The 144,179-nt window shown below is 39.7% G+C and overlaps 1 protein-coding gene across 1 annotated transcript; it reads right to left on the bottom strand.

Moving 5' to 3' along the window:
* Positions 1 to 39,222: 39,222 nt before the first annotated feature.
* On the bottom strand, positions 39,223 to 127,637 carry LOC307132778 (P2X purinoceptor 4-like; the record flags this gene model as incomplete). Its single annotated transcript, XM_079827328.1, has 13 exons — positions 39,223 to 39,788; positions 43,407 to 43,514; positions 43,605 to 43,709; positions 43,787 to 43,852; positions 43,936 to 44,026; positions 44,104 to 44,240; positions 74,213 to 74,354; positions 74,540 to 74,620; positions 74,865 to 74,958; positions 75,166 to 75,238; positions 75,376 to 75,447; positions 75,581 to 75,728; positions 127,519 to 127,637. 13 exons carry the CDS (start codon positions 127,635 to 127,637, stop codon positions 39,237 to 39,239), a joined length of 1,788 nt encoding a protein of 595 aa, XP_079683454.1. The 3' UTR covers positions 39,223 to 39,236.
* Between the last annotated feature and the right edge of the window lie 16,542 nt (positions 127,638 to 144,179).

Below are 144,179 nucleotides of genomic sequence, written 5' to 3'. Positions count from 1 at the left end.
GTGGTGTGACGTCATCGGTTTTTTTAGGGACCATCTACAAATTACATGTTTCGATTATGACAGCCTGCTAACGATTCACTGTAAATGGTACTAAAGTCATCAGAGAACATGGCATAATAAAGGAGGTTTATTTGGACAAACTCTTAAATACATTTGAAATATTTCAAAATACTTTAAATGCATTTACATCAATAATAAATGTAAATGTATTTTGTAATTTTCTAAATTATAATTTTTCAATTATCAATTCTAACTGTAGTGGTGTTTCAGGAGTGTTTATCATGTTGATCTTGTATGTTACAATGAGATATTTATTAATTTGACAACGTACTTACTTCAAAATGCCCCATAATTTATAAGTGTGTATTTATGTAAGTAATTATGTAGCTACACTTTAAAAAATGATGGTTATTTGAAGGTTCTTTTCAGTTAATAACTGTTATTTAGAACCATATCGTCCTTAGGCAAACCTTTATATGCTAAAATGGTTCTTTGTATTGGAGTGTAGGGTTCTTTATTCTCTGCTTTTGTTTTTTGTTTTTTTTAAATCTGTAACTATTAAAGCCACTTCCTAATAAACAATAATTAAAAATAATATGATTACTAATAATGATAATATTAATATAGTAATATTATTGAAAATAAACTAGTACTGTTAAACAATTAATTGCGATTAATCACATCCAAAATAAAAGTTTGTGTTTACCTAATATATGTGTGTGTAGTGTGTACACACACATGCATGTATTTATTTAAGACAAATGTGTTATATTCAGATACAAAATATGTTTTACTATATATACTGTAATATATATATATATATATATATATATATATATATATATATATATATATATATATATATATATATATATATATATACATATACATATATATAATATATATACATGCAAATGTTTCTTAAATATATACATGTGTGTGTATTCAAATATACATAATAAATTATCAGAGTGTCTATTTACACCAAGTGCAAATAGCACGCCTTGTTGGCTCCACCTAACAATGCCTCGTTGAGTCAAAAAACATTAAAAAATTACGTTCATGTTTCCATGTTTTCAGTTAAGCTTGAGGCTTATGGATCTTGGTTTTGACGTGATCGATGCAGGTTCAAATCCGCCTTTTGCAGAGCTTGCTCCATTTTCCCATCACATATCACATTGGAAATTTACTTTCAATAAAAATAAAGAAAATGTTATAAAAATGGAAATAAACATTTTCCTAAAGAAATTTTTAAAGGGTTACTTCAGCGATTAGCATTAAGCTTTGTATCAGTTGAAACCCAGTAGTATATTCAAATGATCAGGCTTTTCTACTACATAAATAAGGGGTTTCAAACTTTCTGATGCCAAGGACCCCAAATATGATGAACCTTTTATGAGGGACCCTTTCCTAAAACCCATCTATATATTTTATTGTATGAAAAAAAACATTTACACTGTTAGATAAATAGTGTGACATTATAAATACAACATATCGTTTCTAAACTTAAAGGGGTGAGCAAGATAAAGGGGACTATAGTGAGAAAAACTCACTAGAAAGATATAAAACAAACATATACGATTAGTATGTATACAGCCAGAAAGGAGAGAAACATTTAGAAATTAAATGCTTAGAATGTTCGGTAGACTTCAGCCATTTTTGCTTTGTCTTTTTATTCTCTGAAATCTTCTAGAGACCCCTTCGAATCTTCTGGAGGACCCCTGGGGGTCCCCGGACCCCAGTTTGAAAACCCCTGATGAACCAATTTAAAATACACATTCATATTTCCAGCGCTGAAGTACCCCTTTAATAATTATAAAAGCATTTATTGGGTGGGGTTAGGGGTATGTGTAGTGAGAGCTTTTATTGTCCCATTAAGGTGGCATCCATTTAATAACTTTAATAAATATAATCATTTACACTGTTATTATTGCATCCTCTTAAGAACATACTACAAGTCTTTAATGTAGTAGTATTTACTCTAGATCTTTGTTTTAGGGGAGAGTGGGGCACAACCTAACGCTTTTTGACTTTCTCAATTAGTGTAAATCCACTTGGGGTTCAGAGTATTTATTGTTTCCCACATTAATTGCACACATGTCTAGTACAATTATGTGGCTTTGTTTCATTAATACAGTGTATACTTTTTTCTTGATTTACCCCGAAAGAATGGAAGTGAAATGTGACAACATGCCCCATAGGTGGGGTACATTGTAACATGTGGTGGGGCACAATGTAACATGACCAAATAACAGCTTAAAATGTTACCTGATATAATAATCAAAAAAATATACAAGACAAACTAAAATAGTTTGTCAACAAAATACAATTATTAACTTTTTAAAATAAAATAATGTAATTTTTTAATCATTAAAAATATAAGCATTTTGACTAACACATCACTAAATAGCCTACAGCTAAACCGCATAGTTCAAAACATAATAATAATTAAAGCTGCGAGCAGCATTTAGCGGGGTTCAAGCCTTTAAGGCCTTTAAGCACACAAGCATCAAAAGACATTACATTTTATTTAGCAAGATTTTAAACACTGAAATAATAGATGGAAAAGTCAATTTACAGGCAATTTACCATAGGAAACATGGTTTTAAAAGGTTTTTAACAGTTATAGCGCCACCTATGGTCCGATCTCTATAAAACGTTTAATGCTTGTTAAGGATCTAATGTTACATGTGCCCACCAATTTTCGTGAAGTTTTGAGCTTTCCCTTAGAATTTATAGGCTTTTGAGTGTATTTTGCCACGCCTCTTTTCTAAATGACCCTGTTATAGCCATCCAAATGCAAAAGTTCAACTTTTTTGATAATTATTAATCTAGAGAGTCCAGAGAATTGTCCTAGACTGGTTTGGTTCCGATCGGGCAAAAAAAACGGGACTAGTTTGCAAAAGTAGGTTTTTAACATAATTTCGAATATTAAATGAACGATTTGATTGACAGCAATGTTTCTAGAGGCAAAGTTGTTCAGTTTGAGGAGATCTATCAAATTATATCAATATTGTGGGAATATGTGAAACATCACGTGATTACAGAGCCATAAAATTCGTTGGCGCCTACTAGTGGCCAATTTCTTAAAAAATTATTACAGACCTCTAGGACCATGAGTCAAACATGCTCACCAAGTTTTGTTCCGATCCTGTTAACCTTGTCTAATAGGTGCTCAAATTTCATTGGCCAATGGCGGCCATGTTTTTTGAGCTTCGCCAATTTCCTCACAGACATGCATGGTACCTTGGACCAAGACACTGCATACCAACTTTCAAGTCAATCGGACTAGCAGTCAGGTGGTTATAGCCCTTTTCATGTTTTTTTTCATGTTATAGCGCCACCAAGTGTTCAATCCTCACAATTCTTTGTACCGTGACCAAAGACTCAGCCCATACACATGTGTACCAAGTTTGGTGAAGATATCTCATTTTGTTCCTGAGTTATAGCCCTTTTAGTAAAATAGGCTCTGAAACAGGCTTCAAACCAGTTGTTACATTACACACACACACACACACACACACACACACACACACACACACACACACACACACACACACACACACACACACACACACACACACACACACACACACACACACACACACACACACACACACACACACACACACACACAGTTTTTGTAATATGTTATTGTGAAAATATATTTTAATGGTCTATGAGCATGTCACATTTTTTTGTGAAATACACCACGTTCTAGTATTATTTACTATGATTAACCATGATTCTAATGTGATTTACCATGATTTACCACATTGCTAGTAATTATGTGAAGTGACAGTACAAATGAAGAGATAAAATCTGACAAAATATGAGTATGTTATAATAGTAATTGCTTTTGTCACTGTTGAAAATTATTAACTTTAAAAGGAAAGTGAGTCAATAAGTGGTCTTCTGCTGCCCTCTGCTGGACATTCTACTTATTAATAAAGTCTTTTCACAGTTGCTTTGCAATAGACATTATAAAATCACTTATATATCAAATTGGTCTTCCATGCTAATTCCATTCTGCATGCTTATACACACACACACACACACACACACTTTTTTTAATTCTATGGTCTATAATCATTTCACATAACTCTTTGTAACTATTAATCAGATTATTAAAAATGTATTCAGAAACATAGGACCACCCACACACATTTTGTTGTAGATACAGACATTTGAACTTTATGTTGCAGTAAACAAAATGTTTCCTGCAAGTCTCCTTCAAGATTCACATTTCTCAATGTGACAATTGTCAATAGTCATACTTAATAGATTAATTTTGACTAAATGTGATTGTAAATGTTAAAATAGTGATTTTTTTAAAGTCTGAATATGACTTATAGATCAATATTAGAGTGTAGTACAATAAAATGAACAGCGGGGGGCAGCAAACGACCACTTTTTGGCTTAATATACCATTATTGTCATATGAACCCTGTAATTTTCACCTTTTTAACTGTTATAGAGGCAAATAATGTCCGATCTTTCTGAAAATGTTCATGCTTGTTTAGAGGCATAGTACACATGTTCTGACTTGTTTTTAAGAATATCTGAGCATTCATTGAATAGATATAGGCATTTGGGGACACTTGGTCAAGGCCAGACACACACACACACACACACACACACACTTTTTTAATGCTATGGTCTATAATCATTTAACATAGCTCTTTGTAACTATTAATCAGATTTTTAAAAATGTATTCAGAAACATAGGACTACACACACACATTTTGTTGTAGATACAGACATTTTAACTATATGATGTTGCAGTAAACAAAATGTTTCCTGCAAGTCTCCTTCAAGATTCACATTTCTCAATGTGACAATTGTCAATAGTAATACTTAATAGATTAATTTTAACTAAATGTGATTGCAAATGTTAAAATAGTGATTTATTTTAAGCTGAATATGACTTGTAGATCAATATTAGAGTGTAGTACAATAAAATGAACAGCGGGGGGCAGCAAACGACCACTTATTGGCTTAATATACCATTATTTTCATAATTTTCAGCTTTTTAACTGTTATAGAGGCAAATATTGTCCTATCTGTCTGAAATGTTTCATGCTTGTTTAGAGGCATAGTACACATGTTCTGACTTGTTTTTAAGAATATCTGAGCATTCATTGAATAGATATAGGCATTTGGGGACACTTGGCCAAGGCCACACCTTGAAATAATGTTATAGCCATTCAGATGCAATAGTTTAACTTTATTTTAAATAATTATTGCTCTAAAGAGTCCAGAGAATCGTACTACAGTGGTTTGGTTCCGATCGGGCAAAAAAATCTAGGACTAGATTGCAAAATGAGGTTATTAACATAATTGTGAATGTTTAAATAACGATTTGATTGACAGTATTGGTTCTTGAAGCAAAGTTGTTCAGTATGAGGAGATCTATCATAATTTATGCATATTATGTGGATGTTTTTAACCCCATGGAAAATACCATTTGCAGCCAATACAGGCATTTCACCATAGGGAATACATGGTTTTCAAAGCGTTTTAACAGTTATAGCGCCACCTATGGTCCGATCTCCATGAAACTTTGCAGGATTCTTCAGCATGTTATGATACATATACATAACATTTTTCGTGAAGTTTTGAGTTTTCCTTTAGGTTTTATAGCCTTTTGAGTGTATTTTGCTAAGCCCCTCTTCTAAATGACCCTGTTATAGCCATCCAAATGCAAAAGTTCAACTTTTTTTCGATAATTATTTATCTAGAGAGTCCAGAGAATTGTTCTAGACTGGTTTGGTTCCCATCGGGCAAAAATCCAGGGACTAGTTCGCAAAAGTAGGTTTTAAACATAATCGCGGATATTTAATGAACGGTTTGATTGACAGCAATGCTTCTAGAGGCAAAGTTGTTCAACATGAGGAGACCTATCATATGATGTGTATATTTGGACTAGTTCGTAAAAGTAGTTTTTTGACAAAATTCAAAATGGCGGAAAATCTATCATGGCAGAAATGAAATCGGAGATATACGTTTTGTTCGTCGTGGACTCACCTTTCCAATGATATAAGATACTTGAGTCTACGACATACGGTTTAGGAGTTATGATCCATTTCGCGCTTTTGATTGCTGTAGCGCCACCTATTGGCCAATCGGGTTCATACTCTGACAACATTAGCCTTGATTTTTGTACTACCATCTAATAAAGTTTCAAGTCTCTAGCAGTTACGCTTTGGTCTGCACGATCACAGTTTAAATATGATTGAACAATATTAGTTTGGAGGATAAGCCAATGAGTGGTCTTCTGCTGCCATCTGGTGGCAATTTTAGGTAATACGCCATAATATATTTGAAATAAATTAATTTGACAAAATGTAATTGTAAATATTGTAATAGTGACTTTATAATGTCTAAATAGGAATTATAGAACATGATAAGTAAATAGTATGACAAAATGACCATTTAAGCCCAGCAGGTGGCAGCAGAGAACCACTCATTGGCTCATTTTCATTTTAAATGTCTGTTTTTCATTTAATGGGCACATTTTCCAAGTTAATGTCTTCAAACGTGCTTAACTCACATGCATATTTTGTTGGAGATATAGATATTTGAAATAAATGATGGGTAACAAATAGCTTATTCCAGGTTTTCCCCTTTAAAACATATTTTCAGGCATTATTTTAATTGTAATTTAATAATTATTGTAAAAACATTAATCAAATGAACAAATTCATTGATAAACATTGACAAAATGTCATTTGCAACATTTATTATAATGATTTTATAAAGTTTAAATATGCTTAGTAAGCAGAATGAACCAATGAGTGGTCTTCTGCTGCCATCTGGTGGCAATTTTAGGTAATAAGTTTTTAACATAATTGTGAATAAATAAATAACAATTTAATTGACAGTATTGGTTCTTGAGGCAAAGTTGTTCAGTATGAGGAGATCTATCATAATTTCTGAATATTATGTGGATGTTTTTTACCCCACCTGATTACAGAGATGGAAAATACCATTTACAGCCAATACAGGCAATTCACCATAGGGAATACATGGTTTTCAAAGCTTTTTAACAGTTATAGCGCCACCTATGGTCCGATCTCCATGAAACTCTGCATGCTTCTTCAGCATGTTATGTCACATATACATAACAAGTTTCGTGAAGTTTTGAGTTTTCCTTTAGGATTTATAGGCTTTTGAGTGTATTTTGCTACGCCCCTCTTCTAAATGACCCTGTTATAGCCATCCAAATGCAAAAGTTCAACTTTTTTTCGATAATTATTGATCTAGAGAGTCCAGAGAATTATCCTAGAATAGTTTGGTTCTTATCGGGCAAAAATCCAGGGACTAGTTTGCAAAAGTAGGTTTTGAACATAATCGCAAATATTTAATGAACAGATTAATTGACAGCAATAGTTCCAGAGGCAAAGTTGTTTGGTATGAGGAGTTCTATCAAATGATATGCATATTTTGGGGATGTGTGCAACACCACGTGATTACAGAGCCATAAAACTTGTTAGCGCCAACTAGTGGCCGATTTCTTTCAAAATTCTTACAGACCTCTAGGGCCATGAGTCAAAGATGCCCACCAAGTTTCATTCCGATCGGCCTCCGTTAACCTTGTCTTAGAGGTGCTCAAACTTCATTAGCCGATAGCAGCCATGTTTTTTGAGATACGCCAATGTCCTCATAGACATATATGGTACCTTGGACCAAAACACTGCATACCAATTTTCAAGTCAATCGGACTAGCAGTCGGGTGGTTATAGCCATTTTCATGTTTTTTTCGTGTTATAGCGCCACCAAGTGTTCAATCGTCGGGATTTTTTTATCGTGACCAAAGACTCAGCCCATACATATGTGTACCAAGTTTGGTAAAGATATCTCATTTTGTTCTTGAGTTATAGCTATTTTAGTAAAATAGGCTCCTCACACAACATTCGTTTTCCGCCCCTTTGCGACCTTGAAGCGAAATTTATACTTTTTTTCGATAATTATTGATATTCAGACTCCAGAGAACATTTCTGCACTGGTTTGGTTCCGATCGGGCAAAAATCCAGGGACTAGTTCGCAAAAGTAATTTTTTGACAAAATTCAAAATGGCGGAAAATCTATTATGACGGAAATGAAATCGGAGATATACGTTTTGTTCGTCAGGGACTCACCTTTCCAATGATATAAGACACTTGAGTCTACGACATACGGTTTAGGAGTTATGAGCAGTTTCGCGCAATTGATTGCTATAGCGCCACCTATAGGCCAATCTGGCTCATAATTTGATAACCTCTCCTCGATTTTTGTACTACCATCTGACAAAGTTTCAAAGCTCCAGCACTTACGGTTTGGGCTGCACGATGCGTTTTACGGCAGAATAATAATAATAATAATTAAAGCTGCAAGCAGCATTTAGCGGGGTTCAAGCCTTTAAGGCCTTTAAGCACACAAGCATCAAAAGACATTAAGTTTTATTTAGCAAGATTTTAAACGCTGAAATAATAGATGGAAAATTCAATTTACAGGCAATTCACCATAGGAAACATGGTTTTAAAAGGTTTTTAACAGTTATAGCGCCACCTATGGTCCGATCTCTATAAAATGTTTAATGCTTGTTAAGGATCTAATCTCACACATGGCCACCAATTTTCGTGAAGTTTTGAGCTTTCCCTTAGAATTTATAGGCTTTTGAGGGTTTTTTGCCACGCCTCTTTTCGAAATGACCCTGTTATAGCCATCCAAATGCAAAAGTTAAACTTTTTTTGATAATTATTGATCTAGAGAGTCCAGAGAATTGTCCTAGACTGGTTTGGTTCCGATCGGGCAAAAAAACAGGGACTTATTTGCAAAAGTAGGTTTTTAACATAATCACAAATATTTAATGAACGATTTGATTGACAGCAATGTTTCTAGAGACAAAGTTGTTCAGTATGAGGAGATCTATCAAATTATATCAATATTGTGAGAATATGTGAAACATCACGTGATTACAGAGCCATAAAACTAATTGGCGCCTACTAGTGGCCAAATTCTTAAAAAATTATTACAGACCTCTAGGACCCTGAGTCAAACATGCTCGCCAACTTTTGTTCCGATCGGCCTCTGTTAACCTTGTCTAATAAGTGCTCACATTTCATTGGCCAATGGCGGCCATGTTTTTTGAGCTACGCCAATTTCCTTTATAGACATGCGTGGTTCCTTGGACCAAGACACTGCATACCAACTTTCAAGTCAATCGGACTGGCAGTCGGGTGGTTATAGCCCTTTTCATGTTTTTTTATGTTATAGCGCCACCAAGTGTTCAATCCTCACAATTCTTTTTACCTTGACCAAAGACTCATCCCATACACAAGTGTACCAAGTTTGGTGAAGATATCTCATTTCGTTCCTGAGTTATAGCCCTTTTAGTAAAATAGGCTCTGAAACAGGCTTCAAACCAGTTGTTCCATTATGCATGGTTACACACACACACACACACACACACACACACACACACACACACACACAATATTTTTGAGATATGTTATTGTGAAAATATCTTTTAATGGTCTATAAGCATGTCACATTTTTTTGTGAAATGCACCACGTTCTAGTATTATTTACTATGATTAACCATGTATCTATAACCATAGATCAATATTAGAGTGTAGTACAATAAAATGAACAGCGGGGGGCAGCAAAAGACCACATATTGGTCATTATTTTCATATGAACTCTGTCATTTTCACCTTTTTTACTGTTATAGAGGCAAATATTGTCCTATCTGTCTGAAAATTGTCATGCTTGTTTGGAGGCACATTACACATGTTCTGACTTGTTTTTAAGAATATCTGAGCATTCATTGAATAGATATAGGCATTTGGGGACACTTGGTCAAGGCCAGACACACACACACTTTTTTAATGCTATGGTCTATAATCATTTCACATAGCTCTTTGTAACTATTAATCAGATTTTTAAAAATGTATTCAGAAACATAGGACTACACACACACATTTTGTTGTAGTTACAGACATTTGAACTTTATGATGTTGCAGTAAACAAAATGTTTCCTGCAAGTCTCCTTCAAGATTCACATTTCTCAATGTGACAATTGTCAATAGTAATACTTAATAGATTAATTTTAACTAAATGTGATAGCAAATGTTAAAATAGTGATTTATTTAAAGCTGAAAATGACTTGTATATCAATATTAGAGTGTAGTACAATAAAATGAACAGCGGGGGGCAGCAAACGACCACTTATTGGCTTAATATACCATTATTTTCATAATTTTCAGCTTTTTAACTGTTATAGAGGCAAATATGGTCCTATCTGTCTGAAAATTTTCATGCTTGTTTAGAGGCATAGTACACATGTTCTGACTTGTTTTTAAGAATATCTGAGCATTCATTGAATAGATATAGGCATTTGGGGACACTTGGTCAAGGCCACATCTTGAAATAACCCAGTTATAGCCATTCAGATGCAAAAGTTTAACTTTTTTAAAAAATAATTATTGCTCTAAAGAGTCCAGAGAATTGTACTGCCCTGGGTTGGTTCTGATCAGGTTGAAAAATCTATGACTAGTTTGCAAAAGTAGGTTATTAACATAATTGTGAATGTTTAAATAACGATTTGATTGACAGTATTGGTTCTTGAGGCAAAGTTGTTCAGTATGAGGAGATCTATCATAATTTATGCATATTATGTGGATGTTTTTAACCCCACCTGATTACAGAGATGGAGAATACCATTTACAGCCAATACAGGCATTTCACCATAGGAATACATGGTTTTCAAAGCTTTTTAACAGTTATAGCGCCACCTATGGTCCGATCTCCATGAAACTTTGCATGCTTTTTCAGCATGTTATGTTACATATACATAATAATTTTCGTGAAGTTTTGAGTTTTCCTTTAGGATTTATATGCTTTTGAGTGTATTTTGCTACGCCCCTCTTCTAAATGACCCTGTTATAGGCATTCAAATGCAAAAGTTCAACTTTTTTTTGATAATTATTGATCTAGAGAGTCCAGAGAATTGTCCTAGACTGGTTTGTTTCCGATCAGGCAAAAATCCAGAGACTAGTTCGCAAAAGTAGGTTTTAAACATAATCGCAAATATTTAATGAACGATTTGATTGACAGCAATGCTTTTAGAGGAAAAGTTGTTCAGTATGAGGAGCCCTATCATATGATGTGTATATTTGGTTGATGTGTGCAACACCACGTGATTACAGAGCCAAAAAACTCGTTAGCGCCAACTAGTGGCCGATTTCTTTCAAAATTCTTACAGACCTCTAAGTCCATGAGTCAAACATGCCCACCGAGTTTCATTCCGATCAGCCTCCGTTAACCTTGTCTTAGAGGTGCTCAAACTTCATTGGCCAATAGCAGCCATGTTTTTTGAGATACGCCAATGTCCTCATAGACATATATGGTACCTTGGACCAAGACACTGCATACCAATTTTCAAGTCAATCGGACTAGCGGTCGGGTCGTTATAGCCATTTTCATGTTTTTTTCGTGTTATAGCGCCACCAAGTGTTCAATCGTCGCGATTCTTTTATCGTGACCCAAGACTCAGTCCATACACATGTGTACAAAGTTTGGTAAAGATATCTCATTTTGTTCTTGAGTTATAGCCATTTTAGTAAAATAGGCTCCTCCCACAACGTTCGTTTTCCGCCCCTTAGCGATCGTGAATAGAAATTTCAACTTTTTTTCGATAATTATTGATACTCATACTCCAGAGAACATTTCTGCACTGGTTTGGTTCCGATCGGGCAAAAATCCAGGGACTAGTTCGCAAAAGTAGTTTTTTGACAAAATTCAAAATGGCGGAAAATCTATAATGGCGGAAATGAAATCGGAGATATACATTTTTTACGTCAGGTATTCAGCTTTCCAATGATATAAGACACTTGAGTCTACGACATACGGTTTAGGAGTTATGAGCAGTTTCGCGCAATTGATTGCTATAGCGCCACCTATAGGCCAATCTGGCTCATAATTTGATAACCTCTCCTCGATTTGTGTACTACCATCTGACAAAGTTTCAAAGTTCCAGCCCTTACGGTTTGGGCTGCACGATGCGTTTTAGCGGAGAATAATAATAATAATAATAATAATAATAAAAATCAGCACAAATACAATAGGTGTTCAGCACTTCGTGCTTGAACCCCTAATAATAAAAATCAATACAATTACAATAGGGTTTCAGCACTTCGTGCTTGAACCCCTAATTAAAGCTGCGAGCAGCATTTAGCGGGGTTCAAGCCTTTAAGGCCTTTAAGCACACAAGCATCAAAAGACATTAAGTTTTATTTAGCAAGATTTTAAACACTGAAATAATAGATGGAAAACTCAAATTACAGGCAATGTAGGCAATTTACCATAGGAAACATATGGTTTTTAACAATTATAGCGCCACCTATGGTCCGATCTCTATAAAGCTTTGTATGCTTGTTAAGGATCTAATGTCACACATGCCCACCAATTTTCGGGAAGTTTTGAGTTTTCCCTTAGAATTTATAGGCTATTGAGTGTGTTTTGCTACGTCCCTCTTCTAAATCACCCTGTTATAGTCATCTAAATCTAAAAGTTGAACTTTTTTTTGATAATTATTGATCTAGAGAGTCCAGAGAATTGTCCTAGACTGGTTTGGTTCCGATCGGGCAAAAAACCAGGGACTAGTTTGCAAAAGTAGGTTTTTAACATTATTGCAAATATTTAATGAACAATTTGATTGACAGCAATGGTTATAGAGGCAAAGTTGTTCAATATGAGGAGATCTATCAATTGATATGCATATTTTGTGGATGTGTGCAACACCACGTGATTACAGAGCCATAAAACTCGTTAGCGCCAACTAGTGGCCGATTTCTTTCAAAATTCTTACATACCTCTAAGGCCATGAGTCAAACATACCCATTGAGTTTCGTTCTGATCGGCCTCCGTTAACCTTGTCTAATAGGTGCTCATATTTAATTGGCTGTGGCGGCCATGTTTTTTGAGATACGCCAATGTCCTCATAGACATACATGGTACCTTGGACCAAGACACTGCATACCCATTTTCAAGTCAATCGGACTAGCGGTCGGGTGGTTATAGCCATTTTCATGTTTTTTTCGTGTTATAGCGCCACCAAGTGTTCAATCGTCGCGATTTTTTTATCATGACCACAAATTGAGGTCTTACACATGTGTACCAAGTTTGATGATGATATCTCATTTTGTTCTTGAGTTATAGCCATTTTAGTAAAATAGGCTCCTCCCACAACAATCGTTTTGCGCCCCTTAGCGACCGTGAATAGAAATTTCAACTTTTTTTCAATAATTATTGATAATCAGACTCCAGAGAACATTTCTGCACTGGTTTGGTTCCGATCAATCAAAAAACCTAGGACTAGTTTGAAAAAGTAGTTTTTTGACAAAATTCAAAATGGCGGAAAATCTATCATGGCGGAAATGAAATCGGAGATATACGTTGTGTTCGTCATAGACTCACCTTTCCAATGATATAAGACACTTGAGTCTACGACATAGGGTTTAGGAGTTATGAGCCATTTCACGCTTTTGATTGCTGTAGCGCCACCTATTGGCCAATCGGGTTCATTCTCTGACAACATTAGCCTCGATTTTTGTACCACCATCTGATAAAGTTTCAAGTCTCTAGCATTTACGCTTTGGTCTGCACGATCACAGTTTAAATATGATTGAACAATATTAGTTTAGAGGATAAGCCAATGAGTGGTCTTCTGCTGCCATCTGGTGGCAATTTTAGGTAATACGCCATAATATATTTGAAATAAATTAATTTGACAAAATATAATTGTAAATATTGTAATAGTGACTTTATAATGTCTAAATAGGAATTATAGAACATGATAAGTAAATAGTATGACAAAATGACCATTTAAGCCCAGCAGGTGGCAGCAGAGAACCACTCATTGGCTCATTTTCATTTTAAATGTCTGTTTTTCATTTAATGGGCACATTTCCAAGTTAATGTCTTCAAACATGCTTAGCTCAAATGTACATTTTGTTGGAGATATAGATATTTGAAATAAATGATGGGTAACAAATAGCTTATTCCAGGTTTTCCCCTTTAAAATATATTTTCAGGCATTATTTTAATTGTAATTTAATAATTATTGTAAAAACATTAATCAAATGAACAAATTAATTGATAAACATTGACAAAATGTCATTTGCAACATTTATTATAATGATTTTATAAAGTTTAAATATGCTTAGTAAGCAGAATGAACCAATGAGTGGTCTTCTGCTGCCATCTGGTGGCAATTTTAGGTAATAAGTTTTTAACATAATTGTGAATAAATAAATAACAATTTGATTGACAGTATTGGTTCTTGAGGCAAAGTTGTTCAGTATGAGGAGATCTATCATAATTTCTGCATATTATGTGGATGTTTTTACCCCACCTGATTACAGAGATGGAAAATACCATTTACAGCCAATACAGGCAATTCACCATAGGGAATACATGGTTTTCCAAGCTTTTTAACAGTTATAGCGCCACATATGGTCCGATCTCCATGAAACTCTGCATGCTTCTTCAGCATTTTATGTCACATATACATAACAAGTTTCGTGAAGTTTTGAGTTTTCCTTTAGGATTTATAGGCTTTTGAGTGTATTTAGCTACGCCCCTCTTCTAAATGACCCTGTTATAGCCATCTAAATGCAAAAGTTCAACTTTTTTTCGATAATTATTGATCTAGAGAGTCCAGAGAATTGTTCTAGACTAGTTTGGTTCCAATCGGGCAAAAATCCAGGGACTAGTTTGAAAAAGTAGTTTTTAAACATAATTGCAAATATTTAATGAACGGTTTGATTGACAGATATGCTTCTAGAGGCAAAGTTGTTCAGCATGAGGAGACCTATCATATGATATGTATATTTGGTTGATGTGTGCAACACCACGTGATTACAGAGCCATAAAACTCGTTAGCGCCAACTAGTGGCCGATTTCTTTCAAAATTCTTACAGACCTCTAGGGCCGTGAGTCAAAGATGCCCACCAAGTTTCATTCCGATCGGCCTCCGTTAACCTTGTCTTAGAGGTGCTCAAATTTCATTAGCCGATAGCAGCCATGTTTTTTGAGATACGCCAATGTCCTCATAGACATGCATGGTACCTTGGACCAAGACACTGCATACCAATTTTCAAGTCAATCGGACTAGCGGTCGGGTGGTTATAGCCATTTTCATGTTTTTTTCGTGTTATAGCGCCACCAAGTGTTCAATCGTCGCGATTTTTTTATCGTGACCAAAAACTCAGCCCATACACATGTGTACCAAGTTTGGTAAAGATATCTAATTTTTTTCTTGAGTTATAGCCATTTTAGTAAAATAGGCTCCTCCCACAACATTCGTTTTCCGCCCCTTTGCGACCGTGAATCAAAATTTCTACTTTTTTTCAATAATTATTGATATTCAGATTCCAGAGAACATTTCTGCACTGGTTTGGTTCCGATCGGGCAAAAATCCAGGGACTAGTTCGCAAAAGTAGTTTTTTGACATAATTCAAAATGGCGGAAAATCTATTATGACGGAAATGAAATCGGAGATATACGTTTTGTTCGTCAGGGACTCACCTTTCCAATGATATAAGACAATTGAGTCTACGACATACGGTTTAGGAGTTATGAGCAGTTTCGCGCAATTGATTGCTATAGCGCCACCTATAGGCCAATCTGGCTCATAATTTGATAACCTCTCCTCGATTTTTGTACTACCATCTGACAAAGTTTCAAAGCTCCAGCACTTACGGTTTGGGCTGCACGATGCGTTTTATGGCAGAATAATAATAATAATAATAATAATTAAAGCTGCAAGCAGCATTTAGCGGGGTTCAAGCCTTTAAGGCCTTTAAGCACACAAGCATCAAAAGACATTAAGTTTTATTTAGCAAGATTTTAAACGCTGAAATAATAGATGGAAAATTCAATTTACAGGCAATTCACCATAGGAAACATGGTTTTAAAAGGTTTTTAACAGTTATAGCGCCACCTATGGTCCGATCTCTATAAAACGTTTAATGCTTGTTAAGGATCTAATCTCACACATGGCCACCAATTTTCGTGAAGTTTTGAGCTTTCCCTTAGAATTTATAGGCTTTTGAGGGTTTTTTGCCACGCCTCTTTTCGAAATGACCCTGTTATAGCCATCCAAATGCAAAAGTTAAACTTTTTTTGATAATTATTGATCTAGAGAGTCCAGAGAATTGTCCTAGACTGGTTTGGTTCCGATCGGGCAAAAAAACAGGGACTTATTTGCAAAAGTAGGTTTTTAACATAATCACAAATATTTAATGAACGATTTGATTGACAGCAATGCTTCTAGAGACAAAGTTGTTCAGTATGAGGAGATCTATCAAATTATATCAATATTGTGAGAATATGTGAAACATCACGTGATTACAGAGCCATAAAACTAATTGGCGCCTACTAGTGGCCAAATTCTTAAAAAATTATTACAGACCTCTAGGACCCTGAGTCAAACATGCTCGCCAACTTTTGTTCCGATCGGCCTCTGTTAACCTTGTCTAATAAGTGCTCACATTTCATTGGCCAATGGCGGCCATGTTTTTTGAGCTACGCCAATTTCCTTTATAGACATGCGTGGTACCTTGGACCAAGACACTGCATACCAACTTTCAAGTCAATCGGACTGGCAGTCGGGTGGTTATAGCCCTTTTCATGTTTTTTTATGTTATAGCGCCACCAAGTGTTCAATCCTCACAATTCTTTTTACCTTGACCAAAGACTCATCCCATACACAAGTGTACCAAGTTTGGTGAAGATATCTCATTTCGTTCCTGAGTTATAGCCCTTTTAGTAAAATAGGCTCTGAAACAGGCTTCAAACCAGTTGTTCCATTATGCATGGTTACACACACACACACACACACACACACACACACAATATTTTTGAGATATGTTATTGTGAAAATATCTTTTAATGGTCTATGAGCATGTCACATTTTTTTGTGAAATGCACCACGTTCTAGTATTATTTACTATGATTAACCATGTATCTATAACCATAGATCAATATTAGAGTGTAGTACAATAAAATGAACAGCGGGGGGCAGCAAAAGACCACATATTGGTCATTATTTTCATATGAACTCTGTCATTTTCACCTTTTTAACTGTTATAGAGGCAAATATTGTCCTATCTGTCTGAAAATTGTCATGCTTGTTTGGAGGCATATTACACATGTTCTGACTTGTTTTTAAGAATATCTGAGCATTCATTGAATAGATATAGGCATTTGGGGACACTTGGTCAAGGCCAGACACACACACACTTTTTTAATGCTATGGTCTATAATCATTTCACATAGCTCTTTGTAACTATTAATCAGATTTTTAAAAATGTATTCAGAAACATAGGACTACACACACACATTTTGTTGTAGTTACAGACATTTGAACTTTATGATGTTGCAGTAAACAAAATGTTTCCTGCAAGTCTCCTTCAAGATTCACATTTCTCAATGTGACAATTGTCAATAGTAATACTTAATAGATTAATTTTAACTAAATGTGATAGCAAATATTAAAATAGTGATTTATTTAAAGCTGAAAATGACTTGTATATCAATATTAGAGTGTAGTACAATAAAATGAACAGCGGGGGGCAGCAAACGACCACTTATTGGCTTAATATACCATTATTTTCATAATTTTCAGCTTTTTAACTGTTATAGAGGCAAATATGGTCCTATCTGTCTGAAAATTTTCATGCTTGTTTAGAGGCATAGTACACATGTTCTGACTTTTTTTTAAGAATATCTGAGCATTCATTGAATAGATATAGGCATTTGGGGACACTTGGTCAAGGCCACATCTTGAAATAACCCAGTTATAGCCATTCAGATGCAAAAGTTTAACTTTTTTTAAAAATAATTATTGCTCTAAAGAGTCCAGAGAATTGTACTGCCCTGGGTTGGTTCTGATCAGGTTGAAAAATCTATGACTAGTTTGCAAAAGTAGGTTATTAACATAATTGTGAATGTTTAAATAACGATTTGATTGACAGTATTGGTTCTTGAGGCAAAGTTGTTCAGTATGAGGAGATCTATCATAATTTATGCATATTATGTGGATGTTTTTAACCCCACCTGATTACAGAGATGGAGAATACCATTTACAGCCAATACAGGCATTTCACCATAGGAATACATGGTTTTCAAAGCTTTTTAACAGTTATAGCGCCACCTATGGTCCGATCTCCATGAAACTTTGCATGCTTTTTCAGCATGTTATGTTACATATACATAATAATTTTCGTGAAGTTTTGAGTTTTCCTTTAGGATTTATATGCTTTTGAGTGTATTTTGCTACGCCCCACTTCTAAATGACCCTGTTATAGGCATTCAAATGCAAAAGTTCAACTTTTTTTTGATAATTATTGATCTAGAGAGTCCAGAGAATTGTCCTAGACTGGTTTGTTTCCGATCAGACAAAAATCCAGAGACTAGTTCGCAAAAGTAGGTTTTAAACATAATCGCAAATATTTAATGAACGATTTGATTGACAGCAATGCTTTTAGAGGAAAAGTTGTTCAGTATGAGGAGCCCTATCATATGATGTGTATATTTGGTTGATGTGTGCAACACCACGTGATTACAGAGCCAAAAAACTCGTTGGCGCCAACTAGTGGCCGATTTCTTTCAAAATTTTTACAGACCTCTAAGTCCATGAGTCAAACATGCCCACCGAGTTTCATTCCGATCAGCCTCCGTTAACCTTGTCTTAGAGGTGCTCAAACTTCATTGGCCAATAGCAGCCATGTTTTTTGAGATACGCCAATGTCCTCATAGACATACATGGTACCTTGGACCAAGACACTGCATACCAATTTTCAAGTCAATCGGACTAGCGGTCGGGTCGTTATAGCCATTTTCATGTTTTTTTCGTGTTATAGCGCCACCAAGTGTTCAATCGTCGCGATTCTTTTATCGTGACCCAAGACTCAGTCCATACACATGTGAACAAAGTTTGGTAAAGATATCTCATTTTGTTCTTGAGTTATAGTCATTTTAGTAAAATAGGCTCCTCCCACAACGTTCGTTTTCCGCCCCTTAGCGATCGTGAATAGAAATTTCAACTTTTTTTCAATAATTATTGATATTCAGACTCCAGAGAACATTTCTGCACTGGTTTGGTTCCGATCGGGCAAAAATCCAGGGACTAGTTCGCAAAAGTAGTTTTTTGACAAAATTCAAAATGGCGGAAAATCTATAATGGCGGAAATGAAATCGGAGATATACATTTTTTACGTCAGGTATTCAGCTTTCCAATGATATAAGACACTTGAGTCTACGACATACGGTTTAGGAGTTATGAGCAGTTTTGCGCAATTGATTGCTATAGCGCCACCTATAGGCCAATCTGGCTCATAATTTGATAACCTCTCCTCGATTTTTGTACTACCATCTGACAAAGTTTCAAAGCTCCAGCTTCTACGGTTTGGGCTGCATGATGCGTTTTAGCGGAGAATAATAATAATAATAATAATAATAATAAAAATCAATACAATTACAATAGGGTTTCAGCACTTCGTGCTTGAACCCCTAATAATAAAAATCAGCACAAATACAATAGGTGTTCAGCACTTCGTGCTTGAACCCCTAAAAATCAGCACAAATACAATAGGGTTTCAGCACTTCGTGCTTGAACCCCTAATTAATAATTTCTGAACATTAACTCTCAGACATTATTCACCCTTTTCTCATGGTTTCTCAAAAGAATTCATAGAAGTATAGAATATAATGACACATTTCTAATAGGGGCTCATTGTAACGCAGTGTTAACACACACCCCATCTGCACAACTGGGATTTAAATCCCGGCTCGTGTCTTCTGCTGTTAGATCAGCATTAAAGAACCATCTCAACTGTTAAATAACAGATATAAGATTAAAATAATATTGGATTTGTCTTATTTTAAATAAACACAAAAAACAGAGATGAAAACTAAGCTTAAGTAAGAAATGTACTTTTGATATGGTTAAATACATGTTCAGTAATTTTGGCGCTATTTTTTCTCTAAATAATGTTGATATGGCAACTAGTAAATACACTAAGTTTCGTCATTCTGGCATGTGTGGAAAGGGTTAAAACCCTTTTGTGGGTTGTGAAAGGGTTGTGGCCCGTGCTCCCCCTATACCATCACTGTGTTCTAGGGTTCTTCATTGACACATCTTCCAGTTCAATAGCTTTTGAAAGGAGGCTCACGCCGCTTTAAAACAAGTTGTAAAATATTTGTTTCACCCCAAAGAACATACTTCAAGTCTTTAATGTAGTAGTATTTACTCTAGATGTTTGATTTATTCCATCACTGTGTTCTATAGGGTTCTTCATTGACAACACTTCTAGTTCAATAGCTTTTGAAAGGAGGCTCACACTGCTTTAAAACAAGTTGTAAAATATTTGTTTCACCCCAAAGAACATACTTCAAGTTTTTAATGTAGTAGTATTTACTCTAGATGTTGAATTTGTACTATAAGTGTATTTCATGGGGTTCTTCATTGCAAAATATTTATCCGACCCTAAAGGAAATACTATAGAGCTCCAGAGGTTGACGTCACGCAGCCTAAACTCTGCCATGCGGCTGTAGCACTGGTATCTATAAAATAATTTAAAACCAGACTGTTTAAACCTCACTATTTCAACATGATGGACAGCTGATGTGATGCCAGAACAGGCGGGGGGAAGCAAATGGGAAATCACAATAAGTTGTTGAAATGCCGTGAATTTCAGTTTATTCTTTACTACTTTTGCCTCACATAACTAATGATAAAAATAAGTTCCCATTAAATACGACACTTAATCGTGAATAACAGAAGTGCTTTTATATATAAATAACATCAAGAAAGGCTATTTGAAACAAAATTAAGGATCAATAAATAAATATTGAAACAAAAAATAATAAATGACATTTATTGATTATGACATGCATGATTATGATTTTTATTTGACATGCACAAGACGGACATATGGAACAAATGCACACAGCGCCAGGTTTGTGTTAACCGCATATAACGTTAATCTATTCACATGTTTTGTCTCTTAAAATGTAAGCGCATGTAGTCCTATATGTCAGCATTATCATATAGGCTACGTGTAAAGAATTGAAGTCTGTCATGTAAAACAAGAGCGTATTGATGCAGTTCAGTCTGCCTGCTGCTATTCTATCAGTTAATGTTACTCCTGATCGGAGGTTTCCGTAAATATTTATTCTTTACGTAGATTTTAGCTTTAACTAAGTTTAGTGGTGCAACGCAAAAATATTTAGGAGTGCATAAGTTGTAACTTAGTGCCCGTTTACGTCAAAACTAGGCTAGTTGTAACTTGCGCACAGCTGGTGCAACATCCGTTCCTTTATCCATACACATGAAAAGCACCCCGGGGGCATTAAAGGGATCTGTTATGTTTAATATATTAAGTTTTGCTATGTACAAGTCTATGTCTTTTGAATTAAAGTGCACAGTGAACTCCGTTGCCTTGAAACTCATGCTGGCGCCGGCTGTTCTTGCCTGCCAAAATGGCGTCGTAAACAGAATGGGTCACGTGACCTCAGGAGCTCTATACCTTGGCATTTTTCCCTTTTTGGAGTGGCTTGCTGTTGGGAGACCTGACTAGGTATGGATCTCATAAACAAGACTTGGTGGCAACAAAGAAACTACCAAAAACAAGAGATACCAACTGCCACACAGAAAAGTGGTTTGGAATTGTCAAACATTCCACTAACGAATCAAAAGTCAAACCAGGAACCTTCATAAGAAAAATGCATCCATCTCTGCAAGCAAGATATACGAAGAATATCATTCAGCATAACCTTCCTCAAAAGCTAGTGCTCCAACCTACGCCACATATGAACCTTGATCAGTTTAAGAAACTTGGATGAAGAAGAAGAGAGAACGTTTCCCATCCACCAAATCCAAATTATTTTTTTGTTTCACAACAAAAACCAGCTCCCCCCAAAAAAGGATCCACAAGAATGTGACACAGAGCAAGGAAAGTTTGAGTTTTGATGCATGTCAGCTTCCTGGAAATGTACTCCATGTAGAGGAAGAGGTAATAAAGTCAGTTGTACAAAACTGAAAACTATTAATTGCATATATTAATGTACGCTATTATTTACTGTATGAACTTCATATCATTACAGGTCAACATGCTATGGATGAAGCCACCTACGGAGCTGGTTGTAGCCATTGTGAACTCTCCTAGCCAGAATCAGGAGTACCTCAAGGAATTCAAAATGCTGAGGCCACATGAATGGTTATTTGATGAGGTACATATATCAAAACACAAATCTAAAGGCATAATTGTACAATTATATTTGTATTTCACAGTATGATAAGTAATGAATCTTAATATGAAGGGTGCAAATCTCTACCAGCTAAGCCACAGGTGTCATTTTAAATGGCACAAGAGAGCAGATGGCATGGCAAGGATTGCGAAAAGTGAAAAGTAAATTTTGACATGTACAGTACACAGACATGATCGTTTGCATTTCTGATAAACAGGTCTTTGAGCAATATGATGGCCTCATCACTTTTGTAAATATCAGCACAATACACTGGAGATTTGTGGTAAGTAAAAATACTGCAAATACAAATGTTAAGTTAGTACATATAAACATGGATGTGCCTATATAGAGATGTTTGATCTTTTCAGTGACCTTTAATTGAGAATTTATTTATTTTCTTTTTCTCCAATTTAGTTTCTACATGCTCACACTGACACCATTTTCAAGCTTGCCCCTCAAATGAAATGCTATGATAGTTTGTGTATGGGTATGATAGTTTGATTAAAAAAGTTAATTAGCATGTTTAGCTCCAAAGCATGGTAATGGTATTAGCATAGTTGGTGTTGCTTAAGACCTTAATAAACACACACACACACACACACACACACACACACACACACACACACACACACACACACACACACACACACACACACACACACACACACACACACACACACACACACACACACACACACACACACACACACACACACACACACACACACACACACACACACACACACACACACTCTGCATTTTTCCAAAAACAGAGATTTTTTCCAAATGAGAAGAAATAAGTATGGAAGAGACGACTGGGTGGACACCAAGTGGAATCCTGGCACAATCCAACATTCATTTCAGGAGGGTGGTTTTGTGATACTGGTAAATTAAGGGGGAAAGTGGTTTACATAAACACTGTCCTCGCCTTTTCCCATATGAGACTAATTTTCACTGATGTCCTTCTAGGTGGAAGAGTTCCCAAAAATTTCTGACAGCATAAATATAACACCCAGCAAGGAGATGATGTGCCACTACAGGTAAAATGTAGCCAAAGAAAGTTTGCTGGCATCAGGTATAAAGTACAAAGTATAAAGAACAGTTTATGTCTACGTTGGAGACAAAGAGACTAATTATAATCCTATCTACATTTATATGATTACAGTGTCATAAGAGGAGTACTGCTCTGTGTGTGGACAAAAAGAAAGAGCCCAAACAAAGGAGAAATGCATCTGGGTATTGACTATGCCTGTTGAATATTTATTTTAAGTGAAAATGTGTTTTCACAACTACATTTAATAATACCAAGGCATATTTTTCTTCCAGAATCAATGGGAATTATGCTTGAGGTGGTTTCGTGTTCAGTGCCTCAACATTAATCTGCCACCAGAAGAAAACCATGGATGTGATTTGTGTTTGTAAGCTGTACAGTTAGAGGAGATTATGCTAAAAGTGGGTTTAAATTGTAAGAAATATGTATGGATATGTTATCCACAACATCTTAAAAATTGTTGTTGTGTTTGTTGTCTTCTGCTGGTCTTTTATGTGAATGCAATAAAAATAAAATAAAATAAAAAACTTGCATTTGTGAGGGAGAAATAATTGTGACATTTGATCAATCCACAATCCACTTCTTAGGATTAAAATAAAACAATTTCATGATTATTATAAAAAATTTTAACATGACTTTTATTGACTTTTACCCCCAGGATATATCGCCAGTTATAGGGTAAACAAGGTGTAATAGCAACAGTGCACTTTGAAAAGTTTTGGAGTTGTTTGTTCCACCATATAAGATTTTTTTGACCTGTTCATACAGCTGCATTTCACAGTCAACTAAACGCAATAAATTTGTCAATTCCCATGGTGTAGTGTGTTCTTTGGAGGGTGTTTAATAACATTCAAGTGGTTTGGGGTTTATTTGGTAACCACTAAAAAAGTTATTGAAACGAAGGTGCAGTTAGGATCATGTAAGACCTTCAGCACCACATATGTGGACAGCATGTCACATCATGTCAAATTTGCCAAGTTTGTTTATGGTTCAATGCTTAGTAGTAGTATATTCAGTAAGGTTAGAGAAAGACATTACAGTTTTAAACAACCTGTTCCCCCATGTAAAATTATTGCGCTCTACATGTTGCAGTGATTTTTACCCAATTCATCTATGACGTAGTGATTTCTAGATCTTAACAATATAAGAACACTCCTGGGTGTCCAATAATTCAGAATGAATGTAAATTAGAGGGAGTTGGTCAGCTGATTTATCTGAAGGATTTTCCAGTCTGGACAACTAGTAGAGTCTTCCATCATCAACACAATGAAGACAAAGTGTAATAAAATTAATTACAGCTATTAACAATAGATATGCAAGAGTAAATACTTCAACGATTGATAATGTTAGTAATGGATATGCACTTCTAAAGGACAGTAAAATAATAACCAAAAATAAAAGTACTAAATGAAACAATAAAACCAACAAATGATTTGAACACAGAATGGATAAATGCAGTGCTGTTGAACAGAATGGAGCAATGGAAGAGAATTGAATGCTTCTACCTAATGTTTCGGGCAAATGGTGATAAATAAATGCTTATTTACCATTAAACAAATAATAAACCTATTAATTGTAATAAGCCTAAGGTAACTGTTATCTAAGCAGGTTAGAAAAACATATGCTGTATGTATAAACTAATACCAAGGTCTGTAGAAAGAGGTTTGGTAAGTTTATATTTGCGTTCCACACAGTCAGGTTGTAAGTCTGGCAGTACATTAACATTTACATTTATGCATTTGGCAGATGCTTTTATCCAAAGCGACTTACAGGGACCTTAATACAGGGACAATACCCCTGGAGCAACATGGAGTAAAGTGCCTTGCTCAAGGACACACTGGTGGTAACCGCTGGGATCGAACCAGCAACCTTCTGCGTATCAGTTCAGTGGTTTAACCCACTGGACCACCATGCAGTAGAGACATCTTCCACTGGTCATGCAGGTAGCGTGCAGTGCGAAGAGTGCAGAGTTGCGATCCAGTAGATAACAACATTGTGTCTGACCAGATCCGACCCACAGCTGGCACATGTGGAATGCTGATCTAGCCCACATGCTGCGTGGAATGACCGGTCCTTGGGTGGACCGGTCCTGTTTGCCAGATCTAGGCCACAAGGTGGCCATAGCAATGCCACATGTCAGCTAAGAGCAATGAGATAAACCAGAACTGGACCTTAACTGAGCCACAAAATCGGTGTATATTAAATATATCATATCAGCCTTAATGAGCCTGTTAACAAGCAGAATCACTGAAAGAAAGAAGATAACAGAAAAGGACACAAGCACTACAACTGACTTCAGCCACAGCCTTAGATTAAATCAACTGAAGATTAAAGATGTTATTGAGAATTAACAGGGGTTTAACTGTAATGTGTTTCATTTGAAGTCACCATAACGGTGACTCGTATTATGTGTTTGTGTCTTTTGGCTTCTGTGAATGTGCGTTTGCAAAATGAGATGGTGGTCCAGTGGGTTAAACCATGGAACTGATATGCAGAAGGTTGCTGGTTCGATCCCAGCAGTCACCACCAGTGTGTCCTTGAGCAAGGCACTTTACTCCATGTTGCTCCAGGGGGATTGTCCCTGTAATAAGGGCACTGTAAGTCGCTTTGGATAAAAGCGTCTGCCAAATGCATAAATGTAAATGTAAAATAAATTTGAGGTAGCAAAGGAAGGAAAGGAAAATGACATCCGGTGATGATGATAATGGTTAGGAGTGGATTGGGCCACCCAAGGGCCGTCATTCCACACAGCATGTGGGCCAGATCAGCATTCCACATGTGTCAGATGTGTAGAGGGAGCAACCAAAAAAAAGTGGACCAGGCAGCTGGGTCAGTCAAATCTTCACAGGGTCCATTGCAAGCTGGCTGTGTCACTGAGGAGAATTTTCTTCGTCAGGTCAGAAGCACAGGACGTGGTAGTGTCTCCTTCCCCATTGAGTTGGAAACGCAGAACAAGGGTTGTCTACCCGGGGGACATATTTATCCCTTTCTGATGAGGAGGAGATTGAAATCTGGCGCCTTTCCGATCCTGGAGTGTGATTGGCCACTGGTATCTAAAGTAGCCACGATGTTGCCCACCCTAGTGTGGAACTCATTTGCATAGCATAAAGTGGCGTGTTAAAACAATGTCTTTAATGTTTTACCCATGCATTATTTCTTTACCAAACCTCTTTTAAAATATAAAAGGCATCGTATGGAACAGATAGAGACCAAACATGATAAGAAACGGTTACCATCCATTCATTTATCTGTTAATGGATTTGTCCTGTGAACTGTTGTGTTAACAGTCAATAACCATTAACATAAACTGTGCTTTGTAAGAAGATAAAGTAGATGTGTTGCAGTCTATATTTTATATTTTATGGCTCTTGCCTTAACTTTAGGAATTGGTTTGGTGGGTAAAGTAAACTTTTAGACCGATGAGAAGTCCTCTCCTTGGGTGGTGGGGGCAGATGTAAGAGGTGCCCTGCCCTGTAAGAGGTGTCTGGTAGTAGTCTGGTAGTGTAATACTAGTAGTATTACAATGTCAAGTGAACTCTTTACAGTTGACCATGTTTTATAGGGTGTGCTTTGTAACTTAAAAAAATATGTAATAATCATTACAGACACATTGAAGGTATAAGGTGAAAATACTACTACATTAAATTACTACTACATTATTACTACATTAATTAAGTTATTTTAGGTCACATAAATATTTTGAAAATACTACTACATTAAAGACTTGTAGTATGTTCTTTAAGGTCAAATAAATATTTTACAACTTGTTTTAAAGCGTTGTGAGCCTCCTTTCAAAAGCTATTGAACTAGAAGTGTTGTCAATGAAGAACCCTATAGAACACAGTGATGGTATAAATCAAAGATCTAGAGTAAATACTACTACATTAAAGACTTGTAGTGTGTTATTTAGGGTCAAATAAATATTTTACAACTTGTTTTAAAGCGGCGTGAGCCTCCTTTCAAAAGTTATTGAACTGGAAGTGTTGTCAATGAAGAACCCTATAGAACACAGTGATGGTATAAATCAAAGATCTACAGTAAATACTAAGACTTGTAGTATGTTCTTTAGGGTCAAATAAATATTTTACAACTTGTTTTAAAGCGGTGTGACCCTCCTTTCAAAAACAATTGAAGTGCAATGTGTGTGAATGAAGCACCTAACAGAAGACAGAGATGGTATAAGTTGTACTGTACATTTAGTTAGTTGCATATTCACAGATTCGAATTTTCCGGATCAATTAACGGCCCCCCTGATCTGAACCCGAGCGGTGTTCTGTTATTGGATTTCTGTGCTAGCCACGGTTTGTCCATAACGAACACCATGTTCAAGCATAAGGGTGTCCATCAGTGCACGTGGCACCAGGACACCCTAGGACGGAGGTCGATGATCGACTTTGTGGTCGTGTCATCAGACCTTCGGCCATATGTCTTGGACACTCGGGTGAAGAGAGGGGCGGAGCTGTCAACTGATCACCACCTGGTGGTGAGTTGGATCCGATGGCGGGGGAGGAAGCTGGACAGACCCGGCAGACCCAAACGTACTGTGAGGGTCTGTTGGGAACGTTTGGCCGAGCCCCCTGTCAGAGAGATCTTCAACTCCCACCTCCGGCAGAACTTCGACCGGATCCCGAGGGAGTCTGGAGATATTGAGTCCGAGTTGACCATGTTCTCCACCTCCATTGTCGCTGCGGCCGCTCGGAGCTGTGGCCGTAAGGTCTCTGGTGCCTGTCGAGGCGGCAATCCCCGAACTCGGTGGTGGACACCGGAAGTAAGGGATGCCGTCAAGCTGAAGAAGGAGTCCTATCGGGCCTGGATGGCTTGTGGGACTCCGGAGGCAGCTGACCGGTACCAGCAGGCCAAGCGGACTGCAGCCCGGGTAGTCGTGGAGGCAAAAAATCGGGCCTGGGAGGAGTTTGGTGAGGCCATGGAGAAAGACTATTGGTCGGCCTCGAAGAGATTCTGGCAAACCGTTCGACGCCTCAGGAGGGGGAAACAGTGCCCTACCAACACTGTTTACAGTGGAGATGGGCACCTGTTGACCTCAACTGGGGATATCGTCGGGCGGTGGAAGGAATACTTCGAGGATCTCCTCAATCCCACCGACATGTCTTCCGTTGAGGAAGCAGTGGCTGGGGACTCAGAGGTGGAATCGTCCATCACCGGGCTGAAGTCATCGAGGTGGTTAAAAAGCTCCTCGGTGGCAAGGCACCGGGGTTGGATGAGATCCGCCCTGAGTACCTCAAGTCTCTGGATGTTGTGGGGCTGTCTTGGCTGACACGCCTCTGCAGCATCGCGTGGCGGTCGGGGACAGTACCTCTGGACTGGCAGACCGGGGTGGTGGTCCCTCTTTTCAAGAAGGGGGACCGGAGAGTGTGTTCCAACTATAGGGGGATCACACTTCTCAGCCTCCCCGGGAAAGTCTATGCTAGGGTACTGGAGAGGAGAATTCGGCCGATGGTGAAACCTCGGATTCAGGAGGAACAGTGTGGTTTTCGTCCCGGCGTGGAACACTGGACCAACTCTACACCCTTTCCAGGGTGCCCAACCAGTCCACATGTGTTTTGTGGATTTGGAGAAGGCATTCGACTGTGTTCCACGTGGCATTCTGTGGAGGGTGCTCTGGGAGTATGGGGTCGGCGGCCCCCTGCTTAGGGCTGTTCGGTCCCTGTACGACCAGAGCAGGAGCTTGGTCCGCATTACCGGCAGTAAGTCAGACTTGTTCCCGGTGCATGTTGGACTCACGCAGGGCTGCCCTTTGTCACCGGTTCTGTTCATAATTTTTATGGACAGAATTTCTAGGTGCAGCCAGGGGCCGGAGAGTGTCCGGTTTGGGGACCACACGATTTCGTCACTGCTTTTTGCGGATGATGTTGTCGTGTTGGCTTCCTCGAGCCAGGACCTTCAGCGTGCACTGGGACGGTTTGCGGCCGAGTGTGAAGCGGCTGGGATGAGAATCAGCACCTCCAAGTCCGAGGCCATGGTTCTCAGTCGGAAAAGGGTGGCTTGCCCGCTTCAGGTGGGTGGAGAGTTCCTGCCTCAAGTGGAGGAGTTCAGGTATCTTGGGGTCTTGTTCACGAGTGAGGGAAGGATGGAACGGGAGATTGACAGAAGGATCGGTGCAGCTTCTGCAGTAATGCGGTCGATGTACCGGTCTGTCGTGGTAAAGAAGGAGCTGAGCTGCAAGGCAAAGCTCTCGATTTACCGGTCAATCTACGTTCCTACTCTCACCTATGGTCATGAGCTTTGGGTCATGACCGAAAGGACAAGATCCCGGATACAAGCGGCCGAAATGAGCTTCCTCCGTAGGGTGGCTGGGCGCTCCCTTAGAGATAGGGTGAGGAGCTCGGTCACTCGGGAGGAACTCGGAGTAGAGCCGCTGCTCCTCCACATCGAGAGGAGCCAGCTGAGGTGGCTCGGGCATCTATTTCGGATGCCTCCTGGATGCCTTCCCAGGGAGGTGTTCTGGGCACGTCCCACCGGGAGGAGGCCCCGGGGAAGACCAAGGACACGCTGGAGGGACTATGTCTCCCGGCTGGCCTGGGAACGCCTCTGGGTTCCCCCGGAAGAGCTGGAGGAAGTGGCTAGAGAGAGGGAAGTCTGGGTGTCTCTGCTTAGACTGTTGCCCCCGCGACCCGGCCCCGGATAAGCGGAAGATGATGGATGGATGGATGGAATTAACTTGTGAGCTAAACGCTGTTACTACACAAACAACACCTCTTTTCAACCGTAGTAACGTAGACAAGCAGCTAGAACTTTATTTTCCTCAAAATAAGCTTTCCACCGCAGTGGAAAAAAATACACTGATGTCTATACGCAGACGGCTGAGAAACGGATTCGAAGGGACTGTCTGCAAAGTGCAAAACCCCAAAAGCTTTACTACAAAAAGAGCTTATAACACATTTACAAATGTGTTTTTGCACATTTTTATGAACAAAATTCAATAACTTCACTGTACTCCACTGTACCGTCACCAAACTCAGTTGGCACGTCGCCGCTGGCCAGATAGTTATAGTACAGCAATTGTTTTTGAAAAAGAATATGAATTCATATTTGTTATGATTTTTCATAATGAACAATATTCAATAAGTTTACTGTACTTCACTGTACCATCACCAAACTCAGTTGGCACTTCACCGCTGGCCAGATGGTTATAGTACAGCAGTTGTTTTTGGAAAAGAATATGAATTCATATTTTTTATGATTATTCATAATGAACAATATTCAATAAATTCACTGTACTTCACTGTACCGTCACCAAACTCAGTTGGCACGTCGCCGCTGGCCAGATGGTTATAGTACAGCAGTTGTTTTTGAAAAAGAATACGAATTCATATTTTTTATGATTTTTCAAAATGAACAATATTCAAAATATTCACTGTACTCCACTGTACCATCACCAAACTCAGTTGGCATGTCGCCACTGAGCAGATTGTTCTAGTACAGCAGTTGTTTTTGAAAAAGAATATGAATTCATATTTTTTATGATTTTTCCAAATGAACAATATTCAAAATATTCACTGTACTCTACTGTACCGTCACCAAACTCAGTTGGCATGTCCCCGCTGACCAGATTGTTATAGTACAGCACTTGTTTTTGAAAAAGAATATGAATTCATATTTTTTATGATTTTTCATAATGAAGAATATGCAATAAATTCACTGTACTTCCCTGTACCGTCACCTAACTAAATTGCCACGTCGCCGCTGGCCAGATGGTTATAGTACAGCAGTTGTTTTTGAAAAAGAATAAGAATTCATATTTTTTATGATTATTCATAATGAAGAATATTCAATAAGTTTACTGTACTTCACTGTACCGTCACCAAACTCAGTTGGCACGTCGCCGCAACCCAGATAGTTATACTACAGCAATTGTTTTTGGAAAATAATACAAATTCATATTTTTTTAAGAATTTTCATAATGAAGAATACTCAATAGGTTTACTGTACTTCACTGTACCGTCACCAAACTCAGTTGGCACGTCGCCGCTGGCCAGATGGTTATAGTACAGCAATTGTTTTTGAAAAAGAATATGAATTCATATTTTTTATGATTATTCATAATGAAGAATATTCAATAAGTTTACTGTACTTCACTGTACCGTCACCAAGCTCAGTTGGCACGTCGCAGCAACCCAGATAGTTATACTACAGCAATTGTTTTTGGAAAATAATACAAATTCATATTTTTTTAAGAATTTTCATAATGAAGAATACTCAATAGGTTTACTGTACTTCACTGTACCGTCACCAAACTCAGTTGGCACGTCGCCGCTGGCCAGATGGTTATAGTACAGCAATTGTTTTTGAAAAAGAATATGAATTCATATTTTTTTATGAATTTTCATAATGAAGAATATTCAATAAGTTTACTGTACTTCACTGTACCGTCACCAAACTCAGTTGGCACGTCGCCGCAACCCAGATAGTTATACTACAGCAATTGTTTTTGGAAAATAATACAAATTCATATTTTTTTATGAATTTTCATAATGAAGAATACTCAATAGGTTTACTGTACTTCACTGTACCGTCACCAAACTCAGTTGGCACGTCGCCGCTGGCCAGATGGTTATAGTACAGCAATTGTTTTTGAAAAAGAATATGAATTCATATTTTTTATGATTATTCATAATGAAGAATATGCAATAAATTCACTGTACTTCACTGTACCGTCACCAAACTCAGTTGGCACGTCGCCGATGGCCAAGATGGTTATAGTACAGCAGTTGTTTTTAGAAAAGAATAATAAATAAAGCAACGCTCTCCATTGACTTTGCATTGCCTGAAGCGCCTCTTTGTCATTTCTGACTTATAACAAAAAACAGAACAATGTCTAAAAGCTGATATGTCACAAAGTGTACAGCAAACAAGCTAAACAACCCAAAACCAAAAACACAGAAGTCCACGTGTGGGCGTGGCCTAAATGCACTCTGTCTCTATTGGACTGGATGGTGTGTCATTGTATACATGTGAGGCACAAATTGTTTATAAACCATCTTGAACAGAGATTTTCCACTAGTTTTTGAATTGTTCACCAAAAATAAACATCATGTTTGTTGTCGTGCTTTCTGAGTAGGCTACTTGTCAATAATCTGATGGATTCAGTACCATGGACAGTGATATTTCTGATTGACTGTAAACATCAAAAAATGCGCATGAACTGTGATATTGGGAGACTTTTATGTTAAACAAAGATATGATACAACAGGAAAAAAATCAATGAAAATTTAGCCATTCTTTAAAAAAATTTATTCAACACCAAGAGAACACGGTTACGTTGTTCTTCTTTACTGCAAGTCTATATATCACTGAAAATCAGAGGTGAATAAAACAGCAAGACATGGGCTGCAGTATGATGTGTAGGGTCCAAGAAGATCCGAGATGTTCCAACTTTCTTTGCCGCAGTCGGCCCATGTTTTCAAAACCTATTGAAATAAATCATATGTCATTGTTAAAACCAACATACCAATAGAGCTCGTGCTCATTTTGAGGCAAATAAACAAATGTAAAATGTAAAATGAAGCGATTGACTATGTTCAGGAGATTACACATGAATTTGCACATGACAGGATATCAAATTACAGCTCATGTACATGTTTTTCATTTCCTAAACATCTTTTTAAACACCATCATTATAATGCATTTTAATTATTTCTAAAGTAAAATATATAGCATTATAATGTGAGTCATATTTGCTGGTAGCTACATCTGTAGCTGGCTAAAATGCAGTTATCTGTTTGCACACAATAAAAAAATGAACTTTTTACACGGTCCCTAACTGGTTTTCCGCACTACATTGGACATTCCGTGGACATTCGCAAGTAAGAATGCCGTTAAAATAATAATTGGCCATTTTTTTCGATTGTAAAAACGGTTGTAGCTTGACAATCATTGCTTCACAATATCATGTCGCTGTTTACAATTTGCAAACATGCATTTATTGCAGTTATATTGAGATCGCGGAAGTCCGAATGTGCGAATATAAAACCAACTTTACCGGAGTCGACATGGGTAAGTAATTAATGACAGAATTTTCATTTTTGGGTGAACTAACCCTTTAACTTCTCACTACTTTATGTATATATTGTGAATATATGTTTAAACATTCTAAAATACATTCAAAATCTATATTTTTATATTTATTTTTTGTTGTCTGAAATATTTTGAATTGTTTGCTTTTGCAAATTATTATACATACATTTGCAGAAATGTTACAAGTCAATTTATTACTTTTTTTTATCACAAATTATTTCTTTTTTTAGAACAAGAGATTAATTTTTAAAAAAGTAGGCTAAATAAGACCAACAAAATACAAAACAAAACAACAGCACCAATAAACAGTAGTGAAGAGTTCACAGAACAATAAAACATTCATCTTTCTCTTATCTGCCATTTCCCTCTCTTTCTGTGTATGTACGAGTGTGTACGTCTGTGTGCGTGTGTGTGTGTGTGTGTGGTTTGTTCACACTGTTGTGCATTTATGTCAAAATAAAAAAATAAAATGCCCCACACACCTGTGTGTGTGTGTGTGTGTGTGTGTGTGTCTGTGTTTGTGTGTGTGTGTGTGTGTGTGTGTGTGCGCGCGTTGTTCCATGTTGCATTTGTGCTCTAGTATTAGTCCTTCATTTATGTATGGAAATTTTTCAGATTTATGCAAGTTTTGTTGATTTTATTTGCCAATTTCTATAAAAATGCTCTCTGTTGCAGTCACACGTGTGTGTGTGTGTGTGTGTGTGTGTGTGTGTGTGTGTGTGTGTGTGTGTGTGTGTGTGTATGCGTGTGTGTGTGAGATAGAAAGTTTGTTCCACTTTGTGTTTATGCTCTAGGACCAGAAAAATTTTCAGATTTATACTGGAATTTTTTTTTTTTTTTTTTTACAAACAAATGAAAAAGAATAATTTTTTTCATTTTCAAAGTGGGGTCAATCTGACCCCGAGGGACTTAAACGGTAAACATTTTTTTACACACGTTTAGAATAACCAAATCAAGCCCAGGTTTTTTGTGCGTGTTAAGATGTAAAAAAGAAGAGATAAAGGGAGATAAAGGGAACACTTTTTAAAAATGTTGAAGTCTATGGGGTCGTTGTGTCCATTTCTTTTACTGTCTATGGACCCCATAGACTTCAACGGAGAAAAGTGAAGTCAATTAGAAGAACTCACTTCCTGATAGCTGACCGTACTGCGCAGCCTCAGACTGAGCTTGATGACGTAGATGTGACGTGAGCAACCTGTCTGACAGTTGGAAATCTTCTAGTAGTTGTGCAAAGTGAAATCTGAATCACGTTTTTTAAATATTTTGTCCCGTTGCTTTTGGCTCTCTATGGGTTTCTCCCCATGTTTCTCCCTTGACTTTATCGGACTTTATGCCTCCACGTCCCCCCGATTGCCTCATAGGCAATAAAAGATTGCCTCCGAGCTTCTCCTCCTGTCTATACGGTAATTTCTTTACTGTGCAACAGAGAGTCGTATTTACATTTATGCGTTTGACAGACGCTTTTATACAAAGCGACTTACATTGCATTCAAGGTACACATTTTACATTTTGTCAGTTCTTGCTTTCCCTGGGAATCGAACCATGACCTTGGCGTTGCTGGCACAACGCTCTTTTGTTTGAGCTACAGGTTATGACGCAATTGTTAGCCTATTTTTTACAAAAAAGGCTTCTACTAGGCGATAGTGTAAGATACATGGTAATGGAATCTTTTATACATTGTTGTGTTTCTTTGGAAATAAACAATGGACAAATGGAGTCTTTAAACACCTAAGATGTAAAGTTATTCTCTGTCAAAATGATGCCAAAATGAATGGGAGTGTCACATGTCTGTCCTGTCTTGTGAAGCACATGTGGTGTGTTGTTGTTTTGGGCTGTGCTCGTGTCTTTGTCTGATCCCTCCCCCTTGTTATCTAATTAGTGTTTGATTTCTTCCACCTGTTCCCTCCTGATTTCTTCCCCTTTATATAGTTCCCATGTGCTCATAGTCTTGGTGGTTACGTTGTAATGTCTACGTCCTCCGTTCCCTGTGATTCCCTGGTATGTTCAGTTTTCTGTTATGTTATGTTTTTTTTCCCCCTCGTGGGTTTTGTTTTGAGTTTATGTTTTATTTTATAATACATTTCTATTCTCCTGCACTTGAGTCCTCTCACCAGTTTTCCTTTGTGTTAAACGTGACAGAACGTAACCACCATGCAGAGGACTCAGCAGGAAACGGTCCCACCACGTATGAACATTTTGGAGTGCTTTGCGTGGTGGGCTCGTCTCACTGAGGAGGCCAATAGGCTCCCTGTTCCGGTGGATCGTGTTCCGGTAGCCCCAGTTCCGGTGGATCCGAGGCCAGTGGTACGTAAACGGAGGAGGAGGAGGAGAAAGGTTCCCTCCATGCCAGGTTGGGTGGTCCCTGTTCCGGTGGTCCGTATTCCGGTGGACCGTGTTCCGGTGATCCCTGTTCCGGTGGTCCGTGTTCCGGTGGTCCCTGAACCGGTGGTGCCAGTTCCCGAGCCGGTGGTGCCAGTTCCAGTGCCTGAGCCGGTGGTGCCAGTTCCAGTCCCTGTGCCGGTGGTCCCTTTGGCGGTGGTCCCTGCTCCGGTGGTCCCGAGTCCTGACAGAGCCTGGAGGGCTGTGATGGGGTTCTTCATGGCGGCAGTCCTGCGTGCCTGGGAGGAGCACAGGGTTTCCCCTGGCGTGGTCCCAGTTCCGGTGGTCCCTGCTCCGGTGGACCCTGCTCCGGTGGACCCTGCTCCGGTGGTCCCTGCTCCGGTGGACCCTGCTCCGGTGGTCCCTGCTCCGGTGGTCCCTGCTCCGGTGGACCCTGCTCCGGTGGTCCCTGCTCCGGTGGACCCTGCTCCGGTGGACCCTGCTCCGGTGGACCCTGCTCCGGTGGTCCCTGCTCCGGTGGTCCCTGCTCCGGTGGTCCCGAGTCCTGACACAGCCTGGAGGGCTGTGATGGGGTTCTTCATGGCGGCGGTCCTGCGTGCCTGGGAGGAGCACAGGGTTTCCCCTGGCGTGGTCCCAGTTCCGGTGGACCCTGTTCCGGTGGACCCTGTTCCGGTGGACCTTGTTCCGGTGGACCCTGCTCCGGTGATCCCTGCTCCGGTGGTCCCTGCTCCGGTGGTCCCTGCTCCGGTGGTCCCTGCTCCGGCGGACCCAGTTCCGGTGGACCCAAGGCCAGAGACCATCCCGGCGGTTCCTGCAGTGTCCGGGCCTCCCGAACTCGGCGGGCCGCCCCGGCCTCCCGAACTCTGCGCGCCGCCCCGGCCTCCCGAACTCTGCGGGCCGCCCCGGCCTCCCGAACTCTGCGCGCCGCCCCGGCCTCCCGAACTCTGCGGGCCGCCCCGGCCTCCCGAACTCTGCGGGCCGCCCCGGCCTCCCGAACTCTGCGGGCCGCCCCGGCCTCCCGAACTCTGCGGGCCGCCCCGGCCTCCCGAACTCTGCGGGCCGCCCCGGCCTCCCGAACTCTGCGGGCCGCCCCGGCCTCCCGAACTCTGCGGGCCGCCCCGGCCTCCCGAACTCTGCGGGCCGCCCCGGCCTCCCGAACTCTGCGGGCCGCCCCGGCCTCCCGAACTCTGCGGGCCGCCCCGGCCTCCCGAACTCTGCGGGCCGCCCCGGCCTCCCGAACTCTGCGGGCCGCCCCGGCCTCCCGAACTCTGCGGGCCGCCCCGGCCTCCCGAACTCTGCGGGCCGCCCCGGCCTCCCGAACTCTGCGGGCCGCCCCGGCCTCCCGAACTCTGCGGGCCGCCCCGGTCGCCCGAACTCTGCGGGTCGCCTGAACTCTGCGGGCCACCCCGGCCACCTGAACTCTGCAGGCCGTCCCGGCCGCCTGAACTCCGCGGGCCGCCCGGGGCAATGTCACTTGTCTGTCCTGTCTTGTGAAGCACATGTGGTGTGTTGTTGTTTTGGGCTGTGCTCGTGTCTTTGTCTGATCCCTCCCCCTTGTTATCTGATTAGTGTTTGATTTCTTCCACCTGTTCCCTCCTGATTTCTTCCCCTTTATATAGTTCCCATGTGCTCATAGTCTTGGTGGTTACGTTGTAATGTCTACGTCCTCCGTTCCCTGTGATTCCCTGGTATGTTCAGTTTTCTGTTATGTTATGTTTTTTTTCCCCCTCGTGGGTTTTGTTTTGAGTTTGTTTTATTTTATAATAAATTTCTATTCTCCTGCACTTGAGTCCTCGCACCAGTTTTCCTTTGTGTTAAACGTGACAGAAAAAAAACATAACATAACAGAAAACTGAACATACCAGGGAATCACAGGGAACGGAGGACGTAGACATTACAACGTAACCACCAAGACTATGAGCACATGGGAACTATATAAAGGGGAAGAAATCAGGAGGGAACAGGTGGAAGAAATCAAACACTAATCATTTACATTTATGCATTTAGCAGACGCTTTTATCCGAAGCGACTTACAACTTGGGGGTACAATAAGCGATTGGTCGTGAAGAGTCGAGTGAGCGCAACAAGTGCCTGAAATACTTAGTCCGTGTACATTTCTCAGTGTAGCACAGGCTAGAGTAGGGCGGGAAAGAGGAGGAAAAGAGGAAAGGAAAGTTTTTTATTTTTTATTTATTTTTTTATTTTTTTCAGATAACAAGGGGGAGGGATCAGACAAAGACACGAGCACAGCCCAAAACAACAACACACCACATGTGCTTCACAAGACAGGACAGACATGTGACAGGGAGTCAATGCTAATGCTAACAGGTGATGGCTTGGTTAGCAATGGCTGCCCCTAAGGAAGGTACGCTTTCCGGGTGCTGGATTACCCCATTGGTTAGCCCTAATGTGAAGCTAGATTGTTTTTTGTTTTTTACAAAATTTACAAAAAAGCATACAATGACATCAAACAAAACACAAACAGAAATTGAAATTGGGGGATACGCATACCAGATCTTACATTGTACAAGGTAAAACGTTAAATTTAGCAAATTACTTTTTCCAATATGAGGGATGTTTTAATGCATTTCTTATTTCTAGTAATTGAGTTCAATGAGTCATAAAATATTTTAAGATCTTTACAGAAAAACTTAAATGCAAGTTTTATAGACATTACTTTAGCTTTATGAATATGAAGAATAATTAACTTCATTGTGTAATGCGAAGCTAGTGCTGCAGGCTGAATAAAAAGAAGATTGAAACACTTTGACTGATGAAACGAAGACAATAAACACGACAACATCAAGATATGATGTATTTGATTTCTTCAAATCTTCACGATTTTCATAATAGTAAGGTATGCAGTGCTGATTGAGTGCAGACTTTATCACTGTATAGAATAATACAAAACAATACATTGTCTGCCTCATTCTGTCCAAAAAAATACAACATTATTAAAAGTAGACGTATAGACAAACATAAATTGATTCACCTGGACCAAAAAAATTACGACATGCCACTGGTGAGTAAAAGTCACTTTCTATGATTTCTATATTGTTTTATTATTATAATAATTATTATTATTATATTATTTTATACTATTAAAATGCTCCACGGAGAGCACTTCATATGGGACTCCATGATGGAATGGACTGGACCATATTTTTTTCATACACTACAGTTCAAATGTTTGAGGTTGGTAAGGTTTTTTGATATTTTTGAAAGAAGTTTTATGCTCACCAAGGCTGCATCAATTTGATCAAAAATACAGAAAAACTGTATTATTCTGAAATATTATTACAATTTTAAAATAAGCGTTTTCTATTTTAATGTGTTCAAATGTAATTTAGTCCTGTAATGGCAAACCTGAATTTATCATCATTACTCGAGTCTTCATTGTCACATGATCCTTCAGAAATCATTCTAATATGCTGATTTGCTGCTCCGTGCTCAAGAATAATTTCTTATTAGTATCAATGTTGAAAACAGTTGTGCTGCAAACAGAAGTCTGTTATCTATTGAATTCTGGCTGAGACGGTACGGCCTGATTGAGTCTAAGGCCACTGTATTGCCCATCAGGGCTTGGGTATTCTGCTCTTATCCTCCATATACAACAACTGGGTATTACTGGAATAGCGTCTCTGGGTGTGCTGTCACCAAACCGCCATCTAATGAACTGAGCATAGGCCCCATGGCGCAGCTGAGCCCCCTCTTGTAGCTCTGCTAGGGGATCTACATACAACAAAGCGGTCTCTAGGACGGAGCGACTGACAACCAGTGTTGAAAAGAGCGGGGAGGAAGTTATGCAGTGCCCTTTTTCTGATCGACAGCACAGTTGCTCCTGCAGGATGTCTGAAGGCCGGCAGCAGCCACACTGACACCAGGCCGGACACCCGGACTGTGACGCCTCCAGTAATGGTGTATCTGTGCTCTGTCCGCTGCGCTGCCTTCTGGGAAGGTCTTCGTCTATAAGCCCACCACTCTGGCCATTCTGTACCGGCTCACTTCTGCTTTGGCCACACTGCAGGACACTCATCAGAGTCTTCATGCCCGCCAAATCATTCTAATAGAGAACAGACATGGGCTATTATAGTTAATAAGGGTATGTTTACACAACAACAATGTACTAAAAAAGTTTTTTCTTTGTACAGACGACAATGTTTTCAAAACGATCCCTGTTCACATGGATTCGTGAAAACGATTAAAAACACTGTATTGTACATTTTTTAACTTAAAAAAATGTACACTAACTGAAATAACATTAAATTAATTATAAATTTTTTTTTTTATTTCAACTAGTTGGTGAGGCAACATTTCCCATTTTCATTTAGTTTAACTTGTAATACAATGAACTAAAACAAAAATAAAATGAACTATACAGACATTAAAAAAACTAATTTGAATAATACTGAAAATAAAAAAAAATTGTTTTCATTAAAATAAGAATGAATAAAAAATAAATAAAAATAACATTAATTCAATAGACTGACCAAAAAAATTACAACTCATTTAAAATTAAAGTTATTATTTACTTACCCTAACCAAAAAAAAAAAAATTTAAACACAAAAAAACTTGATAAATGAATGAATTCAACAGCACATGCAATACACTGTGTTGACTCATAAAACACTTAAAGGGATAGTTCTCCCAAAAATGAAATTTATGTCATCCTTTACTCACCTTAAAGTAGGGGGAAAATACTATGGTAGTCAATGGTTGCAATCTGCTTTGTTACAAACATTTTGTGTTCAGCAGAACAAAGAAACTCTTACAGGTTTGGAACAACTTGAGGGTGAGTAAAGGATGACAATTTTCATTTTCGGGAGAACTATCCCTTTAAAGGTCCCATGGCATGGCAATTTTCTATTATTTTATAATGTTTCCTGAGGTGTACTTATATTGTTAGTATGATTTTTACATCATAAAATGTCATAATTTAGAAATAAAAGGCATTTTTTTCTATACTGCTGTTTGCCCTGTGGCTGAATGCCCTGTTTCAAGAGGCGTGTCTGCTGTGAGACTTCAGTAAAAACGCCCACTGTTGTGATTGGCTGACATCTTTGCATTTGAAATGAGCGGAGGGGGCGTGGTTTAACAAGGTATACGACGCACAAGCTGCTGCCAGAGAGACGGATGGACCTGAGTTCACTTCACATCAGTTCTCAGCATGTCTCAGTTCAGTGAACTGTTGTAGTTACTAGAATATACTTCAGGTTATTAGTTTATTTCTAGTCGGAGGGACTGTCACTCATGTCAGAAAGTTAGTAACTTTAGTAAATTATGGATCAGCGCTGACTCGAGACGTGAACCGTTTAGAACGATTCAGTCCGATTTGGTGAACTGGTTCGGTTCACTAAAAAGAACCGATTCAAAAGAATGATTCGTTCGCGAACCGGACATCACGGAGACGGAGCTCAGCGATTGCTAACAAAGTTATTTATAGTAACTACTGAGATGTGAGAGCGCTGTCTGTCAGCGCGAGTTCATTGTGTTTGTATCTGAGAGTTCTGAATAAACACGAGTCCCAGTCACGCCGAGTCCGTCTTCATCATTATTCTACCAACTTTGTAACACATGCAATGTACCATTACAGCGAGATGAACGAGTTAGTAAGTGTTGATTATAGCATTATTTTTAGATATGTTCCAATCATATGAAAAGCGTCAGCGACACGCATTGAGTACACAGCGCAAACAAAGACACAACAGCAGTAATCAAATGTAATCCAGTTTATTGTGGGGATAGCTGGCTAGCCTAGCCGGATACCCTCACGCTTACCCCCCTTCTGCTTAATCTCGCGCCGCGTTTGGTGCCTCTGCTGTGGGCCAGATGCAGTACTGGGGGTCGGGGATGTTGAAGGCCGACCGGTCAGTGCAGCCCGAGCCTCGGCGTGCGTGAGGTTTATCTCTAAAGAGATGTGAGTCTGCCGATGTTGAGCAGAAACTCATGACTGTATGCACATTGTAGAACAGATAGACACGACGAGGACGTACAAAAACACTGACTCACAAGATAGAAAACACGAAAACACTGTTCTGTCGGGAGAGAGAGAAGCCGCTGCGTGTGCACGAATAATAAATAATTAGCTACATATAAGAAATCACTGATCACAGATCAGAAGGAACTGAAAAAAGACTTCTGTTTTCATTTGTACATCCAAACACTGAGAAACTGCCAGCGTTCACTCGTTCACAAGCCATGATCAATATAGCGCTTGCATGGGCGTGCCAGATTCTCTGGGCGGAGGAAAGGGAGGTAACCATTCCTGTGTGGACGTCAAAACAGGAGACTTCAGGATTGGCTCGTCTGGCCTGTCATTTTCTCAAAGGCAGAGAAAGACAGCCAGAACTCGGGTTTTACACCGATCAACATTTCTATCCACTTGGGGACAATATTCAGGCTAGGGGAACTCATATTAATGTTGAAATACCTCATAAAATGAAAATTTCATGCCATGGGACCTTTAAAAAGCACTAAAGCATGTCAGTGCTGCTTGCTGATAAATTTCACAGTATTTTAACATCATTTTCACAATTTTAAGCAGTAAAATAATGATGGCAAACTAGCGCAAAAGATTCCTTGATGGTGTACAGGATTTTAACATTTACAATTTTACAATATTATTGCTTAAATAACAGGTTATTTTTCACCAAAAACAATTCTTGGGAACAGCACCTGGGAAATAATGGAGTGCTTGCTGACACTTCTTCACTTCCCAATATCAAATATGTTAAATGAATGAATTGGACACTAAATAGAATAAATTATTATTATAAAACATTGTACATTAATGTACACTATTGTAATGTTGCTGTGGGACAATGTGAGAGACACCTATCAAATTCAATACATTATTGTAAATATTATCAGTAGGCCTACTATAGTGTAAATATTGTGTAAATATTATCAGTACTATACTACTCCTTTGGTAGTGGAGCATTATCACCTGGGTTTTTAGCCACTAATTTTGTGGCAGCATGTGATGATGTGAGGTGCTTTATTAGATTAGAATTACTTACCACCGACGTGGAGAGACTCTTTCTTCCTGGGCTTAAGTTGCACTTTACATAAACATTCTTACCTTTCACCTCAACGAGGGAAAAGTAGCGCTTATACTTTCAGTTTGCGAAAGCTACCTTTGAAGTCGTTGGACTTGGTGTGTGTGTGTGACTGTGCATATGCGTGTGTGTCATAGATGTGTGTGTGTGTGTGTGTGAACTCAACCTGTCAACCTCAACCTTGTCTCCCACCCACCAATCATCATCAGTTATGTGTACCACAACAACACCCATTGAATGCACGCCCGCGGACACACACACACACACACACACACACACACACACCAATCAACCAACCAGAGAAAGAAAAACGTTGCAGGTCCGACTGACAGAGAGCCTGTTCGGATGAAAACCACTTCAGTGAGCTCAATTATAGTAACGCTGCGTTTTTTTTCTCAGTAACGCTAAGGCCATTGTAACGGGAGAAACATTAATTCGTTTGATTAGCTACTCGTAACTGAAAAAAATAATTCCGTTAGTAACGCTGTTTATCTATAACGCTGTTATTCCCATCACTGGTCTTTTGGTATAGTGTTAATACTAAAACAATGGTTTATTAAAGGTTTAACAACAAGCATTCATGTCCTGGCAAGTGTGTGACAATATAACATGGGGATCTTACTTTGCGCTGGTGAAAGGAAAGGGGTTTCGTCTCCTGTAGTCTTTTCTTTCTGGATTTTTTCACCACCCTTAACTTGTCCTCATCCACAAATGACACACAAAGGAAGCACTGCAACAGACACATTCGTACAAAATAGATTCATACATACAGAATCCCAGTTAAAGCTTGCTGGAGTCAGTGTTTTTAATGTGTGTTCACCTCTTCTCTGTCCTGAATGACCTCAAACTTCCTCTCAGTGTAGGTCTGCTTTGCCTCTTTGGAGTAACAGCCGGTCCCAATAAGCCAGTCCAAGAATACTGTTGTCTAAAGAAAACTCAATGGTAAATATTTAATTACTTCAAACTCCTTTTGCTCCAACTGAGGGCTTGAGGGTCACTCACGAGAGCATAATACGAGAGCGTGGATCCAATGTAGATGATTAGCTGAACGATGCTGAACTTTCCAGCCTGTGAAGAATATAGAGAACTCTTTATGTGTCTTAAAATATAAAGCAAACATGCAAAGTTATGACAGGATAATATGACCTCACCTTCCCAAACACCATCACATCAAACCTAATGCCATACATTTTAAGGAGCGTTCTCTGCTCCACACCGTTCACTGTAGAGTATTTTGCAGTCCTACAAAATAATTATATCTTTAGGAAAGGACTGTGTAAGAGTTCATACTTTTCAGTATGATTTTCAGTTGTTCACACCTGAAGTTGAACCCAGGGAACAGGGTTTGGTTGCTTTCTTTTTTGTCCATGCGACGGAATGAGTATTTGGGCAGACAGCTGTAAGAGAAGTGGTTCAGGTCACAGTCCCAGTTGATCTGGATCCCAATCACACCACCCTGTGAAGCAGATACTACCAGCAATGAAAAATGGAAAAGGCTATACTGGCATGCTCTATAACTAAATCACACAAATACACTACTGTTCATAAGTTTGGGGTTAGCAAGTATTTTTGGTAACACTTTCTAATGAATTATAACTCAATTTATACTTATTTATAATTAAGTATTACTATTTTATAAGCATATTTATAAAGGCTCATTACGACCTGCACTACACTATAAATAACAGTTACAATTGCATTTATATTAATTTTATAATTACTTTTAGGTCATGTATTTGCTTTTTCAATGTGCATGCTCATAATCCATTATACACTGATTTATAAGTATTAATTAGTGTAGTGGAAATTAAATTAGCTTTATGCATATTGTATTTACTTTATATTATGTATGTGTTTGCAACTTTGCATAACAACTGACAACTGATCTTAGTGGAAAATGACGTGTGCTACGTGTGTGCTAGCTCATGTGTAACAAACAAAAATTGTGTTTGCAACAAAAGGTGCTACATGTTCACATCCTGCTGTTTCTTAGAAGAGGCTCCTCTATTAATGAGAGATGGCCGTTGCCTCCTTTTGCGGTATTCCACTTAAGCATAACAGGAAAACAGCAGGGTGATGTATATATAACAACTTACAGTGTTTCCCACAGATTAGAACACTGTAAAAAATGTATAATCTTCCCAACTCAAAATTTTCTAGTGACTGGTCACATCTAAATTTTTCAATTGGCCAAATTGAATTTCTGTGAATTGAATTTTATCAATTGTGGCAACAGTCTGTTAACATGGGCTCAATTAGAAATAATATGTTGAGCCAATGGAAAAATTTAATTTACCAACACTGTAAAAAATGTCAGGCCTCTCCAATTTAACATTTTCTAGACCGATCACATATAAATTTTTCAATTTGGCCAACTAAAAAATGTAGATGTGATCGCTCACTAGAAAATTTTGAATTGGAGAAATGTTTTACAGTGAAACTGTGAGGTTGGTCCAATTAAATATTTTAAATTGTAGTAACAATTGTTTATTTCTCACTGTCCCAAAAGACAAAAATGACTAAAAACAGAAATATATTAAGCAAAATACAGAACACAGACAACAGGGTTGACATTTTATCACATTACTTTATTAACAAGTAAATTCCAACACAGGATATTTGGTGAAAATACCTTATTTTCAATAAGGAAAACTCTGAATATTCAAGAAATCTCAGTAAGGGCTGCATGACGGGATGTCTTAAAGTGGTGAAGAAAACCCATGCAAGCTAAAAACCTGCAAATAAAAATAAACTAACTAACATTAATGGCAAAGTTTCCCTGCATCACATCTGGCAAATGACAGAACAGAAGTTACTTCATTATATAATGAGGATGAGACGAATGGATGAATAAGAAAATCGAGCTTGACGTGTTTGATATTAAAAGGCAATAACTCAAGCCCTGAAAGAGGTCGACGCATGCCGCATATATCACACAAATGACTTAATTTACTTATTACCTATCATTTTAGACAAATAAGACATGAGGAAAATAAAATATTGGCTACCCTTAGAGAAAACGAGAACACACGCATGAAACCAATGAATGCATGAACTCGTGATTCTACAAAATGTCTTTTAAAGCTACACTGTGTAACTTTTTTTTGTCTATTCTTAGTTAAAAACACTTAGTTCTTTCAAAAATATATGTGCTCATTAATGTATATTTACTTCTTTCAAGTAATAAAGTATTCCCGTAAGTTTATAATATGCCATTGAAAATACATAAGGTAATGGGATCTAACAGTAGTCGCCATGTTGCCCCTCCATCTTGAAAGTACATTAGCCAAAGAGGGACATACCCGTAAATTCAAGCTTCGCCTTTCGCGTTTTAACCGGTTTTAATACTGATGGCACTGTACAAAATTCTCTGCCTCACGCATGTGCGCGTCAACTTGTTCAGACTTGTCTGGTGCATGTGCAGAGAGTTTTCATCTCAGCAGCGTCCAGTAACAGAGTTATACGGAGTTTTCCTGGCTTGTTTATTCCTCAAAAGTCTGTTTTTCCTTGTGTGGTATTTCTGTGCGTTAACTCCGTAAGTAATAATAGTTATTGTCATTGTAGATGTGTTTCAGAGTGTGTCATCGCGTAATTCAGTTGATGTCACCTCAGAAGTATTTTTGTGTCAACAATGTTTATTCGTTTTTAGAAAATATTTGCTTGTAATGTATGTTGATGGAAATATGTATCAGGTCTGATCGGCATATTAACAATTGTTATACAGAGCGCACTGACTGTCTGCAGTGCTAATGTTAAATCGGCGCACACACTTTTGTAACCGGACACCGCTTGTTAGCAGCAGCAGCGGCAGCTCCGCTCCTTTTAATGCAGCTGCATTTAGCGCCTATATATGGTACAATAAGCTCTGGTTTACGGTTACATTATACAAATGTAACTTATAAGTATAGTTATACAGTTCTTAACTGTGTATGTATATTTACCATCCTTATTTGTTCTCTCACAGAAACCACATTTATGTACATATCCATGCAAACCTGTTTATGCCTTGCAATTGGATGACTGAATAAATATTACTATCATCAAAGTTCACTCTGGATTAGCTGCAGTTTTTTCTAGCCGAATAATTAGGCCAGTTGATTTCCAACCATCCCACTGCGCACAGAATATCCCACAGGCACCGTGTCGAATGTGGACGAGGTCGAACTGGAAGCCATGTTAATCTTGGACTAAATCGGCCACCGTAGGAGTTGAAACGAAATCGGAATTGAGAGGAACAGAAACTTAAATTCCCTGGATGGTCATATACCTTTTCACCACTAGATGGGGGAAAATATCACACAGTGTAGCTTTAAACTTCATACCGGGTCATAAAGCAAAACTCTGTAGAATAAATTCAGTGCTAAATACTCACCAACGTCTTTGTGAGATGAATATCTCTCTATTCTCTTGGGAATGTCTGTTTCGGTCTTCAGCACCTGCTGGTTCGGCTCCGCTCGCGCTGCCGCTCCCGCGCCCCGCATTTGAAATCTCCACACGTTCGGTTTTTGTCAAGCGCATTTTGCGCATGCGTATACCGTTTTTCGGACGTAGGAATTTTTCACTTCGACTTCATAGATTGACTGAGCACAATTAAATATGTTCGGTGAATATACAATTTTAATTTTGAGTTAAGACCTTAAGCTATGATTAGTATATCGTCGCTGTCCAATGAAAACCACGTATGTCCATTTTGCCGATTTTGAGATTTTTCAACGGATTGAATGTCCAGGTTAATTTCCGTATACAGTATGCTTCACATATCTAAATGGCCAATGAAAAGTTGTGAAATCATGTCATCTGATTTTCACGTATATCCATTTGGTGTCAAAGCTGTCAATCAAGCCGCGTATCTCCCCGCCCTGTGGAAGCGTCTCGCCGGTCTCGTGAAGTTTCATCGAAGCTCAGCACTGGATAGCCGAAAGTACGACATTGAAGCTCTCCACAGTTTAGTTCTAATCTAGTTCTTCACAGATTAGTTTGCTTGCTAGTATGTAAATAAACTCGGTCTCATTGATAAGATTCAGAGGTGTCAAAAGTATTCACATTCATTACTCAAGTAGAAGTATAGATACTAGGGTTTAAAAATACTTCTGTAGAAGTTGAAGTATCAACTCAAGCTTATTACTCAAGTAAAAGTGTAAAAGTACTGGTTTCAAAACTACTTAAAGTATAAAAGTAAAAGTAATGTAAGGGGAAAAAATGCTATTAAAGGGGTAGTTCACCCAAAAATGAAAATTCTGTCATCTTTTACTCACCCTCAAGTTGTTCCAAACCTGTATGAGTTTCTTTGTTCAGATTGAAGAATGTTTGTAACCAAGCAGATTATATGCAACCATTGACTGCCATAGTATTTTCCCCTACTATGGCAGTCAATGGTTGCTCTATCTGCTTGGTTACAAACATTCTTCAAAATATCTTCAGCACAAAGAAACTCATACAGGTTTGGAACAACTTGAGGGTGAGTAAATGATGACAGAATTTTCATTTTTGGGTGAAGTATCCCTTTAAGGACAAAAGATTAGGCCGCGCCACAGTGCATACCCCACCTCCTCAAAAAAACATTTTTCTAAAGGCCATAATGACTATAATGTTATATTAAAAAGTTAATGTTGAACATTTTTAGATGCACGTGGCTACGCTTTTCAGCCGCAAATATTCCCATTGAAAATGAACGCATTTTAGGACAATGCAAATACATTAAAGAACCATATGTGTACAACTGAGCATTAACGTGTTTCATGGAGCGGAAGATTTGATGACTAGTTGCCTATAAATATTGTAAAGATGCAAAAAGTCAAAAATCAGAGGCATGTTATCAATAACCATTTTTTGAATGTGTGATTAGTGTGGTCAGATTTGGTAGACGATTTCCAGCCCAAAAACCTCACCAAATGTACATTTATATTTTTTAAAAATGGTTATTGATAACATGCCTGGTTATTGATAACAATTTTGACTTTTTGCACCTTTACAATACTTATAGGCAACTGGTCACTCCAAGAAAAAAGCCCAAAACTTTAACTGCCAAAATAATATGATATTATTTTATTGCCATACCAATCAATGTTGATAAGTAAGTTACCATTTTATTTCCTTAAAACATAACATTGATGAAAAAAAAAAAAAAAAAAAATCAGAGTAAAACGGATCAAATATGACTATATGTCCAGGTAGAAACTGTCAAAGCGGCTATAGCCTACCTCAGAAAAACACATACATAATTTTCAATGTCAACAATAAAAAGCTAATTTATGTGCAAAAAGTGCCCAATATAGAGATTGGAAAAAGCAATGTAATAAACAGGCATTTCACACGTTAATGCACACACCACTGCCAAAATGCATAATTCATTGATACTGTACAATAATCCGTCAACAAATAAATAACAATGCGCTTACCTTTGTGTTACACTTTGCTTTGACAAAACTACAGTATGTCTTTCGTGAAGTACATTGCACATGCACTTAGCACAGTCAAAACGGATTAATCGTTGATTTTAACATCTTTCAGCAGCTGTCGGGGTTGCTAGTTGCAGTCAGATGTCCTAAGTGTGTATATGACGATGGACAGGAGTCACGGTTATTTTTATAAAGAGTCTTCGAGTCACAGGTGTAATTCACGTTTGAGAGTTGAGTCACTCTCCCACTCTTTACTGTAGATACAACTTACTGTATATTTATGCCACTGGCATATCGATCACTGGAATATACAGCTAAAGTTATCGCGCTAAAAACCCGGCTAAAGTCATGAATGAGCTCGTCTGCCTGCTGATCGCTGATTGGCTGAAAGTGCGTGCTCGCTCGTCGGCGAGAACCCGCCCTATCTGGCAGCATGGTGTGTGATTTGTGCAGGTGCAGGCTCGATTGATCGCCTACAACCCAATAGGGTGTCGGAATGGTTTGAGTATATCCTTCTCATCCAACCACAATCAAATTCACTCTGTCCGGATGGCGCGATTTATCTCGATAGTTGTTTTTTATGACAAGCTGGAATGAAAACATGCCGAAATGGAATAGGAGTAACGAGACTATTTTTAAAATGTAAGGAGTAGAAAGTACAGATAATTGCTTGAAAATGTAAGGAGTAGAAGTAAAAAGTAGGCTGAAAAATAATTACTCCAGTAAAGTATAGATACTCAAAATTTCTACTCAAGTAAGGTAACGAAGTATTTGTACTTCGTTACTTGACACCTCTGATAAGATTCAAACTTTTTTTTTCTTAGTCAAACTTATCAAATTATAGCCTGTAATGCTACTGTCATGATTGTCACTAGAACATGCCTCTCTCATACTGCTATCACCGCTTGCCAGAGGCTGAGAATGTCCAGCACGTATTCCTCTGTCAATATGAAACGCGACTTGGCCATTCTAATTAATGATTGGAAGAACGTGTATCGACCACCGTTACTGTAAAATATGCACGTATGTCCATTTAAACTCAATTTTGGTCAAATGTGGATTATATCATTACACTGGCAAGAATATGGTTACATGTAAAGATGCCGTACCAAGTATGAAAACGCTACATTAAACTGCTTTTGAAATACGGTGTTGTTTTCACTTCCTGAAACGTAACCGTTTTGGACATACGTGAGTTTCAACGGGCAGCGACGATATCCTCTATGTATATCCTCAACGCTCTGACAGGACAGAGCAAATTAGCATCTTCTTCATCTAACGATGATGAAAGTGCTGAAAGTGAAATGACCTGTGCTCTGAACGGAGTTGAAAGCACTTTAGGTACATATCCATGTCTTGGTTTGAGGACGACTTTGGAGTCGTTTGGCCGAAATTCCAGACAAGAGGCGCTCACTGAGAGCGCGTGCAGATCACCCACTTGCTTAACTGACGCGATCGCTAACAGAAAAGCGGTCTTTAGTGACAGGAGCTTTAAGCTCACTGAATGCAGAGGCTGTATGATGTAGAGCTCTTCATGGCATTCAGGACCGTGGACAGGTCCCATATAGGGACTGAAGGGGGGCGAGGTGGGTGAAGCCTTCTAGCCCCTTTAAGGAAGCGAACAATAAGATCGTTCTTTCCCAGTGACAGTCCGTTCACTTGAATGTGATACGCTGCTATAGCGGCCACATAAACTTTGAGTGTGGAGGGGGAGCGACCCGCGTCCAGAAGCTCTTGTAAAAAAGTGAGCACTTCTGACACTTCACAATTATGTGGGGTCAGACTTCGTGCTTTACACCAGTCCGAAAAGACTGACCATTTGCCTGAATAGAGCCGCCTGGTCGCGGGGGCTCTAGCTTCAGTTATAGTATTCAATACATTTTCAGAGAGGTTCTCATGTACCCGTTGGTGGGCCAGACATGAAGCGCCCATAGATCGGGACGGGGATGCCAGATCTGCCGTTCCGCCTGCATGAGGAGGTCTCCCCTCAGTGGGATCGGCCACGGAGCTGTATCTGACATCTGACTCAGTAGTGAGAACCAAGGTTGACTTCTCCATAGCGGGGCTTTTAAAAGCACAGAGCATTTGCTCTCCCTGATCCTCTCTATGACCTGAGGTAATATTGAGATTGGGGGAAAAGCATAAAGAGGAAGGTTGGGCCATTTGTGGGCCAACGCATCCTTGTGCTTGGAGAAATATATTCGGCATTGAGCATTGTCTTGTGAGGCGAAAAGATCTACTTTTGCCTCTCCAAACCTGCCCCAAACTGTCTGAATCGTATGTGGGTGAAGAGACCACTCTGCTGGGGACACTTTGTCCCTGGACAGCATGTCCGGACCCAAATTCAGAATGCCTGGCACATGAGTCGCTCTCAGCGAGCTCAGGTTGTGCTCTGCCCATATTAGGACTTTTTCCGCCATTGCGTGCAGATCGATAGATTTCAGACCGCCCTGGCGATTTATATAGGCTACCACCGACCTGCTGTCCGTTCGGACCAGGGCATGGTGGTGCTTTATGTACGGAAGGAAAGCTCTTAGCGATAGCATGACCGCTTTCATCTCTAGACAGTTTATGTGAAGGCTCCTCTCTGAGTCTGACCAGAGACCGGAGACTGGCCTGCACTCGTGAAGGGCTCCCCAACCTAGGTTGGATGCATCTGTTGAGATAACTTTCCAATTCGTAACAGTGCCCAAACTCACGCCCGTCTGGTACCAGACAGGATTTTTCCAAGGGGCCAGAGCCAACACAAAGCTGTGGTCTACCTTGATTTGCATTCGGCCTGAGAGCCATGCGTGAGCTGGAACGCGGCAATTCAGCCAGCGCTGTAGGGGGCGCATGTGTAACAGACCTAGTCTGAGAACTGGCACTGCCGAGGCCATGAGACCCAACATCCTCTGAAAGTGTTTGAGAGGAGTGAGTGCACCGGACCTGAGGGAAACCGCTCGGTTCTGAACAGAGAGCGCGCGCTGTGACATCAGTCGCACGTTCATCTGCAGTGAGTCCAATACTGTTCCCAGAAACGAAACTTTCTGTGTGGGAGACAATGAACTCTTTGCCACGTTGAGGCAAAGCGGGGTTAGTGCCGCTTCCATGCACTTCGTAAACGTGCAGGGAGCCAGAGATAGACCAGAGGGTAACACCCTGTTTTGGTAAACTTTCCCCTCGAAGGCGAATCTCAAAAATGGCCTGCGATGGGGGGCTATTTGAATGTGGAAAAAGGCATCCTCTAGATCCACAGTGAAAAACCAATCTCCCGGGCGAATGCGCGTGAGGGTTTGTTTTATTTTCAACATTTTGAACGGGCGCTTCATAAGGGCCTGTTCAGATGTCTGAGATCTAGAATGGCCTGAGACCACCACCCTTCTTTTGGCACAAGGAAGTAGCGACTGTAAAAGCCTGACTCGCTCTGTGAGGGGTGCACGGTTTCCACCGCTCCCTTTATTTAACAGTTTTGATATTTCGGTTCGAAGCACGTGACTCATGCCGCTTCTCACCGATGTCTCTACCACAGTGCGAAAGCACGGTGGTCTGTGAGCGAACTGTAGCGAGTAACCTTGTTATCGAAGCCAAGGGTTGAATTAATTTGTGGGGTGGGTCACTGAGTAACAGGTACCTGTTAGCCCGGTTGCATTTGGCTAGTGGCACTGTGAGAGGCGGCATGCATTGAATGGTGACGCAACGGCAGCGACGATATCCTCTATGTATATCCTCAACGCTCTGACAGGACAGAGCAAATTAGCATCTTCTTCATCTAACGATGATGAAAGTGCTGAAAGTGAAATGACCTGTGCTCTGAACGGAGTTGAAAGCACTTTAGGTACATATCCATGTCTTGGTTTGAGGACGACTTTGGAGTCGTTTGGCCGAAATTCCAGACAAGAGGCGCTCACTGAGAGCGCGTGCAGATCACCCACTTGCTTAACTGACGCGATCGCTAACAGAAAAGCGGTCTTTAGTGACAGGAGCTTTAAGCTCACTGAATGCAGAGGCTGTATGATGTAGAGCTCTTCATGGCATTCAGGACCGTGGACAGGTCCCATATAGGGACTGAAGGGGGGCGAGGTGGGTGAAGCCTTCTAGCCCCTTTAAGGAAGCGAACAATAAGATCGTTCTTTCCCAGTGACAGTCCGTTCACTTGAATGTGATACGCTGCTATAGCGGCCACATAAACTTTGAGTGTGGAGGGGGAGCGACCCGCGTCCAGAAGCTCTTGTAAAAAAGTGAGCACTTCTGACACTTCACAATTATGTGGGGTCAGACTTCGTGCTTTACACCAGTCCGAAAAGACTGACCATTTGCCTGAATAGAGCCGCCTGGTCGCGGGGGCTCTAGCTTCAGTTATAGTATTCAATACATTTTCAGAGAGGTTCTCATGTACCCGTTGGTGGGCCAGACATGAAGCGCCCATAGATCGGGACGGGGATGCCAGATCTGCCGTTCCGCCTGCATGAGGAGGTCTCCCCTCAGTGGGATCGGCCACGGAGCTGTATCTGACATCTGACTCAGTAGTGAGAACCAAGGTTGACTTCTCCATAGCGGGGCTTTTAAAAGCACAGAGCATTTGCTCTCCCTGATCCTCTCTATGACCTGAGGTAATATTGAGATTGGGGGAAAAGCATAAAGAGGAAGGTTGGGCCATTTGTGGGCCAACGCATTCTTGTGCTTGGAGAAATATATTCGGCATTGAGCATTGTCTTGTGAGGCGAAAAGATCTACTTTTGCCTCTCCAAACCTGCCCCAAACTGTCTGAATCGTATGTGGGTGAAGAGACCACTCTGCTGGGGACACTTTGTCCCTGGACAGCATGTCCGGACCCAAATTCAGAATGCCTGGCACATGAGTCGCTCTCAGCGAGCTCAGGTTGTGCTCTGCCCATATTAGGACTTTTTCCGCCATTGCGTGCAGATCGATAGATTTCAGACCGCCCTGGCGATTTATATAGGCTACCACCGACCTGCTGTCCGTTCGGACCAGGGCATGGTGGTGCTTTATGTACGGAAGGAAAGCTCTTAGCGATAGCATGACCGCTTTCATCTCTAGACAGTTTATGTGAAGGCTCCTCTCTGAGTCTGACCAGAGACCGGAGACTGGCCTGCACTCGTGAAGGGCTCCCCAACCTAGGTTGGATGCATCTGTTGAGATAACTTTCCAATTCGTAACAGTGCCCAAACTCACGCCCGTCTGGTACCAGACAGGATTTTTCCAAGGGGCCAGAGCCAACACAAAGCTGTGGTCTACCTTGATTTGCATTCGGCCTGAGAGCCATGCGTGAGCTGGAACGCGGCAATTCAGCCAGCGCTGTAGGGGGCGCATGTGTAACAGACCTAGTCTGAGAACTGGCACTGCCGAGGCCATGAGACCCAACATCCTCTGAAAGTGTTTGAGAGGAGTGAGTGCACCGGACCTGAGGGAAACCGCTCGGTTCTGAACAGAGAGCGCGCGCTGTGACATCAGTCGCACGTTCATCTGCAGTGAGTCCAATACTGTTCCCAGAAACGAAACTTTCTGTGTGGGAGACAATGAACTCTTTGCCACGTTGAGGCAAAGCGGGGTTAGTGCCGCTTCCATGCACTTCGTAAACGTGCAGGGAGCCAGAGATAGACCAGAGGGTAACACCCTGTTTTGGTAAACTTTCCCCTCGAAGGCGAATCTCAAAAATGGCCTGCGATGGGGGGCTATTTGAATGTGGAAAAAGGCATCCTCTAGATCCACAGTGAAAAACCAATCTCCCGGGCGAATGCGCGTGAGGGTTTGTTTTATTTTCAACATTTTGAACGGGCGCTTCATAAGGGCCTGTTCAGATGTCTGAGATCTAGAATGGCCTGAGACCACCACCCTTCTTTTGGCACAAGGAAGTAGCGACTGTAAAAGCCTGACTCGCTCTGTGAGGGGTGCACGGTTTCCACCGCTCCCTTTATTTAACAGTTTTGATATTTCGGTTCGAAGCACGTGACTCATGCCGCTTCTCACCGATGTCTCTACCACAGTGCGAAAGCACGGTGGTCTGTGAGCGAACTGTAGCGAGTAACCTTGTTATCGAAGCCAAGGGTTGAATTAATTTGTGGGGCGGGTCACTGAGTAACAGGTACCTGTTAGCCCGGTTGCATTTGGCTAGTGGCACTGTGAGAGGCGGCATGCATTGAATGGTGACGCACGCCTTATTTGGGTCGCCGTGGAAGTGCCGCTTACCAAGGGGATTGTGTTTGTGTACAGGAGAGCACGTTGCTCACAGGCTCGTAGACTGTGGAAGCAATGTTCCCAGCCGCCTGAGTGCAGGGGGCCGGAGAACGCAGAATAGCGGCGAACGCTTTAATTGTGTCGCCAGGGAAATGGTGCATGTGTACAGGCGAGCGCGTTTGTTTGCAGGCTCGTCGATTGTGGGAATAATGTTTCCAGCCGCCTGAGTGCAGGGAGCTGGGGAACATAGGGAAGTGCTTGAGTGTAGGGGTACAACTTTGATGTTGGCACACTGCCTACAGATGAACTCGTAACACTGTGTTTGGATAGTGTTACTGTAAAGTGGACGCATTCTTGCGGATTAGTCCACGTGCACGTTAGCGGCAGGGCTAATGGATAGCGCGTGCTCTGCAGGCGCGGGTCTGCCTAGCCACTAGAAAGGCTCTGAATCATTGTAAATAATGTGTGGTGGCGCGCACTCTATAATGGGCGCCACTACATTAGAGTACTCGCGCCGTACGCCAGCGAGCGAATTCACAGAGGTAAACGCATAACAGCATTAATGTGCAACCGAGCATGTTTGACCACAGGCTCGTCGATTGTGGGAATAATGTTTCCAGCCGCCTGAGTGCAGGGAGCTGGGGAACATAGGGAAGTGCTTGAGTGTAGGGGTACAACTTTGATGTTGGCACACTGCCTACAGATGAACTCGTAACACTGTGTTTGGATAGTGTTACTGTAAAGTGGACGCATTCTTGCGGATTAGTCCACGTGCACGTTAGCGGCAGGGCTAATGGATAGCGCGTGCTCTGCAGGCGCGGGTCTGCCTAGCCACTAGAAAGGCTCTGAATCATTGTAAATAATGTGTGGTGGCGCGCACTCTATAATGGGCGCCACTACATTAGAGTACTCGCGCCGTGGGCCAGCGAGCGAATTCACAGAGGTAAACGCATAACAGCATTAATGTGCAACCGAGCATGTTTGACCACAGGCTAGTTATTGCAATATTACATCTCCAGTCACCTGAACTAAGGGAACTGGGAGAATATCAGGTTTATTGAGTGATTTTGTGGCACTGAATTAACAGTGCTTATGCAGGAGTGCACACTATGTAGTGGACACATTACCTACAGTGTTGAACCACTCCAGCCGCCTGAATAGGGGGACTGGGAGAAGTGATATTTGAGGGAAAAAAGGCGCAGACTTGGCAGCCATTTTATGACACCGTTATGCTCTAGACGGAGAGCGCGTGTTATGACGTAGGACACGCTCTAGTCAGCGAACGCGCGCTGTGCAGAGAGCACGGCTGTGACGTAAGCGCGTTCTTGATATATCCAGAAGCCTGAGTTTGCTTGTCTACTCTAGCATTCTCTGTCCTCGGCCATATCAGAGCGGCGGAGCGAGAGAGAAGGCAGAGTGAGGAGAGCTTAGGTTGAGTTCACTCGTGTGCAGAAGTGCACATCTTCTGTCCGTGGCGCTATCCGCGCGGTGGCAGTATAACATTCTCTGTCCGCGGCTATTTTAGAGCGGCGGAGGGGAGAGAAGAGAAGAGCTCTGTATGTCTGCGGCGTCATTAGCGTGGCGGGGATATAACATTCTCTGTCCGCGGCGCTTCTCAGCGCGACGGAACGTGAGAAAGGGAGAGCTCCGTATGTCCGCGGCGCCATTAGCACGGTGGGTATATAATGTCCTCTGTCCGCGGCCATCTTCAGAGCGGTGGAAGCGAGAGAGAGGAGTGCTCCGTATGTCCGCGGCGCCATAGAGCGGCGTGGATATAATATTCTCTGTCCGCGCCGCTTTTCAGCGCGACGGAACGAGAGAAGAGGAGCGCTCCGTATGTCCGCGGCTTTATTTGAAGCGGCGGAAGACTAATGTTCTCTGTTCGCGGCGTAAAACACACGGCGGACACGAGAGAAGAGAGGTGGAGAGCTAGTAAGCTCTTAGAAGTGGCGTTGCCAGCAACGCACACACACATACACACATATACACAGTATAAAGGATATTTTAACGCCGGATGGCACAGCTGGAACAGCAGGCTGCTGAAGGCGGAGACCAGGTTGGAATCAGGCGTCCTCAGGGCTGCACAGATTCCGCTGGTAGTGTTTCGACGGCGGGCTTCAATCGATCCAGAGCTCAGCGAAGGCAAGTCGCTGAAGAAGAATTAATCTGACTAACCTTGCGAGACAGGGTCTTATATACCCTAGGCTATGCAAATTCTGTTGCCCCTTGTGCGGGGAATTTAGAAGGACCTGATTGGTCCGTCCCGCCCCGCGGTCTCGCCATAGGTTGCTGCAGTTGCAGCGGCACAGCCAATCAGCACGCAGCTGCTTCCTGCTGAGAGCTGTGCAGCTGCACTGCGTGTATAAGGTATTTTTGGATAAAAATTTGCTTCAATATCTCGAGGAAAGGAATTCCCCCATAGCGTTTAGCAAACGCAATACGAGAGTACTCTCGAAAGGGAACCAATGTGTGGTGGCAGGCGGTTGTGCGGGGGTTTTTGGCTAGGGGGAGGAGTTTGGTGTTAGTGATTGCCAAACAGTATTAATTTAAACAGCAAATTTTGATTTCGCTTTAGTCATAGTCTTTTGACTAAAATGCCATTTAGTTTTAGTCATATTTTAGTCACCTGAATTGTTTTTAGTTTTAGTCTAGTTTTAGTCGATTAAATATCATACGATTTTAGTCGACTAAATCTACAGTAGATTTAGTCTCCTAAAATCTAGAGTTTAGTTAAATTATTATAAAAAAAAAAATTTGTGATCAACATTTTTATTGTTTTCAAATGAAGTGGGAGGGGAGGAGGGGAGGGGGGGGGGGTGTTACAGACATATCCAAAATCACAAGACAGTACATAGAATCACAGAAACATGTTAGCAGATGTTTCATAACAATGTTTGCCTAGCCGTTGACCCTGGTCCAAAAGATTATCTTAGATGAAAAAGAGTTCCAAGCTTGTACAGTCTTTGGTCGCGCCTTATTGAGTCGCGCAGTTGTATGCTCAAGGTTGACAATGTTGACAAGACTATGGATCCAGAATGATTCCATACACATATCCGGAAAGAACCAGTTTTTCAAAATTGTTTTCTTAGCAGAAGTAAACCCGGAAAATACCATTCTGAGCTGAATTTGCTTTAGATTTATACCCGAACTATCATTAAGGAGACAGAATCCAGGATTGGGAACATAAAAGATGTCAAGTATATCCGCTAAAACTGAATTTACATGCAACCAAAATTTAGAGATAACTGGACACTCCCAAAACATGTGTAAAAACGTTCCAGGAGAAGCAGTGTTACATATATGACAGTTGAGAGTAGGTTGTAGTTTCATCTGGAATCTCTTATAAGGTGTGATGTAGGCTCTGTGTATGGTTTTAAAGTGAATTAGTTGGTGAGCTAGGTTCTTAGAAGTCATGCTTAAATTGCACCATATTCTCTCCCAATCTAGGTTTATATTTAAACTTCAAATTATTATAAATTAAGCATTTATGCCTTACAATACATAACCGACTGTCACTTGAACTGACATTTTGACATAATTTTATTTTTGACATTAAAAATACATGAAAGAGCTCAATTCACTTTTTTGTTTGTTTTTTAAAAACAGCTATATAGTTTTTATAACTTTGAATTTTTGTTTTAGTCAGTAGGCTAAAGCTTTCAAATAAGTTTGTTTATTTTTATTTGTATTTAATTTCAAGTAATGAAGAGTTTTTAAATGGTTTTGGTTAACTATTATAACCCTGATACTTTATTGAATATGTGTCAAATACTGGTCTTTCCACCTGAATATGAATTAAATGGGAATTAAATTAAATACAGTTTATTGTGTAACCAAAAACGAATATATAATGCGTGACTTGTAATTATAAACAAGCTCGAAATACACCGGGACTCTTATTTTGAAATGTCTACGCCTCTGTTGCAGTTGCAGCTGTTCATTCAAGTTCAGATGAGGAGATAAAATATGCATTGTTACAACCGTCTTAAACATATTACTATATACACATCGTAAAGTAAACATTGTCATTATTCATCAGCAGTAGTTCATAAACAATTGCCTGGCATAAATGTGTGTTATTGATTGATTGAGCCGCTCTGGAGTGCTGGGGTGAGCCTGTAGAAGCAACAGCGCCGTGTTTTCCAGCGGTTAGCACGTTCAAATCTTCAAATCAAATGTGCGCATCTGTTACACAGGATATATCAGTTCTGACTGGATCTCTTCCCTAATCGTCCCTCCCTTACATTTTCGTCTCGTTTTTATTTGTTGACGAAAATGACTTTGTGAATGATTTTCGTCATAGTTTTTGTCATCCAACACTAGTTTTTATTTAGTTATCGTCACGTTTTCGTCAGTGAAAAAAGGTTGTTGACGAAAAATATTTGTCAACGAAATGAACACTGCCACAAATATTGATTTCGATCTTGATTCAGTATCAAAATTCATATGTAGGTCCACCTATAAGGGAAAATAAGTTTGCCTTTTTAGCACTATCTTAAACTTTTCTTGGGTTAAATTATATCAGCTTGCATTCGTTAATATTCACTTGTGTATGCTCATATAAGTATCATTAAAAATAGGATGTTATTAACTTTTTAAAATTTCACATTTAAAGAAATCTAGTGTTTGATCATGCACTGTAAAAAAAAAATCAGGTCTCCAATTGAACATTTTCTAGTGACCGATCACATCTAAATTTTTCAGTTGGCCAAATTGAATTTCTGTGAATTGAATTTAATTGGAATTTGATCGGTCACTAGAAATTTTTCATTTGGAGACTTGATTTTTTTACAGTGTGTCTAAATATTTATTCAAATGCAAAACCTAAAAAAAGTTAGCAGTTATGATCTGCAATACTTTTTTGAGCAACTGGACTTTTAATAAAGAGCCATACAGGCACCTAGTGCATTACAGATGGAAATTATTACAACCCCAAATCAGAAAAAGTTGGGACAGTATGGAAAACGCAAAAAAAAAAGTGATTTCTAAATTTACTTTGACTTGTATTTCATTGCAGACAATATGAACACAAAATATTTCATGTTTTGTCTGGTCAACTTCATGTCATTCGTAAATATGCATCCTTTCCTGTCATTCAGACCTGCAACACATTTCAAAAAAAGTTGGGACAGTAAAGCATTTTCCACTTTGTAATGTTGCCATTCCTTTTCACAACACTTACAAGACGTTTAGGGACTGAAGACACCAAGTGATGAAGTGTTTCAGGTGTAATTTTGTCCCATTCTTCCTGCAAACAAGTCTTAAAGTGGGCAACAGTACGGGGTCTTCGTTGTCGCATTTTGCGCTTCAAAATGCGCCACACATTTTCTATTGGAGACAGGTCGGGACTGCAGGCAGGCCAGTCAAGTACCCGTACCCTCTTCCTCCGCAGCCAGGACTTTGTAATGTGTGCAGAATGTGGTTTTGCATTGTCTTGTTGAAATATGCATGGACGTCCCTGGAAAAGATGTCTTCTTGAAGGCAGCATATTATGCTCCAAAATCTCTTTGTCCTTTTCAGCATTAATGGTGCCTTCACAGAAGTGCAAGTTACTTTTGCCAAGGGCACTGACACAACCCCATACCATGACAGACCCTGGCTTTTGGACTTGTTACTGGTAACAGTCTGGATGATCCTTTTCTTCTTTGGTCCGGAGCACACAGCGTCCATTCCTCCCAAAAAATACCTGAAATTCTGATTCATCTGACCACAGTACACGTTTCCACTGTGTGATTGTCCATCCCAGATGCCTCCGAGCCCAGAGAAGTCGATGGCGCTTCTGGACACTGTTAACATAGGGCTTCCTTTTGGCACAGTACAGTTTTAACTGGCATTTGTGGATGTAACTACGTATTGTGGTACTTGACAAAGGTTTGCCAAAGTAGTCCTGAGCCCATGTGGTGATATCGCTTATAGCTGAATGACGATTCTTGATGCAGTGCCGCCTGAGGGATCGGAGATCACGGTTGTTCAGCTTAGGCTTGCGCCCTTGTCCTATACGCAATGAAATTCCTCCAGATTCCTTGAATCTTTTAATTATGTTATGCACTGTTGAATGTGAAATATCCAAATCTCTTCCTATCTTTCTTTGAGGAACATTGTTTTTAAACATTTCAACAATTTTCTCATGTATTTGTTGGCAAACTGGCGATCCTCGGCCCATCTTTGCTCCTTTGCTCTAATTCTATCGTCAAGTTTGCGGACGACACAACGGTGATTGGTCTCATCAGCAACAACGATGAGACTGCCTATAGGGAGGAGATCCAGCACCTGGCCACATGGTGCACTGATAATAACCTGCTCCTCAACACCACCAAAATGAAGGAGCTCATCGTGGACTTCAGGAAGGAGTCAAGAGGCACACACGACACCATCCACATCAATGGAATGGCTGTTGAACGTGTCTCCAGTTTCAAGTTCCTGGGGATCCACATCTCGGCGGACATGTCGTGGACGACCAACACCTCCAGCCTGGTCAAGAAGGCTCACCAGCGCCTCTTCTTCCTGAGGACACTGAGGAAGAATCAGCTCTCCTCTGCTATCCTGGTGAACTTCTATCGCTGCGCAATAGAAAGCATCCTGACCAACTGTGTGGCAGTATGGTATGGGAGCTGCTCTGTTGCGGAGCGCAAGGCACTGCAGCGGGTGGTGAAAACTGCCCAGCGCATCACAGGGACTCCACTGCCTGCCATCGAACACATCCAGAGGAAACGCTGCCTGCATCGAGCTCGCAGCATCCTCAAGGACTCCTCTCACCCAGCCCACAGACTGTTTTCTCTCCTGCCCTCCGGCAGGCGTTTCAGGATCCACCGGACCAGGACCAGCAGACTTAAGAACAGTTTTTTCCCCAGAGCTGTCTCCTTACTGAACTCAAACCCCCGCTGATCCACTCCCCTCATATACTGATAACTCTCCTACCTCACATCCACCTTCACTTTGTTATTTGCACTACCGACTCTTTATTACAGTAACAACTGTTTACTTATTCATTTTGCACTACCACACCGTAACTGGATTATGCTCATTTGCACTGCCGACTGTTATTTACAGTACCTACTGTTTACATTTGTATTTTGCACCGTACTTCTAACTGTAATATGCAATCACTTCCACTGCACTTTTACACTTTTTTTCGGATAGCTTCTGTCCATAATTTATTGCACTACCTTAATCCACTGCCATATTCCTCATTTTAGCCTAACATATCATTGTATACCTCTATCTGTAAAATTCTGTTTATAGTAATAGCCATCTGTATATTATATTATATTCATAGTACATATCCACCTGTAAATTCTGTTTATAGTATTAACCATCTGTATATTATTCACTGTACATATTCACCTGTAAATTCTGTTTATAGTAATAACCATCTCTCTATTTATAGACATATTTATATATACTCAGTACATATCCATGTCCTGCACTTATGCAAACGTTGTATATCCTGCACTTGCTGCTATTGCACTTCTGGTTAGACCTAAACTGCATTTCGTTGCCTTGTACTTGTACTTGTGTAATGACAATAAAGTTGAATCTAATCTAATCTAATCTAATCTAAAGGATTAGATAGGGGTGTTCCCGACTAATGATTTACACATTCGAATCAGAATTGTCGAATCTTTCTATAGTCGACGATAGTCGAATCATCTATCAAGTGTGTGTGAATGGGTTGGGAGGGGCACGACAGTCAGCAGGAGGGTAAAACTATTATTATTTTATTTTACACACTCCACACAGCAACAACTTTTAATAAAGCGACCAAAACTGCCTGCCAACTGACAGACGAACTGACAATGGATTTCTTATTTAGGTTTAAATAAAAGGTAATGTGGTGGATAAACATTCGTAACGTTTTCTCATAACATTTTAAAGCCGCGATCGAAATACAGAACATCACACAAATATATAAACGAACATTTTGATAAATAAACCTAAACAAAATACCTGCCTAGAGAGGAAAAGAACACACTGACTGCAGACAGGATTTGCATTTCACATTTTGCGAAATTAAATTAAATCTGCAAATTTGCTGTGCCAGCATGCTTTTTCAGTGCATCTGCAGCGCAACATCGAGACAACGACAAAACAATAAAAAGCATTAATTTACAGAATTAAATTAGAACAGAATATACATTACTAATAATAAAAAAAATAGATAAAAACGAAATCAAGTCACAGGGAGCATAATAAATGTGTGCAAAATGCCAAAGTGCAGGGGAACATAATGACTTCAGATGCAAAAGCCTCTAAGTCCGTCTGACATCTTTCTTTAAAATAAGTATTTTTGACAGGTTTCTATGTATAGATTTCTACCCAAGTACCGGTACTTCTGAATGGGCTGAGGCTGGGATTTAGTGGGTTTGAAGTGAAAGTATTTTATGAAGGTATACTATATGCGGAGAGCATTCACTCAGTGCATCTTAGGCTAAGCATCGAACTCTTCATATATAAAAAAAACACAAGCCACAGTTAAATTAAGTAACCCTGAGTGACCAATAAATAAAATAAAAATAAATAAATTATTAAAACAACGAAAGTTTAGCCAGAATTGTGAAATTTCTCTTTTTAACTGCTGCAACAACAATAAACGCTAAACTGGCAGTTTTTTATTTTAGCTAAACATGTTCACAGCAAATTAAAATTAGAAACGGCTGAAATTTTTGAAAACACTTGTACCCTACCCGATCGAAAAAAATCCATTCTTTCACTCAGCTTGTGTGCGTTTGAGGCTTTTCGAATTGTGTGCGGGGAAAACCAACTTGTTAACGTTGGCCGGCAGCAGTGCACTCTTTAACTTGCCTGTTTTAAGTGGAAAGCCATGTTTGTTGTTGATGAGTGCTAGGACATGGGCTGTTGGCACAACTTGCATTTTACTTTTTTCGGATCATCTTTTACTATTTCAAAGTGCATCCACACTTTAGAGTTTCTTATTCCAGACATTAAGTAATCCCTGCCGCCAAGATGCGCCTCGTCTGTCACGGATCAGGGAAAGTGAAACTTAAATCTGTCACAGGGGTGGTTAGATTTATTCACACACACACGTTAAAAATATTTATTGAACGCTTCTTTCTTTTCACGTTTTTTTTTACAGTATTATCATAATTAAAGGCTGTATATAACTTAATGTAACCGTACAAAACCAGTAGTTCTGTGTGAAATTAGACATTACGCACCCCCATATTGCCAAAATGGTATGATCCTCATTTCATAACACCCGCGAAGATTCGACTGTGAGATCGGTGGTCGAATCAGGCTCCGCATATCGATGCATCGAATCTTCGACTATTCGGGGTCACCCCTAGGATTAGACCTTTCTTGGATGCTGCTTTTGTACCAAATCATAATTACAATCACCTGTTGACATCACCTGTTTCAAATCACATCATTATTTAAACATTTTACCTCATTACTAGCCCTAAATTGCTACTGTCCCAACTTTTTTTTAAATGTGTTGCAGGTCTGAATGACAGGAAAGGATGCATATTTACAAATGACATGAAGTTGACCAGACAAAACATGAAATATTTTGTGTTAATATTGTCTGCAATGAAATACAAGTCAAAGTAAATTTAGAAATCACTTTTTTTTTTTGCATTTTCCATATTGTGCCAACGTTTTCTGATTTGGGGTTGTATTTTTCCAGCCACAAAATGGCTGTAATTTGCCTCTTTGCATTGGAATTCTCTATTTTAACCTTAATTACTTCACTAATTGTAATATAAATAATAAAAAATATTTTAAGTGGTCATTAATGGACCATAGCCTAAATTATTGCACAAATAGTAGGCCTATATAGTACCAAAAGATATCCTCAAAATCAAAAAATATTATTAAGCTAAAATACAGAACATTTATTTAATTGAAAAATAGTATGTATGTATGGTCACATTTGACCACTAATGAGTATTCATGTGACCAATTAGCAAGGAATACCTGAGGGCTAAATACAAGAAAAACATTAACATTAATTTTAACGATGTTGTATCTCCATCACTCTCAATAATAACATGATACTGTAAATATGGTTGACGTAATAATCAATGTACACTATGCTGTACTGTTTACCAAAAAATGCTGCAAATATCTGTATAGTGATGTGAAGCTGTTGTGTATCCTCCTTAAAGGTGTCATGAACTGGCTTTTTTATTTTTATACTGTTGTCTGAAATCAACGTATGGCGTTTATGTGGTTTTTACATTCAAAAACATCATAATGAATAACTAATAGGCTATTTTCTGCCTTGGTTTTGAGGCTCTCTGAGAAACACTCGGATTTGATGGGCATGCCGAACTGAAGACTTGGAATTAAACGCCCACGGCTAGGATTGGATAATATTTGCTTATTTAATGAGCTTCAGCTGTCCCAGGAATGTCTGGGGGAAATGCTCAGAGAACTCGCAAAATATCAAACAAACACTAAAACACATACACACACACACACACACACACACGTTGGGTTTTTCATGTTTTATGGGGACATTCCATAGGCGTAATGATTTTTATACCGTACAAACTGTAGCAATATTCTATCCCCCTACACTGCCCCTACCCCTAAACCTACCCATCACAGGAAACATTCAGCATTTTTACATTTTCAAAAAACATCACTTAGTCTGATTTATAAGATGTTTTCCTCATGGGGACCAAAAAATGTCCCCACAAGGATGAGGATTTCAGATATTGCCATCTTTTGTGGGGACATTTTGTCCCCATAACATAGGGTTTACCAGGCCACACACACACACACACACACACACACACACACACACACACACACACACACACACACACTCACGCGGAGACACACACACACACACACACACACACACACACACACACACACACACACACACACACACACACACACACACACACACACACACTCGCCATTCAAATGTATTGACAGCGCTGGTTTGTTTAGAACTATTGAGAGCTCCGTGGACCACGTGATCGCGCACTCAGCCGGGAGATGAAGCATGTCGCAACTCTGTTTTTCAACGCCTCTGGCTCTAACTAATACACAAAACGCTATTTATTGTTTCAATTTCTTATTATATTTTAAAAGCTTAGACTTTCAAAAGCAGGTTTGAGAGAGAGAGAGAGAGAGAGAGAGAGAGAGAGAGAGAGAGAGAGAGAGAGAGATACTTTTAACACCTTTTATTTAATACAATTTAGGGTTTAACCCACTTATTAACAAACTTCGTTTTCAAAACAATTGTGTATAAATAAAAACAAACATTTTACCAATTAAAAACTAAACTTCCCTTCTCACTCACTGACACCAATGCCCCTCTCACACCCCATTTCCATTCAAACAAAGCAACATTATCGGTGTGTTTGTAATATGTATACTCAATGACCACTCGAGATTCTATTAAAGATTTAAACATAGCAACCATACCAACTTCCTTTCCTGCATTTTTACACTGGTGGGATTTCAATATAGCTAACTTAGCTTGGCCAATTAAAAAATTGGCTAAAACACATTGTTGTTGCCATGCCCTTCTATATTTATATCCCAATATAAACAAGGTATTGTTATATGAAAACCCTAGTTTTGTGATCACCTTTTCAAGTATTACAAATAAAGGATCAAGTCTTGAACATTCAAAAAACATATGAAAAACAGTATCGTGAGCATTACAAAAGGGACATAATAAAACCATCTTATTAAATTTGGAAACCAAGCTATTTGAGGCTATAGCACAATGGAGTACTCTCCACTGTAGATCTCCACATCGCTTAGAGATAGGAGGCTTATACAATACTCTCCATGATGGATGCACATCTTCACAAATAGAGATCTTATCCCTCCATTTAGTATCTGTTTTTCCTTGCAATTGTCCAACATGCACCGATTTAACACAAATATAGTAAAGATCTTTCTTCGCCACATTATGAAAAAACAAATCCCCATATCCCTTCAACAATGTATTCTGGTTTATATTACCCCCAACTCCTCCATCTTTAGGTATCACCTTCAATTCAGGAAAGTTCTGAGGTATAAACCCATTTACCAGGGCTGAGTTTATAAAGGACATCAATGCAGGAGGGATAGCATCCCTAATACCCTTGATTATCCTATCCACAGTCCTCAGAGATTTTAATTTAACCTGTGCAGAGATTGATAACACAGTTCGCCACTGACATTGTGTCGAATCAATTAGATCCCTTACTTTACTTATACCAGCATTTAAAAAATGTGGAACAAAAACAGACAAATTAGATGGTAATTTTATAAGGGGGTTAAAAAACAAAGGCTCTGAAACCCCATAGTGCACATCCTCTGCTCTTGAAAAATTGAAATATTTCTATGATTTGATAACTGACATGTAAAAATTACGAGCACTACATTGTGCATTTCCCTCAATGGGCTTTTCAATTAAAAACATCTGTTTGTCAAGACCTATCCCACCTAAATCTGTTACTATAGACAACCCAAATGTGACCCACCTTAAAGAGTCAGAACAATATAACAACCTCTGTAATGTTTGTAATCTCATTCCTAATATTTTGGACTCTACATGTATTAGTCCTTGACCTCCCTCTGCCACAGGGAGGTAAAGTATACCAGGAATAAGCCAATGGTAACCGTTCCAAAAAAAATCCACGAAAGCTTTTTGAATGATATTAAGCAATTCCTTAGGAGGATTTAAAACAGTTACTCTATGCCATATCATTGAGGCAGCCAGATTATTAATAATCAAACACCTCCCTCTGAAGGATAGCTGTGGGAGAAGCCATCGCCATTTTTGCAATCTACCAATCACCCTATTGCTAATCCCTCCCAATTCTTTTCAGTATATTGAGTGGTCCCAAAAAAAACACCAAGTACTTTAATTCCATCTTTAACCCATTTACATTGTTGTGGCAATCGAGGTGGTCCTATATCTACCCAGTCTCCCAACAACAAAGTTGCACATTTATCCCAGTTTATACGAGAAGATGTAGCTTTCTGAAACTTATTTAAACAATAAATAAGTTTGGTAACATCGTCAGTATTCTTGATTATTACTGTCACATCATCTGCGTATGCTGTTAATTTCACCGGGGCAATATCTGGGAAACCTGGGGCAACAATACCACCCAGCTGTTTCCTCAGCATAACCAACAGGGGTTCAATAGAAATAGAGTACAAAAGACCAGACAGAGGACATCCTTGTCTTATTCCTCTAGTCACGGAGAAAGGCCTTGTTAAAGATCCATTAATTCGTATCATACTGTAAATGTCACTGTACAGCAGCTTGACAAGAGAAATAAAATAAGTGCCGAAACCAAAAGCTTCAAGGGTCTTAAACAAATAATGATGGTCCACCCTGTCGAAAGCTTTTTCTTGGTCCACAGAGATGAATCCAATGTCCAATTTGTGTCTTTGTGCAACTGTAATAATATCTCTTACGAGAAAAAGATTATCAAAAATTGAACGTTTTGGGACACAAAATGACTGATCTTCGTGGATTACATTTGTCATATAGTTTTTGAGTCTATTAGTTAATGATTTAGATAAAATTTTAAAATCAACACAGATCAGTGACACAGGTCGCCAGTTTTTAAGGAATCCAAGATCTCCCTTTTTTGGTAGCAATGTTATGATTGCCCTCCGGCAACTCAATGGAAGTTTCCCTCGGTTAAAACTTTCCAAAAAAACTGCATACAAATCCTCTCCAATCAAATTCCAGCATGCTCGATAAAATTCAGCTGAAAGACCGTCCAGACCCGGCGACTTCCCAGGGCTCAACTCCTGGACGGCAATAGAGAGTTCTGCAAAGGAGATGGGGTTCTCAAGGATATGTTGATCTTCATCTGATAGCTGTGGTAGGTCACATAACAGTTCTTCTGCCGCTGATCTGTCACATGGTTCAGCACAGTAGAGGTCCTCATAAAAGGAAAGTGCGTGAGTTCGGATCTCCTGCTGATCAGTTGTCACCCCACCTTGCGGTAAATTCATTTTATGAAAATACTTATGTTCTCTTGGGTTTTTTTTCCAAACCAAAAAAGAAAGCAGAAGGAGCATCCATTTCATTTAGTTGGGAATATCTGGTCCTTAAGAGGGAGGTCTTTCCTTGCTCCTCCAACAGAGTCTTTAAAAGGAGTTTATTCCTCTCAATGGATTCAGCAGAGTCACCATGGTTACTTTGTCTCAAAATTTCTTCTTCAAGTGATCTCTTTTTTTCTTTCAGATCTCTGGTGTTATGGGCAGTATATTGTTGGCAGAATATCTTAATATGTACTTTGCCTATGTCCCACCACTGACTTATTGAAGGAAAACTACATCTCTCCTCTCTCCAAGATTGCCAAAAAAGGCCAAAAGAGTGAACAAAAGAGTGATCCTGTAATAATCTGTTGTTAAAGTGCCAGTGTGATTTGTGTATTTTAGAAGACAGGACAGACACAGTTATGGATATATAATGGTGATCAGATAGAAAAGATGGTACTATTTGACTATTATAAAACCTACCACTATTACTCCTAGCAACATAAAATCGGTCAAGTCTTGCTCCCGACAAAGCATTTGAGTTAACTTTTAACCAGGTATACTGTTTAACCCCAGGAAAACTATCTCTCCATAAATCAACAAAGTCATAATACCCAACAACATTTTTTAACTCTTCTGCAGAACTTGAATGTGGTTCATCATGGTTTCGGTCTAAATTAGGGTTTAATGTGCAGTTGAAATCACCTCCTACAACCACAACATTATCCTGTGGGCACTGTGTCAAAGCATCTGACAAGTTTTTAAAAAATATCTTACGCTCATGTCCAACATTTGGAGCATATACATTAAAAAAGGAAAACCTGATTTGTCCAACTGCAATATCTGCTCTTAAAAGTCGGCCAGGTATTATTTCAGACATAACTGGTTGATTACAAACACATGGAGAAAAAAGTATAGCAACACCAGCACTAAGATTTGTCCCGTGGCTCATTAAAATATTTCCCTTCCAGTCACAATTCCATTGTGTCTGATTCTGTAAATCAGAATGAGTCTCTTGAAGCATAATAATGTCCGCCTTCTTTAATTGTAAATAATTAAACAAAGCAAGTCTCTTTGTTGTGTCCCGACATCCATTGATGTTAAAAGATCCAATACTTATGGATGTCATGGAAAGTAAAATGCTAAGGTATCCAAAAATCCAAAAAAATAAACTCACAATCATGACCCCATGTAATCCTTATAACGAGCTTTTAATCTTTTTTTTGACCATGTTCATGTGTTTTTTGAGCCTGTAGCGTTTCGGCTGATCAAGCTCATCCAATGTTGCCTTTCTTATTGCCACTGTACATGAATCAACGAAAAGCTGAAGATCCGGGAAGTATTTTATAAGGTTTGGTTTTCGCTGATTAAAGGTATCATCCAAAAAATCATTGATTTGACGAACTGTATAATAGGGATGTTTTACTTTAAGATTTTGACTCTCTACAAACCTTCCCTGAGAGTTTACACTAGAAGGATTTTCTGCCATATCAGAAGCGTCACTATCAGAATCCATTGACTGAACTTCACTTCTGTCTATCAGCTCACCATCATCACCCTGAGACTGGCTAAATCCTGATGCCTGCGAAATGTGTAAAACAACGGACTCGCCTCCAGGCATCGCGAGCTCAACCCGTTCCACCGGCTCCGGTTCAGCGATCATACCGCCGGGATCTGCGTCCACGCACTCTACCACAGCCCGCGCTGCGCTGTCATTATCACTTACTACGGTATTCACTGAAGAATGTTCAACATCGACAACGTGCGTTTTCATTATAAGCTCAGCACTATCTCCATTTTTTGAAAGAGAAGACGCCTCAATTACGTCACTGTTATTTATTTCCCCTTCATTATTTATTGGAGCAGAAGGCAATTGTTCAGTAGAAGGAATAATCTCATCCACATTATTGTTAGCCTCATCATTCCTTGAACATACCAATTTTGTATGACCATACTTCCCACAAGTAAAACACCTCATCGATTCAGTACTGATATAAATTGTATAATCTTTACCCAACACAGTGGTTTTCGCTGATGTATTCAATGATTGAAATTCAGCGTTCAAGATCATGAATGTCTGACGTCTAAATGACATGACATGTTTGAGTTCTGGATTTTTTAATCCTAAAGGAATCATTTTAATCGGCCCCACTACCTTACCATACCGTCCTAACAAACGCTCAAGTGAATCTTTGGTGATGAATGGGGGCACATTCGAAAGTATAACCTTCTTAGACGGATTCGACAACGGCAAAACCGCTAAAAAAGTATCTCTGACGGATAAACCAAATTCAACTAGATGCTGAACCAATGATACTTCTTTCAAAAAAACAACAACAGCCTTATTCATCCTGGATGCGGACACAATGTTACACGCACCAACTTCGCTGCTAATCGCAATTAGACAGTCCTCAACTGTAATGGACTCATCAGGTAAACATTTACACCCATGTTGAGCGGTTAAAGGAGCACAACCATCTGAATTTGTCCCCATTCCCCAAAAAAAGTAACTCACTCAAACACGCCGCAACCCGCTCAAACTCTCACACGCACCCCTGAGTGACCGCACATGCGCACACGCACACACACACAGAGAGAGAGAGAGAGAGAGAGAGAGAGAGAGAGAGAGAGAGAGAGAGAGAGAGAGAGAGAGAGAGAGAGAGAGAGAGAGAGAGAGAGAGAGAGAGAAAGTGCAGGGAAAGGAAATAACGCGTGTTTTCAATAAAACAGTTTAACACGGCCTAAATGAATAACGACACGCAATATGAGCCGGCTGGTGTTGATTCTGTGGCGCACCGCCACGAATTAGTCTATGTGTGGGAAACACTATATATATATATATATATATATATATATATATATATATATATATATATATATATATATATATATATATATATATATATATATATATATATATATATATATATATATATATATATATATATATATATATATATATATCAGTGGCGGCTGGTCAATAGAGGGCGCTGGGGCGCCGCCCTCATCAAAATTCCAGAAATATACATGTATACAAAAATTATATAAAAGTGAAATAAAAATAAAATAGTTTACTCATACGATGTGCTGGCTGTTAGTAAGAGCCTCAGCATTTAATAAAAACTGGCTTTGATGGGTTAACTATTTTATATGTTCTTCAATATGTTTCATGCAGTTTCATGCGTGAGGGATGCTGGTCAAATGGATGTCTATCTGAGTCTAAAAATATACGGGCAGCATGTGACCTGAAGCTGGTCTCTAATTGGTTCTTAAAGATCCTCCTCCGGACGCAGTTCGTTGCGTCCCTGGCGAATCAGAAATGGATGCGTGTTATTTTATCCACTCTGATTGGTTCTCGTCACCTGTCATTCAACTTTACACTCTTGGCCACTAAAGCGAAAGTGCGCGAGCGACACAGTCACTCCGACTCTGCCAAAACCTTATAAGGATAATCACTTTCGTAGAGATGGCAGCAGTTAAACCAAATTCTTTCACAAGGCATTCGTTGGAAGAAAAAAATTTATAAAGGATCCCGATCCGGACCAACACGATTTACAGATCCAGCAGCAGGCCAGTGACTGGACGCAGCTGCAGTCGGAGCTTCACCTGCGCTTGTTATGAGAAACGTAAGTTAGGTGGCTGGCTGGATGTGTTGTTAGCAATGCCCTTTATTGCTTTCCCTGTCTTTTATTTCTAAGTGTCGGTACTGAAGTTTTGTGGACAACAACGGGGGTAAGAGACCTAAAAAAATATCTAACTGAACAATGCAAACGTCATGACACTACTGACTTTATGATGACTGACTTTAATCAGAGAGTCATTGAGAAATTTGCTGGCCGGAAAGAAAGGAGAGCAAAATTTATGTTCAAATAGTCAACATGCTTTTTTATTCTTTTGTTTTTCCTTTCCTTATTCAATTATATGTGGGAAATGAATGTGTAAAAAGATAAAAGTGAAGACACTGTTTTCTCCTTAATGCTTGAATTTAGTCAACATGCATCTTCATACTGCCCCCCTAGGATGCAATTTTCCTAAAGCAAATGTTAAGAAATCTTGAAGATGTGCTCATTATACATTTTAAGTTGTTAACTTGTAAATATCTTTATACATTTATTTCTAGAATGGTAATACTATAATATATAAAAAGGTATAAATAGGGCTATAATTCATTATAAGAATGAACTTGAATTTTTAAAAATTGTATTAATACTTTTAATCAATAAGGATGCATTAAATTGATCAAAATTGACAGTAAAGACTTTTAAGATTTCTATTTAAATAAACGCTGTTCTTTTGTACTTTTTATTCATCAGAAAATCCTGAAAAATTGTATCACAGTTTCCACTAAAAATATTAAGCAGCACAACTATTTTGATAATTGATAATAATATAATATATTAAATGTTTCTTAAACGCCAAATCAGCGTATTAGAATTATTTCTGAAGGTTCATGTGACCAGGGTTATTATCGCTAACTAAAACTAACATTAACTAAAAAAACGTACTTTACCATATCCGTTATTGCTTTATTTCAGCTTTGCCAAAGCAACATTTTTATTTTCCTTTACTTTCCTCTACTTACCTCAAAGTACTAAAATAACTCAACTATAACTCAAACTAAATAAAGTAAAACTAGCAAGAAAATCTATATAGACATTTAATAAAAAAATAATAATAATAATTAACAAAAACTACAATAACACTGCATGTGTCACTGAAGTGGAGTAATGACAGCTTTGCCATTTAATAAATTATATTTTAAAATACATTAAAATAGCAAATAGTTATTTTAAATTGTACAAATATTTCACAATATTGCTGTTTTACTGTTTTGATCAGATAGATGCAGGCTTTTTTTAACATAAGAGACTTTTACCTCCACTGCCATCTCTGAAAAGTTCTCCTTGGCCTCACTCACAATGTCTCCCAAACGGAAAATGGGGCAGTACGGATTTTTGTACTGGTTATAGATGCAACCTTTAAGCTCAGTGTCCTTCATTTCAGGGAGGATGTTTCTTCTAAGACAAATAGATAAATGGATGCCTATATTATCAGTTTTTGGATAATGAATATTACAGTGGGCTTCCTTCTGGCTAGCATTTACTTCATATACTGCTAACAGTTCACATATGCTTAAAGAATGTTAATGCACCAACATTTTGTGCTATAAATGCCATAGTATTTGCTGCCTTACAACTTATACCTTATGTAGTCAAAGGCTGGAAATCTGACGTTATTCTTGATCATCACAGTGAAATTTTCTGCAGATGCTAAAAGAGCAGGTCTGTGGAAACAGAAATCAAAGCCTGACATAAGAAAACATCCGTATACAGAATCTCAGTTTATGTAACAATGGCAAATAGAAGTTCATGTTCCACAAACAGGTTCCTCAAAGGTCTCTATGGCAGCACTGGTAAGTCTGAACAGCAGTGTCAACTGTTTTACTCGTGTAGCAGCATTTCTCTATCGCCAAATAGATTTGCTTCCCAGTAAGTTTTTCTATAAAGTAGCATTGCACATTACAGCACCTGGGATTCTTCTTGTTCTCAATGGGGCACCAAGTTGTAACTTCACATGTTTTCCTTAGTATGTCCATCTTCACACAGGCACCTGTTTGAATACCTTAGAGGCAAACAAAGGAACAGACCTCAGATTATGGAAAGGCTTCAGACAATGGTTTAGGCTTTCATTGGAAAAAAATACAGCTTGGGTAGTATTATTCAAATATTCAAACAAATGATTGATTGATTGGTCTGGCATTGAAATGTTTCCTCTAAAGCTGCATAACAAATCTGGAGCCATGCAGGACACAAATTACATCTCCATTACCATGGCTATATTGGTCAGAAAACCCTTTCTCGCAGTCTTTGTCTGTTTGACACAGCTTTTCATGTGATGGAACCTGAAGTAGAACATACGAACATCTGTTGAATGGATTGTATTTGGCTTATAAAAGGACAGTGGAGAGTGAATCATCACTAAATATAATGGGCCACAATGGAAATAAATCTTCAAGACTTGAGAAATAACTCCACTTACCTCCGGGCAATTACCCTGTTTTTGGTTCTTTGTGACTATGACATTCGTCCCAACAAAAAATGAGTTTTTGCCCTACCAAAATAAAACAAGAACAATATTTTATTACCTTGTCCTTAAGTATAATTGGAATTCAAGCCAAAATATGCATAAGAACTACCTTATTTTTTGTTGTATGAAAAATTATAATAAATGATGGTAGTGTTACCGGAGAGGGTCCACTGTAGTCCACCACATCCCACACAACTTCTCCAGAGTCTGGTATAGATATCTTTGTGACTCCCTTGACCTTTGTGGTGACAGAACTGACTACTAGATCATACTCTTGATATTCTTTATTCCATAACATCATGAAGCTGCAAAGTAAAGATATAAGATTGACTTTGGACTCCAAATGAAGAATCAAATTTTTGTCAGGACATCATAAGACGTGTAAATGACATACACTACACAAGTGACTCTGTCCCAGCTAACAGGGAGGAACGTTTCCATAACTTTCACTAACGTTATGTAAAAGTTATGTAAATGTTAGAAAAAAAAAACATTCCTAAAATAAAGTTTCAGGAACATTCTTATAATGTTTTCATAGTTCAAATACATTCTCGTAACGTTGAGAGGAAACATTCTTAGAACAACATCGTTGGAACGTTCTTATAATGTTATTTGTGCCTGACTGATGTTCTCATAATGTTGAGTGAAAACATTCTCATAACAACGTTCTTGCAACGTCTTTATCATGTTATTTGTGCTTGACTGATGTTCTCATAATGTTGAGCGAAAACGTTCTTACAACAACGTTCTTGCAACATCTTTACGATGTTATTTGTGCTTGACTGATGTTCTCATAATGTTGAGTGAAAACGTTCTCATAACAAAGTTCTTGCAACGTCTTTATAATGTTATTTGTGCTTGACTGATGTTCTCATAATGTTGAGCGAAAACGTTCTCACAACGTTCTTGCAACGTCTTTACGATGTTATTTGTGCTTGACTGAGGTTCTCATAATTTTGTGCGAAAACGTTCTCATAACAACGTTCTTGCAACGTCTTTATCATGTTATTTGTGCTTGACTGATGTTCTCATAATGTTGAGTGAAAATGTTCTTATAACAACGTTCTTGCAACGTCTTTATCATGTTATTTGTACTTGACTGATATTCTCATGTTGAGTGAAAACGTTCTCATAACAACGTTCTTGCAACGTCTTTATCATGTTATTTGTACTTGACTGATGTTCTCATAATTTTGAGCGAAAACATTCCCACAACAACGTTCTTGCAACGTCTTTATCATGTTATTTGTGCTTGACTGATGTTCTCATAATGTTGCGTGAAAACGTTCTCACTACAACGTTCTTGCAATGTCTTTGTGGCGGAGGGGGCGTGGTTCTGCGAAGTCTGTAGCGGGAGCGAGGAACTGCGGAGACGAGCAGTGAGTAAGTAGGTCAAGTGCAGATCACTAACACCTGTGTCTCATTCCAGTAATTGGCGTGGAGAGACCGTAAAAGCCGCTGTTTGGAGAGAGAGGGGAGAGAGAGTTCAGAACTGGGACTGCAGACACTGACTGGGAGACTTCTGAAAGATATTGCGTTTGAATTGCAACGTTACATGTTTGAGTGAAAAGTTTATGAGTTTGAACGCGCTGAGCGCTTGAAAGTTTTGAGGATCGTGAGATCAAATAAAGTGCAGTCCCAGTTACGCCGACCCCGTCTTCTTCCTTCCCACATCTACACGAACATACATCACACTGGTGCCGAAACCCGGGAAGGGAGAAGAGTGCCGCTGCCATGCAGACCCCGCCAAAGACGCCGCTTGCGGACCTGGTTCAATCGCTCGTCGTTCTTCACCAACAGACCCACGAAGATCTGCTGGCCGTGAGGGCCGAACAGGACAAACGTTTTGAGGCCCTCATTCGCGCCCAGCATGAAGACCGCGAGCTGTTCCGGAGTTGGATGGCCCGGGAGATTCCGGCCACCCCCCCGTCTACCACCGACTCGGCCGCCACAATCCACCTCTCGAAGATGGGCTATGTGGCGAACAGCGAGGCCGAGGGACCGTGAGGGCGGGACGAGGCGGCGCTCATCAGGGAGGATGAGCGCCAGCTGCGCGCCGCAGCGATCTCGGCCCTCGCGGAGGAGTGAGGGACTATAAAGGAGGAGCGACGACAGTGAGGGACGAGAGAGGACCAGGCCTGGAGTTTGTGTTATGTTTTATTTTAGTTTTGTTATCCGCTGCAGTCGTCCGTGAGGGGCTGCAGCCTTTATTTTCACGTTGTGTTTATTTGTGTTAGTGTGTAGGCGGCAGTCGGCCGCGAGGGGCTGCCGCCGCCATATTTATTTTGTCTTTATTTTTGATTAAAACTTGTTGAATGTTCGCCGGTTCCCGCCTCCTTCTTCCCGTAAAAACAACGTTTACTACAGTGGTGCCGAAGCCCGGGAAGAAGGTGAAGAAGGGAAGAGGATGATCCGGAGGCATTCATCGACCTCTTCGAGAGGTCCGCCGAGTCCCGGGGGTGGCCCCGGTCGGACTGGCCAATGCGGCTCCTGCCGCTGTTGTCAGGGGAAGCGCAGGTAGCCAAGCAGAGCAGAGCAACAGCGGCAGCGGTTCCGGACCCTGACCCTCGGCGAATCCGGCCGACCCTTTACCTTCGCGCACCAGCTCCGGGACTCGTGCCGCAAGTGGCTGATGGCCGACGTAGGCGACGTCGAGGGAATCATCGACCGTGTGGTGCTGGAGCAGTTCATCGCGTGGCTTCCCCAGAAGACCGCGCAGTGGGTCCAGTGCCACCGCCCGACCTCGCTAACCCAGGCCATCCAGTTGGCGGAGGACCACACGGTGGCGTGCCACGGGGTCGGCGAGCCCTTACCATCCGCGTCTCTCTCTCTCTCTCTCTTCCCCCTTCTGTTTCTTCCCCTTCTCTCCCCAAGCCTGTTCCCCTTCCCAGGTCGCGTGGGCTGTTGCCGCCCAGACCAGCCCCAAGGTGGAGGACGGGCGGCCCCAGTGATCCGGTAGCACCACCCCGCCCGCTCCAGAGGGGAGGGGCGACCGTCTCGGATCCCTATGCCTCCCCCTCTGTCTCAGCGCTCTCTCCACGGCAATCGCCGGATCTACTTCCAGCCACTAGGGCGGCGGGGAAGTCTGGGCCGGCTTGCTGGCGCTGCGGGGATCCGGGGCATTTCATCGACCGCTGTCCCGTCATGGAGGTCGGGACACTGGTCCGGGTCCCCGACGCTCCACAAGCCGCCCCCGATCAAGCTGGATTGTACCTAATTCCTGTGAGTATCAAGGGAGGTACGTATCAGGCCTTGGTCGATTCGGGTTGTAACCAGACCTCTATCCACCAAAGCCTGATTCACCCTAAGGCATTGGGTACCGGCCGCACGGTGACAGTGAGGTGTGTGCACGGGGAAGTGGTGAAATATCCGTTGCTGCCCGTGGATATTCTATTTAGGGGTCAAAAGCATAGTGTGGAGGTGGCAGTTAATCCGCACCTCCGGCATCCGCTAATTTTAGGGACCAATTGGACAGCGTTTAATGAATTGTTGGGACATTTGTGTGCGGGTGCTTCTTGGGGTAAGCATGTAAACCGGAAAGAGTCCGGGGGAACAGACCGGTCTTGAGATGCCTGTTCTCACAGATCGCGATGATTTTCCCCTGGAACAATCCCAGGACGACTCGCTTAAAAATGCGTTCACGCAGGTCCATTCCATCGACAGCCACCTCCTCCACCCTGACCAGCCGCATTTTCCGTATTTTTGTATTTTAAAAGATAGGTTGTATTGGGTAACCCAAGACGCCCAGACAAAGCAGAATACAACCCAGTTGTTAGAACCTAAAAGAACCTCATTCCAATCAGATGGCCGGGCATTTAGGACAAACGGCCACGCTTAACTGTCTAATGGCCCGGTTCTTTTGGCCGGGCATTCAAGAGAATGTACGCAAGTGGTTTGCGTCTTGTCGTGAATGTCAGTTGGTGAATCCACCGGCCACCCCAAAAGCACCATTGTGCCCAATCCCGCTTGTGCAGGTCCCCTTCGAGAGAATTGGTATGGACCTCATCGGGCCATTAGAACGGTCAGCACGCTGGCATCGCTTTGCATTGGTTTTGGTGGACTATGCAACGCGATACCCGGAAGCAGTCCCGCTCCGCACTATTTCGGCGAAAAGTGTTGCGAGCGCTCTGTTTTCCTTAATCTCCCGGGTGGGAATCCCGAAAGAGATTCTCACCGATCAAGGCACGGCGTTCATGTCACGAACGATTCGCAAACTTTACGAGTTGTTGGGCATTAAATCGATTAGCACCAGCGTCTATCACCCACAAACAGATGGTTTGGTGGAACGATTTAATCGCACATTGAAATCCATGATTCGTAAGTTCGTTCACGAGGACGCCAAAAATTGGGATAAGTGGCTGGAACCTCTGTTGTTTGCTGTTTGCGAGGTCCCGCAAGCCTCCACGGGGTTTTCCCCCTTCGAGCTTCTCTATGGGCGCCAGCCTCGGGGGGTGCTGGATGTCCTTAGGGAGGCTTGGGAGGACGGACCTTCCGTGAGTAAAAATGAAATTCAGTGTGTCCTGGACCTGAGAACAAAACTCCACACTTTGGGGCGGCTATCAATGGAGAATTTGTTACAGGCTCAGGACAGACAACGACAGCTGTACAACAGAGGGGCAAGGCTTCGTTAATTTGCACCGGGAGAGAAGGTGCTTGTATTACTCCCTACTTACAGTTCTAAATTACTCGCAAAGTGGCAAGGACCCTTTGTGGTCACACGACGAGTCGGGGATCTCAACTATGAGGTAGTGCGCTCAGATAGGGACGGAGCACGTCAAATATACCACCTCAACCTTTTAAAGAAATGGTCGGAGGCGGAGTCAGTGTTGCTTGCGACGGTGGTGAGCGGAGAAGATGATCTCGGGCCAGAGGCGGTTCAAAAGCCTCAATCACTCGCTCTGGCCCCGGGGGGGATCATCTCTCGCTGTCGCAGCTCACTGACGTTAAAACATTACAAGCAGAGTTTGCTGACGTGTTCTCGCCCCTCCCTAGTCGCATTGACCTCATTCAACACCATGTTGAGACAGAGCCGGGCGTGGTGGTTCGCAGCCGGCCGTACCGTTTACCTGAACACAAGAAGAAAGTCGTTCAGGCGGAATTAGAGGCTATGCTGGATATGGGCGTAATAGAAGAGTCCAGCAGCGATTGGGCGAGCCCGATAGTTTTGGTCCCAAAACCTGACGGCTCGTTTCGGTTCTGCGTGGACTATAGAAAAGTGAACGCGGTGTCGAAATTTGATACGTACCCAATGCCAAGGGTGGACGAATTGCTTGATCGGCTAGGGACCGCTCACTTTTATTCGACGCTGGACTTGACCAAGGGATATTGGCAGATGCCCTTGTCACCAATGTCCAAAGAAAAGGCCGCTTTCACCACGCCGTTTGGATTACACCAATTTGTCACCCTTCCTTTCGGCTTGTTCGGGGCTCCCGCGACCTTCCAGTGTCTGATGGACAGGATTCTCCGGCCGCATGCTGCATATGCTGCTGCGTACTTGGATGATATTATCATCTACAGTGCGGACTGGCAGCGGCATATGCAGCACCTGCACGCTGTCCTGAAGTTGCTGAGAAGGGTGGGGCTCACGGCCAACCCAAAGAAGTGTGCAGTTGGGCGGGTGGAAGTACAACCCCAAATCAGAAAAAGTTGGGACAGTATGGAAAACGCAAATAATAAAAAAAAGAAGTGATTTCTAAGTTTACTTTGACTTGTATTTCATTGCAGACAATATGAACACAAAATATTTCATGTTTTGTCTGGTCAACTTCATGTCATTTGTAAATATGCATCCTTTCCTGTAATTCAGACCTGCTACACATTTAAAAAAATGTTGGGACAGTAAAGCATTTACCACTTTAAAATGTTGCCATTCCTTTTCACAACACTTACAAGACGTTTAGGGACTGAAGACACCAAGTGATGAAGTGTTTCAGGTGTAGTTTTGTCCCATTCTTCCTGCAAACAAGTCTTAAGGTGGGCAACAGTACGGGGTCTTCGTTGACGCATTTTGCGCTTCAAAATGCGCCACACATTCTCTATCGGGACTGCAGGCAGGCCAGTCAAGTACCCGTATCCTCTTCCTCCGCAGCCAGGACTTTGTAATGCGTGCAGAATGTGGTTTTGCATTGTCTTGTTGAAATATGCATGGACGTCCCTGGAAAAGATGTCTTCTTGAAGGCAGCATATTATGCTCCAAAATCTCTATGTCCTTTTCAGCATTAATGGTGCCTTCACAGAAGTGCAAGTTACCTTTGCCAAGGGCACTGACACAACCCCATACCATGACAGACCCTGGCTTTTGGACTTGTTGCTGGTAACAGTCTGGATGATCCTTTTCTTCTTTGGTCCGGAGCACACGGCGTCCATTCCTCCCAAAAAATACCTGAAATACTGATTCATCTGACCACAGTACATGTTTCCACTGTGTGATGGTCCATCCCAGATGCCTCCGAGCCCAGAGAAGTCGGCGGCGCTTCTGGACACTGTTAACATAGGGCTTCCTTTTGGCACAGTACAGTTTTAACCGGCATTTGTGGATGTAACTACGTATTGTGGTACTTGACAAAGGTTTGCCAAAGTAGTCCTAAGCCCATGTGGTGATATCGCTTATAGATGTGCCGTCTGAGGGATCGGAGATCACGGTTGTTCAGCTCAGGCTTGCGCCCTTGTCCTTTAAGCACTGAAATTCCTCCAGATTCCTTGAATCTTTTAATTATGTTATGCACTGTTGAATGTGAAATATCCAAATCTCTTCCTATCTTTCTTTGAGGAACATTGTTTTTAAACATTTCAATAATTTTATCACGTATTTGTTGGCAAACTGGCGATCCTCTGCCCATCTTTGCTCCTAAAGGATTAGACCTTTCTTGGATGCTGCTTTTGTACCAAATCATAATTACAATCACCTGTTGACATCACCTGTTTCAAATCACATCATTATTTAACCATTTTACCTCATTACTAGCCCTAAATTGCTCCTGTCCCAACTTTTTTTGAAATGTGTTGCAGATCTGAATGACAGGAAAGGATGCATATTTACAAATAACATGAAGTTGACCAGACAAAACATGAAATATTTTGTGTTCATATTGTCTGCAATGAAATACAAGTCAAAGTAAATTTAGAAATCACTTCTTTTTTTTTATTTGCGTTTTACATACTGTCCCAACTTTTTCTGATTTGGGGTTGTAAGATATCTGGGCTTCCACTTGGGTCATGGACAGGTGCGTCCCCAAATTGACAAGACCGCAGCCATTGCAACCTGCCCACGGCCTAAGACCAAAAAGGAGGTTAGACAGTTCCTGGGGCTAGCCGGATATTATAGAAGGTTTGTACCTAATTATTCGGACCTCGCTAGCCCGCTGACTGATCTAACTAAAAAGGAGGTACCAGATACAGTTCAATGGACGGAGTGGTGCCAGCAGGCTTTTACCCAGATAAAGGCTGCTCTGTGTGGTGGGCCGCTCTTACAGGCTCCTAATTTCTCTCTCCCTTTTTCCCTACAGACAGACGCCTCGGACAGGGGGCTGGGCGCAGTCCTGTCCCAGGAGGTGGAGGGTGAGGAGCAGCCGGTGCTGTACATCAGTCGCAAGCTCTCTAAGAGAGAGACGATGTACAGCACCATAGAAAAGGAGTGCTTGGCTATCAGGTGGGCCGTTCTCACCCTCCCCTACTACCTCCTGGGGCGGGAGTTCACCCTCTGTTCAGACCACGCCCCTTGCAGTGGCTCCACCACATGAAGGATACCAACGCCCAGATCACCCGTTGGTATCTAGCTTTACAGCCTTTTAAATTCAAGGTGGTCCACAGGCCGGGTGCTCAGATGGCTGTGGCTGACTTCCTCTCCAGGAGGGGGGGGGGGGGGGGGCTGCAGGCCGGATGGCCTTTCTTGCAACGTCTTTACGATGTTATTTGTGCTTGACTGATGTTCTCATAATGTTGAGTGAAAATTCTCATAAAAACGTTCTTGCAACGTCTATCATGTTATTTTTACTTGATTGATGTTCTCATAATGTTGAAAGAAAACGTTCTTGCAACATCTTTATCATGTTATTTGTGCTTGACTGATGTTCTCATAATGTTGAGTGAAAACGTTCTCATAACCTTCTTGGAATGCCATCATTTTAGAAGTAATGGGAACAGAAATGATTATATTATAAAATTAACAATTTTACTGATCTTTCTTTAATTATGGCTGCAGCTTTTATTTTTTCTAACCTCTTTAGTTTAACTCTTGAACACGGGTCGGCAGAATACGCATGTCTGTTCGCTAACCACTAGACTACCATGGCCAAAGTAGCGCAAGTGCATTGATCTCACAGTCATACATCGATTGGTCTGTGCTGTGCACAGGCTGTGCACTTCAAATCAAACAAGCCGTCTTCCACGTTCTGACCTCGGTGTATGAGCTCCGTGCAGCGCCATTTTCAAACCAATGGTATCCAAAGTCTGCAGTTCACGTTTATATATGTCGACTTCTGAGGCCAGATGGCAGACCTTCTAAAAGGTGAGTCGATTAGACGTTAGGGTTTTTGTAGTTGTTTTGTTATATATGCAAAATTTGACTGGGTAGTAGGCCTACTCCTGCCGTCATTTCTGGGGGAGACATAGGCTACTTGTTGTGAAGTGGGATTTATTTTTAAATGGTTGGCCTGTGTTAAATTGAACTCCTATTTGAGTGCAGATGGGCTTTGTCGCTTTATATTTTATGAATTAGTGACTCTTACATGTTTCGTAACATACATTTTTAACGTAAAATACTTATTAATTAACATTAGCCGTTTTTCCCCTGTTGGGGAAACCTGTGAATTTAATGCCATCAAAGTTCCATTCTGTTTGTAAAAATTTTTCAACTATATTTTTTCCTTGTTTGTTCTTTTGAAATACAAAGGCCATGTCTTACAAACATTTATTTGTCTGTAAATTTCATCACTCATTTTAATAAAATCAGGTTATTTAAAGGTCCCATGGCATGAAATTTTCATTTTATGAGGTTTTTCAACATTAATATGAGTTCCCCTAGCCTGAATATTGTCCCCAAGTGGATAGAAATGTTGATCGGTGTAAAACCGAGTTCTGGCTGTCTTTCTCTGCCTTTGAGAAAATGACAGGCCAGACGAGCCAATCCTGAAGTCTCCTGGTTTGACGTCCAAGCAGGAACGGTCACCTCCCTTTCCTCCACCCAGAGAATCTGGCACGCCCATGCAAGCGGTTGAGAGATCATCGCTTGTGAACGAGTGAACGCTGGCAGTTTCTCAGTGTTTGGATGTACAAATGAAAACAGAAGTCTTTTTTCAGTTCCTTCTGATCTGTGATCAGTGATTTCTTATGTGTAGCTAATTATTTATTATTCGTGCACACGCAGCGGCTTCTCTCTCTCCCGACAGAACGGTGTTTTCGTGTTTTCTATCTTGTGAGTCAGTGTTTTTGTACGTCCTCGTCGTGTCTATCTGTTCTACAATGTGCATACAGTCGTTTCTGCTCAACATCAGCAGAGTAACATCTTTAGAGATAAACCTTACACACGCCGAGGCTCGGGCTGCACTGACCGGTCGGCCTCCAACATCCCCGACCCCCAGTACTGCATCTGGCCCACAGCAGAGGCACCAAACGCGGCGCGAGATTAAGCAGAAGGGGGGTAAGCGTGAGGGTATCCGGCTAGGCTAGCCAGCTATCCCCACAATAAACTGGATTACATTCGATTACTGCTGTTGTGTCTTTGTTTGCGCTGTGTACTCAATGCGCGTCACTGACGCTTTCCATATGATAGGAACATATCTAAAAAATAATGGTATTATCAACACTTACTCATAACTCGTTCATCTCGACAGCTGTAATGGTTCATTGCATGTGTTACAAAGTTGGTAATAATGATGAAGACGGACTTGGCGTGACTGGGACTCGTGTTTATTCAGAACTCTCAGATACAAACACAATAAACTCGCGCTGACTGACAGCGCTCTCATAACTCAGTAGTTACTATAAATAACTTTGTTAGCAATCGCTGAGCTCAGTCTCTGGTACATTAGTGATGTCCGGTTCGCGAACGATCTTTCTTTTGAACCGGTTCTTTTTAGTGAACCGAATCAGTTCACCAAATCGGACTGAATCGTTCTAAACGGTTCGCGTCTCCAGTCAGCGCTGATCCATAATTTTCTAAAGTTACTAACTTTCTGACATGAGTGACAGCCCCTCCGACTAGAAATAGACTAATAACCTGAAGTATATGCTGTAACTAAAACAGTTCACTGAACTGAGACTGACAGAACCGATGTGAAGTGAACTCAGGTCCATCCGTCTCTCTGGCAGCTGCTCGTGCCTCGTAGACCTCGTTAAACCACGCCCCCTCCGCTCATATCAAAAATGCAAAGATGTCAGCCAATCACAACAGTGGGCGTTTTTACTGAAGTCTCACAGCAGACACGCCTCTTGTAACAGGGCCTTCAGCCACAGGGTAAACAGCAGTATAGAAAAAATGCCTTTTATTTCTAAATTATGACATTTTATGATGTAAAAATCATACTAACAATATAAGTACACCTCAGGAAACATTATAAAATAATAGAAAAATGCCATGCCATGGGACCTTTAATTAATTATTATATAATAATAATCATTAAATAATTATTAAAGTTATTTTAATTTTAATTGGTATACATTTCTGTTACTGTTTGTTGCAAGTTTAATTAGAAAATTAATCAGCTGTATGTCAGTACTCTCTCTCTCTCTCTCTCTCTCTCTCTCTCTCTCTCTCTCTCTCACACACACACACACAGTGATTTTTCAACAGTTTCTCAAATAGATCCAAATGGAGTTTGACATGAACAGGGTATGATCCTTTTTTTGCCTCATAGCTTATATTTTTGGACCCCAGTTTCTTTTTTAATAAAGCAACTTAAATATATGTACAAATACAATTATGCAAAGAAAAAAATCAGGCCAATAACAAATGCTGGAAAAGAGCAAAAAGATTCCAACAAAGCACTGAGTCAAAGATACAGAATATTTCAGAGCAAGCTAGTCCAAAGACTTTAAATGAGGTATTGTGCAAATTAACAGTGTATTGTACATACTGTATTGCTTAGTCTTAATTATTGGAAGTAACAGTAACACGTTTGGGTTTTGTGTATCTTTACTGAATTTTAAGAAGCCTGTCGTCGAACACACACCAAGGTGCTGGAGGACTTTCATATCAGGAACACTGAAGTTTGCACCACACAGAGATAAGGTAAGGCTTTAGTATTTTTTGTAGTTTGTAAAAAAATAATAAAGAAAACAATGCAAATAATATACTAATGCTATGTTTTGTTTCTATAGATGCCAAAATTTAGGGTGTCACTTCAGCCCCAAGCAGAGACTTCTGGAAAAGAGGACACACAACACATTTAATTAGTTGTTACACACAAAGTATCTTGTAATACGATTTGGAATGTTTCAGTTTGTGGAATGTTTGAGTATATAAAATGTGAAAGCAAAATAAGATATCCGTTATGATATTGTTTTCATTTAGATGTACTGTATGTTTCAGTGCACTTATCCTTGGCAAAAGGTTGACAAATAACATTTGAAAATATATTAAAATATGAAAAATGTTTGTGTAGTGTCTTACAGATTTTGTTGTTGACAGATATAAGAGGTAATATTTTATAATGTTATTGTTTGAATTGATATTTGTTTATAAAAAAAATTCCCAGGGGCCCGTTCTTCGTACCTCGCTTAATACATCTGAGATGATTTGACAGATCCCAGATCTTTTAATCGTGATAACTGATGTCTGGCTAATTTGGTTCTTCAAACGAATTTGCGGATTGGATTTAAATATCTGGATTTAATGATCTAAGATCACTGTGCGTTCTTGTTTTCCCTGAAGAGGGCAGATGCATCGATACTAGAAACCATGATCAGCAATACAGCGATTGGCTGGCGTCAAGACAGCAACGTAATGACATCATATACTCCAATTCTGTTCAAACTGCACTGGCTACCCGTGTTATCCCGTATCACTTACAAAATTCTTCTGCTTACTTTTAAGTCACTCAATGGTCTTGCTCCAGCCTATCTCTCTGAATTACTTTCTCCTTATATTCCCCCTCGAACTCTCCGATCTTCTGGCTGTGAACTCCTCTGTGAGCGGAGATTTCGCCTATCATCTATGGGTGGCAGGTCTTTCTTTGTTACAGCCCCTAAGCTATGGAACTCTCTCCCCCTGGCTCTCAGGACAACAACCACGTTAAATGATTTTAAAAGTAAACTTAAAACACATTTGTTTAATCAGTATTATCAGTCATGAATATGTTAACTTGACATAACACAATCACAATGTTAACTGACTACCAATAATCTGTTGCATCTTTACTCAAACTGCCCACCATGCTGTCTGTAATTAATGTTTGTTGCCTTTGTTTTTCATGTTGTATTGCATATGTAGTGCGATTTGCAACTGCAATCGCTCATTACTTGGACTGGGCAAATGTCCACGACGTCCGTCTATGTGTAAACTGCTTGTTACTTACTGTTATTGTGAAGCGTCCTTGAGCTTGGGAAAGGCGCTATATAAATTAAACTTATTATTATTATTATTATTATTATATAATTAAAAAAGCCACCTGGCAAAAAACTTGGCAAATTACACAAAAAAAAAACCACGAATATCTGGAGCTTTATAAGGAAATGGCTAAACGACCAAACCAACATAAAAGTTATAATAGATCAATGATAAATGTTTTTTTGTTACATGATTACCAATTATTCACGATTTTATACAGTATTTGTACACCCTTTACATTTTTATTTCAATGTTGTAATTCAATTTTTAATTCAATTTGAAGCAGATTTGTAACGTGACAGTATTAAAGTTTTCAAGGGTCAAGATCAAATTCTCTGCATCTCCTGCGCTGCATGAAGCCATCCCATAATATCCGTCATCACTTAAATTAATGCACGGCTCAGATGAACTGTACAACATGTGTGCAAACCTCCAATAAAATTATAAAGTAATTATTCCATCACAAATAAATCGCTCAATCAAGTGGCTGTGTCTATAGTATTATACACAACATTATAATATTATATTCATTCTCATATACATATACAATTTAAAAATTTGTATATTATTATTATTTAAAATGATTAGTATTGCCCCTGGTTCAGTAAAGAACTCTTGTAATAAAGTAGCAGTGGCTGGGACAGATTTTAAGTATCACCTCAAGATGCAATCTAATCCTGTTTACATGAAATAAGCCTGCTCATGAGCAGGTTTAAGCTAACGGACATGTTGCTATGACAGCAAGTCCAGGATGAGCGTCGAAGAACCAAACAATCCAAGATCATGCCAAATCGTCAACAATCAAATCCGGCTAACTGAGTTAGCGAGGTACGAAGAACGGGCCCCAGGGCAATGTTTGGAGGACGTTTAAACGTTTTTCCTAGAATTCTCAAGATGACAGAAATGAATGTTTAACGTTTACATAAACCTAGAAAAACACATTCATACATGAAAAATCTGGACATTTTGAATCTTTAAAAAACATTCAGAAATAACGTTTTTATAACGTTTTCAAGATGCTTGAATGGAATGTTCCTGTAACGTTTGCAGAGACCCCACAAAATTTTTTCTTAATACATAAAAATAAACTGGACGTTTTCAACGTGTACAAAACATTCCCAAATAACATTTTCATAACTTAAAGGGAATGTTAACAAAACGTTCTGACAACAACTTCTTGTTTGCTGGGGTGGGGTTGTAATTGTAAAACATTTTTTTAATATATATTCAACAAATAAATCTATGTTTGGTACTTTACTCAGCAGGCATGGACCCCAACATCAGACAGACGTTGCATTTTGGTTGAAAATGAAAATCAGGTTGACGTCAGAACACAACGTCAGGGTTAGGGTTCGTAAGGGTTCTGACGTCAACCCGATTTTCATCTTCAACCAAAATGCAACGTCCGTCTAACGTTGGATGTTGACGTCAATCTGATGTTGGGTTCTGAAGTCAACCGGATTTTAATTTTCAACCAAAATGCAACGTCCATCCAATGTTGGATGTTGACGTCAATCTGACGTTGGGTTCTGGCGTCAACACAATTTTCATTTTCAACCAAAATGCAACGTCTGTCCAACGTTGAACAGACGTTGCATTACATTCATATTGAAACTGGCCATTATCTAATTTGTCATCAGCCTGTGGATATAAAAGGAAAAGGATTTAAATGTCCAAATAATTAATAATACATAACACATTATGAACCGGATGTCATAGTGTTTGTCAGGTTTGTTGTATCTAATGCAGATGTCACTGGTTCTACTGTGGTGCTAGATGGAAGGTTATGGGCTCACCCAAAATGCCAGGTTTTTATCTTCTGGCAACAAGTGATAACATACAATTACAAAATCTAAAACTTAAAAAATCTAAACATTTACTTAGGTCTGTTGTGAATATGTACACAAAAAAGAGAAGAAACAACAAACAACTGACTGAGCAATATATGACTATTAGATGGTACCAAAGACAAATGGTTTACTAGGATATTTCACACTATGAATTCAGTGATATCACCAAAGGCACCATAAGTCTACATTCTGCACTACATACACACAAGTCTTCTAGACCATAGCATTGCTTTATATGGACTGATTTTATGGTAGGTATTGAACAATGTATGGAAAAGATTTCAAAATGTTTAAAAATATATCTTTTTTTATTAATTGCCATGTGAACCAGGAAATACCAATTATAACCTAAAGAAGTATGCCAGTCATTCATTATTGTTAATGATAAGAATTTCAATAAATAAAATAGCATCTATATTTTTATGTTAGTAAGTGGTGTTTAAAATTTTTCTGTGCATAATGAGCTGGTGAGTTTATGGTGAGATGAAAAACTTTTCTTCAAAAGCAGAATGAATTTCCTATTATCACTGTAAAGCTGCTTTGAAGCAATCTGTGTTGTAAAATGCGCTATATAAATGAAGGTGACTTCACTTGATGTGTTGCGGACCGCTTGTAATGGGCCGTTTTATGCCAGAAAGTCCAGGGCCACTTTTTTGCCCCAGTCCACCCCTGTGTAACAATTTACATTTTTTAAAGATTTAAATCGCACATGAAAACATACTATAGTATATTATAGTAAAAGTACTGTAGTAAATACTGTAGTGTTTAAATACAGTTAATCTGAGCCGTGCATTAATTTAAGTGATCACGGATATTATGGGAGTGGCTCGGATATTATGGGAGTGGCTTGATGAAGCGCAAGAGATGCAGAGAATTTGATCTTGACCCTTAAGAAACTTTAATACTGTCATGTTACAAACCTACTTCAAATTGAATAAAAAATTAAATTACAACATTGAAATAAAACTGTAAAGGGTGTACAAATATTGTATAAAATTGTGAATATAAATAATTGGTAATCATGTTTAAAAAAAAAAAAACATTTATCAATTATCTATTGTATTATAACTTTTATGTTGGTTTTGTCATTTAGCTGTTTCCTTATAAAGGTCCAGAATTTCGTGGGGTTTTTTCTGTGTAATTTGTCAAGTTTTTTTGCCAGGTGCCTTTTTTAATTATATGATGACATTACGTTGCTGTCTTGACGCCAGCCAATCGCTGTATTGCTGATCGTGGTTTCGAGTTTCGATGCATCTGCCCTCTTCAGGGAACACAAGAACGCGCAGTGATCTTAGATCATTTAATCCAGATATTTTCATCCAATCCGCAAATTCGTTTGAAGAACCAAATTAGCCAGACATCAGTTATCACGATTAAAAGATCTGGGATCTGTCAAATCATCTCAGATGTATTAAGCGAGGTACGAAGAACGGACCCCAGATCAAAGAAGACATCACATCACAAGTGCTGAAGATCGTCATCATCAGCAAGGGTGTCAATGACCCCAGTCCCACAGTAGGGATTGTCTTTGAAGGAGTATCGGAAACTGGACGTCGGAAATCTCACTTCAAAGGTTCACAATTTGAGCAGTTAATTAATTGTCTAAAATCATTTCTAACTAACCCTTTAAGTGTTCTCAAGTGGCTGTTAATTTCAATGTAGAATTAAAGGGTTAGTTCACCCAAAAATGTAAATTCTGTCATTAATTCCTCACCCTCATGTCATTCCAAACCCATAAGACCTTCATTCATCTTCAGAACACAAATTAAGATATTTTTGATGAAATCCGAGAGCTCATAACATTAAGGTTGAACCACTGGAGTCACATGGACTCTTTTAATGTCTTTACTACACTGTAAAAAATTCTGCTGTGATTTTACAGTAAATTACTGGCTACTAATTGCATTACTTTCACAGTAAAGTACTGTGAAATTTACTGTGAAATTCACAGTAATTTCCTGTATAATTTTTACAGTAAATAATTGTGAAATGTAAGCTGTATATTGTGAAATTAAACACAGTACCTTACTGTGAAAGTAATGCAATTAGTAGCCAGTAATTTACTGTAAAATCACAGCTGTATATTGTGAAATTAAATACAGTACCTTACTGTGAAAGTAATGCAATTAGTAGCCAGTAATTTACTGTAAAATCACAGCAGAATTTTTTACAGTATGCTTCTTTAGAATTACAGTGTAAAAGTAATGCAACTCAGTAACCAGCAATGTGCTCTTAATTTACACTTAAAAACATACTGTAAATGTTATGTTTTTATCTGTTAACCCATCAGTAACCTTTAACAAAAAAGACAATTCAAATAAACACAAAAACATGATCAATTTAACACATTTATTTAGCAGTTTAATAAAGTGTGTAAAATTTCCAGCAAAGAGGTTTAGACTGTCATGTTTCTCTCCATTGAACCAGGAGACACCACAGATAAGAACATATTCAGTGACCATCTTACTGCATAAACACATCTAGCTTAAAGGAATAAATTCACCCAAAAATGAAAATTAGCCCATGATTTACTCACCCTCAAGTCATCCTAAGTGTGTATGACATTCTTCTTTTAGACAAATAAAATCTGAGTTATATTAAAAAAGTTCTGGCTAATCCAAGCTTTATAATACAGGGTTCCCACTCTTTTTCAGCAACCATTTTCCAGTACTTTTCCAGGACATTTTTAATTTTACTACGGCGGGAATAAAAGACAAGGATCATGCCAAATATTGCTTTCTAAGTCTTTAAAAGCCATACAGTTTATTGCCATTACTTAACAATCCAGCATTTTTCAATATGAGCTCTTAATCATACATTATGACTATGGAAGCTTGTTTACACCACAGAATAGAACGAAAAGGTAATTGTGACTTTTTATCTCGCTATTCTGACTTTCTCGCAATTGCGAGTTTACATATTTGTTATATAAAAATTATTTTTTCCTCAGAATTTGACTTTATAACTTGAAATCGCAGTTTAGATCTCACAATTCTGCGAAAAGATGTCAGAATTGCAAGACATAAACTCGCAACTGCGCAAAAAAGTCAATTGTGAAGAAAAGACTTGCAAGTTTATATCTTGCAATTCTGACTATATCTTGCAATTCTGACTTTATAACACACAAATGTGACTATATATCAAAATTATGTGATTAGGTAGCAGCTTACGAGTTAACATTCACTGCATACATTTGAGCAGTTAATAGCATTAGCTAACTGCTGCAAGTGGCAACACAAGACTAAACATCATTATTGAAAATACTACTCACACGCATCAAACTCAGCATTCCTGAACATGTGCTTTCTGCAACTAGCGCTAATTGTTTGGGCCAGCGATAAACTCTTTATACTCGGCTAAAGAAATAACTTTTTTTTAAAGAATTTTCCCAGACAACAACAAGATTTTCCAGGACATTTTACATTTTCTCTAATTTTCCATGTGTTTTCCAGGACTGGAAAATTTGTCATCAATTTTCCAGGTTTTCAAGGTTTTCCAGGACGAGTGGGAACCCTGTAATAGCAGTGACTGTTGCTCTGTTTTTGAAGTCCATAAAAGAAAGTGCATCTATCCATCATATAACTGCTCCACACGGCTCTGCGAGTCGAGTTGCGCTAAAAGAGTAACCCTGGCCTTGACGCATGCGTATATTGATGAATGCAGAACCGCAGAGGATAGAGCAAAACAAAACAAAAACAATCATTTTTAAAGAGAAATGGTGGAAGATTTTGATATAAGAGAAGAGGGGCTCGAGTTCGTTGCCCAGCCGTATCCGCGAGAGGCGTCAAAGCTTGAGATGCTCCAATACATCGCGTCAGGGGTTACTCTTTTAGCGCAAGTCGACTTGCTACTGCTGACCACCGGAAGTTAGCTTAAATATGGATATTTTTTTAGAGATATTCCGATACCCTTTTTCCCTTTCCCTCGATACCGAGTACTGATCCGATACCTGGGTGTGTATCTGTATTTACTACTAGCCCTGTATGAATTGCTATAATTATTTTATGGTGTGTTTCAGACTTATCCGTTAATAAAACATGAACAAATACATACAGTGAACTTATTACAGTATTTTTATTATCTGGCATGCACTTAAGTGAAAAAGAACTTCAACTGCAGCCACAAATCTAACACTGCAAACTGAAAAAGGTATTTTAGTTGTACAATATAACTGTATAAAAAACTGTGCAACAAATAAATGTAGGAATATAAAAAAAAATATATTAATCAGAAAATAATCTCTTTACAACAAAACAAGTGAAAAATAAGCAACCATCTAGGCATAATTATTATTATTAGTAGAGACGTATTATTACATAGAGACGTAGCTAAATCTACTGTACAACAGTAGCCTAATATATTCTGTCAATTTAAACATGTTTAAACCAAACTTTTATTTTGATGGGTTGCCGTGAAGATATTTCAGTGTCTGTGTTCAGACAGAAATACTCCTAAACAGCGTCAGCGGACAAACTGCTAACGCATTTTCATTTCTTCTTCGCTGCCCTAAACAGTGGTTGTTTGTGGCAACACAGCACTACTTCCTGTGTTTGCAATGCATTCTGAGCAGCGAAGAAGAAATGTGCAGCAGTTAGGCAAAGCTAGCGGTCATAATAACTGGTCTTGTTTAAGAAAATGGTATCGGATCGGTACATGGGTTCAAGTTAGGGGTGCTCCGATTGATTGGCAATAATCGCTTTGGGATGATTGATCGGCGGTCTCCAAAAAGGCCGATCTCATGCTGACGACACATAAAACATAGGGCATGACATGCAGCGACACCGTCTCATTCTCTTTCCAGCGCGGGTTAAATAATTATAATGCTGAAGGTGAGGTACAATTCATATTTCTATATTAAATAACTTACGCAGTCATTTGAAAACTTTCTGTGGGACGTAAGTTCACACATACACGTCTATATTACCAACAGGGGACCATCACTCCACACTGACCAAGAGGGGACCTGTGTTTCTAGTCATTTTGAAGAAACAAAACTTAGATACAAAATTTTGTTTTAAGGTCTTTTTTCATAATATAACTTCAAATAAGCATTTATTTTTTTATTTTTAAACATGCCAAGAGGGGACCTGACCGATGTCTACCTATCCAACAGGGGACCTCCATAGCCTGCAATGGAGCTGTGTGTGTGAAAGGGAAGAGAGCTGGCAGTCAAGTCTGTCTTCATTATTTAATATATATATATATAATTATAATTATATAATGTTCACACAGGCATCAGGGAACACAATGAGCACACAACGGAGAAAAAGCCATGTTGTGGACATTACAGAAAAGAATTTAAGAAATAAAAAAATTCTTAAAATTAAGAGTTATCTTTAAGAAATTCATTCTCTGTTGTGTCTTCATACTTACAGTATATGATCCGTCCACATCTCTCATTTAAGCTTATTTTCAAGAACACCAACACTGTAAAAAAAAATCAGGTCTCCAATTGAAAATTTTCTAGTGACCGATCACATCTAAATTTTTTAGTTGGCCAAATTGAATTTCTTGAATTTTAATTGAATTAAAGTGCATCAATTTACAGAAAATTTTCAATTGGAGACCCACATTTTTTTTTACAGTAAAGGTATTTCAATGTGTGACTTATTTTTGAATAAAACATAGTTTCTGCTCTCTAAAATCCCAAATAATGTCCTTTGTTTTTGAGATTTTTAGAGTGAGATTTGATTTCTTGCACCAATAAAATATATATATATATATAGGACTGGACAAGCAGAAATTGTTCATTAAGGTAATAATCACAGGTCATCACTTTATATAGTAAATAATGATTATGTTAAACACAATGACTCGGTCCCCTGTTAGATAGTAAATCACGACACCAGTGTGTTTAATTTTTCATTTCTTGCCATAAACACACTGTAGATATTTAGAGTTTTTATAGCAATAACTGAGTTTTAAGAGTTAAATCAAGCAGAAATATTTCTCTAATGTATTAATTGCAGATCATCTTTGAATAATGATTATGTTAAACACAATGACTCTGTCCCCTGTTAGATAGTAAATCACGACACCAGTGTGTTTGCGTTGTCATTTCTTGCCATCATAAACACACTGTGGAGATTTAGAGTTTTTATAGCAATAACTGAGTTTTAAGAGTTAAATCAAGCAGAAATATTTCTATAATGTATAAATTGCAGATCATCTTTGAATAATGATTATGTTAAACACAATGACTCGGTCCCCTGTTAGATAGTAAATCACGACACCAGTGTGTTTGCGTTGTCATTTCTTGCCATAAACACACTGTGGAGATTTAGAGTTTTTATAGCAATAACTGAGTTTTAAGAGTTAAATCAAGCAGAAATATTTCTCTAATGTATTAATTGCAGATCATCTTTGAATAATGATTATGTTAAACACAATGACTCGGTCCCCTGTTAGATAGTAAATCACGACACCAGTGTGTTTGCGTTGTCATTTCTTGCCATAAACACACTGTAGAGATTTAGAGTTTTTATAGCAATAACTGAGTTTTAAGAGTTAAATCAAGGAGAAATATTTCTATAATGTATTAATTGCAGATCCTCTTTGAATAATGATTATGTTAAACACAATGACTCGGTCCCCTGTTAGATAGTAAATCACGACACCAGTGTGTTTGCGTTGTCATTTCTTGCCATAAACACACTGTAGAGATTTAGAGTTTTTATAGCAATAACTGAGTTTTAAGAGTTAAATCAAGCAGAAATATTTCTATAATGTATTAATTGCAGATCCTCTTTGAATAATGATTATGTTAAACACAATGACTCTGTCCCCTGTTAGATAGTAAATCACGACACCAGTGTGTTTGCGTTGTCATTTCTTGCCATAAACACACTGTAGAGATTTAGAGTTTTTATAGCAATAACTGAGTTTTAAGAGTTAAATCAAGCAGAAATATTTCTATAATGTATTAATTGCAGATCCTCTTTGAATAATGATTATGTTAAACACAATGACTCGGTCCCCTGTGAGATAGTAAATCACGACACCAGTGTGTTTGCGTTGTCATTTCTTGCCATAAACACACTGTAGAGATTTAGAGTTTTTATAGCAATAACTGAGTTTTAAGAGTTAAATCAAGCAGAAATATTTCTATAATGTATTAATTGCAGATCCTCTTTGAATAATGATTATGTTAAACACAATGACTCGGTCCCCTGTGAGATAGTAAATCACGACACCAGTGTGTTTGCGTTGTCATTTCTTCATCTCAAACACACTGTGGAGATTTAGAGTTTTTATAGCAATAACTGAGTTTTAAGAGTTAAATCAAGCAGAAATATTTCTCTAATGTATTAATTGCAGATCATCTTTGAATAATGATTATGTTAAACACAATGACTCGGTCCCCTGTTAGATAGTAAATCACGACACCAGTGTGTTTGTGTTGTCATTTCTTCATCTCAAACACACTGTGGAGATTTAGAGTTTTTATAGCAATAACTGAGTTTTAAGAGTTAAATCAAGCAGAAATAGTTCTCTAATGTATTAATTGCAGATCATCTTTGAATAATGATTATGTTAAACACAATGACTCTGTCCCCTGTTAGATAGTAAATCACGACACCAGTGTGTTTGCTTTGTCATTTCTTGCCATCATAAACACACTGTGGAGATTTAGAGTTTTTATAGCAATAACTGAGTTTTAAGAGTTAAATCAAGCAGAAATATTTCTCTAATGTATTAATTGCAGATCCTCTTTGAATAATGATTATGTTAAACACAATGACTCGGTCCACTGTTAGATAGTAAATCACGACACCAGTGTGTTTGCGTTGTCATTTCTTCATCTCAAACACACTGTAGAGATTTAGAGTTTTTATAGCAATAACTGAGTTTTAAGAGTTAAATCAAGCAGAAATATTTCTCTAATGTATTAATTGCAGATCCTCTTTGAATAATGATTATGTTAAACACAATGACTCGGTCCCCTGTTAGATAGTAAATCACGACACCAGTGTGTTTAATTTGTCATTTCTTGCCATCATAAACACACTGTAGAGATTTAGAGTTTTTATAGCAATAACTGAGTTTTAAGAGTTAAATCAAGCAGAAATATTTCTCTAATGTATTAATTGCAGATCATCTTTGAATAATGATTATGTTAAACACAATGACTCGGTCCCCTGTTAGATAGTAAATCACGACACCAGTGTGTTTAATTTGTCATTTCTTCATCTCAAACACACTGTAGATATTCACTGTATATATTGAGATAACTCAATTTTATGGTGACTTGCATTAAAATGTTTATCCGTCTCAATTAAATTATGTGAACTGAATGACTTTTAACATTGACACTTTAGTTATTTAACCAACTGATGATTTTCAAGTCAGCAATCAACACACAACTGAGTTTTGACCTCCAAAATCTTATTATAGTGTATTTTTATGGTAAGTATTGGTGTTTTATGTTTTAAATCAAGCAGAAATCACTCTTTAAGGAAACAATTGCAGGTCACACTTTATACAGTGAACATGATTTCCTTAAATTGACTTAAGTCCCCTGTTGGATGGTAAAACACGACACCTGTTTGATTGCTTTGCCATTTCTTGCCATCACAAACACACTGTAGAGATTTTGAAGGTCAGAACTAAATTTTTTGGTGACTTGCATGAAAATCTTCATCCGTCTCAATTAAATTATGTGAACTGAATGTCTTTTAACATTGACACTTTAGTCGAAGATTTTCAACTCAACAATCAACACACAACTGAGTTTTGACCTCCAAAATCATTATACAGTGTATATTAAATTTAAATAAAAAATAAAAATTTCCTTACAAAACAGTTTGACTCAAGTTTGACTCTCTACTGCTTATTCATTATTGTTTATGTTACATGGTCCATGTTTACATTACAGTATAAAATTGTTCCTAAGTTTTCCCCTTTTATATAGATGGTAATGACTAAATATCCTCGCACACCGAAATTTTCACACGTTAAAAAAAAGATCAAGCACGTTTACACACAGCCTCTGAAACTTTCCTTCCTTCATCATAAAAAAAAATCTGATCAGGTTCAGTTTTCTGCATTTTTCGCATCCATAGCAAGCATTTAAAGAGGGGTTTCAAATTTCTGTGTTATTCATTTTTGTGTTAAAATTTTGAACATAAGTTGAACAGTTTAAAAAAGAAAGTGTGAACCTTCAAATTAGCCATTATAGTTCATAAAGTTTTGCTGGCGTTTGTATCTAATTGAGAAAAGAATGAATGTAAATTGAAAGATGTCGTCATTGAACGCATTTTGTGCCAAAGCAAATAAATGATCCACAGTTTAGCCACATAGGCTGATGTGATCCCTGAGTGAAGAGTTTTGAAAAAGTGATGAGTATTCAGAAATGTGTCCTAGCAGATGTTTAAAAAACCCTGTAATATCACTATTAGTAAGGGATCACTGTATAATATCAGTCTTTAAATGTGAGATATTTAAAGTGAACCTAAAGTATACTTGCAATAGTGTGATTTTAGCACAATTAAATATACTTAATGGATGTTTCGCAAAAGCGTTGTTTAGTGATATTGCGTCCTTGTGTTTCTGCTGTAGGTCATCAGCAACTGTCTAAGTTCAATTACAATACTCAAGAACACATGTACAGAGGATGCACAAAAGTACCCGGATGTTATAAGATATATGAGTATAAATAACTCCATACAGATCTATTGTTTTACAAAAATAATATATTGTTTACAAAAGGAGAAAACGTGTGTACTTTAATGAAAACTTGGACCATGTGACATAAACTGAAGTTAACAGCAAAAAAATATACTATAATGCTGACTGTTGTTAGTGTTTTTTTGTTGTATGAGTTAAAAGTGTATATGTTGGGTGAATCCTCATTGTGTTCTGGAAGAATGAGTTGATTTAAGACATCAATGAAGTGTTTTGGTAGTTTTAGCACATTTTGAACGTGAAATTAACTGCTTTGCTTTGAAAGGTGTCCTAGCGATTGTAGCTGAGAGATAGACGTCAAACAGACTCAAACAAAGACCCAGAATTCTGTGGTGTTACAGCACTGTGGCTGCTGTAAATGGCTGCTGTACGGTTTCTTTATGAAATAACAGGCACAATGGCAAAGATATTTCTGCAAAAACTCCAAAGTAATGTTCGGTTGCAGTGAGAAAGTCACAAGAGACAACTAAAAAAACTCATGCGTGTATTTAGCCTAGTGTAGATCTGTTTGCTTACACATCCCCCAAACTCCATTTACATATGAATACAGGAAAGGCCAAAGCCATTGTCTCACAGGTGAGGAACAGGCCTAACAGAGCTGTTAGACCCATGTCACAGACACAAACTTCTCATCCAAACTAGAGAAAACGCTGGGATTTACCTGGGAAAATTAAATCAATGTACACTTTTTCCAATCCCTACGACACATTTTTTTAAATACTTGGGTCACTTTTTTAAAACTCTTCACACACTTTTTCACACAACTGAATTTCAGCTTGGCACAGCAGTTATTTTAGTGTTCAAAATGCACTAAAACTACCAAAAAGGACCCAACAAACACACTTTTTCAATCATAAAACACAGACCTAAAACACATGATCATTACACAATGTTTTCTTCTGTAAAATTTTATTTTCAAAAAAAGACTTACACTATAATTCACTGCAGTTTATGTTACATGGTCCTTGGTCCAGTACAGTATAACATTATTCCTAAATTTTTCCCTTTTGAATGGATGGCAATGCAATTTAAAAACTAACACCAGCTAAAGCAGGAATTATACTGAAATATAAAATCTTAAAATCCAAAGGGACCCACTTTATATTAGGTGGCCTTAACTACTATGTACTAACATTTTAATTATCCATTTGATACAATGCACTTATTGTGTACATACATGTCTTTACATTGTACTTACATTTTTAAATATACCTGCATGTAATTACATCTGTAATTAATTTATGTAGTTGCATTTGTAATTACACTGTTGACACTTCCCTTACATCTAACCCTACCTTTAAACTTACCAATACAACCACACCTGACCCTACCCGTATCCCACCTCAATATCAGCAAAAGTGTTTTGCAATACAATATGAACACAATAAGTACATTGTACCTATTTAAGTACATAGTAGTTAAGGCCCCCTAATATAAAGTGGGGCCATCTAAAGTCATAATTTATCATTGATTTGGCATAAAATACATTCAATGGCGACATCTTTCGATTTATAAGAATTATTTTCTTACTTCAACACAAACACCACCAAAACATTATGAACTGTATAGGCCAATTTGAAAAATTTTTGATTCTCTTTTCAAAACTCCCTAACTTATGTTCAAAACTTAACTAAAATTAATTAAAAAAAACAAAACAATTTGCTACATTTAGGCAGTATTACCATATTGAAATATTGGGTGATTCTTTTGAATCCTCAGAATCCTTTTTGGTAGTTTTAGTGCATTTTGAACACTAAAATAACTGCTGTGCCAAGCTGAAATTCAGTTGTGTGAAAAAGTGTGTGAAGAGTTTTAAAAAAGTGACCCAAGTATTGAAAAATGTGTCGTAGGGATTGGAAAAAGTGTACATTGATTTAATTTTCCCAGGTAAATCCCAGCGTTTTCTCTAGTTTGGATGAGAAGTTTGTGTCTGTGACATGGGTGTAACAGCTCTGTTAGGCCTGTTCCTCACCTGTGAGACAATGGCTTTGGCCTTTCCTGTATTCATATGTAAATGGAGTTTGGGGGATGTGTAAGCAAACAGATCTACACTAGGCTAAATACACGCATGAGTTTTTTTAGTTGTCTCTTGTGACTTTCTCACTGCAACCGAACATTACTTTGGAGTTTTTGCAGAAATATCTTTGCCATTGTGCCTGTTATTTCATAAAGAAACCGTACAGCAGCCATTTACAGCAGCCACAGTGCTGTAACACCACAGAATTCTGGGTCTTTGTTTGAGTCTGTTTGACGTCTATCTCTCAGCTACAATCGCTAGGACACCTTTCAAAGCAAAGCAGTTAATTTCACGTTCAAAATGTGCTAAAACTACCAAAACACTTCATTGATGTCTTAAATCAACTCATTCTTCCAGAACACAATGAGGATTCACCCAACATATACACTTTTAACTCATACAACAAAAAAACACTAACAACAGTCAGCATTATAGTATATTTTTTTGCTGTTAACTTCAGTTTATGTCACATGGTCCAAGTTTTCATTAAAGTACACACGTTTTCTCCTTTTGTAAACAATAGATTATTTTTGTAAAACAATAGATCTGTATGGAGTTATTTATACTCATATATCTTATAACATCCGGGTACTTTTGTGCATCCTCTGTACATGTGTTCTTGAGTATTGTAATTGAACTTAGACAGTTGCTGATGACGTACAGCAGAAACACAAGGACGCAATATCACTAAACAACGCTTTTGCGAAACATCCATTAAGTATATTTAATTGTGCTAAAATCACACTATTGCAAGTATACTTTAGGTTCACTTTAAATATCTCACATTTAAAGACTGATATTATACAGTGATCCCTTACTAATAGTGATATTACAGGGTTTTTTAAACATCTGCTAGGACACATTTCTGAATACTCATCACTTTTTCAAAACTCTTCACTCAGGGATCACATCAGCCTATGTGGCTAAACTGTGGATCATTTATTTGCTTTGGCACAAAATGCGTTCAATGACGACATCTTTCAATTTACATTCATTCTTTTCTCAATTAGATACAAACGCCAGCAAAACTTTATGAACTATAATGGCTAATTTGAAGGTTCACACTTTCTTTTTTTAACTGTTCAACTTATGTTAAAAATTTTAACACAAAAATGAATAACACAGAAATTTGAAACCCCTCTTTAAATGCTTGCTATGGATGCGAAAAATGCAGAAAACTGAACCTGATCAGATTTTTTTTTATGATGAAGGAAGGAAAGTTTCAGAGGCTGTGTGTAAACGTGCTTGATCTTTTTTTTAACGTGTGAAAATTTCGGTGTGCGAGGATATTTAGTCATTACCATCTATATAAAAGGGGAAAACTTAGTAACAATTTTATACTGTAATGTAAACATGGACCATGTAACATAAACAATAATGAATAAGCAGTAGAGAGTCAAACTTGAGTCAAACTGTTTTGTAAATAAATTTTATATTTTTTATTTAAATTTAATATACACTGTATAATGATTTTGGAGGTCAAAACTCAGTTGTGTGTTGATTGTTGAGTTGAAAATCTTCGACTAAAGTGTCAATGTTAAAAGACATTCAGTTCACATAATTTAATTGAGACGGATGAAGATTTTCATGCAAGTCACCAAAAAATTTAGTTCTGACCTTCAAAATCTCTACAGTGTGTTTGTGATGCCAAGAAATGGCAAAGCAATCAAACAGGTGTCGTGTTTTACCATCCAACAGGGGACTTAAGTCAATTTAAGGAAATCATGTTCACTGTATAAAGTGTGACCTGCAATTGTTTCCTTAAAGAGTGATTTCTGCTTGATTTAAAACATAAAACACCAATACTTACCATAAAAATACACTATAATAAGATTTTGGAGGTCAAAACTCAGTTGTGTGTTGATTGCTGACTTGAAAATCATCAGTTGGTTAAATAACTAAAGTGTCAATGTTAAAAGTCATTCAGTTCACATAATTTAATTGAGACGGATAAACATTTTAATGCAAGTCACCATAAAATTGAGTTATCTCAATATATACAGTGAATATCTACAGTGTGTTTGAGATGAAGAAATGACAAATTAAACACACTGGTGTCGTGATTTACTATCTAACAGGGGACCGAGTCATTGTGTTTAACATAATCATTATTCAAAGAGGATCTGCAATTAATACATTAGAGAAATATTTCTGCTTGATTTAACTCTTAAAACTCAGTTATTGCTATAAAAACTCTAAATCTCCACAGTGTGTTTATGATGGCAAGAAATGACAAAGCAAACACACTGGTGTCGTGATTTACTATCTAACAGGGGACCGAGTCATTGTGTTTAACATAATCATTATTCAAAGATGATCTGCAATTAATACATTAGAGAACTATTTCTGCTTGATTTAACTCTTAAAACTCAGTTATTGCTATAAAAACTCTAAATCTCCACAGTGTGTTTGAGATGAAGAAATGACAACGCAAACACACTGGTGTCGTGATTTACTATCTAACAGGGGACCGAGTCATTGTGTTTAACATAATCATTATTCAAAGATGATCTGCAATTAATACATTAGAGAAATATTTCTGCTTGATTTAACTCTTAAAACTCAGTTATTGCTATAAAAACTCTAAATCTCTACAGTGTGTTTATGGCAAGAAATGACAACGCAAACACACTGGTGTCGTGATTTACTATCTAACAGGGGACCGAGTCATTGTGTTTAACATAATCATTATTCAAAGAGGATCTGCAATTAATACATTATAGAAATATTTCTGCTTGATTTAACTCTTAAAACTCAGTTATTGCTATAAAAACTCTAAATCTCTACAGTGTGTTTATGGCAAGAAATGACAACGCAAACACACTGGTGTCGTGATTTACTATCTAACAGGGGACCGAGTCATTGTGTTTAACATAATCATTATTCAAAGAGGATCTGAAATTTATACATTAGAGAACTATTTCTGCTTGATTTAACTCTTAAAACTCAGTTATTGCTATAAAAACTCTAAATCTCTACAGTGTGTTTATGATGGCAAGAAATGACAACGCAAACACACTGGTGTCGTGATTTACTATCTAACAGGGGACCGAGTCATTGTGTAAATCATAAATAAATCAAAAGTGGTTTGTTTAAAAAAACTCATAAATGTATAAGGTGGTAAGGTGGGCCTTTTACACCCCATTTTACATGGGGCAAAAGTCACACATTATTTATACAAATACTTGAGCTAAAATGTTTTTTTTTTTAATAATGTCTTAACACTTGTTTAAAAGAATAGTAAAGTTTGTACTATTTTCTGTTTATTTTGATAAATACAATAATATTCAATGAATATAGGCTACTGTCATTAAAATATGTTAAAATAAAAAATACAAAAACAAAACTTCTAATTACATTCTGGTTGTTTAGATTTTTAAATCCTTTTTTCTTGGATTCTGTGTAGAATTTAATTGTAATGTAATGCAAAGTTTGAAACTAGTCAGGGTATCTAGTAAAGAGATGTAATGCTTGTTCCTTTAGTAAGCAGCCTGTTAAACAGCAGAGTCTCTCTGGGACAGCAGGCCATTCAAACAATAGAGGAGTGTGTGTGAACGACGTGTGTTTAAGAGCCCTTACAGTTCCTGCTCCAGCCTACAGGGGAGCTGCTGAGTATGACCTTAAACACACACACACACTTAGGTCCCCACTTGGTCATAAGTTTTAAAAAAATTACCAGAGTGTTTTTACTTAATTTTCACATGATTTAAACACACACACTTGTAGGTCCCCACTTGGTCAAAAGTAAAAAAAATCACCAGAGTGTTTTTTTAGTGTTTTTACTTGATTTTAACATGATTTAAAGCATGACCAACAGGGGACCTGAAAAATGTCCCCTCTTGGCTCAGAGGTCCCCTGTTAGTGAGTGTGTTACGACACCAAGGTCCCCTCTTAGATAGGTAGACAAGTACACAAACAGCGCGCGTGAATCACCGCGTGCGCGCGCTCTTATCGAAAGCCAACAGGGCCAAAAACACGTGAATTTTAACACGTATACGTGTGACGAATCAGAGCGTATTTCACGTGTATTTCACGCGTATTTAACACGTGAAATACACGTAAAATACGCGTTAAAATTCAGTTTGAACGGGTCAGTGTCATTGGCTGCTGAAGACTTGGGTCTAACCATTTCTGTGAGCTTAGAGGGGTGTCCCATTCATATACTAGGCTACCACCATTTAACATTCTATAGATCAGCTTATTTATTTTGTCCTTTTTTTGTTTCTTTGTTGGTATGGAAAATGTAGCCTAGATAAAAATTAAAATTGCTATAATATATATAAAAATAAAAATCATGCCTTTTTGTGAATAAACACAGTGACATTCTAGCTTTAACATCAAAGCATTAACATTTGTGTGGGGAAATCAGTTAGAGATTGGACACTCATCAGACAAACAGTAGGTACACAGGATGTACACATATTATCCATTTAAATGATTTTTTTTAAAGACTTATAGGGTGCCAAACTTTAAACCTTGTTTAAAAATAAGCAGGTTTACATTTAAACCATCATTTTGAACATGGATTTAATTTATATTTAAAATGGATTAACTTTAATCATGTTGCTCCATAACTTTAAACTCAGATTTAAATCTCAATTATGGATTCATTTAAAAGATTAAAAATGTGAGGAGGTTTAAATAAAATAAGTGCACCTATAATTAAACTATGCAGATGATTGAACAGAGATAGAAACAGTGTGTGTGTGTCGTCTGGTCTCATGGTGTTACTAATAAAAATGAAAAATAAAACAAATTGAGCCAGCTCAGGAGTAGCCTATATTTAGCATTTAACGGCAGCGTGGATGATGAGGTGAGCACCAGAAATGACCGTTCCACTCGATCAAACGGAATGGTCAGCGATCAAGCGACCAAGGCTGCGCTGTCAAGAGCGGAGATAGTCACTCCGCCAATCATGACAGTGGTTTATCATCATAAATTACGCTGCCATAATATAGGCTACTCCGTTAATTGATACTATAAATATGTTTCCAGTCTTATGAAATTCGCATGCGCTGCGCTGAGTTTATTTAGGCTACTTTATCGGCCAGAGCTGTACTTATGTCAGAGAAAGAGTTGCTGGTGGTCAATAAAGAAGGAAATTGAATATTAGTATTGTTGATGTCAATGGAGAATCCATCATGGCAGCGAAAATTAATGGTAAAAGGAGGTTTTAATCGCAGGTTAAATTCTAATCCCCGATTTGTTAATATGGGTTTAAAATGAATTAAGTGGTGCAACACAACTCGATTTAAAATAAAGCCTAGATAAACAAATCCTAGATTAGCTCTAAACTGAGTTTAAAATAATGAAAGACTTTATATAAGTAGGCTATTTAAGACTTACAGGACAGGTATAACTTGATTTGTCTTTCCTGAAAGGAGAAATATTGTACTGCTACCACAATTAAATATCCTCCTATTTATTTTAATTTTTTCCATTTTCTTTTCTCCCCCCCCCCCAAAAAAAAAAATTTAGATTAAACAAAACGAAAAACAAGAATTCAGCTTTTATTTTTCGTTTTTCGTTCAGAATTTTTAATTTTTTTTATTTTAAAATTGTATTTTTTTTATTAGTTCAATTACAAAGTACAAAACAGAAATAAGACATTGTGGTACAATTCACAGTATGCAGTAACAATTAAAATATAGATTATCATGAAACATGCAGTGATTTATTCATTTAACGTAAAATAATCTAAACTTTTAAAAGTAGGTTCGTCAAGTATTCGTTGTATTTTGGTTAATGTTATGGTGTGCGCCAGAAGATGTTCAAGGGCTGGATTTCCCGAAACCTTCTTAACACTACGTCGTTCTTAAGTTATACCTTAAGGTGTACCTTAACATTAATACGTGTTTCCCGAAACGATCTTAGTTAAGAATAACTTCTGTAAGTCATACTTTCTTAAGGTTGGACTGGACCACTCTTAGATATACCTTATCACTATTGACAGTTCATTCCACTAGTGGCCACCACTGTGCAAAAAGCTTCTTTACATGTCAGTCTATACGAATATAATTCTGAAGTTGTAATATACACACCCAGTGTTCAATTAGGCTAATTTAATTGTTTTTTGTTTTAGTTTTTTTGTATGCAATTCACGTGTTGCGCCTTTATTGAGTAGGTCATCCAGTAACAGAAATTAGTGATTTACACCAATAATACTGCCCGTTAATGGGTTAATGGGTCTCACATAACGCAGTTAAACAGCCCCTGTGTAATCGATTTTTGAGCCATTGATAAACAAATTCAGCACCGCCGCCACGGAAGGTATAACGTCGCACTTCAGAAGGTATACCTTAAGCAACCTCCTAAGGTATAGTTTGGGGAAAACGCCTAGAAATGGGATACCTTTAGTTAAGTTATACCTTTAGAGTCTTCGCGCTAAGAGACAACGTTATCGGGAAATGTAGCCGAAGAGACCGAGACGCACGCAGCGCATCCTGGTGTTTTCTTTATTTTTCAAAGGCATGACATATTGTAGTCATTTTGAATGTGCACAAATAAAAGTATACATTTTACGATGATTATTATGATGTCCTACTCATCAGTATGATGATAAATTTATTTTATCAGGGGTTAGAATTTAACCTGCGATTAAAACCTTTTACGATTAATTTTCGCCGCCATGATGGATTCTCCATTGACAGCAACAATACTAATATTCAATTTCCTTCTTTATTGACCACCAGCAACTCTTTCTCTGACATAAGTATACAGCTCTGGGGTGCGTTTCCCAAAAGCATCGTTAGCCAACTATGGTCGCAAGTTCCGGCGTTATCAACATAGTTCAACCATCAGTGTTTCCCGAAACCGTCGTTCGAACATTTTTAATAGTAACACCATGAGACCTGACGACACACACATTGTTTCTATCTCTGTTCAATCATCTGCATAGTTTAATTATAGGTGCACTTATTTTATTTAAACCTCCTCACATTTTTAATCTTTTAAATGAATCCATAATTGAGATTTAAATCTGAGTTTAAAGTTATGGAGCAACATGATTAAAGTTAATCCATTTTAAATATAAATTAAATCCATGTTCAAAATGATGGTTTAATTGTAAACCTGCTTATTTTTAAACAAGGTTTAAAGTTTGGCACCCTATAAGTCTTTAAAAAATAATTTAAATGGATAATATGTGTACATCCTGTGTACCTACTGTTTGTCTGATGAGTGTCTAATCTCTAACTGATTTCCCCACACAAATGTTAATGCTTTGATGTTAAAGCTAGAATGTCACTGTGTTTATTCACAAAAAGGCATGATTTTTATTTTTATATATATTATAGCAATTTAAATTTTTATCTAGGCTACATTTTCCATACCAACAAAGAAACAAAAAAAAGGACAAAATAAATAAGCTGATCTATAGCATGTTAAATGGTGGTAGCCTAGTCTATGAATGGGACACCCCTCTAAGCTCACAGAAATGGTTAGACCCAAGTCTTCAGCAGCCAATGACACTGACCCGTTCAAACTGAATTTTAACGCGTATTTTACGTGTATTTTACGTGTATTTCACGTGTTAAATACGCGTGAAATACACGTGAAATACGCGCTGATTCGTCACACGTATTTAACACGTGAAATACGTTTTTAAATACACGTAAAATACGTGTTAAAATTCACGTGTTTTTGGCCCTGTTGGCTTTCGATATGCTCTCTCTCTCCCTTTCAAAATGCTCAAATGGCTTCACATCAGCGCATCGCATGTGCACTAAAATCGCTGCTCAGTTGACACAGGATTTGCCACTTTGCACAATCGAGGCAGTCAACCAGTTCAGCTGACACACACAAGGCAATGTCTGGCACCTGTACCTAAACCATGGTCTAATAGGAGGCCACTCTTGAAAAAGAGGGTTCTAGGGAACATGCCGATTTTGCTGTGCTGGCTGGCGGTTGATGGGTGGGTGCTGTCAGGTTGTGTTTAACGTCTAAACTGTTTGAGTGGGCGTAACGCGATACAGAGTAACGAAGGACCGAGGACACGGCAGTTGGGTGTTTGGGAACGCCCGGAAGGCTGACTGTGCCGCTGGTTTTCCACCTGAGCGACCTCAACTCGCCCCGGATAAACTAAATGTGATAAAACCCATATTATAAGCCGAATACTAGATACTCCCCCGAGTATAGCCTAAACGTTTGGCCCACCTTTCCTCTCTAAGCCGCACCCTCTTCCTAGGTTTCCTAACCCGATAGCCACACATGCTGTAGGCCCCAGAAACTCTCACGAAAGGTAGCAGGTTTAGCCCCTTTAGTGTTTCTCTAACACTCCCAGCGTTCGCGCTTATTTTCCTTTTATTGCAGACCAATTCATTTTTGTGTTTGTTTCTTTCCTACCTTCACTGTCCAGACTGTTGTAATCTTGTTTCTCTCAGTTCACCAAGAGACCCCAAGGAAAGCTAAGTAATAGAGTGACAACCAAGCAGCCGGCGTCACCAGGTGACCCACAGGGCTACCGCCTGTCAAAGTCTCTATTTCAGGCCGACCCAAAAATTGGCCCGCCTAATTGCCTAACTGTCTAACTGTTTACATCAGTTAGCCAAAATTCTTGTCGACGGCATGGTCCGTACAAGAGCTCGTTAACCTTAGAAAAAAACTTGCATTGGCCTCTTTGTGTGTGTGTGCTGTGTTTCTCTCGCCCACAGTGAACCAGTATGCCCCGTTCACCCAGTCCCACTGTCCCTTGGGATCGCCTAGCGGTATGGCTGGAAGCGATGACGAGCACTGTTCCGTCGGAGGACACCAGTGATCTGCAACAGCTGAGCCAGGAGAAACTGGACACAGAGCTAGACAAGCTGACGGCACACGACCCGACGCAGAGTTACTCTCACAAAGAACTGGCCAAGATCCTCGGGAGCCTCGCCCACAACCTTGTCGCCCAGGCACGGCTAAGAGAAAAGAGCCACACCGACCTGGAACAGGAAGCGGCAACATTAAAGCTCCAAGCCGAGGAGGCCCGGAGAAACCAGGCCCTCACCCAGCGTCATCTAGACCAGCTACTTCTAGAGACAGAGAAAAAGGGTGAAACGGACACAGAACGAGAGAAAGAAGTAAAAAGACTTCCAAAGGCCCTGAAAGATCTGCGTCTGGACACAGACCGCAGAGAGCAGTCAGAGAAAGACACCAGGGAAGAACTCAACGAACAGCTCCGGCGAGGCGAAGTTCTCCTAGAGAGAGCCAACACTGCACTCAAAGACAGAGATGCTAAAGCCAAAGCCTCCGAAAACCACTTGCAGGCTGCCCGAGCCGAGATCAATGAGCTTGTCCAGCAAAGACATGAGCTCCAAGATGAACTTGACCTTGTTCACAGAGAACTGAAACATTCCTATAAACTGCAAAGTGACCGGGAAGGGGGAACGCACCACACAAAGTTTCCCCCGACCAGCTGGTCCGCACCTTTTAGCCAAGAACCAAGAGCTAGATAGGGGGGTGACAACCCACTGCTAAGACTGTCACCCGCTAGCCTCCACGAACCCCCGCCAGCAGCGGAGGAAGGGAAGCACTTCCAGGAAGTCAGGGCCAGCAGCCACGTAGCTCATAAAGACCTTGACAAGCTGGCCAGAAATATCCCTACGTTTAGCCCAGACCCTGCAGGAGGAGACGACGTTGACGCCTACTTGCAAGACATAGACTTTCACCTTCAGACTGTCGCTAACACGAACACTTGGGACAGATTGTTCCTACTCACAATCACTTCTAACCAGGACGTACGCAGCTTTCTAGACCGTCAACCAGAGACTGTCAAAGCAGACTACTGGCAGCTACGACGAGCTTTAATTCATGAACACTCTGATCCAGAATCAGACCAGGGACTAATTGCTGCTGTGGACCTCAGGCAAGGTCGACTTGAAACCCCTCTGACTTTACAGCCACCCGTTTCCATCAGTCATGGCAACCTCATGTCAGGACAGACCATCCCGGAACAGGGAACGGTGATACCAGCATACACCAAAGGGGTCGCTGTTCGGCACAACATGCGATGTGGCCAAACCTTAAACCACACGCTGGGTTTCTTCAAACCCTCACCTGAATGTGTGGAACTCGGACTCACACTTGAAGCCACACCCCTCACTGAAATGTCATCTTGTGTAGTCTACATCCTCTTCAACAACTGCACAGCAACTGACATCAACATTCCCAAGGCCTACCGGCTGGGATGGCTAGTGAGCCATGACTTTCATGACTTTGAACTTGAACTACCCATCATTGGGCCCATTCCACCTGCACTGATACCCGAAGGGAGTACAGGTAACACGCTGTTCACTGCACCCTTCAAATTCATTGCCATCACGTCTGTCATGCCGATGACCAAAGACCAGGTGTGCCGAACGGAGCTGACTGAGGACAGTCACCTCGCAGTATACACAGTCTCCCACCAGCCTGTCGGTGAGACTGATGAACCTGCTACACAACGGTGGCCGACCACCTGAAAGAAAGAGACTATGTTTTGAACCAACTATCCGCAGCCGGTGCCAAGATCGCCCTCCACAAAGGACAGTGGTGCCGGGCCAAGGTCAACTACGTGGGCCTGCTAATCGGATCCCAAGGCATTGAACCTCAGTCAAACTGTATTCATGCCATTCAAAACATCAAGCCTCCTACTAACACCTCTGAGCTGCGCAGTTTTCTAGGGGTATGCAATTACTCCCGACAGTTAATTGAAAACTACTCAGACATGGCCAGACCTCTAACAGCCCTGCTGAAGAAAGACTGCCCTTTTGTCTGGTCGGATCCACAAGAACCCCAACAACAACTGACCTGTCAAAGACACCGAATGCGTGCCAGGGCATGCCCATGGCCTACGTCGATGGGTGCTCCTACAACCACGACGGCATCCTCAAGGCAGATGCAGGAGTGCTGTGGGTGAACGATCAGCCGTGCCCACCACAACACTTCAAGTTGGGTCCTCAATCATCGCAATATGTAGAGATAGCAGCTATTCTCATAGCCCTACAGATTGCATCAGCACATAACATCAGAGAACTGCTCATCTGCTCAGACTCTAACTATGCCAGACTCAGTTTCGTGTGCCACCTTCCAAGCTGGAAACAGAATGATTTCAAGACCGCTAACAACAAGCCAGTCAAACACCAACACCTGTTCCAGGAATGTGACAACATCACAAGAACACATGACCTGACAGTGTACTGGAAGAAGGTAAAAGCACACTCGAAGCTACCAGGTCTCGACAAAGACGTAAATGACCAAACTGACGCCCTCGTCAAGACGGGCACACTACACGGCAACATGTGGGTACCCCCAAACCCCACATCCAGCCCCAACGCTGCAGTGCTAACCCGCTGCAAGCGACCGGCCCGGCTACAATGCCCGCCTCGCAGCCGCTATCGCTAACTCCGCAGATGTCCAACAACGACATTGCGGATATGCAAGCCTCTGACACTGCAATAAAGACAATTCTTGACCACCTCTCTGACCCCTCCAGCCACCCTATCACTGACTCTGAGCTCACTGATGACTCAGGCCTCAAACACCTACATAACTCCAGACACATGTTGCGTACACAGGACAACATTCTGTGGTTTGCACCCGATGACAGCACAGCGCCAAGGCTTGTGGTGCCATGGTCGCAAAAGGGGGTGATGCTAATGTACGCCCACGACACACCATGTGCTGGACACCACGGCACCAGGGCCACATATGACACACTTAAACAGGTGGCATATTGGCCCGGGATGCAACAAGATGTGGCAGAGTATGTCAGAGAGTGCCTGGTTTGCTGCCAGTTCCAACCAGCAAACCCGAACCACAGAGCCCGACTGCAACGCAGAGGGATCACGTTCCCGTGGTCAGACCTACAAATCGACTGGGTGGGACCCCTGCCCAGGTCCGCAAGAGGCAACAAGTACTTCCTCACGGTGGTGTGCCAGTTTACCAAATGGGTCGAGTGCCTGCCAGCACCCAACGACACCGCCACCCGTATCAACTTGCTTGACCAGAGCATGTGGATCCAAGTACCGCGAGGGGCCATCCTCCACCTGGACGATTTGGCTTTGTACCATCTTCCGAGTGAAGAGTATCAGTCAGAGCTAGAAATCCCAGCCTTTTTCAAAGACCACAACTTCACCCTAGATCCAGAACTAGAACGGTGGATTGAAAAAGGGGGGCCTCAGCTCATTGACATTGCTCCCCTCGACACAGCCCTCCAAGCATTGTCCCGATTGCCTATCCTGAATACCTCGCCTGTTGTCCAAACCTGGACCGCAGCTGACACTGCGCTATGTATCTCCATGATCATCAGCAATACCCTAACCCTAGGCATAGCCTTTCTCCTGTACAGGAAGTTCAACGAGATGAGAACCTCTACAGCCAAACTCACGACAGCTGTGTCTGGAGGTCTCCGATGGAAACCCTGGAGGGAGGGTACCACGCCAGAAGCAGATGCGAACCTCATCGAGCTGGCTCCTCAGCCACAACAAACACCTGCTATCCAACCGTCCCGATTCACCTGCCATCCGACCATTGTGATGGGGGTTGTCCGATAATGACCATAGGACATCATCTGACAAAAAGGGGGACTGTAACAGTAATGATTCAATCAGTCATGTGGCAGGATAGACCAAAGTCTGAACACCTCACAGCCCTCGTGACTTGTCTAATCAAATCATACTTAAACAAAGGGCCTGTGTGTTACGCTGATTAGATCCGAACCACATCATGTGGCCACAAGAGATTGGAGAGTTGAACTCTTTGGGCGTCTGCCTTCCCCTCTATAAAAACTGGAACCGACCGTCAGCTCTTTGCATTTCCGCCACCACAAGGAACGGACCTCTTGGCATTTCGCCTTGAAGGGGAAGACCAACCCTGGTCTTCCCAATCCTGAGAGAAGGCCTCCCCACACGGAGAGAGAAACCGGCAGACTTCTGGAGCGACTTTCCTAAACATCAAAGAAACTCACCTGGGACTCGCAAATCCTTAGCGAACTTCCCCGACGATTCGAACTCAGACACTTACACGAGAAGCCGTAGTAATGCAAGTATTCTATTTCACAATCAAACTGCTTGGAAAAGGTTGTCTGAATTATGAATTTATATGAATTTCTTGTGGGCTCTTGCGAAAAGACTGTGAAGCTGTCTCTCTCTCTCTGTCTCTCTCTCTCTCTCTCTCTTGTTAATTCTTCTTCCCTTTTTATTATTCGTTAAGTTTCATGTTTCCTTGTTTGTACCATATTGTTTGTTTTCTCCTACATATATATGCATATTTCCCCCGTATGAATCGTAGCTTTGTAAACTGTAGTTGTTTTATTAAAACCCAATGATTGCATTAAATTGAATCCGTATTGTTTTGCTCACAGATATCAAAGTCAATGAGACGTAAGATTTTAGCTACCCATTTAAGCTTGATTTTCTTGTATTACTCCTTCAGTGATACAAATGGTTCAAACATAAGAGATATTATTTGTCCTGATCAAACAGATCAATGTTTCTTAAGGTTTGTAAGATTGATAATTGATGAAGAAATCAATTTGGATAAAGGTTACTTTTAAATGATTAAAGGTTCCGTTATATGTAAATTTTGTCTGTACAACAAGCAAATAATATTCATAGACTCATGAATATTCATACCATTTGAATTAATTATTCCCCAAAACTCATTGCTGCTACAGTAGCCTTAAGTTATCTCATTTTCTAAAATAAACACTTGGTGGTTCTTCAAGATCTTGACTCAGTTAATTTAGAGTTAGTTTCATTTCTACAAATGGTGCAAACTCTGCAAGATTATACATAAAAGATTGCCATTCCCCTGACATTCTGTGATCGGCAATCGGCAGATCATGATCTTGGTGATCGGCCCCAAAAATGCTGATCGGAGCATCTCTAGTTCAAGTACTCGCCAATACCGATACCAGAATTTGTTGTGGTATCAGTGATATTTCCAATACTAGTATCGGAACAACTGTAAAAAATTTTCTTACACTAATGTGCCACTTCACTTCAGAAGGCCTTTATTAACCCCCCGGAGCCGTGTGGAGCAGTTATATGATGAATAGAATATTAATTCACTGCCATTATAAAGCTTGGAAGAGCCAGGACTTTTTAAATATGACTCTGATTGTGTTTGTCTGAAAGAAGAATGTCATATACACCTAGGATGACTTGAGGGTGGGTAAATCATGGGTGAACTAACCCTTTGAGCCCGTGTTTGGTTTGTCCGTTCTGGCGTTGGAACACTGGTTACACACTAGACTGACATCCATTCAAAGCCAATGAGTTTCCTGATCAGTCCACAAACTTGCTGGTTGAAATGTCCTGTCTGCCTCTTTGACTATGTGACTGTCTCTGGATTGATGCCCTAGATGCACCTATAAACAAAAAGGGAGAGAGGAAAGCTGTTAGTTTTATTCAAGTAGGATGAAAAAGGTGTCAATTCCCAGTCACCACCTTCAGTGTTAGCAAAAACTAAAGTTATTTTGAACAAAGAGACATTACTTTGGATCAGTTAAACCACAAACAACTGAAAAACATTTCTATCACAAACAAACAATCAAGAACAGCAGGGTTGCCAACTTTCACGCATTTGGCGTGACACTCACGCTTTCAGGCTCTGTCTCACGCTCTCACGCTGCCCAACTTAATCTCACGCCAAACTGCCAAACCTGCTTTTGATATTAAACAAAGTCTAAGCTTTTATATTTGTTTAAGTTTTAATGCGAAATTCAAACAATAAATAGCGTTTTGGCGATAATATGGCATAACAGTTAAAGCCAGAGTGTTGAAAAACGGAGATGCGACATGCTCTCTCATCTCGCGGGTGCGCGCGCGGTCACGTGCTCCACGGAGCTCTCAATACTTCTAGCGCTGTGTCAATGCATTTGAATGGCTTGATACACAACATCTCCACTTCAGGTGTTTGCAGCAAGTTTTGGTAAACAGTAGAGCATAGTGTGCATTGATTATTACGTCAACCATACAGGATCGTTTTATTATAGAGAGTGATGGAGATGCAACATTGTTAACATTAATGTTAATGTTTTTCCTGTATTTAGCCCTCATACACATTGATGGTCAAATGTGACCATACACCTTAACTATTTTTCAATTGAATAAATGTTCTATATTTTAGTTCAAAAATATTAATTTAATATTTTGAGATATTTTGGTACTCAATAATATCTGTGCAATAATTTTGGTCCTGACCACTTAAAATATTTTTCTTCTAATATTTTTCTTATTTATATTAAAATTAGTATTAAGGTTGAATTAGAGAATTCTTATTCAAAGAGGCAAATTAAAGTTATTTTGTGGCTTGAAAAATAATAATTTCCATTTGTAATGCCATTACCCACTGGTGCCTTTATGGCTCTTTAATCAATATACATGTATCTAATCTAGTTGCTCAAAAAAGTATTGCAGTTTTGCATTTTAATAAATATTTTGATATGATCAAACACTAGATTTCTTTAAATGGGAAATTTTCAAATGTTAATAACGTACATATCCTTATTTCCTTATATGTACAGCAGGCTATGAATTGATACTGAAATCGATATACGATATAATCTTATATGTACAGCAGGCTATGAATTGATACTGAAATCGATATAATCGTATAATCGATATAATCGTAACCCCCCCCCCCCCCCCCCCCCCAAAGAAAAGAAAATCTCACTCCAACCTGATCTCAAAAGTTGGCAACCCTGAGAACAGTCCTGCAACAAAGTATAGATGTGTGAATTACCCAGGCAGAGCATTTGCATTCAACAATTTACATCATTTACATATACCATTTGCCGAGGATGGAGTAAGAGCTCCATCCTTTTAAAAACATCTTCCTCTCTGGTCTCAAGCAGACACACGAGTTGAGTCTGCAACACACCAGTTGTTTGAGGAGTACAGGGTGGTCGTCACCGTTTGGCTACTGTGGTTCGCAAAAACACAACTCATCCAAACATTCCTTGTTTAACCCACCAAATAAAAAACAAGCCCTCAAGCACAATATTAATTTAGACATTACCTTTGGATACATTCCAGAGTGCAAGAAGCATCTTCAGCATACTTCAAGTTGACCAGTTGTGAACCACTTGAGCCTCCAACGACAGCATCCATGCCCTCAGCTTCATTGTGTCACCTGAAACAAAACCAGATATATTCATCATGTCCTACTGTTCAGAAAATGAATCGAGAAATTAGAGTGAAAAGAGTAGTGTTATGGCATATATCTGGCTTTTTAAATGAAAGGCTGCCAGACAGACACAGAGCTGGCCTTTGGACTAGTAAGTAATATAAGCTGGCTTGCTATGTCCTGTGTTGTTTCCAGAAATAATGACACGGTTACTCAAGATATCCACATACCTTATTGTGTGCATTTTCATGTTGGAACTATCAGTGTAAAGGAAATAGTTCCCACTAGGGATGCACCGAATATTCGGACACCAAAAATTTTCGGCCGAAAATGGCCCAAAAGTGCATTTTCGGTTTTCTGCCGAAAGACTTTTATCACCGAAACAATATGGCCGAAATGTTGTGATGACGCAAACAGAAACCGCACGTGCTTGTCTGAAGCAACAGGCTTGTTTGAGATGCGCCTCGCCTCGCCTGCAGTTCAGCCGAGACTAGGCGGCTGCAGTGAGGAGAGGAGTGCAAAAAGTGCAGGCAAGCCGGACAGTTCCCTCTTCTCGTAGTGGATCCGACACCTGCGAGATCAAAGGCGGATATCGCGGGATTCACACTCGTGCACTTTGTTGCTGATAAACTGGATGTAATTTAAGTTCTGTTACTTTTATATGAAAATAAATATTATGAACAAGACACCCAAAGTTTTTGTTATTTATTTCCATTCGAAAGACGTGTTTATCAATCATTTTGACTTTAATTTGGCCTCGGACACATTTCTAACCGGAATGCATCTCGCGCTGATCACCGGTGATCGGTTCTGCGCAGATTTTGCTCATCTCAAACAAGCCTAATATGTCTACGGTGTGGACGTATTTCAGTATATCTGAGAAACACCCACTTCTGCTCCAAGCACAAGCACTGACAGCGAGAGCTCATATTCTCGATGAGAAGAGGACCAGACTTCACTGTGAAACCGAACGGTTTCCCAATGCAATCTTTAACAGTGAGCATGTTTTAAGCGTGGAACACACTTCAATCCGAGTTCCCACACCAACATCGATCAACATGTATCACGAAATTAAAACGATAAATGCCGTTTTGACGCTCTTTAATGTGGCATCACTGATCACATCACAGTTCAAGCCGCGGCGCGCGCGCGTGAACGCGATCATCTGTGAGCGCGATCGATCATCTCTTCCTTAAGAATGAACATTGAGGACACAACTTGCGGTCACGTAGCATATGTGGTGTAATCGCTCAATCAGTGTTTCAACGGCGGAAAGACCTCAATATAACTGAGGCTAAACTAAACAGTCATGTAAGTTAGCATCACATTTACCTCAGGCAGTCCTTCAGTGTCCACAGCTGTTAGTTCACTTGAGAAATCAACTCTTTCACTAAATATATGACCTATATTAGCCGTTATATTCATTATATTCTACTTAACCTGTTAAAGGTGAACTATGTAGGATTTTTGCAGTAAAATATCCAGAAACCACTAGGCCAGTGTTATATATTTTGTTCAGTTGAGTACTTAGAATATCCCAAATGTTTCCAACTATTTGTAAATCGTGAGAAATTGCTATTTTAACCAAGGAACCGGGACGTGTGAGCTATGCGTTTGAGGGAGTCGCCTGTCAATTGCGTCATCTGCGTCACCCTCGGTTTCCGGTTTTATTTAGTGAAACACTTTACTCTCACTGCAGTGTGAACAAGTGTCATAGCAGCCGCCGAGCGAACGTCATAACTTCCTTTTCAACACACTCAGATATATCTGATACGATAAACAGAGTTGCGTTACCTAGGGCTGTAACGATTTGACCAAAAATAAAAACCTCGATTAATTGAACATTTGACCTCAATTACGATTAATGAACGATTATTTTGCTCTCTTTTTTTTTTTGCCCTCATAAGGTTTTGAGTAAGTTAACTGATAAGGTTTGTACTGTAAATATTTTCTACTAATAAAGGTAGACTTAAACTTAAACCACATACAAATGACAAGCTGAGGACGCAGGTGAAAGATCTGCCTTCAGGGCGCGCGCGCGCATTATCAGAGACGCGACACGGCTCTGTGTCACAGAAAGAAGCTGAGCACTGAACGGAGAAGTTTTCCGTATTGTTGTTTTTGAATAGTGCACAATCGCTTTAAATGTTGAAACTGGTAAGCCTTTAAACGCCTACTTGACAAACTTTATGAGCACGAAAGTGAAAGCTGCTTCGGGGCTTGCGCGCGCCGTCGGTGTGTGTGTGTGTGTGTGTGTGTGTGTCAGCGCGTAGGCTATAAGAACAGCAATTAACTGACCTGTATAAACTGTGTAAAACATGCAGTTACTATAGTGATTCTGGGGATCTATAAACACAGATAACCGCTCCTGCATCTCTGTATGCCTGCAAACTGCACTTGATGTGACTGACGGGGCGGAGTCACGTGAAAACCGAAATAACCGACATGGGAAAAATACGTCGGTTAGAGGTTCTGAATGTCGGTTTCGGTTATTTTTCGATTAATCATACAGCCCTAGCGTTACCTCATACTCATGACTGGAAAAGAGGAAGCGGCGCCGGCAACCGTGTCATAATAAAAGTCCCGCCGGCGACTATGCCATAATAACAGTCCCGCTCTTCAATCGCTCCTGCGGCCTTGCTCAGCTCCACAACACTCGGTCCTGCTCTGCTTCAGACTACAGTAACGTTAATAATCGCATCCATGAACATGATTTCTGCCCGAGTCCTATCCTGACTCTTTTCCACCGGCTGTGAGGTGAAGACAGGGCTGGACTGGTAATCTGGCATACCGGGCATTTTCCCGGTGGGCCGACGCACTTTGGGGCCGATACAAGGTTTTTTTGCCACGGACTGGCCCATCATGCAGGGACAGCGTCCCATTGGTTTGTTTTCTGAATTGACAGGCCAAAGCGAGAGAGACCTTCCCTCCTCCATAGACTGTGTCCATATTAGGCGCTGTTTAAAAATTTGGGCGCATGAAACTGCAAAAGGCAAATATCCGCGCAACAGCGCTGCCGCCGACGAACGTGCGCTGCGTTTCTGCTGCTCTATGAAGTGATGAACCGGCACTTTGACTCCGAATGTTGTTTTATACAATCGTGTGATATGGGAACATTAAAGGTTCTGTGGTGAATCAGCTAAAAACAGCCGCGACCATGTAAATACATCACAAGGTAAATTGGAAAACAGCAATACACACAACTACAAACTTGTCACTCTAGCACAACCAAAGTCAATAGTTTATTATTATTTATTTATTTCTTTTCGAAACCATATACCTATGGTAATGAGGAGCATGATTTTACCTGTGACTACCATGCCCATACAGTTAAATGAAACTGACCTACAGTTAAACTCAGTTAAAATGTCATTACACTCTTAAAAAAAAGGTTCTATATGGCACCAAAAATGGTTCTTGCCTCATAATCACAGGGGAACCTTTTTTAGTGCTATATAGCACCAATTTTGGTGCTTCAGTGGTTCTTCAGCGGTTCTTTGATTATAGCCCCTCTGAAGAACCGCTGAAGAACCACTGAAGCACCAAAATTGGTGCTATATAGCACTAAAAAAGGTTCCCCTATCATTACGAGCCAAGAACCATTTTTGGTGCCATATAGAACCATTTTTTTTTTAGAGTGTAGGGTAATTAAATTATAATTCAACAAAACAGCTTTAAAGCCTGGATCCCATGCATTAAAGGGATAGTTCACCCAAAAATGAAAATGATGTCATCATTTACTCACCCTCAAGTTGTTCCAAACCTGTATGAGTTTCTTTGTTCTGCTGAACACAAAAGAAGATATTTTGAAGAATGTTTGTAACCAAGCAGAGAGAGCAACCATTGACTACCATAGTAGGAAAAAAATACTATGGTAGTCAATGGTTGCTCTCTCTGCTTTGTTACAAACATTCTTCAAAATATCTTCTTTTGTGTTCAGCAGAACAAAGAAACTCATACAGGTTTGGAACAACTTGAGGGTGAGTAAATGATGACAGATTTTAAAAGCAGTAAATTCACTTTAATGTATCCTAGCTCAAAATCAGTGGTTTACTGTCAAGTGCATTTCTGTGTGACAAACGCAATATTACGTTTGTTATCTGCATTTGCAGTAAATTCGATAATATCCATCATTAGTTGTCCCTGTCCTAGATTTATTTATTTACTCCAATTTAAGGCCCTAACCCCAGTTAAAACATTCAAGAGGAACTCATGGGCCGGATGGGCTGGATTTGCCAGGGCCGAATTTTAGCCCCAGTCCAGCCCTGGGTGAAGACCACATGTCCCAAGATTCTGCGCTCAAACGTGGCGTCATCAAACTATGCCTTTGTTTTGAACAGGCGACCTCTAGTGGACGGAAAAGTTACATAGTGTAGCTTTAATGATCTCTTGATTATTTCATGTATGTTTAAATAAACCTGTCAAGAAAATGACAGACACAAATTATCATATTTCAACAACGAATTGGATAAAAAAATATTTTATAATTAGATTGAGAAGTTATTGCAAATACTCCCTTATGTGAAGTTTACATGTTTGCGTACTATGTTATTTGAGTGTTGATTATTAGACCTAAAAAAAAATAGCAACTGAATTTAGGCTAATAGTTTGGGCTCTGTTTTAATATTAATGTGCTAGTAAGGGCTCCCTATATAGTTTACAGCAATATCTTCAATAAACATTTAGTTATAATATAATTTATTTAAGGACAGATACTTTTTTTTCAGTAAACCAATACAAATAAATAAAAAGCCATTTTGTAAAACTGCTGTACTGAACCCGTAACGAACCGTCAGTTTTGTGTACCACTATCCCTATTCTACAGTTAACATATGGGCTATGGCAGTCTTTGCTTTGATACACTATTATGTTGAAGGCCTACAGAGAAAGTAGTTGTATCTTTAAGAAGTTGCACTTGTTCTGAATGCACTTTCTTGTAGTAGTCCTACAGAATTTTTTTTTAAATGCACTAGACCTAAATGCACTTTGTGTTTATGAGAGAACATTTAATTTTAAAACCTTTCTGTAGGTCTGTACATTATTATTTAATGTACACTTGAGTGGGGTCAAGTTAAACATTTTAGTTTGAATTTTATTTTATACTGTGCATTGTTGCAATGTGCTAAATAAATATTGGCATAATTTGTAATTGATTTATTCTTTGAAATTTTAATATTAATTTATGCAATTGCAATGCCTTGATTTTAGTAAAGTTAGTACACAGTCATATTCATAGATGCAATGATACTAATAATTGGCATAATTTCTTTCGGCGTTTCGGTTTCGGTTTTCGGCCTTTGTTTCCTCTTTTTCGGTTTTGGCCAAGAATTTTCATTTCGGTGCATCCCTAGTTCCCACATGAAACTGCTAACAAATCTGTGGATGACTTTGACATTTGAAAATACATAAAAAATGAGGATGACATCAAAATTACCTTGGACAGTCAAGTGAGGGGTGCTTGATAACGTCACAGTCCTTCAACGTTAGTGGCTGTGGCACAAGGCTGCAAAAAATAATATATAAATAGAATAAGAGTAGAATAAGACTCAACTGTTAATCATCTGTATTTATGGTACAGTGTCAAAATTTGCACACAAATCATCCCTTGCCCCCATCGATTAATCTTAGATTAGGCTGTATACATTTGGTAAAGTTTAGATTGTGATCATGTCTTACATCTACTAAATTACCTACCTACTCAGTGTGTAATAAAATAAAATAAGTCAAATAAAATCTTCCCAAAGATGGTTTCTGTTATTTAGGTAGCTCTTATCACACTGATGTATGTTCAAGTGTTCGTTTTTCTGATAAGTTTGGTTTTAATGAGTTATTTGATGCTATAAAAACCGAGTTTCACGTCATGATTGACAGCCGAGCCCTGCAACGGCTGCTCCGCATCGCGCGCACACACAGCAGGGGAGAAAATGACGAAGAAGCCCAGCTAACATTACTCATTTCAGATAAATTTACTCTACCTTTGCCCTAATACACGACACTATAATTTATCTGGTTGATAATAACACATAAATAATGCCTACGTTAAGGCCACAGCTTACCGTACAACTTTATTCCCCAGTGGTCACCGCAGAAAAATGCTGTGGGGAAAGAGAACGCTGTTAAAGTAAGAAAAGCATAAAGCAAAGCTAAAGTTAAATTCTCTACGGTGTTACTAATGTCTCAAAGTTACTAACTTAATACGGTACAGTTATTAACACTAACGTAACGTTACAACCAACGTCTGTTCATTCAAATTAGCGCGCTCAAACCTACGCGAGCTTGCTCCAGCTACAAAAACATACACATAACAACAGAACCTACAATTAACGCTAATTTGGTTGATACTTTTAAATAACATGCACTATCATATAAAAAAATGAGAAAGTTTGACATTTAAACACTTACCGCTGCTGAAGCCAAATGAGACCATGGAGGAGACGAGAGAGCTCAGATGACGCAGCCCGAAAAAGCCTATTTGAAATTTACAGTAGTTTCCTGTAATGGCCCCGCCTGCATTATTTTCACAGTAAAATTATGATTACGGCATTATATTGTGAATATCACAGTTAAAGCCTGTGAAGTGATAATAATGTAATTTACTGTGAAATATTACTGTTAAAGGGTTAGTTCACCCAAAAATGAAAATTATGTCATTAATTACTTACCCTCATGTCGTTCGACACCCGTAAGACCTCCGTTCGTCTTCGGAACACAAATGTTTACACAAAATTTAGTTGAAATCTGATGGCTCTGAAAGGCCTCCATTGGCACAATGCATGGTTCACTCTCAAGACCCTTAAAAGGTACTAAAGACGTCGTTACAAAGTCCATCTCACTACAGTGGTTCTACAATAACTTTATGAATCGGCGAGAATAGTTTTTGTGCGCAAAAAAACTCCTAAATAACGACTTATATAGTGATGACGATTTCAAAACACGAATCATGAAGCTTCGAAGCGTTATGAATCAGTGAGTCGAATCATGATTCGGATCGCGTGTCAAACCGCCAAACTGCTGAAATTTGGCGATCCAAACTGCTCATTCGACTCACTGATTCATAACGCTTCGAAGCTTCATGAGGCCGTGTTTTGAAATCGTCATCACTACATAAGTCGTTATTAAGGGTTTTTTTGCACACAAAAACTATTCTCGCCGATTCATAAAGTTATTTTAGAACCACTGTAGTGAGATGGACTTTGTAACGACGTCTTTAGTACCTTTTAAGGGTCTTGAGAGTGAACCGTGCATTGTGCCAATGGAGGCCTTTTAGAGCCATCAGATTTCAACTAAAATATCTTCATTTGTGTTCCGAAGACGAACGGAGGTCTTATGGGTGTCGAACGACATGAGGGTAAGTAATTAATGACAGAATTTTCATTTTTGGGTGAACTAACCCTTTAAATATTGTAAAATCCTGGAAATTTTTACAGTGTACCTTTCTGGACCTTGAAAGTGTTAATTAAAAAGCTGTCTATGGAGGGGTCAGAGAGCTCTCGGATTTCTTCAGAAATATCTTCATTTGTGTTCCGAAGATGAACAAAGGAACAACATGAGGTTTGGAACGCTGTCACAGGCTGGAGAATACTTTATTTGTGGTGTTCTTGGTGCATTACTTGATGTACGGTCTTGATGTGCGTTGTTCACTCTCTTGACTCGATATTTGAAGGGTGTGTGTGTACAGTTCGCGGTTATATTCATCGATCGGGCGGGCCAAGTATATAAAAAAATAACATTCCGGTGGATGAGAGATGAATCATTTCTGTTTGTTTGATAAAGACATTTTGCAAGCCCTGGCTGTGGGCTGGGTGATTCTTCCGGTTGCCGATTGCCACATGACAGAGAGAGCAGAAGCTCATTAAATATGCAAATCGTATCCAATCCTAGTCGTGGGCGTTTACTTCCAAGTCTTCAGTGTGGCATGCCCATCAAAACTGAGCGTGTCTTGAGAGAGCCTCAAAACCAGGTCAGAAAGTAGCCTATTACTAATTCATTATGATGTTTTTGAATGTAAAAACCACGCAAACGCAATAAGTTGACCTCAGACAAGAGTATAAAAAAATGAAAAAAGCCAGTTCATGACCCCTTTAAAAATGTAGCTTGGAAAAAAGTAACTTAAAGGGCATATTGCAGGTTAAATTTTTTTCGAGATTAATACAATAACCTTGTATGAAAATACCATATGAAAAGGTAGTGCAGGATTTAAAATGTTTTAAAAAGACATAAGAGCACAAATTTAGTAGATAAACGGGACTTCCCTTCGCGCATCTGCTTCAAAACACACAGTGGTGTGTATAGTGCTTTAGACCAGAGGATTATCATCCCGGCGATATGATGGAGTCAAACATTGTTATACTCATGTAAGGCCGGCTACACACTGGCTGCGTGACGTGAGCGTGGCGTTTTCTATCTGTAGACCGGCTACACACTGCAAGCGTGGCGTTTTCTGTGTCTTTGCACACCAGAAGCGTGTCTGACGCGGCGCCGCTGCTGCTGGGTGACGTAGTGGAAGGCCTATACTTCATGTTAAACATAAAATATATAAATAAATATTTATATAAATATATAGCCTACTGATACAGCAAAGACAACGTCAGCACTCGGCAGTATTGACGGCCGAATAGGCTACAAAATATTTTGTTCTGCATTGGCAGATGCAATATTTGAAAATCGATATTATATACATTTTTTTTAATTACAATTATATCTGCATTTATGTCAAAACCTAGAGACTTTCACACATAAAAATGTCATTTATTAATATGTATTCGTGTCAAAATGACAAACAGCTTTTCCTATTCTATTTTGCCTGGAAACGCTTCCAACACTCTTGCGTGTCGCATCAGTTCTATTTCTAGCATGTGCTTTCGGCGCGGCTCGTGTGTAGCTTGCCTAAGGATGAATAAACATCCACACGCGATGCTTCTTTGCCGTCGTGTTTACATTAATGAATACAAAGTATGTACATTAACACAAATGAATACAGTCTCACACTTTTTCGTAAGGGAGTAAGTAAAATTTTCTCACAAAAACGACTCCAAAAGCCTTAATATTGTATTTTAAAGTATATTTTAAAGAAAATCTAGTTCCTACATTATTTTTCTATACATTGACTCACTGGAGTCTCTAACCTGCAATATGCCCTTTAATGTGTGGCTTACCAGGAGACATTTGTAAATATTACTTAAAAGTTTATGTTGGATAAACTTAAAACTATAGTTTGTAAATTGATCAAATTGAGTTGCCATTACTTAAGAGAGTCCAAGTTGCAAACATGTAAAGTCTACACTGTAAAAAATGTAAGGCCTCTCCAATTCAAAATTTTCTAGTGACTGATCACATCTAAATTTTTGTATTGGCCAAATTGAATTTCTGTGAATTGAATTTTATCCATTGTGGCAACAGTTTGTTAACATGGGCTCAATTAGAAATAATATGTTGAGCCAATGGAAAAATTTAATTTACCAACACTGTAAAAAATTTCGCCAGGCCTCTCCAATTAAAAATTTTCTAGTGACTGGTCACATTTTTCAGTTGGCCAAATTTAATTTCTATGAATTGAATTGAATTAACAGAAATTCAATTTGGCCAACTAAAACATTTATATGTGACCAGTCACTAGAAAATGTTTAATTGGAGAAATGTTTTACAGTGTAATAGGATAAACTTAAAACTATAATTTGTAAATTGATAAAATTGAGTTTCCTTTACTTAAGAGAGTCCAAGTTGAAAACATGAAAAATCTAATAGGATAAACACAAATAAAATGAGTTTAAAATACTAAAAAAGCTGATGCAAATAGTTGCCTCAATTTTATTGAGTAAAATTGCCTGAAAATCACTGAATGTACATGAATAAGCTCGTTATTAAATGATGCGGAGGCAACAAACATGAAAAACAGCTGAGAAAGAAACACTTACAAAATGAACATCAAGATCAGTCCGTTTAAGGTCCATTTCAGCGACCCAAGTTTGACGCTCTTGATTTTGACAAGTTTTTTTGTGTCATATTCACAGAGGTTCAGCAGTGTGCAAGACATGGTGGTTAATTGGTAAACACGGGAAGAATGACTGCGGAGTGCAGCTGTGCAGCTGTGCTCGAGCAGAACAAGGTCACATGGTTTTCAGGAAGCCAGTTACACTCTTTCTTGGGACGGAGAAAGACTTTTCACTGAGACAAATGTATTGTTCATATCCATTTTCATTTTGGAATTATGCCGCAGTTAAATACATTCTCCAATTTCATTCTCATATTCAAACTGTACATTTTAAAGGAACTGTATGTAAGAAATGTATTTCAATTAATCGTAAAATGGCCCTGATATGTCACTAGACATTAAGAAATCATGTTAATTTCAAATACTTATATCACTGACAACGGTTGCCCGGCCAAGATATTGTCATTTTAAAATGACTAATTTTCTAATATCTAATTTTCTCCTGGACAGATCTATGTTTGGCTAACTTGTACTTAATGTAAATGGACATTTCAAATATTCATGACAGTCGAACAAAGTTATGCATGTTCGTGCAAAGTAACGTTAGGTTAGCGCAGATGGAGGAGGTGGGTCACTGAATTGAAAAGGTAACGTTAAGGAATTGTTTGGTAAATAAAAACGGCGAGTCGTCATTGCAAACATTTGTAATGCATTATCAGAGCCCGTTTCTCTGTCATTATGCTGGGACGCTGAGGAAAACAACATTAGCACGCCTATTATGGCAATGTGAAAAAGTATTTAAGACAGTAGCCTAACGTTACCTCGGTAAAAAATATTCCTCAATCTTTCTTCGCATATATAGTGGACAAAACATGCTGTAAGTGGACCTGTATGACCATTGCTAATGTTATTTAGCTTTGCTGTAATTTTACTATAGTATTTTTTCATGTGGGAATTCTGTCACATACGGGCGTTCATATTTACGATTATATTTGGCTAATCGCCATTAGTAAATTTTTCGATTCATAATTACTTCACAAAACATCGCTCTTGAAGCATAAACATAATTAACAGAAAGAAAAAAAACTTACTGTGTACGACTCGTCACTTGCCATTGAAAGCTCCTTGTAGCAGCCTACCTTCCTGCTGGATCCTGCAGCCTATCTGGCAACCTCGAGTCAGGGGAGGGGGAGAGGGGATACACCGCTCTACAGTAATTTGAAAGTGATTGCAGTACCAGTTTTGGCCACAGTCCTACAGACAGCTTCTTTAAATTTAAATAAATGTAAGATGCAAAATGTATTAATTTCATTTATAGCTTATTTTAATATATTACATTTACATTTCACACAGTGGCCCCAAAATGAAACAAAACATTTTTAAAGACCTCATAAATACAATGATTATTCCTGCCAAACAATCTTAAAATAAAATAATAAATAATGCAATAATAGGGGGATTATGGTGTCGGGTTTTTGTTGGCCCCTTAGTTCCAGTGAAAGGAACTCTTAATGCTTCAGCATACAATTTCATGTTCCTAACTTTGTGGGAACAGTTTGGGGATGGCCCCTTCCTGTTCCAACATGACTGTGCACCAGCGCACAAAGCATGGTCCATAAAGACATGGATGAGTGGGTTTGGTGTGGAGGAACTTGACTGGCCTGCACAGAGTCCTGACCTCAACCAGATAGAACATCTTTGGAGACTGCGAGCCAGACCTTCTCGTCCAACATCAGTGCCCAATCTCACAAATGCGCTTTTTGAAGAATGGTAAAAAAATCCCATAAACACACTCCTAAATCTTGTGGAAAGCCTTCCCAGAAGAGTTGAAGCTGTTATAGCTGCAAATGGTGGGCCAACTCCATATTAAACCCTACAGATTGAGAATGGGATGTCATTAAAGTCCATGTGCATGTAAAGGCAGGCGTCCAGTGTGTGTGTGTGTGTGTGTGTGTGTGTGTGTGTGTGTGTGTGTGTGTGTGTGTGTGGGGACTGGTAATCCCTACATTATGGGGACAAAATGTCCCCACAAAGATGGCAATATCCGAAATCCTCATCCTTGTGGGGACATTTTTAGGCCCCCATGAGGAAAACATCCTATAAATCAGACTAAGTGATGTTTTTTGAAAATGTAAAAATGCATAATGTCTCCTGTGATGGGTAGGTTTAGGGGCAGGGGCAGTGTAGGGGGATAGAATATACAGTATGTACGGTATTAAAACCATTACGCCTATGGAAAGTGTGTGTGTGTGTGTGTGTATATATATACACTAACCTAAAGGATTATTAGGAACACCATACTAATACTGTGTTTGACCCCCTTTTGCCTTCAGAACTGCCTTAATTCTACGTGGCATTGATTCAACAAGGTGCTGAAAGCATTCTTTAGAAATGTTGGCCCATATTGATAGGATAGCATCTTCCAGTTGATGGAGATTTGTGGGATGCACATCCAGGGCACGAAGCTCCCGTTCCACCACATCCCAAAGATGCTCTATTGGGTTGAGATCTGGTGACTGTGGGGGTCATTTTAGTACAGTGAACTCATTGTCATGTTCAAGAAACCAATTTGAAATGAATCGAGCTTTGTGACATGGTGCATTATCCTGCTGGAAGTAGCCATCAGAGGATGGGTACATGGTGGTCATAAAGGGATGGACATGCTCAGGTAGGCCGTGGCATTTAAACGATCCCCAATTGGCACTAAGGGGCCTAAAGTGTGCCAAGAAAACATCCCCCACACCATTACACCACCACCACCAGCCTGCACAGTGGTAACAAGGCATGATGGATCCATGTTCTCATTCTGTTTACGCCAAATTCTGACTCTACCATCTGAATGTCTCAACAGAAATCGAGACTCATCAGACCAGGAAACATTTTTCCAGTCTTCAACTGTCCAATTTTGGTGAGCTTGTGCAAATTGTAGCCTCTTTTTCCTATTTGTAGTGGAGATGAGTGGTACCCGGTGGGGTCTTCTGCTGTTGTAGCCCATCCGCCTCAAGGTTGTGCGTGTTGTGGCTTCACAAATGCTTTGCTGCATACCTCGGTTGTAACGAGTGGTTATTTCAGTCAAAGTTGCTCTTCTATCAGCTTGAATCAGTCAACCCATTCTCCTCTGACCTCTAGCATCAACAAGGCATTTTCGCCCACAGAACTGCCGCATACTGGATGTTTTTCCCTTTTCACACCATTCTTTGTAAACCCTAGAAATGGTTGTGCGTGAAAATCACAGTAACTGAGCAGATTGTGAAATACTCAGACCGGCCCGTCTGGCACCAACAACCATGCCACGCTCAAAATTGCTTAAATCACCTTTCTTTCCCATTCTGACATTCAGTTTGTAGTTCAGGAGATTGTCTTGACCAGGACCACACCCCTAAATGCATTGAAGCAACTGCCATGTGATTGGTTGATTAGATAATTGCATTAATGAGAAATTGAACAGGTGTTCCTAATAATCCTTTAGGTGAGTGTATATAAACAGTAATAATGTGAATTTTTCTATTTCAATATTTTTTTTTTTTTACAATAATTTTAAAATTAAATTTATACATGTAATGATGAAGCTGGTGTCACATGATCCTTCAGAAATCATTTTAATATGCTAATTTAGTGCTCTAGAAATATTTCTTATTATTTTAACGTTGAAAACAGTTCCTACTGCTTAATATTTTTGTGGAAAGAAGACAGAAATCTTTTATAACATTATATATGTTTTCACTGTCGCATCAATTTAACGTGCCTTTGCTGAATAAACTATTTTCAAATCCTTTAAAGGGGTCATGAATTGAGAAATCAACTTTCCCTTGAGCTTTTGATAAAAGGTCATGGTAATATGAAAATCCTCTAAGTTTCAGAGCTGAAAAGTTTCTTGTCAAAGAAAAGCTTTTATAGACACCAGGCCCAGCAAACGATGGATCTCAGAATGTGCCACACCTTGACGTCATCGTGTGGTGAAGCACCGCCTCTGCAGAAGAAGATCAACGCCTACTTCATCACTGCCTGATTAGCCCCTCCCACCGATTCGCGCATGTAACATAGGCCTAGTGTTAAACCATCAAGCTACAAAGCAATAAACGTGCCATTGAGGATTACAAAATATTGTGCAGTGATTGGGTTCAACAGTATTGCAACATGTAAGTAACTGTGTTCATACTAATGCCTGATCTGAAATGTGATGATTCATGTAGTCAGATGTTCTTTGTCTGTGTGTCAGTAAATCAGATCAGTGACTAAACATCAACTTGCGTTGTTTCTCTTAGTAGGAATAATCTGTTATTTAACAGCGATTAAATTCTATAAAGAAAGTGATCAAAGAAAGCTCCCTTTGCAATCGTTCGAGCAGCGCGTGCTGGAGCTGTCAATCAAACAGCGAGAGTTCATCAGTGACGTGTTTACGAGTTGCAATGATGAGATCACTGCTTTCATGCGCTCAACATGTGTGTGATCGGCTACAATATAGTATAGGCAGTATAGGCAAATGCTAAGGGCGCAATCTCGCTAGGGGGCGCTAAAGATGCCAAGGGATAAAACAAAAAAAACATAACCATAACCAAACTGCTGATATCTTTAGCAAACTAAACTTCGAATTAGTATTAATAATTTGTATTACCTGAAGGATGGCCGGAGCGAGGTGAGACCCAGGCCCTGTGTGCCGATTTGTTTACTTTCTGTTTAATAATGGCTTGTGCTGGATGTGTGCGCGTGCTGTCAGCGAGGGGCGAAGTGGCGACATATCAAAACGACCTCATAAATTATCTGGTGCGCAAGGAAGAAAAAAACGAAAACTGTGAAAAAGCCAGAGGTAAGACTGTGTGAAGAAAACACTGAATGAATGAATTGTGCGCATGCACTATAAAGCTAACACGTTAAAGTTTAACGGTTAAATAGATAACTTTATAGACCCCAACATGTGGGTTGTCCTTAGAATCTCAGCCACTCTCCTGGTAGCTTCAGCTGAGATAAGCTTTTCTAATATCAAACTTATTAAAACATACTTGAAAACCACAATGATGCAAGAACGTCTCAGTGGACTTGGCATTATCAGCATCAACAATGTGGTTTCAAATCAGTTGTCATATGATGATGTCATAGATGACTTTTCTGGCAAAAAGGCCAGGAGAGGAAACCTGTGAGAACCCTGAAGAAGTATTGCTGCAGTTGGCTCTTTTGGTAAATGTTGTTTTATAAAGCACCACTAGAGAGCACTTTAAAGTTATTTATTTATTTTTTGTTAAAGCTACACTGTGTAACTTTTTTAGTCTATTCTCAGCTAAAAACACTTAGTTCTTTCAAAAATATATGTGCTCATAAATGTATATTTACTTCTTTCAAGTAATAAAGTATTCTCGTAAGTTTATAATATGCCATTGAAAATACATAAGGTAATGGGATCTAACGGTGGCCGCCATGTTGCCCCTCCATCTTGAAAGTACATTAGCCAAAGAGGGACATACCCGTAAATTCAAGCTTCGCCCTTCGCGTTTTCATCTCAGCAGCTCCAGTAACAGTTATACAGAGTTTTCCTGGCTTGTTTATTCCTCAAAAGTCTGTTTTTCCTTGTGTGGTATTTCGGTGCGTTAATAACTCCGTAAGTAATAATAGTTATTGTCATTGTAGATGTGTTTCAGAGTGTGTCATCGCGTAATTCAGTTGATGTCACCTCAGAAGTATTTTTGTGTCAACATACAATAGCGTAATGCTCACCTATTTGAATAATCATTCAGTTATTTTGTTATCAACAATGTTTATTCGTTTATAGAAAATATTTGCTTGTAATGTATGTTGATGGAAATATGTATCAGGTCTGATCGGCATATTAACAATTGTTATACAGAGCGCACTGCAGTGCTAACGTTAAAGCGGAGCACACACTTTTGTAACCGGACACCGCTTGTTAGCAGCAGCAGCGGCAGCTCCGCTCCTTTTAATGCAGCTGCATTTAGCGCCTATATATGGTACAATAAGCTCTGGTTTACGGTTACATTATACAAATGTAACTTATAAGTATAGTTATACAGTTCTTAACTGTGTATGTATATTTACCATCCTTATTTGTTCTCTCACAGAAACCACATTTATGTACATATCCACGCAAACCTGTTTATGCCTTGCAATTGGATGACTGAATAAACATTACTATCATCAAAGTTCACTCTGGATTAGCTGCAGTTCTTTCTAGCCGAATAATTAGGCCAGTTGAGTTCCAACCATCCCACTGCGCACAGAATATCCCACAGGCACCGTGTTGAATGTGGACGAGGTCGAACCAAGCCTGTAGTGCTCCAGTCAGAAATTGAAGCTTCCGCGCCTCGATCGCCCCCCGGTGGCCGGTCCCAGTACAGCTCCTAAACCCCACCCCTCCATGTATTTGAATGGGCGCGAGACACACTAAACAATTTAATTACACTTCAAATAATTGTTTCCTAAAGATGGTTTCTGTCATTTTAGGCAGTTTTTATTACAATAATTTCATTTCAAGTGTTCGTTTTTTAAATAAGTTTAGTTTTAGTGAGTTATTTGATGCTATAAAAACGGTGGTTGTGACGTCATGATTGATAGCTGAGATTGACGGCTTCTCTGAGTGAAGTTGTCACTGAGGCACTAACAGACTTTTTTCTGGATTTTTGGGAGGAGATTGGAGCTTTAGCTTTAATTTCTACACTTCCATAACTGTTTATTTCACACCAACATAGTTAATTGTTCTACATCTGCGAGAGTGTGGGCGGGCTTTTGATAATCGCGCCTCTACTTCCTGTTCTCTACTGCGCAACTCCAGTCCCGAGATCGCCACTGTGCAGACTCGGTCCCAAGATGTCAGCGCCGTGAGCGGGCCTATGAAAGCTTCAACTTTGGTCAGCGGAAGTCAATGAAGTCGCGTCGTCCATATTTTTTTACGGTCTATGGGTCGAACTGGAAGCCATGTTAATCTTGGACTAAATCGGCCACCGTAGGAGTTGAAACGAAATCGGAATTGAGAGGAACAGAAACTAAAATTCACTGGATGGTCATATACCTTTTCACCACTAGATGGGGGAAAATATCACACAGTGTAGCTTTAAGTTTAATTTGTGATTTGTTTTGTTAGTTTTCTTATTTAGGCTATTGAAGAATTTTATATTAGTCTTGTTATTTTTTAGTGCTGTAGCATACTTTTACTGTATTATTTCAATCATTGTTGTTTGATTTGTTTTTATATTTGAGTTAATTATGGATTTTTGGATTTATTTATCAAATATCCATATCCATGAATCAAATATTTGGATTTAATTTTAAAGTGGCTTTTGTTTATTTTATTGTGTTGTTGCTTTTTTTTTTTTTTTTTTACCAAAAGTGTTGCACTTTTATTTACACTATTTAAGTACACAATGTGAGTTTGAAACCCTTTTTTACTAAATAAATGAAAACTCATTTCTCATAAAGCGACTTTGGGTATCTAGAAAAGTGCTATACAAGTGTTATTTTTTTTTCATTATTATTATTTTGGCTAAATACTTGGTGATATAAATCACAATATAAAGGGGGCGCCAAAAAAAAATCTTGCCTAGGGCGCCAAAGAGGCTAGGGCCGGCACTGACAATGATCATCACTGCAACCCGTCATGCTACAATCTAAATATAATGCCATAGATCTAGATGTAATGCAACACTTTTCACGATTAGATAAACACGAGAGCTGTAATTGTAAAAACGGGCAGAGCAGAAGGCTAAAATCAGGGTAGGAAAAATGATTTATAAATTAAATGAAATTTTTGATGTAAAAAGCATTCTAACATTATAAGTGCACCCCAGGAAACATCATAAAACAATTAAAAAAACGCAGTTCATCCCCTTTAAAAAACGAACAGTATACTGTAGGCCTATATGAATGTCACTGAACCTACTATGACATTGTACAGATCAAATAAAATTTAGCGGATTTAACACCATACATAGAAAAATCTATGAGGTTAAATTTTGAGTTTCTTTATGTTGTTATTTTTCCCTATCAAGTAGGGATGCACCGATGTATTGGCCGATTTTTGAGCAATTTACAACCATCGGCATATCGGCTATAGCATGAAAAAGGCAGATATAACCAACCGATGGTTTATTAATGAACTGCGTGAAGGCACTGACCTGTATAATATCTGCTGCATAATCCAAGATCATAATGTAATATTCCTGCTGCGCTGTTGTCTGTGTTTTAATGTTTATCAAACAACAAAAGACCAAAATCCTTGATTTTGCAGCATGATTTCTTAAAAAATGCGATGGAATATGCGGGATATTTATGCAATTTTATGCGATGAAATTGTGTGAACTTGCAAAAACTGCGGTTTGAACAAGAAAAGAAAAAAAAAGTGATTCCCCCAACACCCTGTTCTCCCTAGGCTACTACCTTAATGTAAAGAATAATTTCTTATTACTTCCTATAATAAGCAAGCATGCTACATCACAGAAAGTGCTGGGAATATTTAAGTTCTCATCTTGTTTTATTTCAGACCTTAATAAACACGTCTCAAACTTACAAAACATTGGTGAGTTAAACAAGTTCTGTAGCTTTACAAAATGAATATGCTACAACTTGTGTAAAAATGAATAAATAAAATATTAAAGGTCCCATGGCATGAAATTTTCATTTTATGAGGTTTTTCAACATTAATATGAGTTCCCCTAGCCTGAATATTGTCCCCAAGTGGATAGAAATGTTGATCGGTGTAAAACCGAGTTCTGGCTGTCTTTCTCTGCCTTTGAGAAAATGACAGGCCAGACGAGCCAATCCTGAAGTCTCCTGGTTTGACGTCCAAGCAGGAACGGTTACCTCCCTTTCCTCCACCCAGAGAATCTGGCACGCCCATGCAAGCGGTCAAGAGATCATTGCTTGTGAACGAGTGAACGCTGGCAGTTTCTCAGTGTTTGGATGTACAAATGAAAACAGAAGTCTTTTTTCAGTTCCTTCTAATCTGTGATCAGTGATTTCTAATGTGTAGCTAATTATTTATTATTCGTGCACACGCAGCGGCTTCTCTCTCTCCCGACAGAACGGTGTTTTCGTGTTTTCTATCTTGTGAGTCAGTGTTTTTGTACGTCCTCGTCGCGTCTATCTGTTCTACAATGTGCATACAGTCGTTTCTGCTCAACATCAGCAGAGTAACATCTTTAGAGATAAACCTTACACACGCCGAGGCTCGGGCTGCACTGACCGGTCGGCCTCCAACATCCCCGACCCCCAGTACTGCATCTGGCCCACAGCGGAGGCACCAAACGCGGCGCGAGATTAAGCAGAAGGGGGGTAAGCGTGAGCATATCTGGGCTAGGCTAGCCAGCTATCCCCACAATAAACTGGATTACATTCGATTACTGCTGTTGTGTCTTTGTTTGCGCTGTTTACTCAATGCGCGTCACTGACGCTTTCCATATGATAGGAACATATCTAAAAATAATGGTATTATCAACACTTACTCATAACTCGTTCATCTCGACAGCTGTAATGGTACTTTGCATGTGTTACAAAGTTGGTAATAATGATGAAGACGGACTCGGCGTGACTGGGACTCGTGTTTATTCAGAACTCTCAAATACAAACACAATAAACTCGCGCTGACAGACAGCGCTCTCATAACTCAGTAGTTACTATAAATAACTTTGTTAGCAATCGCTGAGCTCAGTCTCTGGTACATTAGTGATGTCCGGTTCGCGAACGATCTTTCTTTTGAACCGGTTCTTTTTAGTGAACCGAATCAGTTCACCAAATCGGACTGAATCGTTCTAAACGGTTTGCGTCTCCAGTCAGCGCTGATCCATAATTTACTAAAGTTACTAACTTTCTGACATGAGTGACAGCCCCTCCGACTAGAAATAGACTAATAACCTGAAGTATATGCTGTACTAACTACAACAGTCACTGAACTGAGACTGACAGAACCGATGTGAAGTGAACTCAGGTCCATCCATCTCTCTGGCAGCAGCTCGTGCCTGCTCGTGCCTCGTAGACCTCATTAAACCACGCCCCCTCCGCTCATAGCAAATGCAAAGATGTCAGCCAATCACAACAGTGGGCGTTTTTACTGAAGTCTCACAGCAGACACGACTCTTGTAACAGGGCCTTCAGCCACAGGGCAAACAGCAGTATAGAAAAAATGCCTTTTATTTCTAAATTATGACATTTTATGATGTAAAAATCATACTAACAATATAAGTACACCTCAGGAAACATTATAACATAATAGAAAAATGCCATGCCATGGGACCTTTAACAAAATAAAATGCATGCTTCCTGTTTTAAAGAGGTGGCTATACATAACAGACATCTTCTGTTAAAATAAGACCTTCCAATGCACAAAGTGCAATCTCTTACTGTAACATAAATTTACATACTACTAATATACTTGCAACTGTACGTTTTTTGAAACTAGTATTGTTACGACCCTGTCTTCTATTCTGTTCTGAGGGTGTGATTGGCTGCAGACAATCATGCCTAATTGATTAATTTATGGGTGGAGAGTATAAAAGCTGTATTTACCTGCTCATCAGGACTTCCTCTGGGGGAACATCTCCAGAGAAGTCATTTTGCTCCACTTTGTTGCTTTCTAGTTTATTTATCATTTCTCAACATTCCGCACCAATTGGATTATTATTTTTTCCCTTTATTGTTTAAATCCCTATACTCTGTTATATTTCTGTAATGGATCACTATTTGTATTTAATAAATAATCTTGCAAGTCAAACTATTCGTTTGCATTCCTCTTTATGTGATGGTCGAGAAAGAGCTGGCCGTGACATAAATTGGGGGTCTCGTCAGTGATCCTTTGGTGTAGGAATGTTGGTGAGTATGTGATTTAATTTTTGAATGGTCATCTTTATGAATGGGTACTCCGGTTAGTTAGAGTGTTTCCAGCTGGGTTGTGCATACAATCCTTCCGACGGAACACTGTTTGTTGTTTTGTTTATTATTTTACTTTCTTGGTTTTGAGGGTTATCCTGGGTAGAGATCTAACTCTCTGTCGGGGGTACGCTTTCGGACTTTCAGTCTGACTGATCGTCACTGAGTTCAGCATTTAATGCCGCCCAGAGCCCAGTACACCTTCGAAGACTAGGTAGGCATTAGTTAGTGTTTTCTGTCAGATAGGAGCTGGAGTTTCTCAGATTATAGAGGTGAACCTATTCTGCAAAAATCGTGAATAATTGCGCTCGTGTTTAGTGCGTTATTCTCTTTCCTTCATACCTACAATGTGTGTGACTTGTGGTATGTCTTTTTGAAGTTTTGTGAATGAGTAGGTTGCGTAATAGGCTGACGTAGTCCCGTTTCGAATCGGTGGCTTATGGGAGTTGTAGTTCTCGTTAACACGACCATCTCACGTGTGTGTGTGAGCGGGTTGTTTTGTTTGTGTAATTATTGTAGTATAGGTGTATGTACAAGCAAAATGTCTTCGGTGCTCAAGGATTTCTTTGCTTGTCCCTCAGAAACTTTACTTGAGAGGTGTACAAAGGAGCAGTTGTTACAAATCGCTGAACGCTTCAGTATCGATCTCACTACTTAAGATAAACGACTGAAGGAAACACTTGTGTCTACTTTGAGGCAATCACTTGTAGAGAGAGGAGTTTTGGAGGTAAACGCTGATTTTATTGCTCCTAGTGAGTCTTTTGTGTCTTCTCCTTGTGAGGTAGACGTTGAAAGTGAATCAAAATTTCTAGATATGTCCCCGAAGAGAAACAGCTATTTAGACTCTGCGAAGATCCGCACTGAGCGTGAGGATCGTGCTATGAAAGAGAGAGCGGTAGAGCAAGAATTCGTTGTGTGAGAACTGGAACTTGAGTTGGAGAGAAAATGGGATGATCGAGCTTTTCAGTTAAAGAAGTTGGGTAAATCTCAAGCAAAAATGCGACAGCTTTTTGACAGGAAGGCTAAGTTTAGGAGTTTTCAGGTGGGTGATCAAGTACTGGCTTTGCTACCTCTTCCTGCTAATCCATTCCAAGCAAAGTTTATAGGACCTTATAGTGTAGCTAAACGCCTTTCAGATAATAATTATCTGCTGAATACTCCTGATCGTCGAAGAAAGGTCCAGGTTTGTCACATTAATTTGTTAAAATCTTATGTAGCTCCTGTTACATCTGTCTGTTAATGTGGTGACAACTCTTTTAAATTCAGAACAACAGTCTGTGCTTTCTCCCATTTCGTCCTACAGTATGGGTGACTCTTCTCCAGAGAATACTGATGAGGATGGGAATCTTTCTCGGGAAAAAGTAGATGGACGACTTAACAATTCTGAGATTCTTACTGATATGTGTTGTCATCTTTCTTATTTGGCAGAGAAGGAGAGGAGTGATATCATTGAGTTAGTGATGTCATTTCCTTCTCTTTTCCGTGACATCCCTGGTCGAACTTCTGTCATTGAACATGACATAGATGTAGGAACTTCATATCCCGTTAAACAAAACGCTTCTAGAGTTAATCCTATGAAACGAGAAGCACTCAGGCAAGGGGTGAATTATTTGCTTGCCCACCACTTGGGACCCTGTCTTCTATTCTGTTCTGAGGGTGGGATTGGCTACAGACAATCATGCCTAATTGATTAATTTATGGGCGGAGAGTATAAAAGCTGTATTCACCTGCTCATCAGGAAGTAATTTTGCTCCACTTTGTTGCTTTCTAGTTTATTTATCATTTCTCCACAGTCCTCACCAATTGGATTATTATTTTTCCCTTTATTGTTTAAATTCCTAGACTTTGTTATATTTCTGTAATGGATCACTATTTGTATTTAATAAATAATCTTGCAAGTCAAACTATTCGTTTGCATGTGTGATTCTCTTTATGTGACGGTCGAGAACGAGCTGGCCGTGACAGTATGATTTAACCCACTGGTAACAAAAAAGTGCAATCTTACAACTGTAAAGTTGCATCAACTCTTGAATGAAATGATGTTTCAGTAACAAAGTTCGGGAGGAGCACGTTCAAATGATCTATCTAATCATCATTTCATTCCAACCAGCTGTCAGCAATCAGTAATCAACATGTCTACCCAATCAGCACAAGTGGAGGATCATATAAATACCCAGTCAACTTACCCATGTTCCTCGACAAGTTTTGCAGCATTTGGTCCTAACCATTCGTTACAATGTCCGAGATAGAACTTTATCCGTCCGATGACGATTCTCTTGTTGCCCAGGATTGCACCCCACCAATGCAAGGAGCACCCCGACTCAACAGGACACTGCAACCGAACCTCCAGCAACACAGCGCGGCTGTCGGCCCAGCCGCGTCGCGCCGCCTCCCGTACCCGAGACGCCGAGGCTTGCCATCGCCTCCACCATCAAGACATCCATCATCTCCAGCTTCCTCCTACACTTCAGCACAACCGCGCCCCAGATCCCGCCACCGCCGCCCAGCCCAACTCGTCTCTCTGCTCCGCCGAGCTACAGACCGCAGCTTTTTCCAGCGTTGCACTTCAGCTCACAATGCCAGCTTCCTTTTCCCCAGGCCGCCCTTTCAGCGTGAGTATGCCTCCGCCAGCTGTGCAGGCTCCTCTATCACAGCCTTTTCCTGCCACTTTTTCTAACCCTTTCCCTTGTCCTTGGCCTGCAGCCCCGCCACCAAACTCTAGCGCAAGGCTGCCTCCGCTAGTGGCGCAGGCCCAGTTGCCTTTTTTTCCTCCCCAACTTTGCTCCTTTCCCACTTTTCCCGTTCCTCCTCTGCCGGGGGCCGACCCAAGTGAGAGGTTGCCTCCGCAAGCGGTCTCAGCTCCAGCTTTCTTTCCTCCTAACACTTTTCCCCAAACTCGTTCTCCTTTCACCTTATTTTCTGCGACACCAATGCCCATCCCGCCGAATGCTACAGCCTTGGCGCCCCCTGTTGCCAGCAACATCAGAGCACAGATCCTCACAGGTGCGGACATCGATTTATCTTCCCTTCTGTCTTTACTCCCTCCCTCAGTTTCAAATCGTCAAATCGACTGTGGTGATTTTGCAGTCACTCTCAAAAACCCAGCACATAATTAATCCGCATTCTTTCATTCTCTGAATTTTCTATTGCTTTCAGTCGTTTCTGCGAAACAGGAGACAAGAATTAAATGACTCTCGCGATAATTGCAGAGCTCGCGTTATCGTATAGAGGGACCCATTTTTATACTTACCATAAGCTGTTCTCAGCCAAATACGCCGTGCGTGTAGCTCCGTGGAACCAGTGTCCTTACTGGGGCGCTTTAGACACAGAATTTCACAACAGGGTGTTCCTAGGCTGCCAAATCAAAATCAAATCAAATCACTTTATTTGTCACTCTACATATGCACAAGTGCAACAGTAGGTGAAATTCTTAGGTGCAGTTCCGAGCAACATGGTAGTCATGACATGACATGTACAACATTTAAAGCAGCATCAGATTACACTGATGCGCCCACAATTACTCACAGCACAGTAAACTCTACAATAAACAATAAATAATTTACACAATGTGAGTGTAGTTCTCACAGCTTTAAACAATATACACATACTTACAATATACATATACTTTAAACAATATACACTAAACATACACTAAACAATATACATTACGCTATAATAGTAATAATAATATACAATGTACAGTATAAAATATTATTCACAGATTGAAAAATTGAAATCCAAAGTGCAATAGATGCTGTATGATAAATAAATGTGTATATAATGTGTGTTTATCTACAGTGGGTTGTGCTGAGTGATATTCTGTCCAGTGTGTGTTATGATCCTGATGGATCAAGAGTTAAGGAGTCTGATTGTTTGTGGGAAGAAGCTGTTCTGGAGTCGGCTGGTGCGTGATCTGATGCTGCGGTACCGCCTGCCTGATGGCAGCAGTGAGAGCAGCCCATGGTTCGGGTGGCTAGAGTCTCTGATGATCCTCTGAGCTCTCTTCACACACCGCCTGACATAAATGTCCTGGAGGGAGGGAAGCTCACCTCCGATGATGCAGCTGGCCGTGCGCACTACCCTTTGCAGGGCTTTGCGGCTGCGGGCGGTACTGTTGCCGTACCAGGTGGTGATGCAGCCAGTCAGCAGGCTCTCTATGGTGCAGGTGTAGAACCGTGTGAGGATGTGGCGGCTCATTCCAAACCTCCTCAGCCGTCGCAGGAAGAAAAGGCGCTGATGAGCCTTCTTCACAACGGCCTCGGTGTGGACGGACCATGAGAGTTCCTCTGTGATGTGGACACCGAGGAACTTGAAGCTGCTGACTCTCTCCACCGGTGCTCCATCGATGGTGATGGGGCGGTGTTCTCTCTCATTCCTCCTGAAGTCGACCACCAGCTCCTTGGTCTTGCTGACGTTGAGGGAGAGGTTGTGATCCTGACACCATCGTGTCAGAGTGTGCACCTCCTCTCTGTAGGCCGTTTCATCATTGTCAGTGATGAGACCTACCACCGTCGTATCGTCAGCAAACTTGATGATGGTGTTGGAGCTGTGGGTTGCCACACAGTCATGTCACACAGTCACACAGTCATTGCCACACAGTCATGCCGTAACATCTCCTGCGCGGTTTGCAGATCTGTCTCTCACTCCACCACAGCTTGTCCTTTGATTAACCCTTCAAATCCCCCAGCACAGATTCACCACAAGTAAAATCTACCAGTTATGTCCCGCAGCCAGCAAACATCAATTTCAAGGACTCATCCATCGATTCCAAAAGAAGAAACACCTTCTCATCCAGCAGTCAAGTTTGCAACAATTTCAACTCGGGACGATGCTCACGACAGCGTTGTCGTTACATGAACATTTGCAGCTATTGTGGCGGCGCTCATGCCCGCACATTATGCCCTGTAAAAAGATCCGTAAATAAAGATTCAAAAAAATTACCTGTCGACTCCTGTGAATATTTCCCATTTGTCTACTGAATTGTCTCACCACCCTAACACTAACTTTACTGTCTGGTCTCGAGCACGGTTTCAAACCCGGCGTTGAAAGCCTCCCAACTCAAAGTATCATATGTGACAATATCCAGTCCGCTCTCGCTGAGCCTGACACAGTTGATATTCTAATCAATAAGAAATCGAATCAGGCTTCATGATCGGACCCTTTAACACTCCCCCTTTCGAGTGTGTCCGCATCAGCCCTATCAGAGTGGCCACCAGGAAGTTTTCAGGCAAAAAACGCTTCATAATCGACCTCTCAGCCCCTCACAACTCCCCGTTTCCAAGCATAAACAGCCTAATCTCGCTTGAAGAATTCTCTTTCAATTACCACAACATCGATCAAGCTATAACCTTGATTCAAGACGCGGGTCGCGGCACTTGGCTCGCCAAAGTCGATATCACTTCCGCATTTAAAGTGATGCCAACCCACCCAGATTCATGGCATTTATTCGGCGTACGCTGGCACGTAAAATTTTACTTTTCTGTACGTTTAACTTTTGGCTGCAAAAGTAGCCCCAATATTTTTGACATGCTATCAGAAGCTATCTGTTGGATTCTTTCCAACAACTACTCAATTCCCTACATAATTCACTTGCTAGATGATTTCCTAATCATCTCACCACCTGACTCCATCCCAGCTGCACATCTTCTCATAGTCCAAAAGGTCTTCGCTGAGCTCGGGATTCCAATCGCCCAAGACAAAACCATGGGCCCAGCCACATCCATTGAATTTTTGGACATTAACTTGGATACAGTTAACTTCCAAGCCTCACTGCCCAAA

Source organism: Gobio gobio (assembly GCF_949357685.1).
Source record: "Gobio gobio genome assembly, chromosome: 10".
NCBI lineage: Eukaryota > Metazoa > Chordata > Actinopteri > Cypriniformes > Gobionidae > Gobio > Gobio gobio.
This window is presented reverse-complemented; position numbering and strand designations above follow the sequence as displayed.